General features: G+C 50.3%; 8 protein-coding genes, 28 non-coding genes and 2 pseudogenes across 37 annotated transcripts in view; 1 reads left to right on the top strand and 37 right to left on the bottom strand.

Moving 5' to 3' along the window:
- LOC149344098 (mite allergen Lep d 7-like) overlaps window positions 1-910 on the bottom strand; it is a 36,479-nt gene extending 35,569 nt beyond the window's left edge. The window contains exon 1 of one of the 2 annotated variants that reach the window (XM_089546139.1): window positions 785-910. The gene's annotated coding sequence lies outside the window, so the exon portion shown is untranslated. Of the gene's footprint in view, window positions 1-776 lie in introns of both variants that reach the window. The other variant, XM_089546141.1, reaches the window with a different exon arrangement.
- A 16,147-nt stretch (window positions 911-17,057) lies between these two features.
- On the bottom strand, window positions 17,058-17,139 carry TRNAL-AAG (transfer RNA leucine (anticodon AAG)). Its single transcript has one exon. It is a non-coding gene; the product is annotated as a tRNA-Leu (tRNA).
- A 4,236-nt stretch (window positions 17,140-21,375) lies between these two features.
- On the bottom strand, window positions 21,376-21,457 carry TRNAL-AAG (transfer RNA leucine (anticodon AAG)). Its single transcript has one exon. It is a non-coding gene; the product is annotated as a tRNA-Leu (tRNA).
- A 1,015-nt stretch (window positions 21,458-22,472) lies between these two features.
- Window positions 22,473-32,182, bottom strand: LOC149344092 (uncharacterized). Its single transcript, XM_089547139.1, has 3 exons — window positions 31,069-32,182; window positions 25,463-26,407; window positions 22,473-22,486 (listed from the first exon to the last, which is right to left on the bottom strand). The coding sequence occupies exons 1-3, from the start codon at window positions 32,180-32,182 to the stop codon at window positions 22,473-22,475; spliced, it is 2,073 nt and encodes a 690-aa protein (XP_089403265.1).
- TRNAL-AAG (transfer RNA leucine (anticodon AAG)) lies at window positions 26,762-26,843 on the bottom strand. Its single transcript has one exon. It is a non-coding gene; the product is annotated as a tRNA-Leu (tRNA).
- On the bottom strand, window positions 26,975-27,056 carry TRNAL-AAG (transfer RNA leucine (anticodon AAG)). The gene has a single exon. It is a non-coding gene; the product is annotated as a tRNA-Leu (tRNA).
- On the bottom strand, window positions 27,188-27,269 carry TRNAL-AAG (transfer RNA leucine (anticodon AAG)). The gene has a single exon. It is a non-coding gene; the product is annotated as a tRNA-Leu (tRNA).
- Window positions 32,183-32,365: 183 nt separating the features above from the next.
- Window positions 32,366-32,447, bottom strand: TRNAL-AAG (transfer RNA leucine (anticodon AAG)). Its single transcript has one exon. It is a non-coding gene; the product is annotated as a tRNA-Leu (tRNA).
- A 131-nt stretch (window positions 32,448-32,578) lies between these two features.
- TRNAL-AAG (transfer RNA leucine (anticodon AAG)) lies at window positions 32,579-32,660 on the bottom strand. Its single transcript has one exon. It is a non-coding gene; the product is annotated as a tRNA-Leu (tRNA).
- Window positions 32,661-37,839: 5,179 nt separating this feature from the next.
- On the bottom strand, window positions 37,840-37,921 carry TRNAL-AAG (transfer RNA leucine (anticodon AAG)). The gene has a single exon. It is a non-coding gene; the product is annotated as a tRNA-Leu (tRNA).
- Window positions 37,922-38,052: 131 nt separating this feature from the next.
- Window positions 38,053-38,134, bottom strand: TRNAL-AAG (transfer RNA leucine (anticodon AAG)). Its single transcript has one exon. It is a non-coding gene; the product is annotated as a tRNA-Leu (tRNA).
- An 824-nt stretch (window positions 38,135-38,958) lies between these two features.
- On the bottom strand, window positions 38,959-43,062 carry LOC149344087 (uncharacterized). The gene is made up of 2 exons (XM_089547138.1): window positions 41,949-43,062; window positions 38,959-38,972 (listed from the first exon to the last, which is right to left on the bottom strand). Exons 1-2 carry the CDS (start codon window positions 43,060-43,062, stop codon window positions 38,959-38,961), a joined length of 1,128 nt encoding a protein of 375 aa, XP_089403264.1.
- Window positions 43,063-45,751: 2,689 nt separating this feature from the next.
- Window positions 45,752-45,833, bottom strand: TRNAL-AAG (transfer RNA leucine (anticodon AAG)). The gene has a single exon. It is a non-coding gene; the product is annotated as a tRNA-Leu (tRNA).
- Window positions 45,834-45,967: 134 nt separating this feature from the next.
- On the bottom strand, window positions 45,968-46,049 carry TRNAL-AAG (transfer RNA leucine (anticodon AAG)). Its single transcript has one exon. It is a non-coding gene; the product is annotated as a tRNA-Leu (tRNA).
- Window positions 46,050-46,183: 134 nt separating this feature from the next.
- Window positions 46,184-46,265, bottom strand: TRNAL-AAG (transfer RNA leucine (anticodon AAG)). Its single transcript has one exon. It is a non-coding gene; the product is annotated as a tRNA-Leu (tRNA).
- A 134-nt stretch (window positions 46,266-46,399) lies between these two features.
- On the bottom strand, window positions 46,400-46,481 carry TRNAL-AAG (transfer RNA leucine (anticodon AAG)). The gene has a single exon. It is a non-coding gene; the product is annotated as a tRNA-Leu (tRNA).
- Window positions 46,482-48,335: 1,854 nt separating this feature from the next.
- LOC149344082 (uncharacterized) lies at window positions 48,336-51,910 on the top strand. The gene is made up of 3 exons (XM_089547137.1): window positions 48,336-48,876; window positions 49,529-50,145; window positions 51,785-51,910. Exons 1-3 carry the CDS (start codon window positions 48,336-48,338, stop codon window positions 51,908-51,910), a joined length of 1,284 nt encoding a protein of 427 aa, XP_089403263.1.
- A 6,490-nt stretch (window positions 51,911-58,400) lies between these two features.
- Window positions 58,401-58,482, bottom strand: TRNAL-AAG (transfer RNA leucine (anticodon AAG)). Its single transcript has one exon. It is a non-coding gene; the product is annotated as a tRNA-Leu (tRNA).
- A 10,175-nt stretch (window positions 58,483-68,657) lies between these two features.
- LOC149344080 (uncharacterized) lies at window positions 68,658-69,846 on the bottom strand (annotated as a pseudogene).
- Window positions 69,847-70,038: 192 nt separating this feature from the next.
- On the bottom strand, window positions 70,039-70,120 carry TRNAL-AAG (transfer RNA leucine (anticodon AAG)). The gene has a single exon. It is a non-coding gene; the product is annotated as a tRNA-Leu (tRNA).
- A 5,011-nt stretch (window positions 70,121-75,131) lies between these two features.
- On the bottom strand, window positions 75,132-75,213 carry TRNAL-AAG (transfer RNA leucine (anticodon AAG)). The gene has a single exon. It is a non-coding gene; the product is annotated as a tRNA-Leu (tRNA).
- A 4,912-nt stretch (window positions 75,214-80,125) lies between these two features.
- Window positions 80,126-81,319, bottom strand: LOC149344077 (uncharacterized). Its single transcript, XM_089547135.1, has one exon. It carries the CDS (start codon window positions 81,317-81,319, stop codon window positions 80,126-80,128), a length of 1,194 nt encoding a protein of 397 aa, XP_089403261.1.
- Window positions 81,320-81,502: 183 nt separating this feature from the next.
- On the bottom strand, window positions 81,503-81,584 carry TRNAL-AAG (transfer RNA leucine (anticodon AAG)). The gene has a single exon. It is a non-coding gene; the product is annotated as a tRNA-Leu (tRNA).
- A 131-nt stretch (window positions 81,585-81,715) lies between these two features.
- TRNAL-AAG (transfer RNA leucine (anticodon AAG)) lies at window positions 81,716-81,797 on the bottom strand. Its single transcript has one exon. It is a non-coding gene; the product is annotated as a tRNA-Leu (tRNA).
- Window positions 81,798-85,362: 3,565 nt separating this feature from the next.
- On the bottom strand, window positions 85,363-86,609 carry LOC149344074 (uncharacterized). The gene has a single exon (XM_089547134.1). It carries the CDS (start codon window positions 86,593-86,595, stop codon window positions 85,363-85,365), a length of 1,233 nt encoding a protein of 410 aa, XP_089403260.1. The 5' UTR covers window positions 86,596-86,609.
- A 168-nt stretch (window positions 86,610-86,777) lies between these two features.
- TRNAL-AAG (transfer RNA leucine (anticodon AAG)) lies at window positions 86,778-86,859 on the bottom strand. Its single transcript has one exon. It is a non-coding gene; the product is annotated as a tRNA-Leu (tRNA).
- A 129-nt stretch (window positions 86,860-86,988) lies between these two features.
- On the bottom strand, window positions 86,989-87,070 carry TRNAL-AAG (transfer RNA leucine (anticodon AAG)). Its single transcript has one exon. It is a non-coding gene; the product is annotated as a tRNA-Leu (tRNA).
- A 3,873-nt stretch (window positions 87,071-90,943) lies between these two features.
- LOC149344071 (uncharacterized) lies at window positions 90,944-92,232 on the bottom strand. Its single transcript, XM_089542545.1, has one exon. It carries the CDS (start codon window positions 92,207-92,209, stop codon window positions 91,025-91,027), a length of 1,185 nt encoding a protein of 394 aa, XP_089398671.1. The 5' UTR covers window positions 92,210-92,232; the 3' UTR covers window positions 90,944-91,024.
- A 169-nt stretch (window positions 92,233-92,401) lies between these two features.
- Window positions 92,402-92,483, bottom strand: TRNAL-AAG (transfer RNA leucine (anticodon AAG)). Its single transcript has one exon. It is a non-coding gene; the product is annotated as a tRNA-Leu (tRNA).
- Window positions 92,484-92,614: 131 nt separating this feature from the next.
- On the bottom strand, window positions 92,615-92,696 carry TRNAL-AAG (transfer RNA leucine (anticodon AAG)). The gene has a single exon. It is a non-coding gene; the product is annotated as a tRNA-Leu (tRNA).
- Window positions 92,697-92,827: 131 nt separating this feature from the next.
- Window positions 92,828-92,909, bottom strand: TRNAL-AAG (transfer RNA leucine (anticodon AAG)). Its single transcript has one exon. It is a non-coding gene; the product is annotated as a tRNA-Leu (tRNA).
- A 3,629-nt stretch (window positions 92,910-96,538) lies between these two features.
- Window positions 96,539-97,478, bottom strand: LOC149344067 (uncharacterized; annotated as a pseudogene).
- A 497-nt stretch (window positions 97,479-97,975) lies between these two features.
- Window positions 97,976-98,057, bottom strand: TRNAL-AAG (transfer RNA leucine (anticodon AAG)). The gene has a single exon. It is a non-coding gene; the product is annotated as a tRNA-Leu (tRNA).
- A 128-nt stretch (window positions 98,058-98,185) lies between these two features.
- TRNAL-AAG (transfer RNA leucine (anticodon AAG)) lies at window positions 98,186-98,267 on the bottom strand. Its single transcript has one exon. It is a non-coding gene; the product is annotated as a tRNA-Leu (tRNA).
- Window positions 98,268-98,401: 134 nt separating this feature from the next.
- Window positions 98,402-98,483, bottom strand: TRNAL-AAG (transfer RNA leucine (anticodon AAG)). The gene has a single exon. It is a non-coding gene; the product is annotated as a tRNA-Leu (tRNA).
- A 21,139-nt stretch (window positions 98,484-119,622) lies between these two features.
- The window catches only part of LOC149344061 (uncharacterized), a 13,590-nt gene continuing 512 nt past the window's right edge, over window positions 119,623-132,700 (bottom strand). Inside the window, exons 1-2 of the mRNA XM_089547133.1 lie at window positions 132,201-132,700; window positions 119,623-119,732 (exon numbers count right to left, since the gene is read on the bottom strand). The exon at window positions 132,201-132,700 is cut by the window's right edge and continues 512 nt beyond it. Coding sequence (XP_089403259.1) covers window positions 119,623-119,732; window positions 132,201-132,700 — 610 coding nt within the window. The remainder of the gene's footprint in view (window positions 119,733-132,200) is intronic.
- Window positions 122,550-122,631, bottom strand: TRNAL-AAG (transfer RNA leucine (anticodon AAG)). Its single transcript has one exon. It is a non-coding gene; the product is annotated as a tRNA-Leu (tRNA).
- On the bottom strand, window positions 122,763-122,844 carry TRNAL-AAG (transfer RNA leucine (anticodon AAG)). The gene has a single exon. It is a non-coding gene; the product is annotated as a tRNA-Leu (tRNA).

The raw sequence follows: 132,700 nt of genomic DNA, 5'->3' as shown, positions 1-132,700 counted from the left end.
CGCTCTTTCATTCCTAGTGATGGAGCCACCAGCTGCGGATGACGGGAGCGGAGGAAACAGTTATGCAGAGTTCTCCGTCCTGACAGGCTCATATCGCCGCATCTTCCACGGCGTCGCAAAGGACTTGTGAGATGCAGTTAGGCAGGGTGAAAAGTTGTAATTTCCCTTACAGCCTGCATTTTCCACGATGGCGCCTGAAATGTATCCTGCAAGTTTGGCGGCCAGCTATAATGAATACTGTCTGCACGTTCAAGCCAGTGACGCTAAACCGACTTGTCCTTTATAGTAAATACGACTTCAAAAAAAGAATACAGCAGTTGGCAAGAACCCATGTCCCGACGGTAGTTGTATTACTCCCCTAGCTAATCATAGGAGAAAACGAAGGCTTTTAAAGTTTGACCCTATTAAACAAGCCGGGAGCATCAGAATTCTTGCGCTTTTAACTTCACCTTGTGATTGACGTTTTGCTCAGGCAACAAGCAAAGCTTTAACAATGACGCTATGTATCGCCAATGAACTGTGGGTTGCGCTTACAAATGTGGGCGGAACTCTACTGCAAATATGGTAGTGCTTTCTTGTAGAAAAGCGCCAGTTACTCTGTGTGCATTCGCTGCACAAAGTTCGTGGAGGCCTCGGCAACGCGAGACACAATGCGCACCTAATGCCTCGAAATGAGCGTACATGCCCGTTCTTGAAGAGACATTGCGTGCGATTTTGTTTCCTGTCTCAATAGTCGCCGCGGTGTACGCATTCTCGAAGAGCCGAAAAGTAGACCCGAACTCACGTTCTGGTTGCACTCCAGTACCGTTGCTCCCAAAGGCAGCGTGTGCAGGCGTCCGTCCCGCGGCTTCCACAGGCACGCGCTCCTCTGCGGCGTCCTTCACTGTCGATGCGCCAGAGGATCACGGCGGCAGCGGGAGCATGCGCGCCTCTAGTTGGGAGACTATGATGCTGACCCGCGAGTTACGTGCAACGCTGGAAGTTAAAGACTACGGAAAGCCCGTTACATGGTGCGCGCTGAAGTAGCTCTGCATCGGGAAACCTATTACGAAGAGCACTCTTTCCGCACATGTACAATGTCGCCAACAAAGAAAAAAAAAGGCACGGTTTCGAAATTTCGCACAACTCTAAATTTAAAAAATAGTCATATAACGGTTATATATATATTTATTAATTTAGCGTGGCGGTCACACAGCTGCATCACGTAGTATCGTACGCCAGAATGACAAACTACACAGAGAGAAAGCATAACAAAAAAGGAGAACAAGAAAAGCATAGACGTCGACTGGGGCACATGAACTGGAAGACTACCTGTTGGTATGGATAGAGCGCTTGCAATTATTTCAAGCGACGAATAGCTTGACAGACACACGAAGAGATAACACGTGGAGCAGCCGCTGGCTGCAGCTTCACAGATGGCTCTGAGCGTCCTCTGTCGCTTTATTGCAAAACTGGTTTCGATTAGTCAGGGACCCAAGAATAAATAAAAGCGGCCCTTAACAAGTGAAGAAGAGAGCAAGCGGAACGTTCAGTAAGACCTGACTGCCCTCGCTGCCTGTCGAACATGCAGCGGCTATGGATGTGGGGCTTGCAGCCGTGCACGCAACTTTTCCGACGCAATGTGTGGTGGCTGTCTTCCTTTCCAGCGATTGGTCTCTCCGGTGGAGATACGTCGCTGGGCATGGCCCGCCGCTGCAACCCGAGACCCCGCTGGTCTCACGGCCACTTGGCCGATAGCGGGCCCTCCTCTAACACTCCGCTTGACTCGGAGGCGACCCTCTTTGAGCAAAGCGATCTCGCGTGTACAGTCAGCGTATTTGTCATCCGTATCTGGCAGATCTGCGTGTGACTTGAGTGCTTCGAGGCAAAAAAGAAGAAAAAATTCGAGAACTGTTATCTAACACTTTAGAAAGAGGGTAGCTCTCCTAAAATGGCGACGCAGCGAATTAGTTTCCACCCCGTTTTAGTACAACCTGAGGCACAAAACCAGTTTTAGCTTGAACTTGCGGATTGAGACATTCAGACACTTCAGCGGCCGGTAGTAACGATTACTGGTAAGGCCTGAGCAGAGCAGGGAAGCTTATATTATGTGAAATGCTGCGTGATGATTTCGAAGTAAATCGCAGGTAGATCGTGAGAAAAAAAAAGACACAAAATTAAATACTTTGCAAAGATGAAAAATACGATGCTTTCCTAATGTTGAAACTGTTCTTTCTCGCCGAGATTTGCTTTTCTGAGGGGAGCAAGTCTATGACGAAGGTTGCAAGGAGAACAGAGGAAGGTGGCGTTTTCTGAAGACTAGCATGAGCCAGCTTAGCTTGCAGGCACCTGGAGCTTAAACATAAACAGGTGGCAGGTGATGTTTCATTGAGAAGAAACCTTCATACTGAGAAATGAAAATGTTAGATTCCACATGAGCATAAAATTTCTGATATGAATTTCTAATACAACGAACTGAAAAGTTTTTATTAAAATACGCCTATCCAGTGGAAGAAATCGTCCATTCTAATTTCAAAAGCTGAGCGCCAATAAGGAAGACAAAAGAGGCGATGACGCATTTAGCATCTCAAACGCAATTGGCAATTAGCGTACGCAATTAGTATCTAAAGCACACCCAGAGTCTCTAATCACACCAGCGGCAGCCAGCAGCTCCAGTACTACCTTGCATGTTGAGGCTCCTCATGAGCGATTCCGCAATAATGACGTCTGTAGATATTGCTCTGAGGCGCTCGATTGGTTGAATCCCCCCCCCCCCCTTCCCTTTCCTGCTACTAAATTTACTACTCAGTTAGTGCCAGCACGTCTGAACGTCTAGAAAACTTTTCACAGTGTACACAGTCACAAATGCTGCAATATCTCGGAAAAAAGGCCGCTCTTTGCTGGAGTATGGACCACTTTGATTCCTAAGCCATATGAAGAATATTCATCGCGGGATTAGGAAAAGTGCATACCCTATAGTTTCTGCATGGTGTGCAACGCGCGGTAGCGAAACATTATTACGTAAAGTAGCTTGCTAGCCGAGGCTGCGCAAAATGCATCATTTGGAAGAGTGTCTGGGGCCGCAGCCAACAAGCTCGCAGGAAGCACTAGGGAGGGCAACTCTCGACGAGGAGGGCGCCGAAAGAGGAAAAGGGTGGCAATAATTTGAATCCCACAAATCGGGGCGTTTTCAATGTTCGCAATGTTAGATGTTAAGCAACACGGCACACCTGCGCATTGCTCTAAAAGAGTCGGCTAGTTTCACTGGAGAATATACGAAATTAAATGTACCGAAGCAAAAGCCCAAAGTTGGTGCAAAATTCATAATGTTGGAAAACAGCGCAAATTCAACGAGACAGATCAGATAGTCAATACCACACGCACTTTGGTGTCTTCTTTCTTTTGTGTCTCGCGCAGTTTGCGCTGTTTTCTACCATTATAAGCGGAATAAATACCGAATGGAAGAAGTAATGCTACCCTGAAATTTTTGCATTCCTACATTCCTTTTCATTTTCTTTAGGGCAGTCGCGAAAAAGTTTCGAAAAACTTCAGTGTCCATTTGCTTCCAATTGATCTCTGCTGTGTTTGTACTCATGCTTGAGTATTGCTTATTAAGTTGTTTTAAAACTTTTGTGATTGTTATGTTGGTTGGTATGAATATTTCTATATATAAGCTTGCCTTTTGAGCTGTCAATACGTATTTTCAGTTCTCGGAGCCGGAACGAGCCGTCTGCTACGTGTCCAGACAGTTTGAAAACTCTGTATGTTATAAGTGTCAAGTGGAAAAACTGAAAGTGAAACTGGTGCTTTAAAGCAGTTGAAAAGCATAACAAAAATAGAGACTAAGCACAGTGTGGGCCACATGAACAATTAAAGCTTCTTAAGTGTGGCCAGCGTGTTAAGCACCCCGAACTAGTCTGGGTATACACGGTATACACCTCGAATATCTAGATGCATAGTTTGCTTCTCATTCGTATAGTAGAGCTCTTGCGCCTACCCTAAAGACCAAAGGGTCTCGAAAGATAAGAATAAAGCTTCTCCTCACCTTACTGAGATTTAAAGCTTAAAGGGGGGGGGGGGGGGGGGGGCTGCATAAGTGCTCCACTCTATGACTGAGAAGCAAACCGCGCGGTCTGGTTTCTTTTACTAAAGATGGTACAGACATAGACAAAAGTTGTAATAAGGGAGTAATTACTCATTGGCATCCACCCGAGCGCAGCCATACGGCTACAGAGGAAAGCTATACAGCTTTCTCAGAAACTTTGTAGTTAAAGAAAAATTCATCCTGGTCCGGGGTTCGAACCCGGGACCACCGCTTCACCGGAGCAGTCGCTCTACCAATTGAGCTAACCGGGAACGCAAGCTCACGGTAGGGCGAGAGCGAATTGATCAATAACTCGAAGTGGGAACAGTGTTGGTTTCCCCTAAACATTTGACCATAGACAAAAGTTACCGGGATGCGGATTCGCGGAAAAAAACTTATTGCAGAGCGGTTCGCAACATCAGGTCAGTGAAAAGCTTAGAAGCGTGAAGAGACATCTGGTAGGAGAATGCAATATGACTGGCTAGCGAGGCGACGCCGAATTTATTTTTTTTTCCGCGGATCTCCGACTCGAAAACTGGTTGGTTGGTTGGTTTATGGGGTTTAACGTCCCAAAGCGACTAAGGCTATGAGAGACGCCGTAGTGGAGAGCTCCGGAAATTTCGACCACCTGGGGTTCTTTAACGTGCACTGACATCGCACAGTACACGGGCCTCAAGAATTTTTCCTCCAAAGAAATTCTAGCCGCCGCGGCCGGGATCGAACCCGCGTCTTTTGGGTCAGCAGCCGAGCACCATAACCGCTGAGCCACCGCGGCGGCTCGACTCGAAAACTGTCCATGAGTGTACATGACGTACGTAATGAAATTTTCCCTCCTGAGGAGTAAATTTACATCAACGTGCATGATGATCGTTCTGATCGTCAAGGTACTTAGTGGCCCAGGATAATCACCATGTCGTACGGAACCCGTCGATATCTTCTTTTGACATGTGTTGTAGGGGCGTTTTTGTAAGTTGTATGTGTGTTTTTCCTTGGAAAGCTTTCCATTGAAATACCATATCCTTACAATAAAAGATAATGCACATTGTTTCCGGCTTTTTTAGAGGATGTAGCTCGTGGTCCGCGGCACGAACAAAGCTTTTCCTGCTAGCCCAGTATTTACTGGTGGGCACCAGCACGGAACTTCAAAAATGACTATTGTATGGCGGGTTTAACAGGCATTCTTCGAACTCTCTTCGGTACATGCTGTCCTCAGCCACTATAGTGTAGGGACTGGCACTTGGGTATACAGTCTAGCCCACTTATAACGAACCTGTTGGTCAAGCGGATTGCGTGCGTTGTACCCCGAGTTCGTAATAAGCGGACTTCCTACATGACAGCCGATAATACAAATCCAGATAGGTGTGGCCATTATTTCCTAAGAAAGGGCCTCATGCACGTCTGATTCTTTAAAGTTGGCCCTGTCACCGTTCTTTCAGAGCTCCCCAACGCGGCCATGTGCTGCCATCGAGAACCTTGCTGCTAACAATATGCTTTAGGAACGCGTTATAATTAATTGCGGTTGAAGTCGTGAAGGGAGGGGTAGGTCGACCTCCTCGTCATCACTCAAGTAACTTCCTCACCATCACCAGGATGGGGGATGATGAGGATGTTACATGAGGGATGAAGCACTCCCCGACTAGCAGATTCCTGGTAGTCGGGGAGTGCTCCTACTTCGTGGAAAATTGCGTCAGAGCATGGCTCAGCGAAGTCCTTGTCACCATCTGTTCTAACGAAGTCATACTGAAAGGCTTATCAGGTCCCGCCAGCTGTACAGCAATGACGCTTTGCCACAAATCGGCGTTCGTCTGATCACGTGGGTTTTCGACAGCGTTATCCCTAATTCCTGGGTCCATACAGTGACGAAGATATAGTGCATCCGCATGCAAAACATGTCAGCTGCACTATTCGCTCCAGCTACACAAATTCCACAGTTAGGAATACCACGGGACTATATTACAACTTTTCAAATCGCTGCCACTGGCTGTTCAACGACCGTTCTCAGTACCGCTTTCAAAACCAACACAAACGCACGCACGGATTCTATGCCTTGTAGTTCGTCGGCGTGTGCTCAGCCAGTGGTTAACTGCAATTTGAATGCCGCCTGTTTTATTGGTTTTTGGGCCACCAAGTTATTTTCGGGGACCTGTCATCGGCGCAGGGAGACGGCGTTCGCTCGCCGCGCTTGAGGTAAGCGCGTTTTTCAAACGCCGAGGTGAGTTTATGGCGCTTCTTGGTTCGCTCTGACCGAGTCGTGTGGCAACAGTTGTTCATTGCATCATAGACGCAGCGTCAGTGTCCTAATACACTATTTGACGCAAGCACTACACCTGTCCATAGTAAGGGAATGTTCGTTGCAACTGCGACCGTTATAAGTGAGCTGGACCTTATAACTTTCATCGAGTGAGTGAGGTGTCGAGATGCCTCGTCTCCGGGCAGTTCCAAAACGGTTCCGCTGAATTTTTTATCGTTATAGTGCCACTTACGGACAAGTCCGGCTAGTAATATCATGTCGCCCAGGGAGACCTTTTTTGGAAAGGATTGTAGGAAAGAGCGCGTCATTCAGATCTCGGCGCAGTTCTGTTTCCTTTCAATGAAACTGAAATATTCTAACGAACATCTTGCTAGGAGAAAATGACAACCGACAACAGCACCACTGAAGAAATCAGTGGTGTCATGCCCTACGCTATCAGTCCATGGCGCATTCAGTTCCTGCAGCGCATTTCAAGGGCCTATATATAAATGAGTCATTCTGATCTCGAAAAAACATAAAAATAAATACAAGTTGCCTTAAAAACAGATGCGAAAGGTCGAGTCTGTCGTTTCGGATTGAGTGGAACAAATGATGCGACTGTTCTGCTCCCAGGTTCCACCTTAAATGAAAGCTATGAGAACAGTAGCAGTAATATAATTCTTCGTTTAAATACACAACGTCTGCTTAAAATCTGCTTTGCCTGCGAAACGAGGACAAGATGGTCCACTCGAAGAGAACAAGCCAGCCAGGCACGCCATTAGAGGACTGCGGACGAGAGATGGGTGTAACAAGAGGACTGGGGAGTGACAGCCCAGTACAAGAGACCGTGCACAAGATTGGACAGAGCGTACGTACAGTGGCTCGTGAGAACATGGGGCGAAATGCGCCCCTGTAACTGGCGTTCTTCTTTCTTTACCTTCGCTGTCTCGCAACCCTAATATGTCTAGCCTTCACAACAACGTACGAAAGGTACGCTCAAAGACTTCTTAGGCAAGGTCGTCCACTGCACTCCTGCAAAAACTTAGGTATTTTTGCCCAGACAGCGTGCGAATGCCCAGCTGGCTTCTCCCAAATTGTTAGGCAACCTGTTATTAAGCGACCGTAGCGTAGTGGTGTTCACTGTAGGAACAACAGAGAGGAAAGCTCGCTCCAATGGGGACCAGCGAAAATTAGTTTTAAACATTTCTCAGGTGATGACCCCACAAACTAAGTAAATAATACAATGGAATGCTAGCTACATGAGCTACATGAGACGGTGGAAAAAAATTAAATTAAATGTCAAAGAACATCCAGGTTGCGACATGGCGAAAAAGAGAGAAAAAATTGGAGGGGTCACTTCTGCTCCACCTTAAGGATATGACTCGATAGCCTTAATCAGTTAATGCCCATATATGCGGAATTGGTCATTCTCAAATTTACGTTCACATGTCCCTAGGAGTCCTCATAGCACTCCAGAATGCGCCACTGCCTGCGATGGCAGGTTCTGCCACCGGTGAGTCTTGAGCGGCCTAAGTTGCTCTTCCCGGGAAACCTCTCTCTATCAACCTTTACTTTAAATGCCACCTGCCAGGGTGGTTTTTCTGCCCACAATCCGCTGGGTACGTTGTGATGACCCGACAAGGACACGTGAGCTAGGTTGCTTCTTCGGGTGTTGTTGCGTGGGCCACACTATTCATCGCTCACAACGCCGACGCTAAATTTTCTGCGTAACGGGTCCTTTAACGCTATCGCTTTAAATGCTTGCAATGTCAGCTGAATCCGCTGCTGCGCTTAGAAACAATACGCCCGTGTTATATAATGAGCCCTGGAGTGAGGTAGACAAGAGCGCCGGCTCTGCTGATAAGAGGGAACCAATTTTTCTACATCAGAGAAGGCTTGGTGGGGCATCTGAAAGATGGTGCTGGGTTTTGGATTTGGCGCTGGCAGCGGTCTAAAGTGACTGTCTTCAGTCTGCAAGGAAGTAGCAGCCTTTTCTTTTCACAAGAATACGCTTTTCACCGTAAATGTGGCTTGAATGCACTTGTGGCACAGACGAAGACAAGTCCTCATGCCGAAACGTTGGCAAGCACCCTAAGTCTTCCACTTTTTCTTCACTCTGTGTTTATGAAGAAACATCTGACCAACCTCTCTCTATACCCTGTTGTGAACGTGAATTTCTAACACCGGAACGCTCCCAGTGTTGCGCGTTCGGCCGGTGAGCTACAGAGACGCTCCCCAAGGACGGCGTCCAAGCCGGCGTCTCTCCGAGCCTGCGCGTCGTCATCGTGGAGCGCGTTGTGCGTTCGAGCCGGACAGCTACGGGAACGCTACCCGGGTTGGCGTTCAAGCCTTGCCGGCCAATCAGCCAACAGGACGCTCCTGATTGGACGAAAAGGGGCGGGAGTCTGTGCCGACTCTATTTAAGGACTCCCGTCTCCTGTGTCTGTGTCTTTTTCCTGTTGAGATACATCGTGTCATGTATCGTGCTTCTCGCTACTTGTAAATATGTAAATACATATACCTTTTTTTTCACGCTGCTCCTTAACCCCCCGTCTCTTCATTGCTCCGGCTGGTCGGCGACAGCGGACCCGCGTCCCGACGGCAACTGAGAGCCCGCGTCTCAACAACCCTTATTACAAGGAAGTTAGGCTGCGTTCGCGCTTTCATTTTTAAGTCCATCAATTATTAAGAATAAAACACAGATGCTGGATAGCTTTCAGCACAACGGCAATTCAGTGGAAAAGACATCGCTTCCTAACATGTGCTTAGTTTCACATGAAAAAAAGAATTGGTAATATTTTCATTGCAAGAACTTAACCGTAGTAAAAACACACATAGCAAATAAGGTAAACCAACTTTGCATGCTACATAGACAGACTTTCTAATTATCTGGGAACAAATTTTTATTTCAGAAAAATCTGCGTTCCTTGAACAAGAATTGTGCACTGAATTAAAAGAGAGAGAAAAAAAGAGACTCTGCTCCTGGTAACTGTTGTGCATGCCGTCGTCGCACTCGCCGGTTTGGTCGCTGTAGGAGACGGTGTTGCAACGGCGTCTTTTTGAGGCAATCTCTGGGCCTCAACGACGGTCACCGCCGTAATTTCGTCTGATGGGACTAGTAAGGCTTACGCCTTAAAAAATCGCAGTATGCTGGTACCTGCGCAGAACACTGAAAGCAGGAGATTACAAAATGGTGGTCTAAGCTAAGCGAGACTGGTAAGAAACGTTGCTGTTGCTGAGGAAAATAAAGCAATAACTTAACTAACATGAAGCAGTGTAATATGTGCTCATAACCGACTCATTATGGGCTACTTCATTTATACTTTGCTGTGTTCGTGGGCCTATCTGGACGCCTCGGTGTGCTGAATCTAACAATTTCTTGTGGAAACGATGAAGGTACTCACTTACCACTGCATTATGACGAAAAGGGTCAAAGCCCTCTTTAAATCCTTTGGTGCCCTTGGCACCAGTAAAAGCCTGTCTTGGAGTTCATCGTCGGTGAAGACACAGCGCAATAGGCCTCTTGCATATGTCCCCGAGCCACCATGACATTCCAAATTCAGTTCCATGAGGACTGCTTTTTTGACAAGTAAGGATTCAACTCCCTGTGTGAACCTGCACGCACAAAGGAAATTGTCATTTCAGTGAAAACATAAAATGCTGCTAACAATGCTAACAGCTAAAAGAGAAGTCTGATGCTGTTACAATGGAGTCTCCCCTGCACCAGTAGTGTATCCTGGCTGCTAACTCCTAACAGCAAGAACGAGTTCCATCTGAATCCCTATGTAGGTACCAAAACAACTGTGTATCCAGGACTGTTCCGGACTTTCGCTCAGATCGCGCTGAATTGGCTCAGTGGCTTGCAAGTTTGATGATTGCGCCCAAGATCGCGGAATCGAATCTCGGCCATGGCGGCCGTATTTCGAAGGAGGCAAAAACGTCTGCATGCTGTGGGATGTCAGTGCTGCTTAAGGAATTCCACGTGGTCTAAATGAGTCTGCAGTCCTCTATTGCAGCATCTCTTACACGCAACTAGCCCCCGTGCAGTTCCGCGAATTTAATTTCAGCACAATATTATAAGGCGACATCGACAAGTAGATATTTTCTGCAGCCGCCGCGTTGGCCCAGTGGTTATGGCGCTTGGCTGCTGACCAAAAAGACGCGGCCGGGTTCGATCCCGGCTGCGGCGGTCGAATTTTCATGAAGGCGAAATTCTAGAGGCCCGTTTATTGTGCAATGTCAGTGCATGTTAAAGAACCCCAGGTGTTCGAAATTTCTGAAGCCCTTCACTACGGCGTCCTTCATAGCCTTAGTCGCTTTGGGACGTTAAATTCCTATAAACCATAAGATATTTTCTATTTACAAAAAATGAATAACTCATTTTTCAATGCAGCGACAGCAAGTCTAATATACTGTGTACAAGGCTTCACCAGTGCCTGGATTCCGTCTGAATCGAATTCTTCATCCACCACGGTTCACCTTGTCGTCACTGCCAAACTTCGTCGGCCAAAGCTGCACCTTAATTTCTCGAACTTTCTGTGCAGCAAGCAAACCTGTTGAAGTGGCAGAGGCGTCCATGTACAGTTTCTTCACACATTAAAGAATATCAAGTTTTAGAGCGATAGATCTGCTAATTGCGACTCTCGAGTTTCAGTTCGGTACTTCATCTGACATTGAAATGACCTTCTCACTTAGCGATTTAACAGCAACAGCCTGAATTCAGGTGCCGAGGAGTACTTTGACAATGGCCAATGCGATGGTGTCCTCAAATTTCGCCCTGGTCTTAACCAACATTGGCCTACCCCACTAGCAAAATTTAGCATACTCCAACCCCCAAATGTGACCTTCAATGATTTGGACTAAAGTAAATATCCAGGCTAATTTTACTATGACCAATACCATGGTGGCCGCTAAATTTGGCCTTGGCCCTAACCCAAATTTGACCTTCTTGGATATGGACCAAATTCGACGCTCATGCTAGTTTGACCTGTGGCAATATGATGGTGACCTGCAAATTTGGCCTTGGCCATTTCCGAGTTTGGCCCATCTCCGAACTTTGACCTCAAATTTGAACCAAAATCGATATCCAGGCTGACTTGACTATGGGCAGTACTTTGGCGATCTACAAATTTGGTGTTGGACACTTCTAAATTTGTCCCACCCCTGAAATTTGACCTCGGATTTAGACCAAAATCAATATCCAGGTGTTGTGTCCCCTTATTGCTTTTGTGTGTGTGCGCCCCCGCGTCCTCCTCCTAACGACAGTTCGCATCCTCCTCCTAACGACCACTCAATCCTCCTCCTAACGACCGCTTGCCCCTCGTCGCACGCTGTCGCCGGATGCCCCCCCACGGTGCGCCCCCGCACCCTCCTCCTGTTCTGGGAAGCCACTCCCTGCCGTGGACGCTTCTCCACTCCCTCCTTTCTTCGGGCGGCCAGTTCGGCTCCTGCCTCGGTCGACGCTGGTCGCACCCTCATCGGCTTTAAATAAACGAAGTCTTAAAGTACCGTGTGCGTCTTTCGCTGCATTCAACACAGCGACCGGACACGACAGTGGCGACGAGAAAGTGGATTCGACCCGCGCTACGCAACGCTATTGACAAGCCATGGCTACGCGAGGGTTTCCCAATCAGATACCAGAATTCAACGGCTCATCGTGGTCATCGTGGGTTGGACGCCTTCAGTTCTACTTTGAAGCTAACAACATCACAGACCCAGCCTTGAAGAGGGCCAACCTGCTGACGCTGTGCGGGGAGCAGACCTACGATACTGTCTGCGCCCTTATTCAGCCAAGCACACCAGCGGCAGTGTCTTACGACGACATCGTAAAAGCGCTGCAAAAGCACTACGACCCAAGGCCATCCGAGGTCTACAGCCGGGCTCGCTTCCAACGACGAGATCAACTGGGAGGAGAAACTGTGAGCGCCTACGTAGCCGCGCTCAAGAAGCTCGCTGCCGACTGCAATTTTGGAACGCTGTCGACAACAGCTACCGGGCAGGAGGGAGACGCAGCTTCTTCTGCTAACACCACCATGCTTCCCTTGGACGTGATGTTACGCGACAGATTTGTGTGCGGACTGAGTGACGAGTCACTGCAGCAGCGCCTGTTCGCTGAGAAGGACCTCACATTCAGCAAAGCTTACGACATCGCCGTTCGAGCGGAGAGCGCCGGTCACCAGCAGAGAGGGATTCGCCGGAACACCGAGCCGGTACACCAGACAAGCAACCAGGTGCGCAAGCCTTCTGTTGTTGTAAAATCGGTCAAAAAGGCACAACGCTGCTGGCGGTGTGACGACCAACACAACCCCCAGGGATGTCGATTCCAGTCAGCCACGTGTAATTTTTGCCACAAGCGAGGGCATATCGAAAGAGCATGCATTACGAAACGGAGACTTGCCAAGATAAAGTCACCTTCCCAGCCTAATCACAGCGTCAATGCCTCAGAGAATACGCCGCTATCTGATCTCCATGGAACAACATCAGCAACACCATCTGTGTTGTACGACCTGAACACCATGAATCTCGGCACGCGACCGAAGATTTTTACAGAAGTAAGCGTACATCACCAGCTGATTAAGTTCGAGGTGGACTCCGGCGCAGCCTGTACTCTGATCAGTGAGGACACGTTCCGAACTTCATGGCCATCTGACGCACCCGCCCTGCAACAAGACGACACGCACCTGCGAACGTGGTCAGGACAGAATCTGCCACTATTGGGCTCTGCCAACGTGCAGGTTAACTACAACGGCCAGACCCATACGCTACCTCTGCTTGTTGTGAAGGGCACAGGATCAAGCCTTCTAGGGAGAAACTGGTTTTCTCCACTAGGCGTGATGATATGCGGCAAACATCAAAACGCCGATGCGCTAAGCCGTCTGCCACTAGACGCAACTGTTGACGAACCATTTCCACCAGGAGACGTTCTGATGTTCGAAGCACTGCCAGAACCTCCGCTTACAGCAGGCACAGTTGCAGCATCTACGCAGAAGTGCGCAGCTCTCCGGCTAGTTTACACAGCTGTTCAACAAGGCAACGTGCATAAACTCAAAGGGGACAACTTCGACGCTTACCGCAGGCGAGCTACAGAGTTGAGCACCCATCGCGGCTGCATCATATTTGGGTCCCGAGTTGTGATGCCGAGAGAACTACGCGCACAAGCTATGTCTCTCATCCACGCCGGACATCGGGGCATCGTTGCAATGAAAAAGTGTGCCAGAAGCTACATGTGGTGGCCTGGCATTGACAACGACATCGAAACAGTGGTGCGAGAATGCAAGCCTTGCCAGAGCAGCCGGAGCGCCCCGCCGAAAGCTCCTGTCCCAGAATGGGAAAAGCCAGACACACCATGGCACACACTGCACATTGATTTTGCAGGACCAATTGAGGGCTGCACTTTCCTTGTGGTCGTAGATGCCTACACAAAGTGGCTTGAGATAAGGCAAATGGGACAGACGACTTCGGCAGCAGTCATTGACAACCTCCGATCACTATTTGCAACGTTCGGCCTGCCGCGCAAGGTAGTGTCGGACAACGGAACACCGTTTGTGTCTGCGGAGATCCTCAAGTTTTATCGCGACAACGGGATCTCATCAGTTACATCGGCCCCCTACCACCCAGCGACAAACGGACAAGCCGAGCGCTACGTAGCCGAGCTAAAACGCGCCCTTGAAAGAGATCAGACAGGCTCGCTGCAGCGCCGCCTTGCGCGCTTTCTCTTCAAGCAGCACACGACGGTTCAGAGCACAACAGGCGAGACCCCCTCGAAAATGATGTTCGAGCGTGAAATGCGAACCCAGCTCACAGCCATCCTCCCCGAGCCAAAGGCAGAGACGTTCCGGGAAGAAAAAGCAATTCCGCGCTGCGGCACGCTTAATGAGGGGCAGCGCGTCCTCGCCCGACAGTTTCTGAAAAAGCCACGCTGGGAGGAAGCTACAATTGTCAGACGCATAGGCCTGCGCTCTTGGCTCGTCAACATACATGGCACAGTAGCACGCCGACATCTCAACCAGCTGCGTAGATTTACGACGCCGTCTGAGAGCTGTCCGCCTGCGGAGAGAACACGTGATCCATCTTCCCACATAGCCTGGCACCTCTTCCCGGAAGAAGAGACTTCGCCCAGGACAGACCCAGGAGACACAGCGAACAACAGCCAGCCTACAAGTGTTTCTCCCCCGAGCGCACAAAGCCAGCGCGCCTCCACGCGTGAGCGCCGACCCCCTGCACGATACCAGGCAACTTTCTAAGGGGGAAGGAAGTGTTGTGTCCCCTTATTGCTTTTGTGTGTGTGCGCCCCCGCGTCCTCCTCCTAACGACAGTTCGCATCCTCCTCCTAACGACCACTCAATCCTCCTCCTAACGACCGCTTGCCCCTCGTCGCACGCTGTCGCCGGATGCCCCCCCACGGTGCGCCCCCGCACCCTCCTCCTGTTCTGGGAAGCCACTCCCTGCCGTGGACGCTTCTCCACTCCCTCCTTTCTTCGGGCGGCCAGTTCGGCTCCTGCCTCGGTCGACGCTGGTCGCACCCTCATCGGCTTTAAATAAACGAAGTCTTAAAGTACCGTGTGCGTCTTTCGCTGCATTCAACACAGCGACCGGACACGACACCAGGCTAATGTGATTATTAACAACACGATGGTGAACTCAAAATTTGACCCAGCTGAATGGTTAAAACTTGCAACGGGTACTTAAGCCGAGTACATACTGCAGCCGCATTCGGTGCATAAACACAAAGAACGCGCCATTCGCTGTTATGAAAAACGAAGTCACAAACAATAAAGCGACCTTGCATACATGAAATCACTTCTTGCACTGTCAGTCCTGGCAACTTCTTAACGAACAGAAGGCACCCGGCCGATGTGCCAACCGCGTGACTAACAGCCACATCGTACCTCGACGTGAAACGCTGCACCATGCTCTCCGTGTCCTCTTCCCCTTCTATTTTGTTTCCTGAACCGCCAACACGTCCACGTCCTGGTCCGTTAAAATACGGTATACTTGACATTGCTTTCTTTTCGATGCAAACCCACGGACGTTAAGCGTTGCTACGCTCAGTTACTGTTGCATCGCCATTTTCGTACTTTATAAGGACGCTGGGAGCATGGTGCTTACCTTTCGCGCCTAGCACGTCGCCTGACGCTTCCAGAAGTCCCGCCGCCATCGTAATTATCGGGCTGGACGTGCTGCGAGAGCGGCTTTTCGGCTGCCCTCCGGCCCGTCGCGATGTTAGGTTGCGGTCTGAAGGAAGGTCGTCGTCCCTGCACAGTTTTCGCTGGTGGTTCCTCGGCGTTGCCAGGGGGCTGCTTTCCGCTCCGTCACCGGCGTCGGCGTGCGGGCGCTTCGGCGCACTGCCAGCGCTCGTTGACCGGCCGCCGTTCTCCGTATTGGTGTTCTCATCCGCCAATGCCGCCGGAACACTTGTCCCTTGAAGGGGCGCTTCCTCGCTCACAGGCACCTCCGAAACAACGGATGGCAGTACCTGTTTCTTGTCCACGCCCTCGCCCGCCTCTTTTTCAGTGGTCGTCGGAGTTGTCACGCTGGGGGCCATCACAGAGCTTTCCACACCATCGGTCCCCTTGGCTGCTTCCTCAGCCTCGACGACGTCCATAACGTCTTCCGGTGTCTCCTCTCTAAGCGCTGGCACCGTTGCGGCAGCGTATGTGCGGACACACCCATCTTCCGAATGTCCGAAGCGTCGGCAGCGTGAGCAGCGAGGTATCTTGCAGTCACGTCGGACATGTCCGCTTCCCTGACAACGCAAACACTGCATGGGCCGCCCAGGCACGACCACAAGGGCAAGCTCGCCGGCGACTCTTATCTGGTAGGGGAGGTCGTCCGCCTTCATTCCAGGCTTCAGCTTGAGCAGAACTATCCTTGTGGTGGAGCCCTTTTCTTTCACTCCTTGCACTCGCCAACGCTCACGGGTTACCTCCGTCACGTTCCCGAAGGCCGCAAACGCAGTCCGGATATCTTCGTCGGCGACGCTGTGCAGCATCTAGTGTAGCCGCAGTTTCAGCACCTGGTCCTCGGGGTCGAATATAAGACACCGGCGTCCTTTCACTGGAAGGTCCTTGAAAGCCGCCAATCGCTTCGTTGCTTCAGCGCTGTTGAGTGTCACCGCCCAAACAAGGTTGATTTATTACGCCCCCAACGCCACAACGTCGGGGAGCGCACCTGCTTGGGCGAGGGCGTCACGAAAGTCTTCGACCTTGTAAGGCCGCGCTCGCACCTCAACGTGCAAAAACACCGTGTTGAGAACAACAAGTCCTGTTGGCAGAGTAGGCAAAATAATCTCGTAATCCTTATCTGCTTCAATGTCGGACCTGTTTCCGCGGCCAGCAAGGGCCGCTATCGCCGCTCCACCGGAGCTCATGATTCTGCGACCGTTCACTGGCGTGGCCGGAAACAGAACCTCGGCCACGCTACCGATACTCCAGCTGCTAACTTCCTCTACACGCAATTGTTCTTCTGCGCTCTGATTACAAGGAGGAGGAGGAGGGTGCGCAGCTGCCCACTCAACAGGGCAGGGACACAAAAAGCATAAGTAAAAATTCATGGCAGCGGTGGGATTCGAACATACGCCCCCGAAGAGACTGGTGCCTTAAACCAGCGCCTTAGACCGCTCGGCCACGCTACCGATACTCCAGCTGCTTACTTCTTCTCCACGCAATTGCTCTTCTGCGCTCTGATTACAAGAAGGAGGAGGAGGAGGGTGCGCAGCTGGCCACTCAACAGGGCAGGGACACAAAGAGCATAAGGAAAAAATCATGGCAGCGGTGGGATTCGAACCCACGCCCCCGAAGAGACTGGTGCCTTAAACCAGCGCCGTAGACCGCTCGGCCACGCTACCTTTTTTTTTCTTTATTGCCTGGCTTAGACACAAAAATAACAGTAACACACACGAACATATATAGACAGCGTTCAAATAGCCTGTACCCACAAGGGGCAGGCATTGTCATGTTAAAATTCCTTGAGTACCGTCAAGGGCTCCAGCCTTGACAGCCACTCGGGAACACAAGTTTGTAATTTCGCCGTCTCCAGCCATATCTGTACGCTTTCTCGGAAATACATGCGTGCCGGTCTTGCATCCGAATCGCAGTGATAACCGGCCATTCGAGAGCGCCATATACTGTGGAGGCACATTAACATTACTTGGTCTAATGGGACGTCATCCTGGTTATCCGTTAGCAAGTATCTGATGCCATGAGCATCAAGTGGCAACTCTTTTTTGAGTGTCCTTTGGAGCACATCCCACAAATACACCCCCTCCCAGCAATGAAGAAATACATGATCTATTGTCTCCGGCAGTTTACAAATGAGACAGTGGGCTCCCCACGGAAGGAACAAGCCCTTTTTCTCCAGAAATGATTTTATCGTCAATGTACCGGTGTGTAACATGAAGAAAAATGTTTTTGCTCCAGCTGACACTTTCATTTTCTTTACACGTTTCAATACAATACTGCCTTTGCCTCCAGAGTATAAGGCCCTGTACAAGGGCACCGGGAACACTACATCACAAAGATTCTTGTATAATGTTTTCTTGTCAACTTTACTCAAATACTCCATCGAAAAACGTACGCTAAGGAATTTCACACTTAGAACAATCTCTCTAAAGAATCCAAAAATACGGCCAGGCATACATCCGGTGTGAACCACAACATCAGGCAACGCTCGACCTAGCCTTTGTTGGCAAACAGCTCGCAGGAATGGGTCTCTTACATCCCTAAAAAAAATAAACCGGTTCGCGATCTGGCGTAAAAATAAATGGCCCAACCCAAGCCCGCCACACTTCACCTGCCTAAACAAATTTGTCCTCCTGCACCTCTCCCAAGTGGAGGCCCAAATGAACACGGCAAAAGTTCGGTGCAGTTTTTGCACAGTAACACGAGAACAATGCAATACTTGCATCACATACCATAACTTGCTTATTAAAAATATGTTACAAACTGTTGCTCTTGCAAATATTGACAAGTGGGCGTTTTTCCCTTTCTCCGCTTTCTCGCGGGTTTCTTGGATATGCTGTATCCAGTATGGCTCGGTGTCCTTATAAAACTCTAAAGGCACTCCCAGGTATTTGACAGGCGTTGTAGCCCATGACATATTAGCAAATGTCTCGGGGGTTGACGGCCATTCTCCATGCCAAAACCCCAGACACTTACCCCAGTTAACTTGGCTTCCTGTGACTTCACTAAAATGCTTCACAGTATCGACTGTCCTCTTTATACTTTCCTCATTTACACAAAATACCGCGACATCATCTGCGTAGGCAAGTAGTTTAATTTCAGTAGACTGCAGTCGGAAACCATCAATGCCTTTGTTTTGTAGAATGCTTAAACACAAAGCTTCAATATAAATACAGAACAAAAGAGGGCTGAGGGGGCAACCTTGGCGCACCGAACGTAGTACGTTGATGGGGGCCCCCAATGACTTATTGACAATTAATCTCGTAGTACAGTTACGGTACGCCAAGGCCACTCTCTCTCGAATAACTGTACCAACATTAATGTAGTCTAAGATACTAAACAGAATGTTATGTGACACGCAATCGAAAGCCTTTTCCAAGTCCAACTGCAGTAATGCAACACGTTCGTGTGTAGCATCACAGCATTCGAGCACACATCTTGCTTTATGGATGTTCTGAAAAATAGATCGTCCTTTGATCCCACACGTTTGGTGGGGGCCAACTATTTCGGCTATAACTGTTTGTAGCCTGCCAGCAAGCACCTTCATATAAATCTTATAATCAACATTCGTCAGAGCAATGGACCTGTATGACGACACCCACCTCAGCTTATCTGGTTGGTCAGTTTTTGGGATAAGCACAGTATGCGACGACCCGAACGATGCTGGCAACGACTTCAATTCATAAGCTTCATTAAATAAGGCACACAACAATGGTGATAACTGTTCCTTGAATGCTTTGTAGAAAGCTGCACCTAGGCCATCGGGCCCGGGTGATTTTCCAGGATTTAAGTTATTAATTGCCTGCTGCACTTCTTGTTCACTTATTGGCCGCTCAAGGTTAGCTTTTTGCTCGTCGTTAATTTTTGGCATCGCCTCAAGAAAGGATTCTTTAAATCTATCCAACTTGACACTGTGGCAAGAAAAGAGCGGTTGGTAGTGTTCAAAGAATGCTTTCGCGATTCCTTCGTTATCTGTTCCTGTGCCGCCCGCCCATTCAATCTCTCCCACGTGATTACGTCTTGCGTTCGCTTTTTCAATTCCGAAAGATCTTTTTGTTGGCGTCTCGCCCATAGCCAGTTTCTCCGCTCTCGCGCGCACAAGTGCCCCGCGATAACGGTCTTCGTCAATCAGTTGAAGCTTTTGTTTTATTTTTCTAACATCGTCCATGTGCAAACCCGGCGCATTACACTCCAGAGCTAGCAATTTCTCAAGCAGTGTCTTTAAATTCATTTCATTTTGTTTTTCTTTATACCGTATACAGCTGGATTGTTCAATAGCTTTTATCTTATTTTGTTGTTTGCAAAGTTCCCATTCTTGACCCAGTTCTTGCTCGGTATCCAGAGCAACGTTATTAATTTCCGCTTCTACGAGTCTAGTAAACTGTTCATCTTCTAAAAGTTTATTCATCTTCCAAAGGTCCCACTGAAAACAACCGCCTCTCTTTCTGGTTCCAATCGTACACTGAACCACGCAGTGATCCGAATATGTTACAGGCAGAACGTCATAACAGTGGCACTTTGGGACCAGTTCTGCAGATATGTAAATCCTGTCAAGGCGGGCGTGACTAGACCGCTGAAAATGTGTGTACTGTAGTTGCCCATTGCCCATAAAACATTCCGCCACGTCTTCCAAGGCAAACTCGTCAATCGTGCGAGACAAAATTTCTGTGCTCTTCTCTCTAAAAGCACGCGGGCTAGTTTTATCAGCGGAGCTCAAAACACAATTGAAGTCACCCACCCTTGTCCGTGTTTACATACTGCTGCACTAAATCAAACAGAGCTGCCCTTTCATCGACAAAAGTAGATGCATATACACAGACAACACGCCATTGGGAAGACCAGAGACTAAAATCGAGCACCACTCCCCTACCCGACAGAAAAGAAGCGTGCGCTTGTACAACAAGACCTGGCAGCTTTTTGACGAACAAGACACACCCTCCCAAAGTGCCAACCGCGTGACTCACTACTGCATAAAACCGGGACGTGAAACGCTGCACCATGCTCTCGGTCTCTCTTTCGCCCTCGACCTTCGTCTCTTGAACACCTAGAATATCGATGTCGTAGTCATTTAAGAGACGCAACACTTGGTTCTGCTTCCTTTTCGTGGCTAAACCCCGTACGTTAAATGTGGCAATTTTTAGCGACTGTGCAGAAGCCATTTTGTTACAGAGAAAAAAGGCCGAGAGCATGGTGCTTACCTTTCACGTCTAGCATAAAGCTAGACGCCTTGCCCTTGGACTGGCGGACCTTGCGTTGGGGGCGGTTTTTCGACGGCTCTCTTGTCCGTCGGGACATTCGGTTTGGGTTTGAAAGTCGGTCTCCTCCCTAGTGGCGCTTTCGCTGGCGGCTCCTCGATGCTAGCTGCCTCCGCCTTTTCCTTTTCGCTGCCGCTCTCGTCGTGGGCTCGCTTCGCCGGTCCGGGGACGCTGGTCGCTCGGCCGCCGCTGTCTTGAAAGTTACCGCCCATACATGGTTCATTTGGTACGCCCCCAGGGCGATAACATCTGGGAGTGCTCCCAGATTAGCAAGGGCGTCTCTGAAATCTTCGACGCGGAAAGGCCGCGCTGTCACATCGCCGTGCAAAAAAACTGCGTTCAAAATAATCTGATCTGATGGCAGTTGCGGCAGTATCACTCGATAACCTTGGTCAGCAGTGTCCAAAATCCTGTTACCGCGGCCCGACTGGGCCGCTGAACCCGCTCCAACGGAGCCCGTCATCACACGCCCGTTCGCTTCGGCGCCCGCAAGTGGAATACTCTCGGCCACGCTACCGATACTCCGGCTGCTAACTTCCTCTCCGCGCAATTGCTCTTCTGCGCTCGGATTACAAGAAGGAGGAGGAGGAGGGTGCGCCGCTGGCCACTCAACAGGGCAGGGACACAAAAAGCATAAGGAAAAAATCATGGCAGCGGTGGGATTCGAACCCACGCCCCCGAAGAGACTGGTGCCTTAAACCAGCGCCTTAGACCGCTCGGCCACGCTACCGATACTCCAGGTGCTAACTTCCTCTCCACGCAATTGCTCTTCTGCGCTCTGATTACAAGAAGGAGGAGAAGGAGGGTGCGCCGCTGGCCACTCAACAGGGCAGGGACACAAAAAGCATAAGGAAAAAATCATGGCAGCGGTGGGATTGGAACCCACGCCCCCAAGAGACTGGTGCCTTAAACCAGCGCCTTAGACCGCTCGGCCACGCTATTTTTTTTTTTTTTTTATTGCCAGGATTATAGTCAACATGAAAGGGTACAAGGCGTAAAACATATCAGCCACACTTGGGCTAAAATGACACTAAAATTTTTTCAGAGACACCAATGCATCCAGACAAGCAATCCATTCTGGTGGATCAGGGAGCGCTCGATAAACTTCTCTGAGACATACGGTACTTTCGATAAAGTGGTCTCTGACAGAACGCACGACAGGTTCGGCATGTTCAAACTGCATTCTCGTTTTCCACAGCGCGTGGAGGCCCAGGACCATGATAAGATCGTACGGTATATCGTCCGAAGCGTCTACCGGCAGGAATCGTATTCCATATGGGTCAAGAGGCAGCTGTTTCTTTAATGTGCGCTGGAGAACGTCCCAATGGAAAATCGGGTCCCAGCAATCTAGGAATACGTGCTCTATGGTTTCAGGCTTTTTGCATAAAAAGCAGTTTGTTGACCACGGTATGAAGATGCCTTTTTCCTGAAGCCAGGTCTTAACTGGAAGTGTGTTGGTATGTAGCTTAAAGAAAAAGGATTTAACTGAAGGTAATATTGGCATTTTCTTTACTCTTTTGAGTACGTTTTGTCCAGGGCGTCCACGGTGTGGTAAACGGTATAACGGTACAGGTAGCATGGTGTGAACAAGGTCCTTATACAGTTTCTTCCTACTAACAGTGCACAAGTAGTCTTGTGAAAACCGCACGTTTAACAACCTGAACGCGAGCACTACTTCGCGCAGATAACCAGTCACAGCGCCACATGTGTTCTCACATGACGTCACAATGAATCCTGGCAGAAGTCTACGTAGCCTCACCTGCATCACGGTGCGGAGAAAGGGGTCATTTTGATCCCTTAAGAAAAGAAATCGTGACACGACTTGCCGCAAAAACAAGTGAACCAGACCTAGCCCACCGCACTTGACTGAGATAAACAAATTAGTTCGGCTAGATCTCTCCCAGGTCGAGGACCAAATGAAAATAGCGAGGACCCGATGGATTTTTTGTATGCTCGTTCGCGATGCACACAACACGTTCATCACATACCATATTTTTGAAATTAGGAAGACATTGGAGACAGTCGCACGGGAAAACATTGACAGCTGTCTTCCCTGCCATGCATCAGCCTTTTCTTTTGCCTTCGTTGTTTGATCGGTCCAGTATTGTTCAGGATCACGATAACACTCCAGGGGCGCACCGAGGTATGGTTTAGGAACTGTTGACCAATGAAGGCGACAAAATTGCTCCGGCGTGGCGTCCCAGTCTCCATGCCAAAATCCATAACTTTTGTCCCAATTTATCTGGGCTCCGGTGTATTCGCAAAATTGTTCAACAACAGCTGTGGCTTCTTTAATGCTTTCTTTGTTTGCGCATAATACGGCGATATCATCCGCGTAGGCCAAAATTTTTATTTCTGCCTCACGTACTCTATATCCTGTTATGCGTTCATTGTTTGCAATTGCCAAACATAGCGGCTCTAGGTAAGCCGCGAACAGCAAGGGCGAAAGAGGGCATCCCTGCCTCACCGACGAGCGAACGCTCAGGCTGTCTGTCAGTTCGCCGTTTACGATGATTCGCGTTGAGCAGTCAGTGTACGCCATTCTGACGCCTTCAGTGATAACGCAGCCTACGTTAGAATGCTCTAAAATGCAGAGCAGAGCCTCGTGCGAGACACGGTCGAAGGCTTTGGCCAGATCAAGCTGCATCATCGCAACGCGCTCGTCAAAGGCGTCACAACACTCGAGGACCGTTCGCGCGACATGCACGTTTGTTGCAATGCTTCGGCCTTTGATGCCGCAAGTCTGATGCGGCCCTACCAACTTTGTTATAACGCGTTGAAGTCGTGTCGCTAAAACCTTCATAAATATTTTGTAGTCCACATTGACAAGGGTTATCGGGCGATAAGACCCTGGCAAGAGACGTTTTGCTTCATCGTCAGTCTTTGGTATCAGCACGACGTGCGACGTTGTGAATGATAAAGGAACTCGCTTTTTGTCGTATGCCTCAGTGATGACATTGTGCAAAATCTGAGCAACCGAACAGTTGAAGGCTTTATAAAAGGCAGCTCCTAGGCCGTCAGGCCCGGGTGCTTTACCAAGGGACAGGTCATCTATTGCGCGTTCTATTTCACTGACGGTTATCGGTTCTTCCAGTTGCGTCTGTACTTCTTCGTCCAGCTGTGGCATAAAGGAAAGAAATTCTTTCTGGAAGCTGTCTTTCGTATCACGTGGGTGTCCTATCAAGTTCCGAAAATGCTCGGCCATCACTGTCTTGATAACCTTTTGGTCAGTCGTGATCTCGTTTCCGGTGGCAAGCTGCCGGATTTCTTTCCGACATGCGTATCTTTTTTCGTCGGATAGTGCGCGCTTTGTTGGCGTTTCTCCCGCCCACAGCTTCTCGGATCTTGCTCGTACAATTGCCGCTTTGTATCTTTCTGTGTCTATAGTTTCGAGCTGTGTTTTCACCCGCCTTATTTGTTCAGTACATTTACCGGGCTGAATGTTTTCCATGCTTATCAAGAATTCTAGTTCCTGGCGAAGTTTTGTTTCGTTTTGTTTCTGGTTGAACTTAATAATGCTGCTTCTTTCGATGGCTATTATTTTAACTCTCTGTTTAAACTCTTCCCATTCAACTCCGAACTGGTTTGGCTCCAGTGTGAGCAACTTCTCTAATTCTTCCGTTACTGCGCTAACAAATGCATCATCTTCCAAAAGCTTCACGTTAAACTTCCAGAGGTTCCAGTTGAAGCGACTTTTGTTTTGCCTTCTTCCAAACGTTGCAGTTACCAAGCAGTGGTCACTGAACTGGACTGGTTGCACTTCATATGCTGCACATGAAGAAACCAGTTCGGGTGATGCGTATAGTCTGTCTAATCTCGCGTGGCTGTCACGCTGAAAATGGGTATACTGAGGACGTGTACCATTCGTAAATACGCTACCAATGTCTTCTAAATCATAATCATGCACCAGGGCACTTAATACTTCTGCGCTCTTGTCCCGAACTCGTGTGCGTTTAGCGCGATCATCCATTGTACATACGCAATTAAAGTCGCCCAACAATATCAACACTTTGTGACAGTTAAGGTAGGCTTCAACACGTTCAAAGAAAGATCGACGCTCGGTCTCAACGTTGGGTGCATAGACACAAATGACACGGAAAGATAAATCATAAACAGCAAAATCAACAACTAAAAGGCGACCACTTTGGCATGACAACACTGACTGTACACAGATCCCCAAGTTATTACGGATGAAAAGGGCGCAACCACCTGATCCACCATTCGCATGACAAACGCATACATCGAAATGCGTACGGAAATTGGACACCATTCGGTCGGTCAGTTCTTGGCTTTCGATTTTCGTCTCTTGTACTGCAACTAAGTGTAATTCTTTATCAAGAAGAAGGCGGCTTAACTGACACTGTCGCCTTCTTGCACCTAGCCCCCGGACATTTAACGTTGCTACGCGTAGCATTTCCCCGAGATTAAGAGCCATGGTAACACAATGGAATGGTGCCCATCCCCGGAAAGAATTCTCGCTCTCCAGGTCTGTGTGCCCATATACACACCGCAAGTCTGCCAACAAAATATACACTGAGGCATGCAGGAAGAAGCTTGGTGCCAACAGCACCTTGCCTCGACCCGAAAAGAAAACGGCACATCGACACAGCCATAGAGCTTAGAAATCCCCCCGTTCCCATTATGACGAAGGCAACACAAAGCTACGGAGGCGGTTTACCCGCCTGCCGAGAGTCGACCGGAATGTTCGGTCGCGGCTTGAACGACGCCCGCCTACCTGGCGTTTTCTGCGGCGGCTCGTCCCCGCCGCTTTCGTCCCGCTGCTGCAGCATGCTGGTGGTGTCTTCATGCGTCCTCTTCCCGGCTGCAGGACTCGTTGATTCACGGGACGTGTCCATGTTCTCTGCCGCGGTGTGGTCGTCGCTCACGTGCGGTTCAGGCTGCTTTTTTTCCACGCCTTTCGGCGTAGCCACGACGTCCTGGGCAGGTGGTTGTTGCTGTTCCGCGGCGCTTGCCACAACGACAGGTTTCTGCGTAGTTTGCAGTTGAGCCTGAGTTGCCGTTGGCAAATGCGCTGCTTGTCTGCCTCCCGCCGACGATAACTCCTCGACGTCCGCTTCATCCATTAGCAAGTCGGACGTATCCTCTTTGCTCCCCAGTCCGGTGACGCTGGCATATGTCCGCTCGCACTGGCTGTCTTCGTGTCCGAAGCGCCGGCAGGCACCACACCGTGGGATGCGGCACTCGCGGCGAATATGACCCGTGCCGCGACAGCGAAGGCAGAGCGGAGCCCTGCCCGGCACAACCACGAGGGCCAGCTCACCTGCAACACTTAGCTGATGGGGCACATCGTCAATTTGCACTCCAGCATTCAGCTTCAGTGTCACGAGCCTGGTGGTAGAGCCCTTGTCGGTCACTCCTTGGACCCGCCAACGCTCGCGGGCAACTTCAGTGACTTTGCCGAACGAGGCGAAGGCGAGGCGTACGTCCTCATCCGGTACACTGTGGAGAAGCCAGTGCACCTTCATGCGGACGTCCCTGTTGGCCGGGTCGATGACGAGGCAGCGCTGCTTCTTCACTTGCAATTCACCAATGCTGGCTAGCTTCTTTGCCGTTTCAGCGTCCTTGAACGTGACAGCCCAAACATGGCTCATGCGGTACGCCCCCAAGGCGATAACCTCGGTGAGCACCGACTGTTGAGCGAGGGCGTCACGGAAATCTTCTACCCGGTACGGGCGAGCACTTACGTCCGCGTGCAAAAAAACTGTATTTACAACAAACGGACCTGTAGGCAAACTGGGCAGAACAACCTGGTACTCACTATCAGTTGACATAAACCTGTTTCCGCGGCCAGACATGGCCGCTGTAGCCGCTCCAACGGAGCCCGTCATCACACGTCCGTTCGCTTCGGCGCCCGGAAGTGGAAAACCCTCGGCCACGCTACCGATACTCCAGGTGCTAACTTCCTCTCCACGCAATTGCTCTTCTGCGCTCGGATTACAAGAAGGAGGAGGAGGAGGGTGCGCCGCTGGCCACTCAACAGGGCAGGGACACAAAAAGCATAAGGAAAAAATCATGGCAGCGGTGGGATTCGAACCCACGCCCCCGAAGAGACTGGTGCCTTAAACCAGCGCCTTAGACCGCTCGGCCACGCTACCGATACTCCAGGTGCTAACTTCCTCTCCACGCAATTGCTCTTCTGCGCTCTGATTACAAGAAGGAGGAGGAGGAGGGTGCGCCGCTGGCCACTCAACAGGGCAGGGACACAAAAAGCATAAGGAAAAAATCATGGCAGCGGTGGGATTCGAACCCACGCCCCCGAAGAGACTGGTGCCTTAAACCAGCGCCTTAGACCGCTCGGCCACGCTACCGATACTCCAGGTGCTAACTTCCTCTCCACGCAATTGCTCTTCTGCGCTCGGATTACAAGAAGGAGGAGGAGGAGGGTGCGCCGCTGGCCACTCAACAGGGCAGGGACACAAAAAGCATAAGGAAAAAATCATGGCAGCGGTGGGATTCGAACCCACGCCCCCGAAGAGACTGGTGCCTTAAACCAGCGCCTTAGACCGCTCGGCCACGCTACTTTTTTTTTTTTTTTTTTTTATTGCCAGGATTATAGTCAACATGAAAGGGTACAAGGCGTAAAACATATCAGCCACACTTGGGCTAACATGACACTAAAATTTTTTTCAGAGACACCAATGCATCCAGACAAGCAATCCATTCTGGTGGATCAGGGAGCGCTCGATAAACTTCTCTGAGACATACGATACTTTCGATAAAGTGGTCTCTGACAGAACGCACGACAGGTTCGGCATGTTCAAACTGCATTCTCGTTTTCCACAGCGCGTGGAGGCCCAGGACCATGATAAGATCGTACGGTATATCGTCCGAAGCGTCTACCGGCAGGAATCGTATTCCATATGGGTCAAGAGGCAACTGTTTCTTTAATGTGCGCTGGAGAACGTCCCAATGGAAAATCGGGTCCCAGCAATCTAGGAATACGTGCTCTACGGTTTCAGGCTTTTTGCATAAAGCGCAGTTTGTTGACCACGGTATGAAGATGCCTTTTTCCTGAAGCCAGGTCTTAACTGGAAGTGTGTTGGTATGTAGCTTAAAGAAAAAGGATTTAACTGAAGGTAATATTGGCATTTTCTTTACTCTTTTGAGTACGTTTTGTCCAGGGCATCCACGGTGTGGTAAACGGTATAACGGTACAGGTAGCATGGTGTGAACAAGGTCCTTATACAGTTTCTTCCTACTAACAGTGCACAAGTAGTCTTGTGAAAACCGCACGTTTAACAACCTGAACGCGAGCACTACTTCGCGCAGATAACCAGTCACAGCGCCACATGTGTTCTCACATGACGTCACAATGAATCCTGGCAGAAGTCTACGTAGCCTCACCTGCATCACGGTGCGGAGAAAGGGGTCATTTTGATCCCTTAAGAAAAGAAATCGTGACACGACTTGCCGCAAAAACAAGTGAACCAGACCTAGCCCACCGCACTTGACTGAGATAAACAAATTAGTTCGGCTAGATCTCTCCCAGGTCGAGGACCAAATGAAAATAGCGAGGACCCGATGGATTTTTTGTATGCTCGTTCGCGATGCACACAACACGTTCATCACATACCATATTTTTGAAATTAGGAAGACATTGGAGACAGTCGCACGGGAAAACATTGACAGCTGTCTTCCCTGCCATGCATCAGCCTTTTCTTTTGCCTTCGTTGTTTGATCGGTCCAGTATTGTTCAGGATCACGATAACACTCCAGGGGCGCACCGAGGTATGGTTTAGGAACTGTTGACCAATGAAGGCGACAAAATTGCTCCGGCGTGGCGTCCCAGTCTCCATGCCAAAATCCATAACTTTTGTCCCAATTTATCTGGGCTCCGGTGTATTCGCAAAATTGTTCAACAACAGCTGTGGCTTCTTTAATGCTTTCTTTGTTTGCGCATAATACGGCGATATCATCCGCGTAGGCCAAGATTTTTATTTCTGCCTCACGTACTCTATATCCTGTTATGCGTTCATTGTTTGCAATTGCCAAACATAGCGGCTCTAGGTAAGCCGCGAACAGCAAGGGCGAAAGAGGGCATCCCTGCCTCACCGACGAGCGAACGCTCAGGCTGTCTGTCAGTTCGCCGTTTACGATGATTCGCGTTGAGCAGTCAGTGTACGCCATTCTGACGCCTTCAGTGATAACGCAGCCTACGTTAGAATGCTCTAAAATGCAGAGCAGAGCCTCGTGCGAGACGCGGTCGAAGGCTTTGGCCAGATCAAGCTGCATCATCGCAACGCGCTCGTCAAAGGCGTCACAACACTCGAGGACCGTTCGCGTGACATGCACGTTTGTTGCAATGCTTCGGCCTTTGATGCCGCAAGTCTGATGCGGCCCTACCAACTTTGTTATAACGCGTTGAAGTCGTGTCGCTAAAACCTTCATAAATATTTTGTAGTCCACATTGACAAGGGTTATCGGGCGATAAGACCCTGGCAAGAGACGTTTTGCTTCATCGTCAGTCTTTGGTATCAGCACGACGTGCGACGTTGTGAATGATAAAGGAACTCGCTTTTTGTCGTATGCCTCAGTGATGACATTGTGCAAAATCTGAGCAACCGAACAGTTGAAGGCTTTATAAAAGGCAGCTCCTAGGCCGTCAGGCCCAGGTGCTTTACCAAGGGACAGGTCATCTATTGCGCGTTCTATTTCACTGACGGTTATCGGTTCTTCCAGTTGCGTCTGTACTTCTTCGTCCAGCTGTGGCATAAAGGAAAGAAATTCTTTCTGGAAGCTGTCTTTCGTATCACGTGGGTGTCCTATCAAGTTCCGAAAATGCTCGGCCATCACTGTCTTGATAACCTTTTGGTCAGTCGTGATCTCGTTTCCGATGGCAAGCTGCCGGATTTCTTTCCGACATGCGTTTCTTTTTTCGTCGGATAGTGCGCGCTTTGTTGGCGTTTCTCCCGCCCACAGCTTCTCGGATCTTGCTCGTACAATTGCCGCTTTGTATCTTTCTGTGTCTATAGTTTCGAGCTGTGTTTTCACCCGCCTTATTTGTTCAGTACATTTACCGGGCTGAATGTTTTCCATGCTTATCAAGAATTCTAGTTCCTGGCGAAGTTTTGTTTCGTTTTGTTTCTGGTTGAACTTAATAATGCTGCTTCTTTCGATGGCTATTATTTTAACTCTCTGTTTAAACTCTTCCCATTCAACTCCGAACTGGTTTGGCTCCAGTGTGAGCAACTTCTCTAATTCTTCCGTTACTGCGCTAACAAATGCATCATCTTCCAAAAGCTTCACGTTAAACTTCCAGAGGTTCCAGTTGAAGCGACTTTTGTTTTGCCTTCTTCCAAACGTTGCAGTTACCAAGCAGTGGTCACTGAACTGGACTGGTTGCACTTCATATGCTGCACATGAAGAAACCAGTTCGGGTGATGCGTATAGTCTGTCTAATCTCGCGTGGCTGTCACGCTGAAAATGGGTATACTGAGGACGTGTACCATTCGTAAATACGCTACCAATGTCTTCTAAATCATAATCATGCACCAGGGCACTTAATACTTCTGCGCTCTTGTCCCGAACTCGTGTGCGTTTAGCGCGATCATCCATTGTACATACGCAATTAAAGTCGCCCAACAATATCAACACTTTGTGACAGTTAAGGTAGGCTTCAACACGTTCAAAGAAAGATCGACGCTCGGTCTCAACGTTGGGTGCATAGACACAAATGACACGGAAAGATAAATCATAAACAGCAAAATCAACAACTAAAAGGCGACCACTTTGGCATGACAACACTGACTGTACACAGATCCCCAAGTTATTACGGATGAAAAGGGCGCAACCACCTGATCCACCGTTCGCATGACAAACGCATACATCGAAATGCGTACGGAAATTGGACACCATTCGGTCGGTCAGTTCTTGGCTTTCGATTTTCGTCTCCTGTACGGCAACTAAGTGTAATTCTTTATCAAGAAGAAGGCGGCTTAACTGACACTGTCGCCTTCTTGCACCTAGCCCCCGGACATTTAACGTTGCTACGCGTAGCATTTCCCCGAGATTAAGAGCCATGGTAACACAATGGAATGGTGCCCATCCCCGGAAAGAATTCTCGCTCTCCAGGTCTGTGTGCCCATATACACACCGCAAGTCTGCCAACAAAATATACACTGAGGCATGCAGGAAGAAGCTTGGTGCCAACAGCACCTTGCCTCGACCCGAAAAGAAAACGGCACATCGACACAGCCATAGAGCTTAGAAATCCCCCCGTTCCCATTATGACGAAGGCAACACAAAGCTACGGAGGCGGTTTACCCGCCTGCCGAGAGTCGACCGGAATGTTCGGTCGCGGCTTGAACGACGCCCGCCTACCTGGCGTTTTCTGCGGCGGCTCGTCCCCGCCGCTTTCGTCCCGCTGCTGCAGCATGCTGGTGGTGTCTTCATGCGTCCGCTTCCCGGCTGCGGGACTCGTTGATTCACGGGACGTGTCCGTGTTCTCTGCCGCGGTGTGGTCGTCGCTCACGTGCGGTTCAGGCTGCTTTTTTTCCACGCCTTTCGGCGTAGCCACGACGTCCTGGGCAGGTGGTTGTTGCTGTTCCGCGGCGCTTGCCACAACGACAGGTTTCTGCGTAGTTTGCAGTTGAGCCTGAGTTGCCGTTGGCAAATGCGCTGCTTGTCTGCCTCCCGCCGACGATAACTCCTCGACGTCCGCTTCATCCATTAGCAAGTCGGACGTATCCTCTTTGCTCCCCAGTCCGGTGACGCTGGCATATGTCCGCTCGCACTGGCTGTCTTCGTGTCCGAAGCGCCGGCAGGCACCACACCGTGGGATGCGGCACTCGCGGCGAATATGACCCGTGCCGCGACAGCGAAGGCAGAGCGGAGCCCTGCCCGGCACAACCACGAGGGCCAGCTCACCTGCAACACTTAGCTGATGGGGCACATCGTCAATTTGCACTCCAGCATTCAGCTTCAGTGTCACGAGCCTGGTGGTAGAGCCCTTGTCGGTCACTCCTTGGACCCGCCAACGCTCGCGGGCAACTTCAGTGACTTTGCCGAACGGGGCGAAGGCGAGGCGTACGTCCTCATCCGGTACACTGTGGAGAAGCCAGTGCACCTTCATGCGGACGTCCCTGTTGGCCGGGTCGATGACGAGGCAGCGCTGCTTCTTCACTTGCAATTCACCAATGCTGGCTAGCTTCTTTGCCGTTTCAGCGTCCTTGAACGTGACAGCCCAAACATGGCTCATGCGGTACGCCCCCAAGGCGATAACCTCGGTGAGCACCGACTGTTGAGCGAGGGCGTCACGGAAATCTTCTACCCGGTACGGGCGAGCACTTACGTCCGCGTGCAAAAAAACTGTATTTACAACAAACGGACCTGTAGGCAAACTGGGCAGAACAACCTGGTACTCACTATCAGTTGACATAAACCTGTTTCCGCGGCCAGACATGGCCGCTGTAGCCGCTCCAACGGAGCCCGTCATCACACGTCCGTTCGCTTCGGCGCCCGGAAGTGGAATCCTCGGCCACGCTACCGATACTCCAGGTGCTAACTTCCTCTCCACGCAATTGCTCTTCTGCGCTCTGATTACAAGAAGGAGGAGAAGGAGGGTGCGCCGCTGGCCACTCAACAGGGCAGGGACACAAAAAGCATAAGGAAAAAATCATGGCAGCGGTGGGATTCGAACCCACGCCCCCGAAGAGACTGGTGCCTTAAACCAGCGCCTTAGACCGCTCGGCCACGCTACCGATACTCCAGGTGCTAACTTCCTCTCCACGCAATTGCTCTTCTGCGCTCTGATTACAAGAAGGAGGAGGAGGAGGGTGCGCCGCTGGCCACTCAACAGGGCAGGGACACAAAAAGCATAAGGAAAAAATCATGGCAGCGGTGGGATTCGAACCCACGCCCCCGAAGAGACTGGTGCCTTAAACCAGCGCCTTAGACCGCTCGGCCACGCTACCGATACTCCAGGTGCTAACTTCCTCTCCACGCAATTGCTCTTCTGCGCTCTTATTACAAGAAGGAGGAGGAGGAGGGTGCGCCGCTGGCCACTCAACAGGGCAGGGACACAAAAAGCATAAGGAAAAAATCATGGCAGCGGTGGGATTCGAACCCACGCCCCCGAAGAGACTGGTGCCTTAAACCAGCGCCTTAGACCGCTCGGCCACTTTTTTTTTTTTTTTCTTTATTGCAAACTTTGAAAACCAGCAACCTGCCAGATCTTCCTGGCAGGCCATGTCAAGTTTAAAATTCTCTCAACAGAGTCAAATTTTCCATCCTGGGTAGCCAATCGGGTACACAAGCTTGCAGTTTCATCACTTCAACAAATCTACGTACATTTTCCCGAAAATACATGCGGGCTGGTCTCGCGTCAGAATCGCAGTAATACCCCGCCATTCTGGAGCGCCATATACTATGGAGGCCCCAGAGCATTACCTGATCAAACGGGAACCCGTCCTGGTTTTCAATTGCCAAATATCTGATACCGTAGGGATGAAGCGGGAGCTCTTTTTTAATTGTTCGTTGCAAAACGTCCCAAAAAAACACCCCCTCCCAACAGTGAAGAAACACATGGTCTATTGTTTCGGGACACTTGCAGATTAGGCAATGCGAACCCCACGGTAGGAATAAACCCCTTCCCTCTAAAAACCTTTTAACTGATAGTGTTTCTGTATGTAACTTGAAGAAGAAAGTTTTGGTTCCTGGCTGTACTTGCATTCTTTTTACTCTTTTCAGAACATCCCCTCCGTGGCCTCCATCGTACAAAGCTCTGTACATTGGCACTGGAAAAACAACATCACACAGATCTGCGTATAGCTTTTTCCGCTTCACGTCACTTAAATATTCTCTCGAAAAACGCACAACAAGAAATTTAACGCTATCAGCAACTTCTCTGAAGTAACCGAAAGTTCTTGCGGAAAAATAATTTGTTCCCACAACAAAATCAGGCAAAACACCGGTCAACCTTAGTTGACACATAGTTCTCAAAAAAGGGTCACGCACATCTCGAAAAAAGAAAAACCTGTTTACAAGCTGGCGCAGGAACAGATGTCCTAGCCCAAGGCCACCATCTTTCACACGTCTAAACAAATTCGTCCGTCGGCACCGTTCCCAGGTCGATGACCAACCAAAAACAGCTAAAATGCGATGTATCTTCTGTACATTTGCCCGGGAACAGTGCAACACTTGCATGACGTACCACAGTTTGCTTAAAAAGAACAAATTACACACCGTCGCTCTCGCAAAGATTGACAAATGTGCCCCCTTCCATCTATCTGATTTTTCCCGTAGTTCGTTCACTTGTTCTTTCCAATATGCATCACTGTCCCGGTAGCAGTTTAGTGGCACTCCTAGGTATTTTGGGGGGATAGTTACCCAAGTCACATTTGCAAAAAGATCTGGGGTTGATGGCCAACCCCCATGCCAAAGTCCCTGGCACTTTGCCCAGTTCACTTTACTTCCGGTTGCCTTCCGGAAACTGTCAACTGACACAACAGCCTCCCGTATGCTCTGCTGATTCACAGCAAACACCGCTAGGTCATCCGCGTACGCAAGCAACTTGACTTCAGCTGCCTGCAACCTAAAACCTTGAACAGCCTCGTTCTTAATAATGCTCAAACATAGTGTCTCTATGTAAATGGCAAACAAAAGGGGACTGAGGGGGCAGCCCTGGCGTACCGAACGTTGCACCCGAATGGGGGCCCCCAGACTCTTGTTTATAATTAATCTCGTAGTGCAGCCGCGGTACGCCATGGCCACACCCTCTCGAATTACGGAACCTACATTCGCGTGGTCCAGAATACTGAGCAAAATTTCGTGGGCGACAGAGTCAAATGCTTTTTCAAGGTCTAGTTGGAGGATGGCCACACATTCATTAGTCAGATCACAACACTCCAGAACCGATCTTGCCGTGTGTATGTTAGTCATAATTGATCTCCCCTTTATCCCGCACGTTTGATGAGGGCCGACAATATCCTGGATTACTGACTGCAGCCTCCTTGCTAGCACTTTCATTAATATTTTATAATCGACATTAGTCAAGGAAATTGGCCTGTAAGCTGTGACCTGCTGGAGCTTTTCCTCGTTATTTGTCTTGGGAATTAGAATAGTGTGAGATAACCCGTATGACAGCGGCAATCTGTTTATTTCGTAGGCTTCTTGGAACAACGCGGTCAATATTGGCGCTATTTCGTTCTTGAACCCCTTATAGAAAGCTGCACTTAAGCCGTCTGGCCCAGGCGACTTTCCCATATTTAAACTATCGATTGCTTTTTCGACCTCGAGTTCTGTGATTGGCATCTCTAATCTTTTCTTCGTGTCCTCGTCTAGTCGTGGCATAGCCATAAGAAACTTTTCTTTGAACAAGTTTATGTCGACCTCCTGTTTGTTAAAAAGCTGCTGATAATATTGGAAGAAGCCTTGTCTGATATGATCGTCATCTGACGATAGCATGCCGCCCCATGCAATCTTATCAATATGATTTTTCTCTGCATGAGCCTTTTCCAATGCCAGTGCTCTTTTCGAGGGCGTCTCGCCCATGTTCCAGCTTTCCGCCCTTGCCCTTACTAACGCTCCTTGGTATCTGTCTTCTTCCATCAACGCAAGCTGTTCTTTTATTTTCCTAATATCTTCTATCCATTTGCCGGGTGCCTTACATTCTTGCTCATGTAGTTTTTCCAGCAAAGCCTTTAGCTGGGTTTCTTTAATTTTCTCCTGATACCGCAGGCAACTGGACCTATCAATGGCCTTTATTTTAATCTGTTCTTTGCACATCTCCCATTGCTTCCAGATTCCGTACAATGTGCCCGGCCTTACTTTAATGAGTTCATTCAGTACAACCCGTCTAAAGGCTTCATCGCTGAGCAATTTGTTGTTAAATTTCCATAACTCCCAGCTAAATGCATTCCTTCGTTTTCTGGTGCCGAATACGCATTTCACTAAGCAGTGATCCGTGAATGTCATGGGCACAACTTGGTATTCATTACATACGGGAATCAAATCCAGCGACACGTAAATTCTGTCAAGGCGCGCGTGGCTCGAACCTTGGAAGTGCGTGTACTGCACGGCACGCGCTCCCCCCAGGTACTCAGCCACATCTTCCATATTCCACTCGCTTGTTAACTGGCACAACACATCAGTACTCTTGTCTCTGAAGCCGCGTGTGCTGGTTTTGTCCCGAGCATTCAGTACACAGTTGAAATCGCCCAGCATTACAACCTGCCTCTCCGTACTTAACTGCTGCATAACATTCTCAAAAAACACTGCTCTTTCCTCAACAATGTTAGGTGCATACACACAAATAATGCGCCACTCAGCATTGGAATATGCAAAATCGGCTACAACACACCGTCCTGACAGACATGAGTAGTGAGCCTGTACAATCAGTCCGGGCAGCTTTTTGACAAACAATACACACCCAGCCGATGTCCCTACCGCGTGGCTCACAATGGCGTAAAATCTAGCCGTGAAACGTTGCACCATGCTTCCGGTCTCTTCCTCCCCATCAACCTTTGTTTCTTGTACGGCAAGCACGTCGATATCATGGTCACTTAGCAGGCGGTGTACTTGGCTCTGGTTCTTTTTGGCTGCCAGTCCCCTGACATTTAACGTGGCTACACTCAAAGGGGTTTCAGGCGCCATTTCCATAAAGGGTGAATAGACCGAAAGCGTGGTGCTTACCTTCCTCGTCTAGCGCGCGGCTAGACGCCGTCGTTGGAACCGCCTCCGTCTGGTGCGAGCGGCTGAACCGGCAGCGGGGGCGCTTTGTCCGCTGCACGCCTCTCCGAAGAAAGGTTTGGCCGCGGACGTAGTGTGGACCGCCGGGGTTGGACTGTTTTTGCTGGCGGCTCGTCGACACCGGGGTCTGTTGCCTTGTCACCTTCGAGATCGGTCTGTGTGTGGGGTCGCTTGGCTGGGGCTGTGACGCTTGGCGAACGAGTACCGCTGGTGTCCGGGTGCTCCTCACCGTTATCCTGCTCCATGTCGTCTGCCGGCTGAGGTGGCGTCTCTTCGTCTGACCTAGGGAGGTCAGGTGCAGCGTCACTCCTCCCCGCATCGCTGGCAGCTTTGATGTCTCGAGCGGAGTCTCCCGACGAGTCTGTCTCCCGTACCTGCGTACGCTCTTCTCCGGTTCCCTTTGCCGCCTCCTCTGCCTCGACTACGTCCATAGTGAGCTCCGCCGACCGCTCCCTCGTTCCAGGTCCCGCGGCCGAAGCGTACGTGAGCACACAGTCAGCCTCCTCATGTCCGTAGCGCCTACATTTTGAACACCGGGGCACCTTACATTCGCGGCGGACGTGTCCCGTGCCTCGACAGCGTAAGCACTGCATCGCCCGCCCAGGCACAACGACAAGGGCTAATTCCCCGGCGACTCGCAGCTGGTGCGGTAAGTCATCTACCTTGATGCCCGGCTTCAATTTCAGGAGCACCGTCCTCGTGGTGGACCCCTTCTCCTTGACGCCTTGAACTCGCCACCTCTCCCGGGTCACTTCGGTCACGTTCCCAAAAGCCGCAAAGGCCGTCCGGATGTCATCATCTGCAACGCCGTGCAACATCCAGTGGAGTCGCAGCTTCACTTGTTGGTCTTCGGGATCGATGATGAGGCAGCGGCGTCCTTTAACTTCCAGTTCCTTGAACGCCGCCAGCTTCTTTGTTCTTCTGTGCTGGTTCTTCTTCTGTGCTGGTTAAGGTGACAGCCCACACATGGTTGATCTGATACGCTCCCAACGCCAAAACGTCGGGGAGCGCACCAACGTTGGCGAGGGCGTCACGGAAATCCTCGACCCTGTATGGCCTAACCCGCACATCTCCGTGCAAAAAAAGCGTGTTAAAAACAACGCGTCCGGTGGGCAAAGTTGGCAGAATAATCTGATAGTCGCTATCTTCGTTGTCCTCGAGCCTGTTTCCGCGGCTGGAAAGGGCCGCTATCGCCGCTCCGCTGGAGCTCATGATCCTGCGTCCGTCACGCTCGGTGGCCGGAAGTAGAATGAGACCGCTCGGCCACGCTACCGATACTCCAGGTGCTAACTTCCTCTCCACGCAATTGCTCTTCTGCGCTCTTATTACAAGAAGGAGGAGGAGGAGGGTGCGCCGCTGGCCACTCAACAGGGCAGGGACACAAAAAGCATAAGGAAAAAATCATGGCAGCGGTGGGATTCGAACCCACGCCCCCGAAGAGACTGGTGCCTTAAACCAGCGCCTTAGACCGCTCGGCCACGCTACCGATACTCCAGGTGCTAACTTCCTCTCCACGCAATTGCTCTTCTGCGCTCTGATTACAAGAAGGAGGAGGAGGAGGGTGCGCAGCTAGCCACTCAACAGGGCAGGGACACAAAAAGCATAAGGAAAAAATCATGGCAGCGGTGGGATTCGAACCCACGCCCCCGAAGAGACTGGTGCCTTAAACCAGCGCCTTAGACCGCTCGGCCACGTTACCTTTTTTTTTTTTTTTTTTTTTTTTTTTTTTTTTTTAATGCCAGGATTATAGTCAGCATGAAAGGGTACAAGGCGTAAAACATATCAGCCACACTTGGGCTAACATGACACTAAAATTTTTTCAGAGACACCAATGCATCCAGACAAGCAATCCATTCTGGTGGATCAGGGAGCGCTCGATAAACTTCTCTGAGACATACGATACTTTCGATAAAGTGATCTCTGACAGAACGCACGACAGGTTCGGCATGTTCAAACTGCATTCTCGTTTTCCACAGCGCGTGGAGGCCCAGGACCATGATAAGATCGTACGGTATATCGTCCGAAGCGTCTACCGGCAGGAATCGTATTCCATATGGGTCAAGAGGCAACTGTTTCTTTAATGTGCGCTGGAGAACGTCCCAATGGAAAATCGGGTCCCAGCAATCTAGGAATACGTGCTCTATGGTTTCAGGCTTTTTGCATAAAAAGCAGTTTGTTGACCACGGTATGAAGATGCCTTTTTCCTGAAGCCAGGTCTTAACTGGAAGTGTGTTGGTATGTAGCTTAAAGAAAAAGGATTTAACTGAAGGTAATATTGGCATTTTCTTTACTCTTTTGAGTACGTTTTGTCCAGGGCGTCCACGGTGTGGTAAACGGTATAACGGTACAGGTAGCATGGTGTGAACAAGGTCCTTATACAGTTTCTTCCTACTAACAGTGCACAAGTAGTCTTGTGAAAACCGCACGTTTAACAACCTGAACGCGAGCACTACTTCGCGCAGATAACCAGTCACAGCGCCACATGTGTTCTCACATGACGTCACAATGAATCCTGGCAGAAGTCTACGTAGCCTCACCTGCATCACGGTGCGGAGAAAGGGGTCATTTTGATCCCTTAAGAAAAGAAATCGTGACACGACTTGCCGCAAAAACAAGTGAACCAGACCTAGCCCACCGCACTTGACTGAGATAAACAAATTAGTTCGGCTAGATCTCTCCCAGGTCGAGGACCAAATGAAAATAGCGAGGACCCGATGGATTTTTTGTATGCTCGTTCGCGATGCACACAACACGTTCATCACATACCATATTTTTGAAATTAGGAAGACATTGGAGACAGTCGCACGGGAAAACATTGACAGCTGTCTTCCCTGCCATGCATCAGCCTTTTCTTTTGCCTTCGTTGTTTGATCGGTCCAGTATTGTTCAGGATCACGATAACACTCCAGGGGCGCACCGAGGTATGGTTTAGGAACTGTTGACCAATGAAGGCGACAAAATTGCTCCGGCGTGGCGTCCCAGTCTCCATGCCAAAATCCATAACTTTTGTCCCAATTTATCTGGGCTCCGGTGTATTCGCAAAATTGTTCAACAACAGCTGTGGCTTCTTTAATGCTTTCTTTGTTTGCGCATAATACGGCGATATCATCCGCGTAGGCCAAGATTTTTATTTCTGCCTCACGTACTCTATATCCTGTTATGCGTTCATTGTTTGCAATTGCCAAACATAGCGGCTCTAGGTAAGCCGCGAACAGCAAGGGCGAAAGAGGGCATCCCTGCCTCACCGACGAGCGAACGCTCAGGCTGTCTGTCAGTTCGCCGTTTACGATGATTCGCGTTGAGCAGTCAGTGTACGCCATTCTGACGCCTTCAGTGATAACGCAGCCTACGTTAGAATGCTCTAAAATGCAGAGCAGAGCCTCGTGCGAGACACGGTCGAAGGCTTTGGCCAGATCAAGCTGCATCATCGCAACGCGCTCGTCAAAGGCGTCACAACACTCGAGGACCGTTCGCGCGACATGCACGTTTGTTGCAATGCTTCGGCCTTTGATGCCGCAAGTCTGATGCGGCCCTACCAACTTTGTTATAACGCGTTGAAGTCGTGTCGCTAAAACCTTCATAAATATTTTGTAGTCCACATTGACAAGGGTTATCGGGCGATAAGACCCTGGCAAGAGACGTTTTGCTTCATCGTCAGTCTTTGGTATCAGCACGACGTGCGACGTTGTGAATGATAAAGGAACTCGCTTTTTGTCGTATGCCTCAGTGATGACATTGTGCAAAATCTGAGCAACCGAACAGTTGAAGGCTTTATAAAAGGCAGCTCCTAGGCCGTCAGGCCCGGGTGCTTTACCAAGGGACAGGTCATCTATTGCGCGTTCTATTTCACTGACGGTTATCGGTTCTTCCAGTTGCGTCTGTACTTCTTCGTCCAGCTGTGGCATAAAGGAAAGAAATTCTTTCTGGAAGCTGTCTTTCGTATCACGTGGGTGTCCTATCAAGTTCCGAAAATGCTCGGCCATCACTGTCTTGATAACCTTTTGGTCAGTCGTGATCTCGTTTCCGTTGGCAAGCTGCCGGATTTCTTTCCGACATGCGTATCTTTTTTCGTCGGATAGTGCGCGCTTTGTTGGCGTTTCTCCCGCCCACAGCTTCTCGGATCTTGCTCGTACAATTGCCGCTTTGTATCTTTCTGTGTCTATAGTTTCGAGCTGTGTTTTCACCCGCCTTATTTGTTCAGTACATTTACCGGGCTGAATGTTTTCCATGCTTATCAAGAATTCTAGTTCCTGGCGAAGTTTTGTTTCGTTTTGTTTCTGGTTGAACTTAATAATGCTGCTTCTTTCGATGGCTATTATTTTAACTCTCTGTTTAAACTCTTCCCATTCAACTCCGAACTGGTTTGGCTCCAGTGTGAGCAACTTCTCTAATTCTTCCGTTACTGCGCTAACAAATGCATCATCTTCCAAAAGCTTCACGTTAAACTTCCAGAGGTTCCAGTTGAAGCGACTTTTGTTTTGCCTTCTTCCAAACGTTGCAGTTACCAAGCAGTGGTCACTGAACTGGACTGGTTGCACTTCATATGCTGCACATGAAGAAACCAGTTCGGGTGATGCGTATAGTCTGTCTAATCTCGCGTGGCTGTCACGCTGAAAATGGGTATACTGAGGACGTGTACCATTCGTAAATACGCTACCAATGTCCTCTAAATCATAATCATGCACCAGGGCACTTAATACTTCTGCGCTCTTGTCCCGAACTCGTGTGCGTTTAGCGCGATCATCCATTGTACATACGCAATTAAAGTCGCCCAACAATATCAACACTTTGTGACAGTTAAGGTAGGCTTCAACACGTTCAAAGAAAGATCGACGCTCGGTCTCAACGTTGGGTGCATAGACACAAATGACACGGAAAGATAAATCATAAACAGCAAAATCAACAACTAAAAGGCGACCACTTTGGCATGACAACACTGACTGTACACAGATCCCCAAGTTATTACGGATGAAAAGGGCGCAACCACCTGATCCACCATTCGCATGACAAACGCATACATCGAAATGCGTACGGAAATTGGACACCATTCGGTCGGTCAGTTCTTGGCTTTCGATTTTCGTCTCCTGTACGGCAACTAAGTGTAATTCTTTATCAAGAAGAAGGCGGCTTAACTGACACTGTCGCCTTCTTGCACCTAGCCCCCGGACATTTAACGTTGCTACGCGTAGCATTTCCCCGAGATTAAGAGCCATGGTAACACAATGGAATGGTGCCCATCCCCGGAAAGAATTCTCGCTCTCCAGGTCTGTGTGCCCATATACACACCGCAAGTCTGCCAACAAAATATACACTGAGGCATGCAGGAAGAAGCTTGGTGCCAACAGCACCTTGCCTCGACCCGAAAAGAAAACGGCACATCGACACAGCCATAGAGCTTAGAAATCCCCCCGTTCCCATTATGACGAAGGCAACACAAAGCTACGGAGGCGGTTTACCCGCCTGCCGAGAGTCGACCGGAATGTTCGGTCGCGGCTTGAACGACGCCCGCCTACCTGGCGTTTTCTGCGGCGGCTCGTCCCCGCCGCTTTCGTCCCGCTGCTGCAGCATGCTGGTGGTGTCTTCATGCGTCCGCTTCCCGGCTGCGGGACTCGTTGATTCACGGGACGTGTCCGTGTTCTCTGCCGCGGTGTGGTCGTCGCTCACGTGCGGTTCAGGCTGCTTTTTTTCCACGCCTTTCGGCGTAGCCACGACGTCCTGGGCAGGTGGTTGTTGCTGTTCCGCGGCGCTTGCCACAACGACAGGTTTCTGCGTAGTTTGCAGTTGAGCCTGAGTTGCCGTTGGCAAATGCGCTGCTTGTCTGCCTCCCGCCGACGATAACTCCTCGACGTCCGCTTCATCCATTAGCAAGTCGGACGTATCCTCTTTGCTCCCCAGTCCGGTGACGCTGGCATATGTCCGCTCGCACTGGCTGTCTTCGTGTCCGAAGCGCCGGCAGGAACCACACCGTGGGATGCGGCACTCGCGGCGAATATGACCCGTGCCGCGACAGCGAAGGCAGAGCGGAGCCCTGCCTGGCACAACCACGAGGGCCAGCTCACCTGCAACACTTAGCTGATGGGGCACATCGTCAATTTGCACTCCAGCATTCAGCTTCAGTGTCACGAGCCTGGTGGTAGAGCCCTTGTCGGTCACTCCTTGGACCCGCCAACGCTCGCGGGCAACTTCAGTGACTTTGCCGAACGGGGCGAAGGCGAGGCGTACGTCCTCATCCGGTACACTGTGGAGAAGCCAGTGCACCTTCATGCGGACGTCCCTGTTGGCCGGGTCGATGACGAGGCAGCGCTGCTTCTTCACTTGCAATTCACCAATGCTGGCTAGCTTCTTTGCCGTTTCAGCGTCCTTGAACGTGACAGCCCAAACATGGCTCATGCGGTACGCCCCCAAGGCGATAACCTCGGTGAGCACCGACTGTTGAGCGAGGGCGTCACGGAAATCTTCTACCCGGTACGGGCGAGCACTTACGTCCGCGTGCAAAAAAACTGTATTTACAACAAACGGACCTGTAGGCAAACTGGGCAGAACAACCTGGTACTCACTATCAGTTGACATAAACCTGTTTCCGCGGCCAGACATGGCCGCTGTAGCCGCTCCAACGGAGCCCGTCATCACACGTCCGTTCGCTTCGGCGCCCGGAAGTGGAATCCCTCGGCCACGTTACCTTTTTTTTTCTTTATTGCCTGGCTTTGGCTCATGACATTGCACAAAAAAAAATACACATAACGCTATATACATACGACACTGTCGTGGTCAGCCAGCACGAGACTGGCTTCGTCAGAATAAAATTCCCGCAACATACACAACGGCTCTAGTCTTGAGAGCCACTCGGGAGGCTCCGCAGCTGCTTTTTGGATGGCAAGAAACCAGTCCATTCTTTCCCGAAAATAAATTCGGGCTGGTCGTGCGTCTTTGTCACAATGGTAGCCTGCCATTCTGGAGCGCCATATACAGTGGAGGCCCAAGAGCATTATGAGATCAAAAGGTGCCACATCCTCATTATCAGTGCTTAAATAGCGAATTCCGTGCGCGTCAAGTGGTAGCTCTTTCTTTACGGTCCTTTGTAACACGTCCCAAAAATAAACCCCTTCCCAGCAATGCAAAAAAACATGGTCTATTGTTTCAGGCTGTTTACAAATTAAGCAGTTCGATCCCCACGGTAAAAAGAAATCCTTTCCCTCTAGAAACTTTTTAACTGGTAACGTCCCGGTGTGTAACTTAAAAAAGAAAAGTCTTTACTCCTGGTGGCACCTGCATTTTCTTCACCCTTTTTAAAACATCCCCTCCCGGGCCTCCTCTGTACATGGGCTCTGGGAAAACAATATCACAAATATCATTGTACAACTTTTTCCCTTTACTTTTCCACAAATAATCGGTGGAAAAACGTGCCGAAAGAAACCGAACGCTTGCTACAATCTCTTTGTAGTAACGAAAAGTTCCACCAGAGAGCTCTTCTGTGGATACCACAAACTCCGGCAGCAATCGCCGCAGCTTCACTTGGCACACGGTGCGCAAGAACGGGTCTGTGACGTCGCGAAAAAACAAAAAACGGTTCACCAGCTGCCTTAAAAAGAGGTGCCCTAGCCCTAGCCCCCCGTCTTTTACCCGCCGGAACAGGTTCGTTCTGCTACAACGTTCCCATTCGGACGCCCATATGAAAACTGCAAAAATCCTGGGAAGCTTCTGAACGTTCACACGCGAGCAACGCAAAACCTGCATCACATACCAGAGTTTGCTAATAAAAAAAAGATTGCAGACTGTAGCTCTGGCGAAAATTGAAAGGCTGGTGCCTTTCCATTCCCCAGCTCGGTCACGTGCGTCTTTAGTTTGCTCTTTCCAATGCTCCTCGCTATCGCGATAAGCATCGAGCGGAACGCCCAAATACTTGCCCGGGGTCGTCGCCCACGGTACGTTGGCGAAATGGTCCGGGTGGGATGGCCACCATCCATGCCAGAGCCCAAGGCGCTTGGACCAGTTAACCCCGCTTACTGTGACTTCGCTGAACGCGCGTACACACCCGACAGCTTCACTTATGCTCCCCTGATCAACCGTAAATACTGCAACGTCATCTGCATAGGCCAGCAGCTTAACTTCAGCTGCTTGTAACCTAAAGCCATTAATACTATGGTTTTCTAAGATTTTCATGCACAGCGTTTCGATGTAAATACAAAACAAGAGAGGGCTGAGGGGGCAGCCCTGACGCACCGAACGCTGCACGCTAATGGGGGCCCATCCGGATGGGGCCCGCAGACTCTTGTTAACAATCAGTCTCGTCGTGCAGTTTCGATACGCCAGGGCTACACCCTTACGGATAACTGAACCGACGTTCAGATGGTCTAAAACGGTCAACGAAATTTCATGGGAAACACAATCAAATGCCTTTTCGAGATCAATCTGAAGCATCGCTACTCGCCCATTGATGTCGTCACAGCTTTCAAGCACACTGGAAAACAAAACAAAAGACAGAGCTTATGGAGGAACGGCGTTATCGCGGAGCACTAGTGAGGGCAAGGGCGGAAGACACAGCTACTGGCGAAGCGCCATCGAAACGTGCTCTTGGTCTAGAAAAAGCGCGCGCTGAAAGAAATCACATCGATAAAATAGAATGGGGGGGTATCTTATCGGCAGACACTGACCACATCAAAGAAGCCTTTAATGAATACTACCAGAGGCTTTTTTCATCGACTGCTGTAGACGCAGTAGCGTTTACGCATCAGTTTCTTGGTGCAATGCCACGGCTTGACGAAGAAAGCAAAAGGAAAATGGAACTAGCAATAACTCACAGCGAGGTAGAGCACGCGATAGATCACTTAAACCTAGGAAAATCACCAGGACCAGATGGATTCAGTGCGGCATTTTATAAAGAATTTAAGCACGAAATTGCCCCAGTGCTGTGTACAATTTTCAATGAAGCCTATGAAATAAACGTATTGCCTCCGTCTTTTGGGATCTCCCATACAGTGCTCATACCTAAAACGGATGATATAGAGAAATTACAACTGGTTACAGCGTATCGACCCATAGCACTCACTAATGTGGAATACAAAATTTTTATGAAGGTATTGGCGCGTAGACTGCAGACAGTGATATCGGATATTGTTGGACCCCACCAGACATGTGGAATCAAAGGGCGCTCAATTTTTTTCCAACATTCGCTCGGCCACGCTACCGATACTCCGGCTGCTAACTTCTTCTCCACGCAATTGCTCTTCTGCACTCGGATTACAAGAAGGAGGAGGAGGAGGGTGCGCAGCTAGCCACTCAACAGGGCAGGGACACAAAAAGCATAAGGAAAAAATCATGGCAGCGGTGGGATTCGAACCCACGCCCCCGAAGAGACTGGTGCCTTAAACCAGCGCCTTAGACCGCTCGGCCACGCTACCGATACTCCAGCTTCTAACTTCCTCTCCACGCAATTGCTCTTCTGCACTCTGAATACAAGAAGGAGGAGGAGGAGGAGGGTGCGCAGCTGGCCACTCAACAGGGCAGGGACACAAAAAGCATAAGGAAAAAATCATGGCAGCGGTGGGATTCGAACCCACGCCCCCGAAGAGACTGGTGCCTTAAACCAGCGCCTTAGACCGCTCGGCCACGCTACCGATACTCCAGCTTCTAACTTCCTCTCCACGCAATTGCTCTTCTGCACTCTGAATACAAGAAGGAGGAGGAGGAGGAGGGTGTGCAGCTGGCCACTCAACAGGGCAGGGACACAAAAAGCATAAGGAAAAAATCATGGCAGCGGTGGGATTCGAACCCACGCCCCCGAAGAGACTGGTGCCTTAAACCAGCGCCTTAGACCGCTCGGCCACGCTACCGATACTCCAGCTTCTAACTTCCTCTCCACGCAATTGCTCTTCTGCACTCTGAATACAAGAAGGAGGAGGAGGAGGAGGGTGTGCAGCTGGCCACTCAACAGGGCAGGGACACAAAAAGCATAAGGAAAAAATCATGGCAGCGGTGGGATTCGAACCCACGCCCCCGAAGAGACTGGTGCCTTAAACCAGCGCCTTAGACCGCTCGGCCACGCTACCGATACTCCAGCTTCTAACTTCCTCTCCACGCAATTGCTCTTCTGCACTCGGATTACAAGAAGAAGGAGGAGGAGGAGGAGGAGGAGGAGGGTGCGCAGCTGGCCACTCAACAGGGCAGGGACACAAAAAGCACAATGAAAAAATCATGGCAGCGGTGGGATTCGAACCCACGCCCCCGAAGAGACTGGTGCCTTAAACCAGCGCCTTAAGCCCCAACTCCAAGGGCCCTTCCTGGGCGTACGCGCTCAGCGTCGGCGCTCTTGGCGTACGCTAGAACCGGTCTGCGCATGCGCACTGCAGGAAACGCCAGCGAACCTCGGCGAGGCGCCGATATCTGTCACTGCTAGATATCTGCGCCAGCGCTAGCGCGAGCGCCGGAAGCTGCTCACCGTCACGTCTCTCATACACCAATGGAAGGACGCGGTTCTCGGGACATCCGGTGCGGCTTTTCACGCGCTTTTCAATTGCTGTCTACATTTTTGCTTGGTGCCGAGGCTGTTCGCGCCATGTCGCAAAATAAAATAATAAATGAAAGTCTGATCGCCGCAGTAGAAAGGCGGCCGTCGCTCTGGCAGGCGAGCCATAAAAGCCATAAAAATAAGCTAATAAAGGCAGCATTGTGGCTTGAAGTGGCAGCGGAGATTCTGCCAAGCCTGCCAAGCACAGGTAAGCCGATATCTTGCTTGTGACGAGTGCTGATTGAGTGAAATGTGCTCGAAAACGCTTGTGGCAGTCAGACTGTTTTGGCCAGCATCTGCCTGTAAGGTCTGGCAACCACACAGCAGCGTGAGCACAAGCGCGAGCAGCGTGCGGCAGCGCTAGCCAGCGCCTAGTACCATGGAGGTGCGTACTGCTGTCAGCGCCTGTCGTTGCGCGGCGCCAAGAGCGCCGACGCTGAGCGCGTACGCCCAGGAAGTGTCGTTGGAGTTGGGGCTTTAAGCCCCACCTCGATGGACACTTCCCAGGCGTACACGCGAAGCGCCTGCGCGCCCAGCACGCGCCGCGACGGGCGTCGAAAAGTGGCATTCACCTCCATGCTCCTGGTGCTGGCTCACTCCCCCTCCCGAGCCGACTGAAAGAATGTCAAGCCGTGAACAAAACATGGTTGGGGGGGGGGGGGGGCGCTGAAAGGACGAATTAAACCGCGAAGAAAAGTTCGGGGAACACGAAGCTATGAAGAAAAGGGTCCTCGAGAGCCCCGCGGTCCTCCGATTGTTGTCAACCGGACCCCGCTTCCGACGCGCGCGCTAGCGCCCGTGCGCAGGCGCCGATATCTGACATGCACAGATATCTGCGCCCCGCTCGCGCCTGCTGGCGCGTAGCGCCTCGCGCATGCGCAGACAGGCTCCAGCATACGCCCGTGCGCGTAGGCGCTCCGCCCGTACGCCTCGGAAGTGTCCATCGAGGTGGGGCTTTAGACCGCTCGGCCACGCTACCTTTTTTTTTCTTTTGTCGTGTTCGTCGACCTTTGCGACTCAAGGCCGCTGCAGCAGCCCTTGCCTCCTCCGCGCATACCCGCCGCCCGCTTCCAAGAAACAAGCGCGGGCCGGCCATTCCCCACAAAAATAGGCAGGCGTCTGTCTCCCCCGACGACGTCTGATCCCCACGGCCCCGTCGACTGGCGCATTCCCCATTTCCTTGCCATGACCGTCTGCATTCCCACAGCAGCGAAAGTGCATTCTTGTACACTCGCCCTCTCTCTCTCTCTCTAAAAGCAATAAACCCCCAGTCTCCACCCAGCAACTGCCTTGAGAGGTTCCTCGCATGCGGGGCTCCCACGCCCCGAACTAACACGCCATTAACACTGGCGACGAGAAGTAGGATCTAGAACGCACGCAGTTCGAAGTGTCACCGATGGCTACTGGAGGACTACACGGTGGCATCGAGCCTTTTAACGGCAAGGATTGGTCATCATGGATACAGCGCCTCGCCTTCTACTTCGTGGCAAATGACGTATCCAACGAAGCAAAGAAGCGCGCGCTCCTCCTGACGCTATGCGGAGCCTACACCTTCGAGACTTCCTGCGCGCTGGTCGCACCGAAGACTCCTGGAGAAGTCAGCTATGAAGATCTGGTCACACTTCTCCAGAAGCACTTCGATCCCAGACCATCTGAGCTGTACAGCCGGTACGTTTTTCAGCGACGTGACCAGCTGCCGGAGGAATCGATCAGCAGCTACGTCGCAGCCCTCAGAGGTTTGACAGCCGATTGCAACTTTGGGGTGCTAACGACAACGTCTGCAACATCGACGCCTCCGACAGAGAGCGATACAGCCGTCGTAACGAACCCCACCATGCTGCCCCAGGACGTCATGCTTCGCGACAGGTTCGTGTGCGGGATCCGCGACGAGCACCTGCAACAGAGACTGTTCGCGGAGAAAGATTTGACGTTCCAACGTGCTTTTGGACCTAGCTCTGTCATCAGAAAGTGCATCAAGGCAGCAGCGAGGACTCAAGGGAGCGACGAGCTCCGCAGAAGTGCACAAGACTTCTCAACCCACAAAGGAATGCAAGAACGCACCGCAGCAACGGCGTTGCTACCGATCTGACGGCTTGCACGACGCTGCTACCTGCAAGTTCAGGACAGCTCAATGCCGCTTTTGTTCCAAGAAGGGTCACATCGAGAACGCTTGCATCACTCGGAAGAAGAAAAGCAAGGGAGACAAGTCTAACACCAGGCAAGGAACGCACAGTGTGAGCGCTCAGTCCGCGAGCAACGACACTACGCACAGCGATCCATGCTACGAGCTTCACGCAGTAAGTGGGCGAAAACCCTGCCCCAAATACCTTGTTGTCGTTGAAGTCGAGGGAAGGCACCTAACGTTCGAAGTCGACACGGGTGCATCATGTTCTCTGATCAGCGAGGCTGTTTACCACCAAACATGGCCAACGAACGCCCCGAAGCTTTCGAGAGAACCCCTTGACCTACGCACTTGGTCGGGAGAGGAACTTCGCACCCTCGGATCAGCACAAGTTCGTGTGCGATTTAAATCAAAGGAATGTGTGCTACCCCTGCTGGTGATGAAAGGAACTGGCTGCAACTTGCTAGGACGTGACTGGTTTTCGGCGCTGCACATCTGCGTGCAGGGAATTAACCAGGTAGCTGAGCCAAGTGAAAAACTCCGGGAGGTTTTCGCATGCCATCCCGATGTATTCAAGCAAGACATCGACGGCTACGTGGGACCTTTGGTTCATTTGGACTTGGAAGAAGGTGCAAAGCCAAAGTTCTGTAAGGCACGTCCAGTACCTCTAGCCTACCAAGAGCCAATGGAGGAAGAGCTCGACCGTCTGCAAAAGCAAGGCATCCTGGAGCCGACGCAACATGCCGTGATGGCCACACCTTTAGTGTGGGTGCGCAAAGGGGACGGCACATTTCGCGTTTGCGGCGACTACAGGAGCACGGTAAACGCACTGGTCAAGAAGACGGCATACCCGCTACCGACAACCGCAGAGGTATTCGCAAAGTTGCGTGGCGGCACCATCTTCTCAACGCTTGACCTCTACCAGGCCTATCAGCAGCTAAAGGTTGACGACGAGACAGCCGCATTGCTCACCGTCAACACCACCAAGGGATTGTTCAGGGTGAACCGGCTGCCTTTCGGAATATCAGCTGCTCCTGCCATCTTCCAGCGTATGATGGATACAACACTAGCAGGAATTCCAGGGGTGAGTGTTTACCTTGACGACATTATTGTCAGTGGGAAAGACACTACGGAGCATGCGCAACGTCTGGACCAAGTCCTGTCGAGGCTAAGCGAGAAAGGGTTGCGCCTCAAGCAAGAGAAATGCCGCACCGGCATAAGCTCAGTCGAGTTTCTGGGACACAAGATTGACGCTAAGGGTGTCCACACAACCGAGGAAAAGGTTCAGGCAATCCTTCACGCGCCGAAACCGACTGACAAGACCTCTCTGCAGGCCTTCCTAGGGCTCCTAGCATTCTATGATCGGTTTTTGAAGAACAGAGCTACGGTTGCCGCAGATCTATACAAGCTCCTTGAGAAGAACAGGCCCTGGGCGTGGGAGAAAAAGCACCAGACTGCGTTCGATGCGCTTAAGAGGTTGATACGATCTTCAACAGTGCTTGCGCATTATGACGAGACAAAGCCTCTCCTTCTGTCCGTGGATGCGTCACCATATGGCGTCGGCGCAATTCTCGCTCAGAAAGATGCGTCCGGCAGAGAGGCTCCCATTGCTTTCGCGTCGCGCACTTTGGGAAGCGCGGAGAAAAACTACTCCCAGCTGGACAAGGAGGGTCTCGCGGTGGTTTATGGCGTGAGCCACTTTCACCAGTATATCGCTGGCCGGCACGTGACCGTATTAACGGATCACCAACCGCTCCTGGGCATCATGGGAGAAAAGAAGCAGCTACCTCAGGTGCTCTCCCCTAGGATGACCCGATGGTGCTTAAAGCTAGCCACGTACGACTACGATTTGGTGTACAGGCCTGGACGCCTGTACCAAAATGCTGACGCACTCAGCAGGCTGCCACTGCCCGCCCAGGTAGATGAACCATGCCCACCTGGAGATGTGCTCATGCCGGCTTCCACGCCAAGTTTCGAATTGTCCCCACGTCAACTCGCGGAAATGACCCAGGAAGACTCGTTACTATCCCGCGTAGTGAGAGCTGTCGCTATTGGAGAGCTGCACAGGTTGCCAAAACAGGAATTTTCGGTGTTCACTAAGCTTGGACCTGAGCTTTCGCTACAAGAAGGTTGCCTTCTTAGAGGTATCAGACTGGTCGTTCCGGCGAAAGCGAGGAAAGACGTGCTCGGCGCGGCACACTCTGGTCACAGGGCATAGTTGCTATGAAGGCATGCGCTCGAAGCTATTTCTGGTGGCCCGGTGTCGACACAGACATCGAGAACCTGGTCAAAAGGTGTTCGGCTTGCTGCCAGCATCAAAGAGCGCCACCCAAGGCACCACCTCCCGATTGGAAGCGCGCGACAGCACCATGGTACACAATCCACGCTGACTTCGCGGGCCCCGTGGAAGGAAGGATGCTGCTAATTGTTGTCGACGCGTACAGCAAATGGCTCGAAGTGCGCTGCATGCGAAACATACAGTCATCGACTTTGATCGAGGAAGAACGAAACCTGTTCGCGACGTTCGGCCTTCCCGAAAGGCTGGTAACAGACAACGGCCCGTCCTTTGTTTCTACGGAAATGGAAAGTTTCCTAAAGAAGAACGGGGTGACGCACATTACGAGTGCGCCCTATCATCCAGCCACTAATGGGCAAGCCGAAAGAATGGTTTTCGAGACGAAGCAGGCTTTGGCCAAGGACCAGTCTGGAACATTCGCGTGCAGACTGGCTCGATTTCTGCTCAAGCAGCACACGACGATTTCAGCCACGACGGGCAGAACGCCAGCCGCACTCATGTTCGGTCGCGAGCTCACAACCGCACTCACACGCATTCAGCCACGACCTGCTGAGAAAGCGACCTCTGACCACAGCGTGACTAATTCGTCGAGAAGAGTGCACGTAGGACAACCAGTCTTTATCCGCAACTTCTCAGGAAGCCCTGCTTGGATTGAAGGAACCGTATTGAAGAGGCTCGGACATCGATCTTGGCTAATCAAGTCTAAAAATGGAACGGTTCGTCGGCACCTGGATCACATTAAGCCAGGTGCAGCAGCCTACCCGACGGATGATCCGCCGCCAGACCATCGGACGAACGGACCAGCAGCAAGCGAACAATACACTGTGCCGGCTCCGTACGTGATCACACTGCCAGCGGAGACTTCGCCTGTCAGAGATCTGTCTACAGCGCCCCCCTCCGAACATGGAGAACCGGCGACCAGTCTGGACGACAGTGCAACAGAACCTGGCAGAGACCAACCCAACGGGTCCACGCAACAGCAAGCGCTACGCCCCCAGCGTGAACGGCGCCCGCCCGACCGATACGGTGACCCCAACTAAGGAGGAAGGGATGTCGTGTTCGAAGACCTTTGCGACTCAAGGCCGCTCCAGCAGCCCTAGCCTCCTCCGCGCATACCCGCCGCCCGCTTCCAAGAAACAAGCGCGGGCCGGCCATTCCCCACAAAAGCAGGCAGCCGTCTGTCTCCCCCGACGACGTCTGATCCCCACGGACCCGTCGACTGGCGCATTCCCCATTTCCTTGCCGTGACCGTCTGCATTCCCACAGCAGCGAAAGTGCATTCTTGTACACTCGCCCTCTCTCTCTCTCTCTCTCTCTCTCTCCCTCTAAAAGCAATAAACCCCCAGTCTCCACCCAGCAACTGCCTTGAGAGGTTCCTCGCATGCGGGGCTCCCACGCCCCGAACTAACACGCCATTAACATCTTTATTACCGACTTCGCCGGAAAAACGAAACAAAAATACAATGACATGACAATAAAAGCACTGGTCAGTTTCTAGCTAGTGCACGATGATAAAATGGGTTAAATGATTTTAGTTGGTCGAGGACAGGCAACCACTCAGGTTGTGGAGCTCGCTGTCCGAAAACTTCCTGTGTGTACATGATGCTTTCAATGAAATACAGTGTGCAGGATGCACAACACCATGTTCATGCCTGACATCCATTCGCGTGCGCCATAGGCTATGCATGCAGAGCAACATTAGCAGGTCATAAGGCACTTCACCTGTTTCTGCACATGGTAGGAAGCGTATTCCATAAGGCGTCAAAGGTAACTCTTTTTCCAGGGTGCGTTTCAAGACATCCCAAAGAAAGACAGCGTCATGACAATCGAGAAGGATATGCTCTATAGTTCCCACGTTTTTGGAAATTAGACATTCCACTGACCAAGGTACAAAAAGGCCTTTGCTCTGCAACCATGGCTTCACTGGGAGGGTTCCAGTATGCAAATTGAAAAAAGAAAGAACGCACTGAAGGCTTCACCGGCATTCTTTTGACCCTTTTTAGCACATCGCGTTCGCGACCCAAAAGATATGCACTGCGATAAACAGGCACTGGCAGAAACACATCGAGCAGGTCCTTGTACATCTTTTTCCTTGTTACAATGGCTAGATACTCATCGGAAAATTTTGACCGAAGAATACGCACTGCTGCAACAACTTCTTGCAAGAAAGCACTTAACCCACTCCGACTTGCAGACACGGATGACACAACATAATCAGGCAGTGATTCTGACAATCGCACTTGTATAATAGTTCGCAGAAAATCATTATCTTGACGCAAGAAAAAGAATTTAGTCACTATCTGCCTCAGAAATAAATTTGATAATCCTAGCCCCCCGTTCCGCACCTTATGGAACAGATTGCATCGGCTGGTACGTTCCCATGTTGACGACCAAATAAACGTTGCTAAATCTGTGCAACCTTTGCACTGAAGTCCTTGGCAAAGTTAACGCTTGCAGAACATAGAAAATCCTCGCTATTAAAAACATGTTGCACACCGTAGCTCTTGCAAACATGGAAAAGTTGTGACCGCCCCATTTGCCTGTCTGAGCTTTGACTCGTTCGGTTACATGGGCCCAATATTCTTTGCTTTCTGTGTAGTTGGTTAGCGGCACGCCTAGGTACTTTCCTGGCGTGTCTACCCACTTCATTCGACAGAATACTTCTGGCGTGGCCTGCCACTTTCCATGCCAAAAACCAAAACATTTCTGCCAGCTTATCGCAGAGCCACTTGCATCACAAAAATTTACGGCTTCTCTCACCACTTCTTGCACGCTTTCCTGGTCTCTGCAGAACACTGCTATATCATCTGCATATGCCAATACCTTCACTTCATTATGACGAAAGGCGTAACCTCGAATGTTTTGCGTAGTTAACAGCTTTAAACAAAAGGGCTCCAGGTAAAGTGCAAAAAGCAGTGGAGAAAGAGGGCAACCCTGCCTCACTGACGACAAGACAGGAATACTATTACTCAGGCGCTTATTAATTATGAACCTTGATGTACAGCCATTGTAAACCATTCTCACGCCATCAGTGATGATATACCCTACATTCACATGTTCCAACAGCGCGAACAAAATTTCATGTACAACTTTATCAAACGCCTTATGCAGGTCTAGTTGGATCATGGCGACACGACCCTCCGTTGCATCACAGCATTCAAGGACACTCCTAGCTACGTGTATGTTAGTAAAAATGGTTCTGTCTTTTATGCCACAGGTCTGGTGTGGGCCAACAAGGGTTTTAATTACTGTTTGGAGTCGTCCGGCTAGCACTTTCATATAAATTTTGTAGTCTACGTTAGTTAAGCTTATTGGGCGGTAACGCTCAACTGACTGCAACCTACTCATAGAGTAACATAAAAGTAAAGAGCGGACACTCGGGCCCTTTCGCGGCCGAGTTCGGCGCTTCCCCGTTTCCGCCAGATGGCACTGAACGTGCAAATAAAAAAAGGAAAAAGAGTATGGTCTTGGCATATCTTGGCTTGCAGTGACGTGCGCTGCGCGCCTACGGCCGCAGTTACGTCAGCAACAGCGGCGTCTTTTAAGTGCGTCAAGCCAACGGGCAAGCACGCCCAGGCGGCAGTGTGCGACGGACCGACGGTGTGAGCGGCTGTATTTTTTTGCGGCGTCTGCAAGCTTCGTGGGCACGTCCGTTTTGTGTACTGCTGTGGTGCTGCGACGGTTGTTTCTTCCACCCCGTGAACTGTCCAACAAGAAGCTGCAGCTGTCGGCCTTAAAGGCGGCGGCGGCGGCTCTTCCTAAGCACTTCCAAAGAGGCAACAAAGCTGCGTCAAGGGCAGATGCCCACCACCAGGTTTTGACAGTAGAGCCTCCAAGATTCCTGCTTAGGCCTATCATCTCTGAGGCCAGTGCGTTTCCCCGGGTCCGCTAGGTGCGCTGTGCACAAAAGTCGGCCGCTGGGGCCTACGGGAGTGTCCGCTCTTTACTTCTATATTACTCTATGACCTACTCGGGTCGTCCGATTTTGGGATCAACACCACGTGGGAGGTTCGGAAAGACGGCGGAGTTAACTTTCTTTCATAACACTCGCTTATTACGCGTTGTAATGCTATTGCCATTTCTGTTTTCATAGCCTTGTAAAGTGCGGCACCGAGGCCGTCCGGCCCAGGCGACTTGTTTAAGCTGAGCTGCTGTATTCCAGCTTCGATTTCTGCTGCCGTTATGGGCTCCTCAAGTACCTGCGCCAGGTCATCCTCGACTCTTGGCATTAGCGACAGGAATGCAGTTTTATAGTGTTCAACATCGGGCGTTTTAAGGCTGAACAAGTCTTGGTAATATTCCAGAAACGCCCTTTCAATCATCTGAGATTCGGAAGTTACGTCATTGCGATAACAAATTTCCTTTATCTCTTTCGAAACTGCATACTGTTTTTCGTCGCTGAGCGCCCTTTTTGTGGGCGTCTCCCCAAGCCAAAATCTTTCGCTGCGCGCCCTTATCACTGCACCTCGATATTTCGTTTCATCTATTAGTTCAAGCTTAGTTTTGGTCGCTTTTATTGCTTGTCTGTACAATCCCGGCTTGACGCCTTCCATGCTGAGCATGAAATCAAGCTCGGTACGAAGTTCCTTTTCTTGCTGTTTTTCCTTACGCTTTAAAACACATGCTCTTTCTATAGCGGCCACTTTCACGTCGCATTTAAATTGTTCCCATGTTAGTATAAAGTCTGACTCTTTTTCTAACAAGCTTTTGACTGAGTCTTTTAGTTTCTTGCTAAACTCCTCATCCTCCAACAATGTGTCATTAAATTTCCATAATTCCCAACTAAACTTGACAGTCCTTTTCCTCTCCCCAAGTGTGACCACGACTAAAGAATGATCACTGAAGTTGACGTGCACAGTCTGGTACTGGGAACACAAGGGCACAACCTCAGAAGAAACAAATTCTGTCCAGCCTTGCGTGACTAACGCCTTGGAAATGCGTGTACTGCGCTTGTTCTGAACCTTGCATTATAATGCCAATGTCTTCCAATTCTGCTGCATTAATCATCTCAAACAGCAGCTCGGCACTCGTGTCCTGCAGGGTTTTGTTCGTTGTTCTATCTTCAGGTCTACACACACAGTTAAAATCTCCAAGCAATAGTACATGCTTTTCTGTCAGCAGGAAAGGTTGAACACGGCGAAAAAAGGCATCTCGTTCGGGAATTCTATTAGGTGCATATACACACACAGCTCTCCACTCTACACCAGAAAAGTAAAAATCGCATGCTACAATCCGGCCACTTTCACATGAAAATACAGTTTCCACAGCCACTTTCCAGTTTCTAGTTAAAATCAGACAACCTCCCGACTTTCCTTTTGCATGGCACACGCAAACACTGAACTGTGCACGGTAAATTTCAGCCATCGCATCTGTCAACTCTTCGCTTTCAATTTTTGTCTCTTCAATAGCCAACAGATCGATTTCGTTTTGGAACAAGAGACGCTTAAGCTGATTTTGCCTCCTTCGCGCAGAAAGACCTCTCACGTTCAGTGTGGCAATACGCAAGCAAGATGTTATTTGAGACGCCATCTAAATGGTTGGGATTCGCCGCTCTCGAAGTGACATCGGTTTGCAGCTCACCTCATCAAAAATCCTTCCAGTTAGCAAAGTACGGCGGTGTCAGCACTGAACCCGATCGAAGACCGGGTTACCAACACGAAGACCCTGCAAGGCACCTCCGCTAAGGCGGAGGGACACCCGACGAAGTCCCACGATCAGAAGGGATGTTCGGCTTGGGCTTGTAGGCCGCACGTCGAACAGGAGGCGCTTTGGGAAGAGGTTCCTCATGGTCCGTCCCGTCGTAGCTCGTCGCCTTGTCATCAGCTTCGTCGTGCGTCCTCTTCGCTGGCAAAGTTGACGCCGCGGGCATCTCCGTGTCAACGTCCTTCTTGTCGGTCGATTCCAAAACCGTCTCTGCTGCACCTACCGCAGCATCATCTGCTTTTCCCGCGTCCGCCTCAGTTCTGGTGTCAGGCACAGGTGGTTCTTCTGAGTTGGCAGCCTCATGTTTCGTGGGAAGCGTTGCTTTTTCTGAGGCTATGCTTTTCGGTACTGCGTCTTCCCGACTCTCACGGGTCGCCTCTACCGCGTCGACTTCGTCCATGATATGCTCCTCAGTAGTATCCCTACGACCAGGACCAGCTACGGTAGCATATGTTCGCACGCACTGGGCGTCGTCGTGGCCGAAGCGACGACAGAGCCCGCAACGTGGTACACGGCACTCCCGACGTATGTGTCCGCGGCACCGGAGGCAGAGCGGAGCTCTGCCAGGAACGTGGACGAGTGCGACGTCCTCTCCAACACGCAGCTGGTGCGGTAAGTCCTCGTTGTAAACGCCCACCTTCAGCTTCAATGTCACTGAGCGCGTAGTAGACGACTTGTCGACGCAGCCTTTGACTCTCCACTTGTCCCGAGTTATGTCGGTCACTTTTCCAAAAGCCGCCAGAGCTGCCTTCACGTCGTCATCTTTCACGCCGTGTAGCAACCAGAACAGCTTCAGCCTGACGCCCTGGTTGCATGGGTCAATGACCACACAGCGGTGGTCCTTGACGTTGAACGCCTCCGCCTGTAGCATTTTGTTTTTTTCCTTCTTCATTGCAGAATGTCACGGCCCAAACATGATTCATCTGATATGCCCCGAGGGCAACCACTTCCGGCAGCAATGACAGACGCTCAAGAGCGTCACGAAAGTTTTCAACACGGTATGGCCTGGCTTGGACGTCGCCATGCAAAAAAACAGTATGCAAAACACTCGAACCTGTTGGCAAATGCGGCAAAATCAGCTGGTAGTCCTCGTTCGCTTTGATCGTACTCCTGATACCGCGGCCCGGCTGGGCCGCTGAATCCGCTCCTTGGGAGCCCATGATGCACACGTCCGTCACGCTCGGTGGCCGGAAGTCGAATCCCGGCCACGCTACCGATACTCCGGCTGCTAACTTCCTCTCCACGTAATTGCTCTTCTGCACTCGGATTACAAGAAGGAGGAGGGTGCGCAGCTGGCCACTCAACAGGGCAGGGACACAAAAAGCTTAAGGAAAAAATCATGGCAGCGGTGGGATTCGAACCCACGCCCCCGAAGAGACTGGTGCCTTAAACCAGCGCCTTAGACCGCTCGGCCACGCTATTTTTTTGTTTCTTTATTGCCTGGCTTTTGCACAGAAAATTAAACAATACAAACAATCAACAAAACACAACAAACGCTATATACATACGACTCGTGGTAAGCCAGTATGAACCTGGCTTCGTCAACTTAAAATTCAGGCAGAGTACAGAGCGGCTCTAGTCTTGAGAGCCACTCCGGAGGCTCCGCAGCGGCTTTCTGAATGGCCAGAAACATGTGCATGCTTTCGCGGAAGTAGATTCTGGCAGGTCTTGCGTCTCTGTCGCAATGACAGCCTGCCATTCGAGAGCGCCATATTCGAGAGCGCCATATTCGAGCGCCATTCGAGAGCGCCAGTGGAGGCCTGTAAGCATTATTAAGTCAAAAGGCACCCCATCCTCATTTTCAACACATAAGTACCGGATGCCGTACGGGTCAAGTGGAAATTCTTTCTTTAGCGTTCGCTGCAATACATCCCAGAAATAAACCCCTTCCCAACAGTGTAAAAATACATGGTCTATTGTTTCAGGCTGCCTGCAAATCAAACAATGGGATCCCCAGGGTAAAAATAATTCCTTTCCCTCTAAAATTTTTTTAACCGGTAAGGTTCCGGTGTGCAGCTTAAAAAAAGAAGGTTTTTGTGCCCGGGGGCACCTGCATTTTTTGAACTCTCTTTAAGACATCTCTGCCTGGGCCTCCACTGTACAAGGCCCTGTACAAGGGCACTGGGAAAACTACATCACACAAAGCACGGTACAGTTTCTTTCGTTTCACAGTGGACAGAAAGTCATTTGAAAACCGCGCGGAAAGAAACCTTACACTGGCAACAATTTCCCAGTAAAAACCGGTGACCCTACTATACACCTCAGCAGTTCCGACTATGTACTCTGGAAGTAGACGCCGCAGCCTAACTTGGCATACGGTACGCAAAAACGGGTCTCTTATGTCCCGTAAAAACAAAAAACGATTGACCAGCTGTCTCAAAAACAAATGGCCCAGTCCCAGCCCGCCGTCTTGTACCCGTCGGAACAGGTTGGTCCGGCTGCAGCGCTCCCATTCAGACGACCAGATGAAGACGGCGAAAATTCTGTGTAGCTTTTGAATGCTTAGCCGTGAACAGTGCAACACCTGCATTACGTACCAGAGCCTGCTGATAAAGAACAAGTTGCAAACAGTGGCTCTGGCGAAAATCGACAAGGTCATTCCTTTCCACTTATCCGCTCTCTCCCGTATCTCCTTGACCTGTCTTGTCCAATACTTTGCACTGTCACGGTAGGCATCCAGCGGAACGCCCAAGTATTTAACTGGTGTCGTCGTCCAAGGCACGCTGGCAAACCGTTCAGGCGTAGATGCCCACCGACCATGCCAAAGCCCGAGGCACTTCGACCAGTTAACCCCGCTGCCTGTAGGTTGGCTGAAATCGCGTACACATTGAACAGCCTCGCTTATACCTCTCTTATCAACAGCAAACACAGCAATGTCATCAGCGTACGCCAAGAGCTTTACTTCGGCTGCTTGTAATCTGAATCCGGTAATACTCATGTTTTTCAGTATCTTTAAACAAAGGGTCTCCACATAAATACAAAATAAAAGGGGGCTGAGGGGGCAGCCCTGGCGCACCGAACGCTGCACGCTAATGGGGGCCCCCAGACTCTTGTTAACGATCAATCGCGTCGTGCAGTTCCGGTATGCCAGGGCCACACCCTCGCGGATAACAGAACCAACATTAACATGGTCTAATACTGAAAACAAAAGTTCATGGGCAACGCAGTCAAAAGCCTTTTCCAAATCGATCTGTAGAATCGCCACCTGACCATTAGTGTCATCACATGTTTCTAAGACACTGCGCGCAACGTGAATATTTGTGAAAATAGACCGCCCTTTAATGCCGCAGGTTTGATGCGGACCAACTAATAAATGAATCACGGTCTGCAGCCTTCGTGCCAAAACCTTCATGTAAATTTTGTACTCGACATTAGTGAGTGCTGTGGGTCGGTATGCTGTTACCATTCGTAATCTGTCTATGTCATCCGTTTTCGGAATCAGCACAGTATGGGACGAGCCATAGGACGGAGGCAGTGATTTTAGTTTAAAGGCTTCATTAAAGATGACCGTCAAGACCGGGGAAATAACATGTTTAAATTCTTTGTAGAATGCCGCGCTGAACCCGTCCGGTCCAGGCGACTTACCTGGGTTTAAACTGTCTATTGCTTGCTCGACTTCCAATTGAGTTATCTCCTGCTCTAATCTGTCTTTACTTTCGTCGTCCAGACGCGGCATCTCGGCTAGAAACGCCTCCTTAAATGTGATAACATCTACCGGATGCAATGCGAAGAGCGCCTGGTAATGCTCGAAAAAGCTGCTTTGATGTGATCGATGTCCGTTTTTGAAACACCTCTCCATTCTATTTCGTTTATGTGGTTTCTTTTGGCACGGGCCTTTTCTAAACCAAGCGCTCGTTTCGTTGGCGCTTCCCCTGCTGCCATGTCTTCTGCCCTTGCCCTCACCAGCGCTCCCCGATAACGTTCTTCTTCGATAAGCTCTAGCTTTTGTTTGGTTTTTCTTATGTCTTCTATCCATTTACCAGGCGCTCGGCATTCCTGTTTTGTCATCTTCTGAAGCAGTGCCTTTAGCTCCATTTCCTGCATTTTTTCCTCATGACGTATACAGGTGGCTCTTTCTATGGCTTTTAATTTTAAAGTTTCTTTAGTGAGCTCCCACTGCTGCCAAATCCTCATGTTGCTACTTGGTTCTATTTTTGCTATTTCTTCCTTTACAGCTCGGTTATAAAGTTCGTCCTGAAGTAGCTTGTCGTTTAGCTTCCACATTTCCCACGAAAAACCATTCCCCTTCTTAACGATACCTATACAACATTGAACTAAACAGTGGTCAGAAAATGAAACCGGCAAAACTCCATAACTATTGCATTTAGGTACAGTATCAGCGGATGCATAAATGCGGTCTAGCCGTGCGTGACTTGAGCCCTCGAATCGTGTGTACTTTACAGCACGCGTTCCTTCAAGACACTCAGCCACATCCTCGAGGTTGCAGTTCAGAATCATTCGCAACAACACTTGAGTGCTCTTATCTCGGAAATTTCGGACGCTTGTCTTGTCGCGCGCACTAAGGACACAGTTGTAATCGCCCATAACAATGAGCTGCCTGTCCGTGCGAAGCCGTTCTTCGACAGTTTCAAAAAACGCTGCTCGGCCATCGACCGCATTAGGAGCGTACAGACAAACAATGCGCCAGTCAGTGTTGCACAGCGAAAAATCTATCGACGCGTATCGACCCGACAAACACGAATGATGACCGTGTACCTCTAGCCCCGGCAACTTCTTGACAAACAGAACACAACCAGCCGATGTGCCCACCGCATGGCTGACAACGGCAAAATATCTAGACGTGAAACGTCGCACCATGCTCCCGGTCTCTTCCTCACCATCGACTTTAGTTTCCTGCACTGCTAAAATATCAATGTCTTGCTCCGTTATAAGTCGGTACAGCTGGCTTTGTTTTCTTTTGCCTGCCAGGCCTCTGACATTTAAGGTGGCGACTTTGAACGGAGTTGCGGAAGCCATTTCAACTTAAGAAGAAGAGACCGAAAGCATGGTGCTTACCTCCCGCGCCTAGCATGTCGCTAGACGATGCCGTCGCCGCCGGTGTCATCCGGCGCGAGCACATGGACCTGGTCAGGCGGCGCCTTGCCGCCGCCACGCCTGTCATCCGGAACCTTCGGGCGCGGTCGCAGACTGGGTCGTCGTGCTTGGGGCGTCTTTGTCGGCGGTTCCTCCACGCTGGACTCCGCTGCCTTCTCCCCGTCGGCCTTGGTCTCGGTGTGCGGACGCTTCGCAGGGGTGGTCACGCCGGTGTTCACGCGGGCGTCGGCCTTCTCGTCGCGGTTCTCGCTGGCCGCCTTTGTTTCCTCTTCCACGTGCTCTGGGGGGCTCGGGTTATCGTTGGGCGTCTCCAGAGGCGTCAAAGGTTGGTCACAGATGGGCGACCCGCTCTCTTTTGCGCCAGCCGCGTCGGTGTTGCTGGTCGAAACCGCAGGCTCAACCCCCGCCGTTTTGCCCGTGTCGTCGATGCCGCTGGCTGCTTCCTCCGCCTCGACAACGTCCATGAGCTCTGCGGAGTCGCTCGCCGCTACACGCCCGGTAGCCGACGCGTAGGTGCGCACGCAGTCGGCCTCGGAGTGACCGTAGCGTCGGCACTTCGAGCACCTGGGCACCTTGCAATCACGGCGCACGTGCCCCGCGCCGCCGCACCGCAGACACTGCATCGGCCGCCCGGGCACCACCACGAGAGCCAACTCGCCAGCAACTCGAACCTGGTGGGGCAGGTCGTCTACCTTAATGCCTGGCTTCATCTTTAGGAGCACGGTCCTCGTGGTGGACCCCTTCTCCTTCATGCCAGCGACGCGCCAACGCTCCCGGGTGACCTCGGTCACGAACGCCGCGAATGCCGTACGGATGTCCTCGTCGGCGACGCCGTGAAGCATCCAGTGCAGTCGCAGCTTGACCTGGTGGTCCTCTGGGTCAAAAACGATACAGCGGCGTCCCTTGACTTCCAGCTCCTTCATGGCGGCCAGTTTCTTTGCGGCGTCGGCGCTGCTGAAGGTCACAGCCCACACGTGGTTAATCTGGTACGCCCCCAACGCCACGACGTCGGGGAGCGCACCCACGTTAGCGAGGGCGTCTCTGAAGTCTTCGACCCTGTAGGGTCGCACACGCACGTCGCCGTGCAGAAAAACCGTGTTTAAAACAACACGTCCGGTGGGCAGGGTAGGCAGAACGATCTCATAGTCCTTATCAGCGTCGCTGGCAAACCTGTTTCCGCGGCCGGCAACGGCCGCTATCGCCGCTCCGTGGGAGCCCATGATTCTGCGTCCGTCACGCACGGTGGCTGGAAGTAGAATCTCGGCCACGCTACCGATACTCCGGCTGCTAACTTCCTCTCCACGCAATTGCTCTTCTGCACTCGGATTACAAGATGGAGGAGGAGGAGGGTGCGCAGCTGGCCACTCAACAGGGCAGGGACACAAAAAGCATAAGGAAAAAATCATGGCCGCGGTGGGACTCGAACCCACGCGCCCGAAGAGACTGGTGCCTTAAACCAGCGCCTTAGACCGCTCGGCCACTTTTTTTTCCTTTATTGCATGGAAGAACATCCGTAGAAAGGAGGAAAACTTCAATCAGACTGGATCGCGTCTCAAATTGCCGGGCTGCTTAATAGGAGCCCGCCATTGCCCTGACTCAACACTGCATCCCCATCAAAACATCAAAATTCAGGGAGGCACACACATGCATCTAGGCACGGCAGCCAGCTTGGAGGTTCTTCGCGTGCAGCATATACACTCCTCACCAAAGCACACTGTTCATGAAACACAGATTTGGACGATCTTGGTGGCTCGGCATGTCTGTCCATCATACGGCTTTTCCAAAGACTGAATAGTCCCATCAACATAAACAGATCATAACGCACAACAGAGTTTTTGTCAACAGGCAGAAATCTAATAGTGTAATAGTTCGTTGTAGTATGTCCCAAAAGAACATGGCATCACGGCACAGGATGAAGCAATGATCAATTGTCTCAGGCACGTTACACAGACGGCAATTCACATTCCAGGGTACAAACATCCCCTTGTCATTAAGAAATGTCTTGACAGGCAGCGTCGCTGTGTGTAGTTTGCAAAAGAACGTTTTAGCGGCTGCCTGAATGCACATCCGCCTAACACGCTTTAGAACACTGATGTCCAAAGACCCCAGATAAGGCTGCCGATACAATGGTGTAGGGAACAAAGACTCAGTGAGAGCCTGGGTCATCTGTTTTCTCGAGAGGCTATACAGGTAATCTAAAGAGAAGCGCACAGTGAGGGAATTGAAAGTGTCAGCAACCTCCTTGAGGAATCCCCACAAAGTCCCCTCACGAGCCTGCACAGACGGTGCGAATAAGTAAGGCAAATGAAAACTAAGCCGCCTAATGAGCACAGCTACCAGAAACGGGTGGTTTGCCGATTTTAAAAAGAAAAAACGGGAAACAAGTTGATGCACGAACAGGTGAACAAGACCCACTCCACCACCCTCTAAGGGAAGAAACAAGTTGTCACGCCTCATGGGCTCCCTTGAGAGCGCCAAACGAATGTTGCAAATATTCTGTGTATTGCTTGCACCTTCCTCCTCGCACAATGCAGGACTTGAAGGACATACGCGAGCTTTGCAAACAAAAATATGTTACAGACCGCTCGGCCACGCTACCGATACTCCGGCTGCTAACTTCCTCTCCACGCAATTGCTCTTCTGCACTCGGATTACAAGAAGGAGGAGGAGGAGGGTGCGCAGCTAGCCACTCAACAGGGCAGGGGCACAAAAAGCATAAGGAAAAAATCATGGCCGCGGTGGGACTCGAACCCACGCCCCCGGAGAGACTGGTGCCTTAAACCAGCGCCTTAGACCGCTCGGCCACTTTTTTCTTTATTGCCGGCTTCGACATTCACAACAATATACAATTGATAAAACGTGTCAACCAGGCTTTGGCTGACACGGCATGTTAAAATATTTTCAGTTGCGTCAAAACGTCATGCACATCAACCCATTCTGGCGGTTCAGGTAGTCCTCGATACACTTCTCTGAAACGTACAACACTTTGAATGAAGTGTTCCCGTACAGAACGAACTTCTACATCAGCATGGTTGAACTGCATTCTTGTTTTCCACAAGCTGTGCAGGCCCAGGAGCATAATCGCATCCAATGGAATGCCATCTGCGTCGTGGAACGGGAAAAATCTTATGCCAAAGGAATCTAAGGGTGTCTTTTTTTAAAGTCCTTTGAAGAACATCCCAGAAGAAGATGGGGTCCCAACAGTCCAAAAAATGTGTTCTATGGTTTCAGCTCTTTTGCATAGAAAACAGTTAGTTGACCAGGGAATGAAGATGCCTTTATCTTGCATCCATGTTTCGACTGATAATGTGTTAGTGTGAAGTTTAAAGAAAAATGATTTGACTGATGGCGATACTGGCATCTTCTTTACTCTCTTAAGAACATCTGCTCCTGGGCCTCCACGATGTGGGAAACGGTACATCGGTACAGGTAGCATTATGTGCACTAAATCCTTATACAATTTTTTTCTCCCTACGCCACACAAATATTCAATAGAAAATCGCACATGCAACATCCTATACGCGAGTACGACCTCTCGCAGATACCCTCTCACGGCCCCACCCATGCTTTGGCACGAACACACAAGAAACTGGAAGAAATCGACCTAGCCGAGTTTGCACTACGGTGCGTAGGAACATATCGTTTTGATCTCGGAGGTACATAAAACACGAGACCACTTCTCTCAAAAATAAATGTGCAAGTCCAAGCCCACCTTTCTTCACGGACAAAAACAAATTTGTTCGACTGGTCCTCTCCCAAGTCGAAGACCAAATAAAAACGGCAAAAACACGATGGATTTTTTGAATGTTGACCCGCGCTGCGCTCAGCACACTCATCACATACCATATCTTTGCGGCAAGGAAAATATTACAAACAGTGGCACGTGAGAACATGGACAATTGTCGTCCTTGCCAAGCATCGGTTTTTTCCTTGACTTTCGCTGCTTGCTCATTCCAGTACCGATCAGGCTCTCGGTGACAATCAAGTGGTACTCCTAGATATACTGTTGGAATGGTAGACCAGCGCATTCGAGAATAGTAGTCGGGCGTGACTTCCCAACTGCCATGCCAGTACCCGTAGCTTTTTCCCAGTTGATCTGAGCCCGAGTGGATCTACAGAATTTGTGTACTACATCTGTGGCTTCACAAACACTCTCTCTATTTGAACAGAAAATTGCAATGTCATCGGCATATGCCAAGATTTTCACTTCCACTGACTGCAGCCTGAAGCCCATTATGCGGTCGTTATTCTGAATAGCCAGGCAAAGTGGCTCAAGGTAGGCCGCAAATAGCAAGGGTGACAAAGGACAACCCTGCCTCACAGAAGACCGCACTTGCAGGCTGTCTGTGAGGTCTCCGTTGACAATAATTCGAGTTGTACAATTTGCGTAGGCCATTTTCACGCCCTCTGTTATTATCTCGCCCACATTCGAGTAATCTAATATGGCCAAGAGTACTTCATGGGAAACACGATCAAAGGCTTTTGCCAGATCCAGCTGCATCATCGCCACTTGGTCGTCAAGAGTCGCAGCATTCTAGCACGGATCGCGCTACGTGTATGTTAGTGGCGATGCTTCGCCCCTTCATGCCACATGTCTGATGTTCACCTACCAGCATGGTTATGACTCCCTGCAATCTTTTTGCAAGCACCTTCATGAATATTTTGTAGTCAACGTTGGTGAAGCTTATCGGACGATAAGAGCTCACCAACAGGCGTTTTTCCGGATCATCAGTTTTTGGTATGAGCACAATGTGTGAAGTTGTGAAGGACATGGGAACACGTTTTGCTTCGTAACACTCGGCAAATACTTTCAGCAGGACAGGAGCTATCATAGCTCTAAATGCTTTGTAGAAAGCAGCCCCAAGAAGGCCGATTCACACGACGGACCGTTCGCCCGCGGCCCGCGCACTACGTGTGCATACGTCAGCACTTTGAGAGGCGCGCTGGATGCATGGATGGATGGCGGCCGACAGCGCGCCCCTCAAAGTGCTGACGTATGCACACGTAGTGCGCGGGCCGCGGGCGAACGGTCCGTCGTGTGAATCGGCCTCAATTGGTAATGTGTCTATCGCGTGCTCTATTTCGCTCACAGAAATCGGTTGCTCAAGACGTGTTTTCACTTCTTCGTCAAGTTTCGGCATCAACGGTAGAAATTCACTGTAAAAGTTTTCTTCAGCTTTTCGCGAATGACCCAGTACGTCTTTGAAGTGGTCACAGATTACGCGCTTGATAACACTGCTGTCTGCCGAAATATCTGCGCCGGTGCTTATTTGTCGTATTTCCTTCCGACATGCGTATCGTTTCTCATCAGACATAGCACGCTTTGTTGGCGTTTCCGCTGCCCACAGCTTCTCGGACCGTGCACGAATAACTGCCGCTCTGTACTTATCAGCGTCTATTCTTTCAAGCTGTGTTTTTACATCCCTTATTTCATTCAAACATGTTCCTGGTTCAGCGCTTTCTATACAGATCAGAAATTCAAGCTGATCGCGAAGCTGTGTTTCGGTTTGTTTCTCTGCGTACCTCAAGGTGCTAGATTTTTCAATCGCTCTTATTTTGACAAGCTGCTTAAACTCTTCCCATTCAGTAGCATAGTTTATCCGTTGCGCTGTAAGTAGCTTCTTTAGCTCTTGCGTTACTCCATTATTAAATCCTTCGTCTTCCAATAATTTAGAATTAAATTTCCACAAGTGCCAGTTGAAACGAGTTTTCTCTTGTTTATTTCCAAAAGTTGCTATTACTAGGGAATGGTCACTAAAGGGCACAGGTTTTACTTCGTACATTGTACATAGAGGTACCAGCTCTGCTGACACATACAGTCTGTCTAGCCGTGCATGGCTATTTCCTTGAAAATGAGTATACTGCGGACGGGTATCATATAAGAATACATTCCCAATATCCTCTAAATAGTGGTCGTAGACCATTTTTTTCAAGACATCCACGCTTTTGTCTCGCACCGAAGCACCATTTGCACGATCTGAGGCATGACAAACAATTGAAATCGCCCGCTAATACCAGCACCCTGTCACAGTTTAAATATGTCTGGAAGCGCTCAAAAAACATTTTCCGGTCGGTCTCTACATTTGGCACATACGCACAAATAACCCTGAAATTCTGGCCGCAATGCACAAAATCAACGACAAGAAGTCGGCCGCTTTCACAGGAGAACAAAGACTGCACAGTGATAGCAAGGTTATTCCGAATGAAGAGAACACAGCCACATGAGGCGCCAACAGAGTGACGCACGCATACATCGAAATGCGTACGGAAAACAGACACCATTCGATCCGTCGCCTCCTCACTTTCAATCTTAGTTTCCTGAATTGCTACTACGTGTAGATCGTTCTCTAGAAGAAGGCGACTCAACTGGCATTGTCGCCTTCTTGCCCCGAGGCCTCGTACATTCAGAGTTGCTACACGCAGTGCTTCCGTGAGATTGATCGGCATATCGAGTGAAAAAAAAAGACCTTGTCGCATGGTGTCTACCATCACGCCCGCACCACAAACCACCCACGCCCCAGCTCGGGTTCTACACTGCAAAACTACGGAGGCGGTTTCCCCGCCTGCCGTGAGTCGGCCGGAATGTTCGGCCACGGCTTGTAGGGCGCTCGCCTCATACCTGGCGTTTTAGGAGGAGGCTCATCGCCCCCACTGGCATCCTGCTGCGGCTCCTTGCTTGCGCTGTCATCATGCGCCCGCTTTCCGGCCGTGACACTGGTTGTTGGTGGAATGTCCATGGGCTCAGCCACATTACAGGCGGCGCTCACCGGAGAGTCCCCAGGCTTTGCAGTCGCATCTCTCGTCACGACATCGTCAACCTGTGCAGGAGCTGGAGGCCACTGCGACGGAGTGTCGACCGGGCAAAGTTGCGCTTCCAACTGATCCGCCCGAGGAGCAGCCGACGCGGTCTCGCTCGCCACTGGCCCTCTCGCCGCTCTCGATGCGTCCTCCGCATCGGCCTCATCCATGAGCAGCTCTGTCGTCTCCTCACTGGTCGATGGTCCGGTGACGCTGGCGTACGTCCGAGCGCAATGGCTTTCCTCGTGCCCGAAGCGACGGCAAGCACCGCAACGTGGGATTTTGCACTCACGCCGAATATGGCCTGTGCCGCGACAGCGCAGGCAAAGGGGAGGCCTGCCCGACACGACCACAAGCGCAAGCTCTCCGGCTACGCTCACCTGGTGGGGCAAGTCGTCCATCTTGACGCCGGCGTTCAACTTAAGGGTCACCAGCCCCGTAGTTGAACCCTTGGCCGACGCGCCTTGTGCACGCCATCGCTCCCTTGTGACGTCCGTCACCTTCCCGAACGGAGCGAGGGCAAGCCGCACGTCTTCGTCCGGTACGCTGTGTAAAAGCCAATGTAGCTTCATTCGGACGTCCCTGTTTGCAGGATCTATCACAAGACATCGGGCACCTTTCACTTTGAGCTCACCGATGTTGATAATCTTCTTCGCAGCGTCGGCGTCCTTGAAGCTTACGGCCCACACATGACTCATGCGATACGCCCCCAGGGCGATAACTTCCGGCAGGAGCGACAGTGGAGCGAGCGCATCTTCAAAATCTTCAACCCTGTAGGGGCGAGCACTGATGTCCCCGTGCAGGAAAACTGTTCAAAACAAAACGCCCTGTAGGCAAACTAGGCAGTACAAGCTGGTACTCACTGTCCGAGCCAAAATTCCTGTTTCCGCGGCCAGACATGGCCGCTGTAGCCGCTCCAACGGAGCTAGTCATTGCATGTCCGTCACGCTCGGCGGCCGGAAGTGGAATCCCCAGACCGTTCGGCCACGCTACCGATACTCCACCTGCTAACTTCCTCTCCACGCAATTGCTCTTCTGCACTCGGATTACAAGAAGGAGGAGGAGGAGGGTGCGCAGCTGGCCACTAAACAGGGCAGGGACACAAAAAGCATAAGGAAAAAATAATGGCAGCGGTGGGATTCGAACCCACCCCCCCGAAGAGACTGGTGCCTTAAACCAGCGCCTTAGACCGCTCGGCCACGCTACCTTTTTTTTTTTTTTTTTCTTTATTGCCTTCGAGAAAACAACAGAAAAAATTACATAAACCAAACTTTGAAAACCAGCAACCTGCCAGATCTTCCTGGCAGGCCATGTCAAGTTTAAAATTCTCTCAACAGAGTCAAATTTTCCATCCTGGGTAGCCAATCGGGTACACAAGCTTGCAGTTTCATCACTTCAACAAATCTACGTACATTTTCCCGAAAATACATACGGGCTGGTCTCGCGTCAGAATCGCAGTAATACCCCGCCATTCTGGAGCGCCATATACTATGGAGGCCCCAGAGCATTACCTGATCAAACGGGAACCCGTCCTGGTTTTCAATTGCCAAATATCTGATACCGTAGGGATGAAGCGGGAGCTCTTTTTTAATTGTTCGTTGCAAAACGTCCCAAAAAAACACCCCCTCCCAACAGTGAAGAAACACATGGTCTATTGTTTCGGGACACTTGCAGATTAGGCAATGCGAACCCCACGGTAGGAATAAACCCCTTCCCTCTAAAAACCTTTTAACTGATAGTGTTTCTGTATGTAGCTTGAAGAAGAAAGTTTTGGTTCCTGGCTGTACTTGCATTCTTTTTACTCTTTTCAGAACATCCCCTCCGTGGCCTCCATCGTACAAAGCTCTGTACATTGGCACTGGAAAAACAACATCACACAGATCTGCGTATAGCTTTTTCCGCTTCACGTCACTTAAATATTCTCTCGAAAAACGCACAACAAGAAATTTAACGCTATCAGCAACTTCTCTGAAGTAACCGAAAGTTCTTGCGGAAAAATAATTTGTTCCCACAACAAAATCAGGCAAAACACCGGTCAACCTTAGTTGACACATAGTTCTCAAAAAAGGGTCACGCACATCTCGAAAAAAGAAAAACCTGTTTACAAGCTGGCGCAGGAACAGATGTCCTAGCCCTAGGCCACCATCTTTCACACGTCTAAACAAATTCGTCCGTCGGCACCGTTCCCAGGTCGATGACCAAACAAAAACAGCTAAAATGCGATGTATCTTCTGTACATTTGCCCGGGAACAGTGCAACACTTGCATGACGTACCACAGTTTGCTTAATAAGAACAAATTACACACCGTCGCTCTCGCAAAGATTGACAAATGTGCCCCCTTCCATCTATCTGATTTTTCCCGTAGTTCGTTCACTTGTTCTTTCCAATATGCATCACTGTCCCGGTAGCAGTTTAGTGGCACTCCTAGGTATTTTGGGGGGATAGTTACCCAAGTCACATTTGCAAAAAGATCTGGGGTTGATGGCCAACCCCCATGCCAAAGTCCCTGGCACTTTGCCCAGTTCACTTTACTTCCGGTTGCCTTCCGGAAACTGTCAACTGACACAACAGCCTCCCGTATGCTCTGCTGATTCACAGCAAACACCGCTAGGTCATCCGCGTACGCTAGCAACTTGACTTCAGCTGCCTGCAACCTAAAACCTTGAACAGCCTCGTTCTTAATAATGCTCAAACATAGTGTCTCTATGTAAATGGCAAACAAAAGGGGACTGAGGGGGCAGCCCTGGCGTACCGAACGTTGCACCCGAATGGGGGCCCCCAGACTCTTGTTTATAATTAATCTCGTAGTGCAGCCGCGGTACGCCATGGCCACACCCTCTCGAATTACGGAACCTACATTCGCGTGGTCCAGAATACTGAGCAAAATTTCGTGGGCGACACAGTCGTATGCTTTTTCGAGGTCTAGTTGGAGGATGGCCACACATTCATTAGTCAGATCACAACACTCCAGAACCGATCTTGCCGTGTGTATGTTAGTCATAATTGATCTCCCCTTTATCCCGCACGTTTGATGAGGGCCGACAATATCCTGGATTACTGACTGCAGCCTCCTTGCTAGCACTTTCATTAATATTTTATAATCGACATTAGTCAAGGAAATTGGCCTGTAAGCTGTGACCTGCTGGAGCTTTTCCTCGTTATTTGTCTTGGGAATTAGAATAGTGTGAGATAACCCGTATGACAGCGGCAATCTGTTTATTTCGTAGGCTTCTTGGAACAACGCAGTCAATATTGGCGCTATTTCGTTCTTGAACCCCTTATAGAAAGCTGCACTTAAGCCGTCTGGCCCAGGCGACTTTCCCATATTTAAACTATCGATTGCTTTTTCGACCTCGAGTTCTGTGATTGGCATCTCTAATCTTTTCTTCGTGTCCTCGTCTAGTCGTGGCATAGCCATAAGAAACTTTTCTTTGAACAAGTTTATGTCGACCTCCTGTTTGTTAAAAAGCTGCTGATAATATTGGAAGAAGCCTTGTCTGATATGATCGTCATCTGACGATAGCATGCCGCCCCATGCAATCTTATCAATATGATTTTTCTCTGCATGAGCCTTTTCCAATGCCAGTGCTCTTTTCGAGGGCGTCTCGCCCATGTTCCAGCTTTCCGCCCTTGCCCTTACTAACGCTCCTTGGTATCTGTCTTCTTCCATCAACGCAAGCTGTTCTTTTATTTTCCTAATATCTTCTATCCATTTGCCGGGTGCCTTACATTCTTGCTCATGTAGTTTTTCCAGCAAAGCCTTTAGCTGGGTTTCTTTAATTTTCTCCTGATACCGCAGGCAACTGGACCTATCAATGGCCTTTATTTTAATCTGTTCTTTGCACATCTCCCATTGCTTCCAGATTTCGTACAATGTGCCCGGCCTTACTTTAATGAGTTCATTCAGTACAACCCGTCTAAAGGCTTCATCGCTGAGCAATTTGTTGTTAAATTTCCATAACTCCCAGCTAAATGCATTCCTTCGTTTTCTGGTGCCGAATACGCATTTCACTAAGCAGTGATCCGTGAATGTCATGGGCACAACTTGGTATTCATTACATACGGGAATCAAATCCAGCGACACGTAAATTCTGTCAAGGCGCGCGTGGCTCGAACCTTGGAAGTGCGTGTACTGCACGGCACGCGCTCCCCCCAGGTACTCAGCCACATCTTCCATATTCCACTCGCTTGTTAACTGGCACAACACATCAGTACTCTTGTCTCTGAAGCCGCGTGTGCTTGTTTTGTCCCGAGCATTCAGTACACAGTTGAAATCGCCCAGCATTACAACCTGCCTCTCCGTACTTAACTGCTGCATAACATTCTCAAAAAACACTGCTCTTTCCTCAACAATGTTAGGTGCATACACACAAATAATGCGCCACTCAGCATTGGAATATGCAAAATCGGCTACAACACACCGTCCTGACAGACATGAGTAGTGAGCCTGTACAATCAGTCCGGGCAGCTTTTTGACAAGCAATACACACCCAGCCGATGTCCCTACCGCGTGGCTCACAATGGCGTAAAATCTAGCCGTGAAACGTTGCACCATGCTTCCGGTCTCTTCCTCCCCATCAACCTTTGTTTCTTGTACGGCAAGCACGTCGATATCATGGTCACTTAGCAGGCGGTGTACTTGGCTCTGCTTCTTTTTGGCTGCCAGTCCCCTGACATTTAACGTGGCTACACTCAAAGGGGTTTCAGGCGCCATTTCCATAAAGGGTGAATAGACCGAAAGCGTGGTGCTTACCTTCCTCGTCTAGCGCGCGGCTAGACGCCGTCGTTGGAACCGCCTCTGTCTGGTGCGAGCGGCTGAACCGGCAGCGGGGGCGCTTTGTCCGCTGCACGCCTCTCCGAAGAAAGGTTTGGCCGCGGACGTAGTGTGGACCGCCGGGGTTGGACTGTTTTTGCTGGCGGCTCGTCGACACCGGGGGCTGTTGCCTTGTCACCTTCGAGGTCGGTCTGTGTGTGGGGTCGCTTGGCTGGGGCTGTGACGCTTGGCGAACGAGTACCGCTGGTGTCCGGGTGCTCCTCACCGTTATCCTGCTCCATGTCGTCTGCCGGCTGAGGTGGCGTCTCTTCGTCTGACCTAGGGAGGTCAGGTGCAGCGTCACTCCTCCCCGCATCGCTGGCAGCTTTGATGTCTCGAGCGGAGTCTCCCGACGAGTCTGTCTCCCGTACCTGCGTACGCTCTTCTCCGGTTCCCTTTGCCGCCTCCTCTGCCTCGACTACGTCCATAGTGAGCTCCGCCGACCGCTCCCTCGTTCCAGGTCCCGCGGCCGAAGCGTACGTGAGCACACAGTCAGCCTCCTCATGTCCGTAGCGCCTACATTTTGAACACCGGGGCACCTTACATTCGCGGCGGACGTGTCCCGTGCCTCGACAGCGTAAGCACTGCATCGCCCGCCCAGGCACAACGACAAGGGCTAATTCCCCGGCGACTCGCAGCTGGTGCGGTAAGTCATCTACCTTGATGCCCGGCTTCAATTTCAGGAGCACCGTCCTCGTGGTGGACCCCTTCTCCTTGACGCCTTGAACTCGCCACCTCTCCCGGGTCACTTCGGTCACGTTCCCAAAAGCCGCAAAGGCCGTCCGGATGTCATCATCTGCAACGCCGTGCAACATCCAGTGGAGTCGCAGCTTCACTTGTTGGTCTTCGGGATCGATGATGAGGCAGCGGCGTCCTTTAACTTCCAGTTCCTTGAACGCCGGCAGCTTCTTTGTTCTTCTGTGCTGGTTCTTCTTCTGTGCTGGTTAAGGTGACAGCCCACACATGGTTGATCTGATACGCTCCCAACGCCAAAACGTCGGGGAGCGCACCAACGTTGGCGAGGGCGTCACGGAAATCCTCGACCCTGTATGGCCTAACCCGCACATCTCCGTGCAAAAAAAGCGTGTTAAAAACAACGCGTCCGGTGGGCAAAGTTGGCAGAATAATCTGATAGTCGCTATCTTCGTTGTCCTCGAGCCTGTTTCCGCGGCTGGAAAGGGCCGCTATCGCCGCTCCGCTGGAGCTCATGATCCTGCGTCCGTCACGCTCGGTGGCCGGAAGTAGAATGAGACCGCTCGGCCACGCTACCGATACTCCAGGTGCTAACTTCCTCTCCACGCAATTGCTCTTCTGCACTCGGATTACAAAAAGGAGGAGGAGGAGGAGGGTGCGCAGCTGGCCACTCAACAGGGCAGGGAAACGAAAAGCATAAGGAAAAAATCATGGCAGCGGTTGGATTCGAACCCACGCCCCCGAAGAGACTGGTGCCTTAAACCAGCGCCTTAGACCGCTCGGCCACGCTACCTTTTTTTTCTTTATTACCGACTTGGCCGGAAAAACGAAACACAAAAATACAATGACATGATAATAAAAGCAGTAAGCACACAGTAAGCAATCGGTTGTCCAAGGCACGAATATTCCTTTCTGTTCCAGCCATACTATAACAGGGAGTGTGTTTGTGTGTAACTGGAAGAAAAACGTTTTGGCCGCCGGTCTTAAAGGCATCCTTCTGACTCGCTTCAGTACATCTTTACCTGAGCCTCCAGAGTACACCGTCCTATACAATGGGGTGGGCAGCATGCTGTCAACTATGTCCGCGTACAGTTGTTTCTTTGTCACTGAGGACAAACGCTCCAAAGAAAAACGTGCACAAAGTATTCTAAAGAAAGCAACTACTTCTCGGTAGTAGCCGGTCACTCTTATACTAGCAACATTGGATGTGGAAACAACAAACTCAGGCAGTGTTTTCGCCAATCTCGCCTGGATGACTGTACGGAGAAAATCGTTACTTTCATCTCGCAGGAAGAAGAATCGCGATACGATCTGTCGTATAAACTAGTGTGAGAGCCCTAGTCCACCATCGCGAACTTTGCGAAAAAGGTTTGTACGGCTGGTCCGCTCCCAAGTGGAGTTCCAGATAAAGACGGCAAACACTCGGTGCATCTTTTGCACATTTATACGAGGCATGAACAACACTTGCATCATATACCACACTTTGGCAATCAAAAAAACATTGCACGCTGCCGCACGCGCGAACACCGATAATCCGCGACCCTGCCATCCTTTTGGTTTTTCCCTCAACTCTTCTGTTTGTTCACTCCAGAACTGCGTCGAGTCCCTATAGTGCTGAAGGGGCACCCCGAGATACCGTGCAGGCACTGAAGTCCACTCTATACCCGCGAAATTGGCGGGTGTCGTATTCCAGCTCCCATGCCATATTCCCACACTTTTTTCAAAGTTAATCTGGGCCCCAGTATAGCAACAGAAATTTCTGGCAATGCGCACAGCCTCTAGCACGCTTTCTCTGTCCTCGCAGAAGACTGCAACATCATCTGCATAAGCCAGCATTTTAACTTCAGCGGCGTGCAGCCTAAAACCACGTATGTTTGCATCAAGGATGACTGCCCTACAGAAAGGTTCGAGGTATATGGCAAAAAGGAGAGGAGACAAGGGACATCCTTCCCTCACAGAGGAGCGGACTAGCACCCTTGAACTAAGGCACTTGTTGATGATAATCTGCATTGAACATTCTTCATAAGCCATTTTGACACCGTCTAAAATTATGCTCCCAACATTACAGTGCTGTAGTATACTGAAAAGCACCTCATGCGTGACCCGGTCAAAGGCCTTCGCAAGGTCAAGCTGTAACATGGCCACTCGACCCTCAAGGGCATCACAACATTCTAGTACACTTCTTGCGATGTGGGTGTTCGTTGAAATTGTGCGCTCTCTAATGCCGCACGTCTGATGTGGCCCTACTAGCTCTTTAATTACCACTTGTAATCGTCCAGCTAAGACTTTCATAAAAATTTTGTAGTCTGTATTGGTGAGAGATATCGGTCTATATGAGCCTACAAGAAGGAGCTTTTCCGGATCATCGGTTTTTGGAATCAGCACTGTGTGTGATGTCCGGAATGAAGGAGGGACTTTTTTAAATTCATATGCTTCTGACAGAAGTTTATGCAAAATGCACGCCAATTCTTCACTGAAAGCTTTGTAAAAAGCTGCGCCTAGGCCGTCCGGCCCTGGCGATTTGCCCGACGGCAGCTTCTCTATCGCTGTTTTGATCTCGCTCACACTTATTGGCATTTCTAGGCTGTCCTTAACATCGTCATCCAGTCTTGGCATTCCGATCATGAAATCGCTGTCGAAGCCTGGCTCGAGGCGTGTGACATTGCCGAACACATCGCGATAATGGTCAACAAAAGCATTCTCGATCACCGCGGGATCTGACGTCACTTCATTTTGGAAACGTATCTGCTTGATCTCGTTTCTTGACGCCTGCCGTTTTTCATCGCTCATTGCGCGCTTGTTTGGCACCTCACCCATCCATAACCTTTCACTACGAGAACGTATGACTGCAGCCTTGTATCGCTCTGTATCGATAACTTCTAGTTCATGTCTCACTTTGTTGAGGTATTAGCCGGGTCGCAGCGGAGCACCAGACAGAGACGACCAGCGTGGCAGGCTTCTAGTTCCGGACTGCCCTTGCCGGGCGTGCGCGCCCAGCACGCGCTGTTCATCTTTATTTTCCTCTAGCGCGGGAACGCCGATCTCAGCGCCAGTGCCGCCGGGCGCTACAGGGCCCCCCGCCTAGACGGAACGTCGGAATGTGCGCTCGGTAAAAGAAAAGAGAGTAGAAGTGTCCAGTAAATTCATGTCAGGAGCCGGGAAGAGCTGTCGGGTGGAGTGCGCGGGCTCAGGTGGACGAGCCTGGCTGCTGCGCAATGGGCGAATGATGCAGGGTGTCCAGCTGACAATGGACATCGGGGCAGGAGAGGCCATGATTGGGCCGGCACCGACTGGAGTGCTGCCCGCTGGCACAAGTGGCATTGGTGCTGGACCGTTGCAGGTGATGTCGGCGGGAAGCTGGCACGCAGAGTACGCCGTCACAAGCAAGGGAGCGGTCGAAACGGCTCCGTGGACAGATGTGGTCTTTAGCGTGGTGTCGTGTCGCTGCTGTAGCGCCAGCTTCAAGTCGTCCAAATAGGTGGAAATGGCTGGCTTACATGGCTCAGGTGCCCCTGATGTAGGGCGCGAGCAGTGCGGTCCGGCCACTAGGGTTGGCACAGGTGTGACCGACGAGACAACGGTGACAGCTGTGGTGATGACGGAGGAAGTTGCTGGATTCAATTCCAGCTGCTGGGGTAAAGCGGGAGTGGCCGTCCGGAGCGACTGGCCAGTGCTGATGCGCGTGTGGGCATGGTCGGGCTTGAGAGCAAGCGCTGACACTGGGTCAGGAACTGTTTCAGGCAAAGTGGGGCTGGAGGCGATCGCCGTGCTTGTTACTGCTGTCATCGGGTTGGCTTTCTCATCCTGCTCCTGATGACGAGTAGTGCTCTGCGGACCTTCTGAGGGGCTGGGAGTGTGACAAGCAGGCTTGGTCGTTGTCGAGGGCTCTTTAGCATCAGCGGGCGACGGCTTCAACCTCACAGAAAAGGCCTTCAGAGCTGTTGCCGGTAGTGACGAGGTAGATGGAGATGCCGGAAGCCTCGGCACGGCTGCTGCCGCAGAGTCGTCTTTGGCTGCAGGAGGCTCTGGCGACAACGCCACTGAAGCGCAAAGAGGCAGGGCCAGAGACGCGGGTACGATAGTAGTGGGAGAAGGACGCGAGGCGAAGCTCGTGCGGATCCCGCCTGGTGTGGCGTCGAGAGAGACAGCCGGGCTGGAGACGCTGGACGGGAGTGGCGGCGATGCGGCGAGGGGCTGCTGAGGCGGGCCGGGTTCTGATGAAGGCTGCGTGGGCGCGAGCGAGGCCGGTGCAGGGCCAGAGGCTGGCGGTTGCGAATCAGAAGGTTGCGTGTTCGAATCACGTCCGGGTCACCACTGTTGAGGTATTAGCGGGGTCGCAGCGGAGCACCAGACAGAGACGACCAGCGTGGCAGGCTTCTAGTTCCGGACTGCCCGTGCCGGGCGTGCGCGCCCAGCACGCGCTGTTCATCTTTATTTTCCTCTAGCGCGGGAACGCCGATCTCAGCGCCAGTGCCGCCGGGCGCTACAACTTTCTTCACGTTCTCAGCCAATTGATCGTGGTCAAAGTTTTGTACGTTTAAAAGAAATTCCAGTTCCCTTTGCAGCTCTTTTTGCTTCTGCAGTTCTTCGTGCTTCCGGCTGCTTCCTCTTTCGATTGCAATGAGCTTAACTTGGCTCTTAAATTCCTCCCATGCAGTCCGAAAGTTTTCATGCTTCATTGTCAGCATCTCTGTTAATTTTCCCTTAACTCTGCTTGAGAACAGTTCATCATCAAGAAGCTTTTCATTGAATTTCCACATGTCCCAGTTAAATCGTGTCGTCTTAGTTTTTTTCCCGAGTGCGAAGCTCACCAAGCTATGATCTGTGAATGATAGTGGTGTGACACTGTAACTGTTACATAGGGGCATCAAGTCTAGTGAAATATACACTCTGTCCAACCTTGCTCGGCTCTCTCTCTGATTGTGTGTGTACTGCGGAAGCATACCGCCAGTGAAGACTCGGCCCACATCTTCTAGGTTGTGCTCCTCAATTAGTGAGCTCAAAAGGAGAGCACTTTTGTCACGAACATGTGCACCTCTGAATCGATCCTCCGCAAAACACACACAGTTAAAATCACCGAGAAATATGACAAAGCGATTACACTTTAAGTACTGCTCAATGTACTCAAAAAATATCATTCGGTAATTCACATTGCTAGGAGCATAAACGCATATGATCCGCCACAAGGATTCAGAAAAAGAAAGATCTACAATAAGCATGCGGCCAGTTTGGCAAACAGTCATACTCTCTTCAATAATGCCAGCACTCTTCCGTATCATCAGTGCGCACCCGCCTGACATGCCATTAGCATGGCATACACACACATTATAATGCGCGGTAAAAGGCATCACCATGCGATCGGTCTGCTCTTGAGTCTCGACCTTAGTTTCTTGTATCGCGATGACATCGAGTTCCTTCTCCATACAGAGGCGACTAAGTTGATACTGTCGCCTACGTGCTCCAAGGCCACGAGCATTCAAGGTGGCAACTCTTAATGCTGTCTCTAGTCTCAGAGCCATTTATCTTATAGAGCACACCGTTCGCACAGTATCTCTGGGTAACTACTGATATTAGCGCTTTGCAACAAGTAAGCAATTGGCAGCACAATTACCACGCGTACCTTTGCGGTGTACGCAGCGGCTACTTCTGAAAAGGCGTCCATCTTTTGACGACGCTGGCCTGGACGCCCCAGTAGGCGCCACGTCCTACGGAGGCGGTGTTGCCGCCGGCCGTCTGTCCGGCGGAATGTTCGGTTTCGGACGGAAGGGCGCCCGACGGCCCACCGGTGCTTTCGGCGGGGGTTCATCGTTGCTTTCGTTGCCAAGGTTCTCGTGCTGGTTGTTGGCTGAGTCCCGTGACCTTTTTGTCGCCGCGTTGCTTACACCCGATTCTGCGACGTCCATCAAATCGCTTCCAGGTGCGTGTTTTGCTGCATCCACCTCGGTAGCGGCTGGTTCGGTGGCCAACTCCTTCACATTTTCATCGCTTGGCTTTTCCTCTTCAGTTTTCTGCTGAGTAAGTTGCACTGTAGCCGCGTTCGGTAGGCCAGCGCTATGCTCAGACGGCATTACGGCCGTGTCCGACGGCCGACTCTCCGTGCGGGAGGCCTCAGCGACGTCAGCCTCGTCCATGAAAAGGTCCGCCACGTCTTCCTTGGGCGCCGGTCCTGTTACCGACGCGTACGTCCTTTCACACTGCGCTTCGTCATGGCCGTAGCGACGACAAAGCGTACATTTCGGGACGCGGCAGTCACGTCGAACATGACCGGTGTTTCGGCATTTCAAGCACAACGGTGCTCTGCCAGGGACAACAACCAAGGTCTGCTCACCGGCGATACGAAGTTGGTGGGGCAGGTCTTCCACGGTGAGACCCGTCCGCAGAACCAATGACACCACTCGCGTTGACGATGATTTTTCTTGCACGCCATGAACACGCCATTTCTCCCGGCAAACGTCAATCACCTTTCCGTAAGGTGAGAGGGCTGTCCGTATGTCGTCGTCAGGCATGTTGTACAGCATCCAATGCAGCTTCAATTGCACCGCCTGGTTGGCTGGGTCGACCACAATACAGCGATGCTCCTTCACTTTCATGTTCTTGACGCTTGCGAGCCTCTTGACGCCTTCGTCGCTCTTGAAGGTGATTGCCCAAACGTGGCTCATCTGATACGCCCCAAGGGCGATAACATCGGGCAGTAGGCCTAAGCCCGCCAGCGCATCGCGGAAGTGCTCCACGCGATACGGCCTGGCCCGCACATCAGCATGCAAAAACAACGTATTTAAAACAATACGGCCTGTCGGCAGTTGAGGCAGCAACACTTGATATTCCGGGTCTTCAGTATCAAAAATCCTGTTACCGCGGCCCTGCTGGGCCGCTGAAGCCGCTCCTACGGAGCCCTGCATCCTGCGTCCGTTCACTAGCGTGGCCGGAAGCAGAAATCTCGGCCACGCTACCGATACTCCAGCTGCTAACTTCCTCTCCACGCAATTGCTCTTCTGCACTCTGATTACAAGAAGGAGGAGGAGGAGGGTGCGCAGCTGGACACTCAACAGGGCAGGGACACAAAAAGCATAAGGAAATATCCATGGCAGCGGTGGGATTCGAACCCACGCCCCCGAAGAGACTGGTGCCTTAAACCAGCGCCTTAGACCGCTCGGCCACGCTACCGATACTCCAGCTGCTAACTTCCTCTCCACGCAATTGCTCTTCTGCACTCTGATTACAAGAAGGAGGAGGAGGAGGGTGCGCAGCTGGACACTCAACAGGGCAGGGACACAAAAAGCATAAGGAAAAATCCATGGCAGCGGTGGGATTCGAACCCACGCCCCCGAAGAGACTGGTGCCTTAAACCAGCGCCTTCGACCGCTCGGCCACGCTACCTTTTTTTTTATTGCCTGCTTAGACACATACATCACAAGAAAACAAGAGAAGTATACACACACTTAATGGTGCATGGCGTCGGTATGGGCTAAAACCATCAACCACACCTTGGCTGACGTAAGGCGCTAAAAGCGTTTCATATGTACAAGAGGCTCAATTCTCGGTACCCATTCAGGCACTTGTTTCAAAGTTTTGTAGGTTTCCAAGAATCTGCCTACAGACTCACGAAAGTACTCCTGCGCCGGCCTTGCATCGATGTCAGCATGTCGGGCCGCCATGCAGGCCTTCCAAATACAGTGCAATCCCATGAGCATTACTGCGTCAAACGGTACACCTTCATTTTCCACTGCTAGGAAACGAATCCCACGGGGATCAGGGGGCAGATCTTTGTTCAATGTTCTTTGAAGAATGTCCCAAAAGAACACTCCTCCCCAGCAGTCCAAAAAAACATGCTCGATAGTTTCTGGCTTTCTACATATAAAGCAATGATCACCCCATGGAACATACAATCCTTTCTCTGCCACCAAAATTCTTACCTCCAACGTTCCGGTGTGCAGCCTGAAGAAAAAGGACTTGGCTCCCGGAGCTACATACATTCGCTTCACACGCTTTAAAACATCGCTGCCTGGATGGGTGCTGTACATTGTTCGATACAGTGGCACAGGAAAAACCAGGTCTGTAAGGTCCTTGTATAGCTGTATGCGTTTTACTTTTGCAAGATATTGGTAGGAAAATCGTGCGCTGAGGAAGTTACAGGAAACCGCAACCTCCTTCAGGAATCCAAAAACACCTCCTGGTATACACACGGTAGATACCACAAAATCCGGTAAAAGTCTGCTCAATCTGATCTGTACTACAGTACGCAAAAACGGGTCCTTCACATCTCGAAGGAAACAAAAACGGTTGACCACTTGCCTCAGGAATAAATGCGACAAGCCCAGGCCTCCTTGACTAACTCTCCGGAAGAGGTTGGTACGGCTTGTCCTCTCCCATACCGACCCCCACACAAAGATAGCCAATACACGGTGCAACTTTTGTACATTGGCGCGTGAGCAGTGCAAAACACTTAGCACATACCACAGTTTGGTAACAAAAAACACAGTGCTGCGCGCAAACATAGACAAGTCCCCTCCTTTAACCTTCTCCGTTCTTTCACGCACTTCTGCAACTTGGCTTCGCCAGTAGGGCTCACTGTCGCGGTAAAACTCTAAAGGAGCACCTAGGTACCTCGCTGGTGTATCAGCCCATTGCATGTTGGCGAAAGTGCCTGGTTTCGTCGCCCAAGAACCGTGCCAGAATCCAAGGCACTTGCCCCAGTTAACAGCGCTGCCGCTGGCATCACAGAAACGCTTAACAATTTCCACCGTTTTCAAGATGCTCTCATTGTCAACGCAGAAAACCGCCACATCATCCGCGTATGCCAACAGTTTCACTTCGGTTAGCTGTAATTTAAAGCCTTTTACGTATCTGGTGTCTATTATACTAAGGCAGAAGGGTTCGATATATAAGGCAAAAAGTGATGGTGCACCTCGATTGGTGCTCCTACCGATTTGTTGATTACTAGGTGCGTTGTGCATTCCCTGTAAGCCATTGCGACACCCTCTGTGATAACTGCTCCCACGTTGACGTGTTGCAAAAGTGTAAACAAGATTTCATGTGGTACACGATCGAACGCTTTCTCCAAATCGAGCTGGAGCATTGCGACGTTCATGTTTAGTGCATCGCAGCACTCCAGCACGCATCTCGCCGTGTGAATGTTAGTGAATATTGACCGATCCCTTATACCGCAAGTCTGGTGTGGTCCAACAATCTCTTTTATAACCGTTTGAAGTCTTTTAGCCACTACTTTCATATAGATCTTGTAGTCGACGTTCGTTAAGCTGATTGGACGATAGGACTTTACTTGCCTTAAAGCGATTGGATCCTCTGTTTTGGGGATGAGAACTGTATGCGTGGCCACGAAAGAAGGCGGTAGGCGCTTCCGTTCATATGCGTCTTCTAAAAGGTGGGCTATTATAGGGGCTAATTCATTCTTGAAAGTCTTGTAGAATTCGGCGCCTAATCCATCTGGTCCTGGTGACCTCCCTCGTTTTAAGTCATCGATAGCCAACTCTATTTCAGCGACAGTAATCGGGCGCTCTAACACCTCTTTTGAGTTGTCATTAATCTTAGGCATTAAAGCCAGGAATTCTGTCCTGAAGATTTCTAAGTCTACCGCTCTAAGCGCAAATAGACCTTTGTAAAACAGGGTGAAAGCGTTTTCGATGTCGTTCTGTTCGTTCAAAATAATGCCGTCTTGTTCAACCTCGGAAATCACATTCTTGCGGGCCCATTTTCTTTCCCTTGCCAGTGATCTTTTAGTTGGTGCCTCACCGGTTATCTCTTTATCGGCTCTGGCTCTTACAAGCGCACCCCGGTATCGGTCGATATCAAACTGTTCGAGCTTATATGTTTGAGCGAACAGATTTCAGCCTTGAACGTGCCTGGAGCTGAGTTTTCTTGATTTATTAGCATTTGCAGGCTCTTTCGTAAGTTCGTCTCATAGTTATCATTCTCGTACTTTATAGCGCTAGCTCGTTCCAACGCTTTCATTTTAGTTTTTTGCTTGAAAGTCTCCCATTGTTCGCAAACCACTGTGGCTGTATTATCCTTAATTTCTTCAAGCACACTTGACACTTGTTCCTTGAAAACGTCGTCATCTAAAATCTTCGCGTTAAACTTCCATAACTCCCATGTGAATTTATTTTTATTTTCTTTCTTGTTCTTAATATCAAACCAGACAAGACAGTGGTCGCTGAATGACACAGACTGCACATGGTACTCTCTGCAAAGCGCTGTCAATTCGGCCGAAACGTACATTCTATCAAGCCGGGCGTGACTGGCTCCTTGGAAATGCGTAAAGCGAACGCGCAGTAGTCGTCTTCCAAGCATTCCGCTACGTCTTCGAGCCCAAATTCATCGATTAAGCTTCGAAGTTCTGCCGTGCTGGCGTCTCTGTACGGTGTATCGTTCGCTTTATCTCGCGCCGCTAAAACACAATTAGTCTCCCATCAGTACTAGTTTCCGATCGACATCGCAATAATTTTTGAGTCCCTCAAACATCTGTCGTCTTTCCTCGAGTACATATCACCCGCCATAGCACTGAACCAAAACTAAAATCGCGAAGAACCATACGTCCTGCAATGTCCGACCGTACGGCCTGCACCTCAAGCCCCAAATGTTGGCGCACAAAAAGAACACAGACTGCGGATCTCCCAACCGCATGGCTCACACACGCGTAGTAATGTGACATGAAAGGCAGCACCATACTCTCGGTCTCAACATCTCCTTCAATTTTCGTCTCTTGTACGGCAATAATATCTAAATCTTTTTCCGTTGACAACCTATATAACTGCCGTTGCCTCCTCCTCGCACATAGCCCTCGGACATTGATTGTGGCGAATCGCAAAGCTCTATCTGGCAGCGCCATTGTAGTATGGAAGGAGACCAAGAGGATGGTGCTTACCGTTGACAAGAAGCATCCTCAGCGCCAGAACAAGCGCTCGTCCAGTCCAAAAACTTACAACTACGAGGCCGCCGCCGGCGGCGGCTGCGTCGGCGGCGTCGGCGTCGTCGCCCTCGTCGTCGTCCTCCGGTCTGGAGGGATGTTCGGCCGAGGTCGCAACGTCGACCGACGCACGGGAGCTGCTTTTGACGGTGGCTCTCCGTTGACGGGCGGGCCAAAAGATGTGTCATCTTCCTCGACGACTTCGTGCGAGCGTTTAGTCGCCGCGGCGGCGGTGCCCTCGTTTGATGTGTCCATGTTCTGCTCCCCCTCGCTGGCGCTTCCCACCGATGTCGCGTTTATCTTCTCGTCCTGAACCAACCTCGCCGTCGATGGGTCTTCTGTTCTCTCAGTTGTGCCATTTTCTTCGAGGTTCGGAGTGCCTTGGCGTACTGTTTCGCCCGAGGCTTGCTCAGCCGGCTCATTTCCAGCCGTAGCTTTGTCTTCCGACTCCGCCTTGGCTGCTGCTTCAGCATCAGCTTCATCCATTAGGAGCTCCGAGTTATCGTCACTCCTCGCGGGCCCTGCGACGCTGGCGTAGGTACGCATGCACTCGGTCTCGTCGTGGCCAAAGCGACGACATAGCACAAAGCGCGGTACCTTGCAGTTACGACGAATGTGGCCTGTGCTCTGGCATCGCAAGCAGAGGGGTGCCCTGCCCGGCACCACGACAAGGGCCAGCTCACCAGCAGTCCTAAGCTGATGTGGTATATCTTCCGGCTTCACACCGGCCTTGAGCTTCAAAGTCACGGTCCGCGTCGTCGAGCTCTTGTCAGACACACCATTCACCCTCCAACGCTCCTTGACCACATCTGTCGCTTTTCCGTAAACTAACAAAGCCGCCCGCACGTCGTCGTCGGGGACGGTGGGCAGCAGCCAGTGCAGTTTCAACCGTAGGTCCTGGTGAGACGGGTCGATGAGAACGCAGCGATGGTACTTCACTTGCACTTCGTTGTTGGCGAGCAGTCTTTGCACACCTGCGTCACACTTGAAGGTAACTGCCCACACGTGATTCATTTGATACGCCCCCAAGGCCGTAACCTCGGGGAGCAGATTCAAATTCACCAGCGTATCCCTGAAGTCTTCTACTCGGTAGGGCCGTGCTCTCACGTCCGCATGCATAAAAACGGTATTCAAAACCAAACGCCCTGAAGGCAGACTAGGCAAAACAACACGATACTCATCATCCGATGCAGAAGAAAACCTGTTACCGCGGCCGGACACGGCCGCTGATACCGCTCCAACGGAGCCCATTTCACACGCGTCCGTTCGCTATCGCGGCCGGAAGTGGACTCCCTCGGCCACGCTACCGATACTCCAGCTGCTTACTTCCTCTCCACGCAATTGCTCTTCTGCGCTCTGATTACAAGAAGGAGGAGGGTGCGCAGCTGGCCACTCAAAAGGAGAGGGACACAAAAAGCATAAGGAAAAATCCATGGCAGCGGTGGGATTCGAACCCACGCCCCCGAAGAGACTGGTGCCTTAAACCAGCGTCTTGGACAGCTCGGCCACGCTACCGATACTCCAGCTGCTAACTTCCTCTCCACGCAATTGCTCTTCTGCACTCTGATTACAAGAAGGAGGAGGAGGAGGGTGCGCAGCTGGCCACTCAACAGGACAGACACAAAAAGCATAAGGAAAAATCCATGGCAGCGGTGGGATTCAAACCCACGCCCCCGAAGAGACTGGTGCCTTAAACCAGCGCCTTAGACCGCTCGGCCACGCTACCGATACTCCAGCTGCTAACTTCCTCTCCACGCAATTGCTCTTCTGCACTCTGATTACAAGAATGAGGAGGAGGAGGGTGCGCAGCTGGCCACTCAACAGGGCAGGGACACAAAAAGCATAAGGAAAAATCCATGGCAGCGGTGGGATTCGAACCCACGCCCCCGAAGAGACTGGTGCCTTAAACCAGCGCCTTAGACCGCTCGGCCACGCTTTTTTTTTTTTTTTTTTTTTCTTTATTGCCGATTTTGACGTACAAATCAAGAGGTTACAAGAAATAAAACATGGCGGCCACACTTCGGCCGACACGACTTTAAAATTTTTTGAGCGACATTAATCCATCTAGTACAGTTATCCATTGTGGTGGATCAGGCAGTGCGTTGTACACATTTCTTAAGCGCACAACGCTCTCAATGAAATGTTCGCGAACCGGGCGAACAACCAAGTCAGCGTGTTCAAACTGCATTCGTGTTTTCCACACCGCGTGGAGGCCCAGGACCATAATGAGGTCATAAGGTATTTCCTCTGAGGGATTCACAGGCAAGAAACGTATGCCGTACGGATCCAGGGGTAACTGCTTTTTTAAAGTTCTTTGGAGTACATCCCAATGAAAGATCGGGTCCCAGCAGTCTAGAAATACGTGTTCTATTGTTTCGGGTTTCTTGCATAAAAAGCAGTCAGTGTTCCAGGGAATGAAGAGTCCTTTATCGTGAAGCCAGGTCTTAACTGGGAGGGTGTTTGTATGTAACTTGAAAAAGAACGATTTGGCGGAGGGTAGTATAGGCATTTTCTTCACTCTTTTTAGGACGTCCTGTCCTGGGCCACCGCGATGTGGAGAACGGTACAAAGGTACAGGGAGCATGACATCTACAAGGTCTCTGTAGAGTTTTTTCTTTGTAACGGTTGACAGGTACTGCTGGGAAAAACGTACATTCAACAGCCTATACGATAAAACAACTTCATGCAGGTATCCAGTCACCCTTCCGCACATATTTTGCACAGACGAGACTACGAATCCAGGCAGAAGTCTATACAGTCTTACTTGTATAACTGTGCGCAGGAAGATATCATTCTGATCCCGTAAAAAAACAAAGCGTGCCACAATTTGTCGCAGAAACAAGTGAGCCAGGCCAAGACCTCCTTTCTTTACAGGCAAAAACAAATTCGTTCGACTGGACCGCTCCCAAGTCGAGGCCCAAATAAAAATAGCAAAAACCCGGTGCATTTTTTGAATGCTCATCCTCGCCGCACACAACACATTCATGACGTACCAGATTTTTGATATCAAAAAAAGGTTGCAGACAGTGGCTCTAGAAAACATCGACAGTTGCTTGCCTTGCCACCCGTTCGCCTTTTCTTTAGCCATCAAGGCTTGATCCCTCCAGTACGGTTCAGGGTCGCGATAATTTCCGAGAGGCACACCAAGGTACTGCGTTGGCACCATTGACCAGGTGAGCCGACAAAAGGCTTCTGGTGTGTCCACCCAATCGCCATGCCAGAAGCCATGACTTTTATCCCAGTTTATCTGGGCTCCAGTCGCATCGCAAAACTTTTCGACGACATTAGTTGCCTCTCTAATGCTATCTTTGCTGGCGCAGAACACCGCGATGTCATCCGCGTACGCCAGAATTTTGACTTCGGCAGCCTGTAGTCTGTAACCTGTTTTGCGCGCATTATGTTCCATCGCCAGACAGAGTGGCTCAAGATAAGCGGCAAACAGCAGTGGTGAAAGGGGGCATCCCTGCCTCACCGACGAGAGCACGCACAAGCTATCAGTGAGCTCACCGTTAACAATAATACGCGTTGTACATTTTTTGTACGCCATCGTGACGCCTTCCGTAATCACACTGCCCACATTCGTGTGTTCAAGTATGCAGAGCAATGCCTTGTGCGAGACACGGTCGAAGGCTTTTGCCAGGTCAAGCTGCATCATCGCGACTCGATCGCCCAGCGCATCGCAACACTCGAGCACGCTTCGAGCCACGTGCACATTCGTCGCGATAGTGCGGCCTTTAATGCCACAAGTCTGGTGTGGTCCAACCAACTTCTTAATAACACCTTGCAGTCGCTTTGCTAGAACTTTGGTGAATATTTTATAGTCGACGTTAGCAAGAGTTATTGGGCGATATGAGCCTGGCAACAAACGTTTCTGAGCATCATCACTCTTCGGGATTAGCACGATATGCGAGGTTGTGAAGGACAAGGGTAGTCTTTTCTGGTCATACGCTTCGCTAACAACGTGATAAAGAAATTGGGCAACCTCAGACCGGAAGGTTTTATAGAAAATGGCCCCTAAGCCATCCGGCCCAGGTGCTTTCCCGACTGCCAGCTCATTTATTGCGCATTCTATCTCACTTGGTGTGATTGGTTGTTCTAGCTGTGTCCTTACTTCTTCGTCAAGCTTTGGCATCAACGGGAGGAATTCTTTTCGGAAACAATCTTTAAGGTCCCGTGGATGGCTTAGAATTTCCTTAAAGTGCTCGGCAATCGCTTGCTTAATTTCATTTCTGTTAGACGTGATGTTTTCACCTATAGCTAGTTGGCGGATTTCTTTTTGACATGCGTATCTTTTTTCATCTGAGAGAGCCCGCTTGGTTGGCATTTCTCCCGCCCACAGCTTCTCGGACCATGATCTCCCTACTGCCGCCTTGTACTTCTCCGAATCTATCCGTTCAAGTTCAGTTTTCACTTCCTTTATTCCTCTAACACACAGACCAGGTTCGACATTCTCCATACTAACAAAGAACTGCAGTTGCTGGCGAAGCTTTGTCTCTGCTTCTTTCTGATTGCGTCGAATGACACTACTTCTTTCAATAGCCATTGTTTTTACTTTCTGCTTAAAATCTTCCCAACGAATGGCGTAACTTTCTGGCTCGCTTGCAGTCAAATTTTTCAGTTCTTTCGTTACAGCGTCGACAAAAGCTTCGTCATCCAACAGCTGCGCATTCATTTTCCACAAGTTCCAGCTAAAGATTCGTTTTCTCTGCGTCTTTCCAAAGGGTGCCGTTACCAAGCAGTGATCGCTGTATGCGATGGGTTTCACTTCGTACTCGCTACACAAGGGTATCAATTCGGCAGAGACATATAATCTGTCTAACCTTGCATGGCTGTCTTGCTGGAAGTGTGTAAACTGCGGACGAGTACCGCTGGCGAAAACGCTACCAATGTCTTCAAGGTCATATTCGTGCACAAGTGTATTAAGAAATTCTGCACTCTTGTCACGAACACGCGAATGTTTTGCGCGGTCATCAACATTGCAAACACAGTTAAAATCGCCTAGCAGTATTATCACTTTCTGACAGTTTAGGTACGCCTCAAGCCTTTCAAAGAATGCCCGCCGTTCCATGTCAATATTCGGCGCGTATACACAGATGACGCGACACTCCAATTCGCCAAAGACGATATCAGCGATTAAGAGGCGTCCACTGTCACATGAAAATACTGACTGCACGCAGATTCCAAAGTTGTTGCGTATGAATATGGCGCAACCACCTGATCCACCAATCGCGTGAGAAATACACACATCGAAATGAGCACGAAAATTGGACACCATTCGGTCGGTGAGCTCCTGGCTCTCAATTTTTGTCTCTTGGATTCCCACTATATGTAAGTCATTATCTAAGAGAAGGCGACTAAGCTGACATTGTCGTCGTCTTGCTCCAAGGCCCCGTACGTTTAACGTCGCTACCCGTAGCGCTCTTTCGATATTAACCGCCATGGCTACACGGTAGAATGGTGCCCTTTACAATAGCCCAAGGGTCTGTGGTCATCATACTGTGGCGATAAGCGCGTCGAAGGCCAGGAAAAAAAAAATAAAACTCTACCCAACAAAAAAGGACAGTCCAAGTAAACTTGGCACCTCTTTCCAAGCCCGAACACGAAAAACGAACCGCTCATGATGAGGGCCATGGCGTTTACGGAAACCCCTCCCAACCCACCTTAGCTAGACAAACTAAATTTACGGGGGCGGTTTACCCGCCTGCCGCGAATCGACCGGAATGTTCGGTCGCGGCTTCAAGGTAGACCTCCGCATACCTGGGGCTTTGGTGGGTGGCTCGTCTCCGCCCCCGCCGTCCTCCTTCGTCCCAACGCTAAGGGTCTTGTCGTGTGGTCTTTTCCCCGCCAGCAGGCTGGCTGAAGCGCTAAGGATGTCCATAACCTCGGGTTCTGAGGTGCTGGGAGCCGCTTCATGATCAACTGAGGTTTTCAGCTCGGCGCTCGGAGCTGTCGAAGAATCCTGCGAAGGCGGTTGATGCTGCTCTGCAGTAACCGCTTCGGTTCCGGGTTGCTCCTGCTGCGGCAGTGGAATCACCGTATTTTCGGCTACCTCCGTTCTTGCACTTGCCACCGATGCTGCATCCTCCATGTCCGCCTCGTCCATGAGCAGGTTTGAGGCGTCGTCGGTGGTTGTCAGTCCTGTTACGCTGGCATACGTCCGCTCGCACTGGCTGCTCTCATGACCGAAGCGTCGGCACGCACTGCACTTGGGGATGCGGCAGTCGCGACGAATGTGGCCCGTGCCACGGCACCGAAGGCAGAGCGGAGCCCTGCCTGGCACGACCACGAGGGCCAACTCTCCGGCGACGCTCACCTGGTGCGGCAGGTCGTCCAGCTTTACGCCAGGCTTCAACTTCAAGGTGACCAGTCTGGTAGTTGAGCCCTTATCTGCTAGGCCATGCACCCGCCACCGCTCTCGGCCAACGTCTGTGACCTTCCCGTACGGCTCGAAGGCAAACCGTACGTCGTCGTCGGGCACGCTATGCAGCAACCAATGCACTTTCATGCGAACGTCCTGGTTGGCAGGATCAATTACGATACAGCGGCACTTTTTCACCAGCAGCTCACCCATGCCGACAATCTTTTTCACCGCATCTTCGTCCTTGAAAGTCACCGCCCACACATGGCTCATGCGGTAGGCTCCGAGGGCAATCACTTCCGGCAGGAGCGATAACTCGGCGAGCGCATCGCGAAAATCTTCTGCCCGATACGGGCGGGCCCTAACATCACAGTGTAGAAAAACGGTGTTCAAAACAAAACGCCCTGTTGGCAAACTAGGCAAAACAACTTGGTACTCATTGTCTGAAGCAATATTCCTGTTACCGCGGCCCTGCTGGGCCGCTGAAGCCGCTCCTACGGAGCCCATGACACACACGTCCGTCACGCTCGGTGGCCGGAAATGGAATCCACCGCTCGGCCACGCTACCGATACTCCAGCTGCTAACTTCCTCTCCACGCAATTGCTCTTCTGCACTCTGATTACAAGAATGAGGAGGAGGAGGGTGCGCAGCTGGCCACTCAACAGGGCAGGGACACAAAAAGCATAAGGAAAAATCCATGGCAGCGGTGGGATTCGAACCCACGCCCCCGAAGAGACTGGTGCCTTAAACCAGCGCCTTGGACCGCTCGGCCACGCTACCGATACTCCAGCTGCTAACTTCCTCTCCACGCAATTGCTCTTCTGCACTCTGATTACAAGAATGAGGAGGAGGAAGGTGCGCAGCTGGCCACTCAACAGGGCAGGGACACAAAAAGCATAAGGAAAAATCCATGGCAGCGGTGGGATTCGAACCCACGCCCCCGAAGAGACTGGTGCCTTAAACCAGCGCCTTGGACCGCTCGGCCACGCTACCGATACTCCAGCTGCTAACTTCCTCTCCACGCAATTGCTCTTCTGCACTCCGATTACAAGAATGAGGAGGAGGAGGGTGCGCAGCTGGCCACTCAACAGGGCAGGGACACAAAAAGCATAAGGAAAAATCCATGGCAGCGGTGGAATTCGAACCCACGCCCCCGAAGAGACTGGTGCCTTAAACCAGCGCCTTAGACCGCTCGGCCACGCTACCTTTTTTTTTCTTTATTGCCGGGCTCCGACACGGTACACAAACACAAAAGGAAATTTACATTGTACACCTTTCAGGTGCTACTCACACTCAACCGTCTGCTGCAGGCATCGTCATGCTAAAAGTCCTTTAAGGACACCAAGGGCTCTACCCTCGAGAGCCACTCAGGAACGTGAGCACCCGTTTTCTGTATTTGAACAAACCAGTGCACACTCTCGCGGAAGTAAATTCGTGCAGGCCTCGCATCCGGTTCACAGTGGTATCCAGCCATTCGTGAGCGCCAAATAGCGTGGAGGCCCAGCAGCAGTATTGCATCATAAGGCACTCCCTCTTCGTTCTGTAGAGGGAGATACCGTATTCCATACGTGTCTAGAGGCAAGTCATTCTTCAGCGTTCTTTGCAAGACGTCCCAGAAGTAGACGCCTTCCCAGCAGTGGAAGAATACATGATCGATTGTCTCTGGCTTCTTACATATCAGACAATCTGAACCCCAAGGAAGAAACATTCCCTTTTTCTCCATAAATGCTTTGACGGCCAGTGTTTCTGTGTGTAATCTCAAAAAGAAGCTTTTGGCTGCTGCTGGTACCTGCATTTTCTTCACCCTCTTCAACACATTACCGCCCTGGCCTCCACGGTATGTGGCCCTGTACAATGGTTCAGGCAGAACAGCTCGTAAATCCCGATAGAGTGTTTTCTTTTTTGCAGTCGAGAGGTACTGCTGCGAAAAACGAGCAGCTAGAAATCTAACACTCATAACCACTTCTCTGGTGTATCCAAAAATACGACCTTGAATGTTATCTGTTCCAACAATCCATTCCGGTAATGCATGGCCCAGCCTTACATGACAGATTGTGCGCAAGAACGGGTCACTCGCGTCTCGAAAGAATAAAAATCTGCTGACAATTTGGCGCAAAAACAGATGGCCGAGCCCTAGTCCTCCGTCTTTTACACTTCTGAACAAATTTGTCCGGCTGCATCGTTCCCAGCTCGAGGCCCAGACAAACACTGCAAAGATGCGGTGCAGTTTCTGCACGTTAACTCGCGAACACTGCAGTACCTGCGTCACGTACCACAACTTGCTGACGAAGAATAAGTTGCACACTGTAGCTCTGGCAAATGTAGATAACCTAGCTCCTTTCCACTTGTCAGTTTTTGCACGGGTGTCTTCCAGCTGCCTTTTCGAATGCGGTTCGCTATCTCGATAACATTCCAGTGGGACACCTAAATACTTCACTGAGGTCGTTACCCAGGACACATTCGCAAAGTTAACAGGAGTGGTTGGCCACTCACCATGCCAGAAGCCAATACATTTGGCCCAGTTGACTCGACTTCCTGTCGATTGACTAAATTGCCGAACACAATCAATGGCCTTCCTTATGCTCTCATAATCAGTAGCGAAAACAGCTACGTCATCCGCATAAGCCAGCAACTTAATTTCTGTCGCTTGTAACTTAAAACCTTGAATACCGTCATTCTGTATATGCTCAAACACAGGGATTCTATGTATACCCCAAACAAAAGAGGGCTTAGGGGGCAGCCTTGGCGCACCGAACGCTTCACGCTTATGGGGGCTCCCAAACTCTTATTTACTATTAGTCTCGTTGTGCAGTTTCGGTACGCCATGGTCACTCCCTTCCTGATGACTGACCCGACATTCACGTGATCCAAAATTAAAAACAAAAGTTCATGTGCCACGCAGTCAAACGCTTTTTCCAGGTCTAACTGAAGGATAGCAACAGGACTGTTCGTAATATGACAACACTCAAGAACACATCATGCTTTATGAATATTAGACACAATAGAACGACCTTTGATGCCGCACGTCTGATGAGAACCAACTATCACATTCATTACGCTTTGTAACTGCCTTGCTAGCACCTTCATGAATATCTTGTAGTCCACGTTCGCAAGTGAAATCGGCCTGTAGGCTGTAACATGCTTTAACTTTTCACTATCTTCCGTTTTCGGAATTAGGACAGTGTAAGATACGCCAAAGGAAGGAGGTAGTGCTTTTAATTCATATGCGTCATTAAAGAGTACCGTTAACAAAGGGGAAATGTCTTGCTTAAAGGCTTTATATAAAGCCGCACTTAAACCGTCTGGTCCAGGCGACTTACCCGAGTTTAAATTTCCTATTGCTGTTTGCACTTCGGATTCAGTAATTGGTGCCTCTAATCTCTGTTTCTGTTCGTCATCTAATCTTGGCATCGCTCCTAGAAACCTTCCCTTGAATGTGTCGATGTCTACGTCGTGTTTTGCGAAAAGTGCCTGATAGAATTTATTTATTTTTATTTATTTGAAAATACTGTTGGCCGTGAGGCCAACAGTATTTTGCATATAAAGCAAAAGCTTGCTTGATATGCGTTTCGTCATCTGCTACGACACCTCCCCATTCAATTTTATCAATCCTATTGCGCTCAGCCCGTGCTTTTTCCATGCCCAATACTCGTTTTGTTGGTGTTTCACCGAAAACCGCCTCTTCGGCTCTCGCACGCATCAGCGCACCGCGATAACGCTCTTGTTCCATAACTTCAACCTTTTGTTTAATTTTCTTTACGTCCTCAATCCACTAACCAGGAGCTTTACTCTCCTGCTCAATTAGTTTCCGCAGCAGTTCTCTTAAATCCTTTTCCTTTATTTTTTCCTCTTTTTTCAAGCAGCTAGCCTTTTTCAATTGCGTATATTTTAATTTGCTGCTTACATAGTTCCCACTGCTCCCATAACTTTTGTCTTGAATTTGGCTCTACTTTGCCAATTTCTTCTTTTATATTGTCACAAAAACGTTCACACTTTAACAGCTTATCACTAAATTTCCACAAGTCCCAATTAAAAGCATTGTCCCGTTTTGCTGTTCCTATCCTACACTGTACCAAACAGTGGTCCCAGAAGGACACAGGTTCAACCTTGCAATTGTTGCATTTTGGCAGCAGGTCTACCGCCATATAAATACGGTCTAGACGTGCGTGACTCGTACGCTGAAAGTCCGTGAATTGCACATCCCGCTCACCCTCTAAACAGTCAGCCACATCTTCAATATTCCATTTTTTCACTAACTCGGACAGTCTTTCGGTACTTATGTCTCTGAATATTCTATCACTTGTTTTGTCACGCGCAGCCAAGACACAGTTGAAATCACCCATGACGATCATTTGCCTTTCGACAGTGAAGTACTCCTCAACTTTTCCAAAAAAGGCTGCCCTCTCGTCAACTTTGTTAGGTGCGTAAAGGCAGATCATTCTCCACTCCACATTCATGTAAGCATAATCAAGCACAATAAATCGTCCATGAGAACATGTTGCATAAGCCTGAACAATCAGGCCCGGCAGCTTTTTGACGAAGAGCACACACCCAGCCGACGTTATCACTGCATGAGCCACTACTGCATAATACCTACACGTGAAACGCTGCACCATGCTCCCGGTCTCTTCCTCACCGTCTACTTTAGTTTCTTGTACCGCCAACAGGTCAATTTCACAGTCTGTTATAAGTCGATACACTTGACTCTGTTTTCTTTTCCCCGCCAACCCCCTTGCATTAAGTGTGGCTATTTTCAGACAACATAGCGGAGCCATTTCGACAAAAAGGTGTAGAGACCGAGAACATGGCGCTTACCTCTCGCGTCCAGCGTATCGCTAGACGCTTTGTGTGACGCCAGGGTCCTCAGGTCGGTCGCCGTGGCCTTGCCGCAAAGGTGAACTTGCGGCGACTCGTCTTTCAGATGAAACGTTGGGGCGCGGCTTGAATGCAGGCCTCCGGGCCTGCGCAGCTTTCGTTGGAGGCTCCTCTGCAGTGGTGGTAGTATCGTTGGTCCTTCGTTGAGAGTCAGATTGTGAGGGCGCTTGACGGGAGCACTAACGGTCGCCATGCGGCTGTCGCCGTCATCCCTGCCCTCGTCGCTGCACATAGGTTCGGGCACCTCGGTTTTTGAAGCACCTGCAGATCCGCCGTCCCCTGCCGTTTCGGTCGCCGCGGCGCCTGGAAGTTCAGGCTCCTTCCCTTGGTCGCTGGGCGTCTCGGTGTCCTCCGCGGAAGCAGGTGAGGAGACGGTGGCTGCTGCTACCTTCTCCGCTCCCCCTGCCCCCTTAGCCGCCTCCTCAGCTTCAGCGGCATCCATTTGCAGCTCCGCCTTTTCGTCCTCCAACGCAGCTCCCGTGGCCGATGCGTAGGTGCGAATGCAATCAGCCTCACCATGACCGAATCGCTTACATTTCTGACAGCGAGGAATTTTGCATTCCCGCCGTACGTGTCCAGTGCCGCGACAGCGCAGACATTGCATTGGCCTACCAGGCACAACCACTGGCGCAAGCTCTCCCGCCACCCTCAGCTGATGAGGAATGTCTTCGACTGTTACGCCTGGCTTCATCTTCAATAAAACAGTCCTTGTAGTAGAGGCCTTTTCAGTCATTCCTTGAACTCGCCATCTTTCGCGGGTCACTGCGGTGATCTTTCCGAACGCTGCAAATGCCGTTCTGATGTCCTCGTCATCGACGCCGGGCAGCATCCAATGCAGCCGTAGTTTGACGTGCTGGTCCTCAGGGTCGATGATCATGCACCGGCCCCCTTTCACTTGCATTTCCTTCACGGCGAGCAGCCGCTTGGTTGCCTCGGGAGTGCTGAGGGTCACCGCCCATACGTGGTTAACCTGGTACGCCCCCCCCCGCTATCACGTCAAGGAGAGTTCCGTTCTTGACCAGGGCATCACGGAAGTCTTCGACTTTGAAAGGCCGCCGTCGCACATCGCCATGAAGAAAAACAGTGTTTAACACCAGCCGTCCGGTAGGCAAAGTTGGCAAAAGAACCTAATACAAGTTATCAGCAGTTTCAGCAATCCTGTTCCGGCGGCCGGCACGGGCCGCAATCGCTGCTCCAGTGGAGCCCATTCTACAAGCGTCCGTCACGCTCGGTGGCCGGAAGTAGGATTCGCTCGGCCACGCTACCGATACTCCAGCTGCTTACTTCCTCTCCACGCAATTGCTCTTCTGCGCTCTGATTACAAGAAGGAGGAGGAGGAGGGTGCGCAGCTGGCCACTCAACAGGGCAGGGACACAAAAAGCATAAGGAAAAATCCATGGCAGCGGTGGGATTCGAACCCACGCCCCCGAAGAGACTGGTGCCTTAAACCAGCGCCTTGGACCGCTCAGCCACGCTACCGATACTCCAGCTGCTAACTTCCTCTCCACGCAATTGCTCTTCTGCGCTCTGATTACAAGGAGGAGGAGGAGGGTGCGCAGCTGGCCACTCAACAGGGCAGGGACACAAAAAGCTGAAGGAAAAATCCATGGCAGCGGTGGGATTCGAACCCACGCCCCCGAAGAGACTGGTGCCTTAAACCAGCGCCTTAGACCGCTCGGCCACGCTACCGATACTCCAGCTGCTTACTTCCTCTCCACGCAATTGCTCTTCTGCGCTCTGATTACAACAAGGAGGAGGAGGAGGAGGGTGCGCAGCTGGCCACTCAACAGGGCAGGGACACAAAAAGCATAAGGAAAAATCCATGGCAGCGGTGGGATTCGAACCCACGCCCCCGAAGAGACTGGTGCCTTAAACCAGCGCCTTAGACCGCTCGGCCACGCTACTTTTTTTTTCTTTATTACCGACTTGGCCGGAAAAACGAAACACAAAAATACAATGACATGACAATAAAAGCACTGGTCAGTTTCTAGCTAGTGCACGATGATAAAATGGGTTAAATGATTTTAGTTGGTCGAGGACAGGCAACCACTCAGGTTGTGGAGCTCGCTGTCCGAAAACTTCCTGTGTGTACACGATGCTTTCAATGAAATACTGATGTGCAGGATGCACAACAGCATGTTCATGCCTGACATCCATTCGCGTGCGCCATAGGCTATGCATGCAGAGCAACATTAGCAGGTCGCAAGGCACTTCACCTGTTTCTGCACATGGTAGGAAGCGTATTCCAAAAGGCGTCAAAGGTAACTCTTTTTTCAGGGTGCGTTTCAAGACATCCCAAAGAAAGACAGCGTCATGACAATCGAGAAGGATATGCTCTATAGTTTCCACTTTTTTGCAAATTAGACATTCCACTCACCAAGGTACAAAAAGGCCTTTGCTCTGCAACCATGGCTTCACTGGGAGGGTTGCAGTATGCAATTGAAAAAAGAAAGAACGCACTGAAGGCTTCACCGGCATTCTTTTGACCCTTTTTAGCACATCGCGTTCGCGACCCAGAAGATATGCACTGCGATAAACAGGCACTGGCAGAAACACATCGAGCAGGTCCTTGTACAGGGTCCTTCAAAATATGTGCGAACACGGCGAAGCGTGCCCGCGCTCCGCGGAGCATCAGCGCATCCGGCGCGGTCGCGCATCGAAACAATGTGGCGCATGCGCACAGCAGACTGGAGGCGGTGCTTCGTGTCGTCTGCTACAGCACGGAAGCGCGCCGTGCTTGCTTTGCTGGGAAGCGCACCTACACTGTGTGCTGAAAGCGCCCAGACGCGCCGAGTTGGCAATGTCGCATTTTACTCATTGCAGCGCGTTATTCAGTCCTATGGAAGGGTATCAACTGGCACAGGGAGGTAGCTTGGGCACGGCAATCTCTTATCCGCTGGCGCGGCTGATAAGCTGCTGCAAATTCGTGCCAAGCTAAGCGACTGCTCTGTACTAGTGAATGATTCTCGGATGACTTGTGAAAGCACGATCCACTGCACATTCTTTATGTTCATCGGCTGACAAACACCAAGCTATCAGTTTTAAAGCAATGATGTCACTTTTTTCTTTTCATGCTTATTTCTTACGCTGCCCCAGTAATAAAAGCAGTGTAACAGTATTGGGGGGCGTCATTTTTCGCCGAAGCTAGGGAGAGCAAGCGATGTCTCGTGTCCCGGAGAGCGAAAGATGGCAAATTGTAGCGCTAAGCCAACAAGCATACTCCCAGAGGAGGATATAAGTGCTAACAAATCGACCACTTTCGACCGTGAATCGGATCGTTCGGGCATACCGAAAGGAGCGAAGGATCACAGATCGTCCGCGGACAGGCCGTCCCAAAGTCACCAATGAAGACGACGACATGAACATAGTTGCGGCCGCTGTGGACAAGCCCACTGCCAGTTCGACTGAAATTAAGAACACTGTCGGGCTTCCGGGTGTGTCGAACGCAACAATGAGGCGTTGCCTGCGCGCGGCTGGCCTGAAGTCAAGAATAGCTGTGCAGAAGCCACTTGTGAGCGCGAAGAACAAGGACAAGCGCCTGGCATTTGCCCGAGATCATGAGCACTGGACAGAGGAGCACTGGGGAAAGGTCGTATTTACTGATGAATCTGCTTTCACGACCAAGTGGGACCAGCGTCAGCGAGTCTGGCGGCCTGAAAACTGCCGGTGAGTGTAATCATTTAAGCAAGTGTATCCTAAAATGAAGGATCATTTTAGGCACTAGTATTTACTGTTATTAAGGTTTAAACGTTTATATGCTTGTTCTAGCAAGTATCAATAATAATTTTTGCAGTGGCCTAGCAACTGTAGTTTTGCAAAGCGCGTACATTAAGCAACATTTCATTTTACACTTCGATAAAAATAAAGCAATTGTCTAAAATAACAGTACAGCTCTGATTAGTGACGAACGTTGCAACCATAATAACTGAAGTTTCAGTTTTTGTCAGTTATGGCTTAAATCTATAAACATCGAATACTATAAGTTGGCGCGTACATTGTTCATCACGAAATATGGGAATGGGGAGAAAGTGACTGTAGGATCGATTAATATTAGGAATTTGTTAGTGGCAAACGAGGCTGCTATTGCCCTAGCGTGGGTCAGTACCAAAGCCAAGATCATCTTGTCTGACAGTAAGGCAGCTGTTCACAACTTTTGTAAGGGGGCGGTCTCCAGTCAAGCCGCCAAATTACCCCTGAAGCAGAGAGGACTCCCTAATATGGGTGGGTTCCTGCTCATGAGAGTATTCCGGGGAATGAGGCTGCTCACAGACTCGCTCGAGAATTATACATCCGAGCTTCTCTGGAAGTGGCCCTGAGTGGGAATAAAGACCCTCGCATAACGTATAAAGAAAAACCGAAACACTTAGATTGAATAGGATAACATTCTCAGTTCCGGATAGGTCACTCACTCCAAAGGAGTGCAGGGCCCGGAGGAGGCTTCAGGTCAACAGATTCTTTTCGTACAGGGGTAGTCAAAAAATCCCAGGCCGCTCCGAACAGCCGCGGAGCGGCTGCTCTCCGCTATCGGGGCGCTGTTATCGCACGCGTGTCTCGCCGCGCTCGGGTTGCGAGGGTATCCGCTGAGAGGAGGTGACGCTCCCTCTCTCTTTCGCTCTCCATGATAACGAAGCAGTGAAAAAGACAGTGAGGCGCGCGCCTTCGCGTCTTCGCTGTTCGAGATTTCCGCACTCGGCTGCGGTGCAGCGCGTCGCGGAGCAGACGACCGTTTGCGCAAAGTGACGCGCGCTGGCGGCCATATTTAAATGGATTTCGCCTGCTTCTCCCAACTTCTCGGCTTCCTGGCATACGATATAATGCATTTACCTTCACCTAAGCTCTGTTGCGATTGAAGATTTTATTCACATATATTTGACGCCAGCGAACATAACTGAATTTTCAGCACCAACTGCCATTTCCATCACAAGACAATTCCATCAGCACGCGGGTAGCACATCCTGGTTCATCATATTTCGTTCCCATCTTGGTTCTATTCTATAATTATAAGTAGTCGCGGACGTTATACGTATAAATACTGTTCATTGTGTTCTAATTGAAAAGCGTGAACATGTTATCCTATTGCGACCGCGTACATGCTTAAATTCAGAAAATGTGTGTCTGCTGCTGCAGGCTGTAACTGATATGAGGGGGCTAAGGCCTCGTCAGGCTTCCAAGCCTTTAGCCTTACGCCACCCGCAGCGATTCATCTGTATTTTTTCCTGCAAAAATAAGCCAATTCAACATTTTTTTACCTCTGAAATGAATTGACGCTATGAACAGCTCGCCGGACGATGGCTGCGGATGGAGTATAGCTACACAGATTTCATGAGCAATTTAGTTCCACTACAGCTGAGCACGCAAGGCCAGATACTGACGTCAACGGCGGAGACAGTCGGCTTATAGTACGAGCTCCACGACAGATACAGCGGGAGTCCGCCGTTGAAGAATAAAAAACTGGAAGTTTGTCAAAGAAACAGCTTGTTTTCGTATATGATATTCGGGTAAACATATTAAATTCCTACCATTTCTGCGCTCCTGAATGAAACAGTGAGGACGCAGAAGCAAAAAAAGTTCCCTGACAGGGACACCGCGCGTATACAGTAGAGATGCGTACAACTGCCCAGACGCGAAATGATTCGCTCTTTTTCCGAAGCCGAATGCAACATCTTTGAACGCAAAGTGGACAGCAGTCCGGCAAGCCAACCACAAACACATCCGAGTACAGGCAGATAATCACAGATGCCGACGTTACGCCTATCCAGAGTTGACGAGTATATTGGCGCGTCTAAGAGCAGCGCGGTGCCTGAAATCGAAGGAACGGTGCAAGAATATCTGGCTGAATCTCTACAATTTTGATTGCCCATATATGACGGCATGTCGTGAAACCCACGCGTTGGGCGCTTATATTCTGACATTGTGACAAAATACTCATTCTCGCTACGAATTCGCGAGCGCCGAGGGAGGAGTGCAAGTGCCGGAAACGTAAACCTCTTAGCTGGAGCATACTGCATAGCATTGCATGAAATACTCGCCAAAGCTTCAGCAACACGTGCCAACTCCCCAACACACGACCGATTCTACCTGCTTTACCTGCGCGAAAGCATTAAAACTACTCATTAATACAAGACTCGACATGGCGACATGGCAATAACGGAGCAATAAAAACCGTTGAGAATTTCAGGCAGAGAATGCGCCCTGAAATCGTAATCGAGTGTACTAAATTTCCAGAAAGTTGAACAAGAATGCTATAAATATAGCACGTCACAACTCAAAGTGAGTGCTCAGAGAGCCGCAACAGAGCTTAGGTGAAGGTAAATGCATTATATCGTATGCCAGGAAGCCGAGAAGTTGGGAGAAGCAGGCGAAGTCCATTTAAATACGGCCGCTAGCGCGCGTCACTTTGCGCAAATGGTCGTCTGCTCCGCGACGCGCTGCACCGCAGCCGAGTGCGGAAATCTCGAACAGCGAAGGCGTGAAGGCGCGCGCCTCACCGTCTTTTTCACTGCTTTGTTATCATGGAGAGCGAGAGAGAGAGGGAGTGTCACCTCCTCTCAGCGGATACCCTCGCAACCCGAGCGCGGCGAGACACGCGTGCGATAACAGCGCCCCGATAGCGGAGAGCAGCCGCTCCGCGGCTGTTCGGAGCGGCCTGGGATTTTTTGACTACCCCTGTACTTCTTACTACACGATGAAGACAGTGGGAGCCTGAGCTCTGCAGTAGCTTCCACAGAATGAGTTCGCAAAATCACATAATTTGGAGTGTCAGGACTCACCTGGGGCTAAATCACAAAGCATCCCAGACCTTGCCACCTGAGAAGAGCTGATCCGGAGCCACGACCCGGATCAGCAAAGGCTCATCAGCCGTCAGGCGGAGACAGCTTACTACAATACTCTCTCCGCGGTCTCCAGTGCTGAGAGCCGGCTGGGAGGCACCCCCTCCTAATTGATCCACCCCGACCGTGAGGCTCCATGATGACGGAAATAAAGTTCATTCATTCATTCATTCATTCATTCATTCATTCATTCATTCATTCATTCATTCATTCATTCATTCATTCATCAAGAAATAGGTGCGGATAGAGAGCCAATATTTAGACTGTGGCATACGCAGGAATCATGCTTTGCCTGAGTCTCGGAACATTTGATGATCTCTCAAAACAAGTGAATTCATAAAAGAATGGCCTCGTTCGCAATTTTTCTTGTGATTGTGTTAGGTGGCCCGGTAATGACCGCTAGACAATCCTAAAAGATATTAATTGATATTTCTGTTCCTTCTAGCTTGTTGGTTGCACCTGCATTTTTTTACCAACGCTAACAAATGTTTTTTTCGTATTCTGCAGATATATGCCTGAGTACATGCAGCAAGTCGCTGCCAGCGGCCGGTCCGCTGTGAATGTTTGGGGCGCTGTGACCGCCGAAGGCCTGGGACCCCTGGTTCGTCTAGAGAGCCGATTCAATGGAGAGGCCTACTGCTCAATCCTGGACGATGTGCTCTTCCCGTACCTTCTAGGAGGACCATTTCCGGACAGCGACTTCATTCTGCAGCATGATAACTCCCCAATACACAAATCGAAAAAAGTCGCTGCATTTCTTGATCTCCGCGACATCGCAGTGTTGGAATGGCCTGCTCAGTCCCCTGACCTAAATGTTATAGAGAATGTTTGGGGCGTAATGAAGAGCGCTATGACCGGCCGACAGCTGCACGGCCTCTCAGCGGACGTACTATGGATTGTTGTCCAAGAGGAGTGGGAGCGGCTAAGGTCCAATGCGAGCCTTTGTAGGTCCCTATACAGGTCCCTCCAGAACAGGATGAAAGCCGTCATAAACGCAGGTGGCGAACCGACCAGCTACTGACCTTGGCCATGGAACTCGTTTAAGAGCAGCACATAGGAGAAAATAAAACTCCACGCAAGAGCAAACCCTGAACAGACTCGGTGGATCATGAATTTTATTTCCTACAATCAGTTTTGCGTTCTCAATTAGATGCGTTACCTTGATGTCAAACTTTTTTTGTCCATTAAAGGATACCTGATGTGTGGGGTTGTAGTTGTTGTAGTGGGGTTGTAGAAAGGAAAGACGGTCATTTAATGTGCTATATCCGTGCATGCTAAGTATCGCCGGGGTCGAAATGATTCAGATCCCTCTACTACGTCGACGTCTCCCATAGCGTGAGTGTCTTCTGGGCATTTAACAGCATAAAGTAATCCAGAATAGAGCTGAGAAATTTGAAACACCTGCATTTAACCGAGTACGCTGCACTGGGAACACGCGCTGCTGAGTGGCCGCATGCGGAACCAACAACGCGATGCAGTCAGTAAAATGCGACATTGCCAACTCGGCGCGTCTGGGCGCTGTCAGCACACAGTGTAGGTGCGCTTCCCAGCAAAGCAAGCACGGCGCGCTTCCGTGCTGTAGCAGACGACACGAAGCACCGCCTCCAGTCTGCTGTGCGCATGCGCCACATTGTTTCGATGCGCGACCGCGCCGGATGCGCTGACGCTCCGCGGAGCGCGGGCACGCTTCGCCGTGTTCGCAAATATTTTGAAGGACCCTGTACATCTTTTTCCTTGTTACAATGGCTAGATACTCATCGGAAAATTTTGACCGAAGAATACGCACTGCTGCAACAACTTCTTGCAAGAAAGCACTTAACCCACTCCGACCTGCAGACACGGATGACACAACATAATCAGGCAGTGATTATGACAATCTCACTTGTATAATAGTTCGCAGAAAATCATTATCTTGACGCCAGAAAAAGAATCTAGTCACTATCTGCCTCAGAAATAAATTTGATAATCCTAGCCCCCCGTTCCGCACCTTATGGAGCAGATTGCATCGGCTGGTACGTTCCCATGTTGACGACCAAATAAACGTTGCAAACACTCTGTGCAACCTTTGCACTGAAGTCCTTGGCAAAGTTAACGCTTGCAGAACATAGAAAATCCTCGCTATTAAAAACATGTTGCACACCGTAGCTCTTGCAAACATGGAAAAGTTGTGACCGCCCCATTTGCCTGTCTGAGCTTTGACTCGTTCGGTTTCATGGGCCCAATATTCTTTGCTTTCTGTGTAGTTGGTTAGCGGCACGCCTAGGTACAGTCTTTGTCAAAAGTTTAGAGCCCAGGGGGTCCACTTCCAAGCTTTATACTGGGACTCCAGGAGCATTCATGGAAGTCTTACCTATTGCAGGAGGCAGTACCGGAAATCTTCTCATGTCCAGGAAATTTGGAGCGCGAGAGATCCATTAAGAACGACACAGTAGGGCTCGAAAGAAAACCGCCTGGGCTCCAAACTTTTGACAAAGGCTGTACTTTCCTGGCATGTCTACCCACTTCATTCGACAGAATACTTCTGGCGTGGCCTGCCACTTTCCATGCCAAAAACCAAAACATTTCTGCCAGCTTATCGCACAGCCGCTTGCATCACAAAAATTTACGGCTTCTCTCACCACTTCTTGCACGCTTTCCTGGTCTCTGCAGAACACTGCTATATCATCTGCATATGCCAATACCTTCACTTCATTATGACAAAAGGCGTAACCTCGAATGTTTTGCGTAGTGAACAGCTTTAAACAAAAGGGCTCCAGGTAAAGTGCAAAAAGCAGTGGAGAAAGAGGGCAACCCTGCCTCACTGACGACAAGACAGGAATACTATTACTCAGGCGCTTATTAATTATGAACCTTGATGTACAGCCATTGCAAAACCATTTTCACGCCATCAGTGATGATACACCCTACATTCACATGTTCCAACAGCGCGAACAAAATTTCATGTACAACTTTATCAAATGCCTTATGCAGGTCTAGTTGGATCATGGCGACTCGACCCTCCGTTGCATCACAGCATTCAAGGACACTGCTAGCTACGTGTAAGTTAGTAAAAATGGTTCTGGCTTTTATGCCACAGGTCTGGTGTGGGCCAACAAGGGTTTTAATTACTGTTTGGAGTCGTCCGGCTAGCACTTTCATATAAATTTTGTAGTCTACGTTAGTTAAGCTTCACAAGTAAGTGTCTTCACAAGTACCTGTGTCTTGTGTTTCGCGCTACGTTTTTCGAAGATGCAGTTAGTTAAGCTTATTGGGCGGTAATACTCAACTGACTGCAACCTACTCGGGTCGTCCGATTTTGGGATCAACACCACGTGGGAGGTTCGGAAAGACGGCGGAGTTAACTTTCTTTCATAACACTCGCTTATTACGCGTTGTAATGCTATTGCCATTTCTGTTTTCATAGCCTTGTAAAGTGCAGCACCGAGGCCGTCCGGCCCAGGCAACTTGTTTAAGCTCAGCTGCTGTATTGCAGCTTCGATTTCTGCTGCCGTTATGGGCTCCTCAAGTACCTGCGCCAGGTCATCCTCGACTCTTGGCATTAGCGACAGGAATGCAGTTCTATAGTGTTCAACATCGGGCGTTTTAAGGCTGAACAAGTCTTGGTAATATTCCAGAAACGCCCTTTCAATCATCTGAGATTCGGAAGTTACGTCATTGCGATAACAAATTTCCTTTATCTCTTTCGAAACTGCATACTGTTTTTCGTCGCTGAGCGCCCTTTTTGTGGGCGTCTCCCCAAGCCAAAATCTTTCGCTGCGCGCCCTTATCACTGCACCTCGATATTTCGTTTCATCTATTAGTTCAAGCTTAGTTTTGGTCTCTTTTATTTCTTGTCTGTACAATCCCGCTTGACGCCTTCCATGCTGAGCATGAAATCAAGCTCGGTACGAAGTTCCTTTTCTTGCTGTTTTTCCTTACGCTTTAAAACACATGCTCTTTCTATAGCGGCCACTTTCACGTCGCATTTAAATTGTTCCCATGTTTGTATAAAGTCTGACTCTTTTTCTAACAAGCTTTTGACTGAGTCTTTTAGTTTCTTGCTAAACTCCTCATCCTCCAACAATGTGTCATTAAATTTCCATAATTCCCAACTAAACTTGACAGTCCTTTTCCTCTCCCCAAGTGTGACCACGACTAAAGAATTATCACTGAAGCTGACGTGCACAGTCTGGTACTGGGAACACAAGGGCACAACCTCAGAAGAAACATAAATTCTGTCCAGCCTTGCGTGACTAACGCCTTGGAAATGCGTGTACTGCGCATGTTCTGAACCTTGCATTATAATGCCAATGTCTTCCAATTCTGCTGCATTAATCATCTCAAACAGCAGCTCGACACTCGTGTCCTGCAGGGTTTTCTTCGTTGTTCTATCTTCAGGTCTACACACACAGTTAAAATCTCCAAGCAATAGTACATGCTTTTCTGTCAGCAGGAAAGGTTGAACACGGCGAAAACAGGCATCTCGTTCGGGAATTCTATTAGGTGCATATACACACACAGCTCTCCACTCTACACCAGAAAAGTAAAAATCGCATGCTACAATCCGGCCACTTTCACATGAAAATACAGTTTCCACAGCGACTTTGCAGTTTCGAGTTAAAATCAAACACCCTCCCGACTCTCCTTTTGCATGGCACACGCAAACACTGAACTGTGCACGGTAAATTTCAGCCATCGCATCTGTCAACTCATCGCTTTCAATTTTTGTCTCTTGAATAGCCAACAGATCGATTTCGTTTTCGAACAATAGACGCTTAAGCTGATTTTGCCTCCTTCGCGCAGAAAGACCTCTCACGTTCAGTGTGGCAATACGCAAGCAAGATGTTATTTGAGACGCGATCTAAACGGTTGGGATTCGCCGCTCTCGAAGTGACATCGGTTTGCAGCTCACCTCATCAAAAATCTTTCCTGTTTGCAAAGTACGGCGGTGTCAGCACTGAACCCGATCGAAGACCGGGTTACCAACACGAAGACCCTGCAAGGCACCTCCGCTAAGGCGGAGGGACACCCGACGAAGTCCTACGTTCAGGAGGGATGTTCGGCTTGGGCTTGTAGGCCGCACGTCGAACAAGAGGCGCTTTGGAACGAGGTTCCTCATGGTCCGTCCCGTCGCAGCTCGTCGCCTTGTCATCAGCTTCGTCGTGCGTCCTCTTCGCTGGCAAAGTTGACGCCGCGGGCATCTCCGTGTCAACGTCCTTCTCGTCGGTCGATTCCAAAACCGTCTCTGCTGCACCTACCGCAGCATCATCTGCTTTTCCCGCGTCCGCCTCAGTTCTGGTGTCAGGCACAGGTGGTTCTTCTGAGTTGGCAGCCTCATGTTTCGTGGGAAGCGTTGCTTTTTATGAGGCTATGCTTTTCGGTACTGCGTCTTCCCGACTCTCACGGCTCGCCTCTACCGCGTCGACTTCGTCCATAATATGCTCCTCAGTAGTATCCCTACGACCAGGACCAGCTACGGTAGCATATGTTCGCACGCACTGGGCGTCGTCGTGGCCGAAGCGACGACAGAGCCCGCAACGTGGCACACGGCACTCCCGACGTATGTGTCCGGTGCCGCGGCACCGGAGGCAGAGCGGAGCTCTGCCAGGAACGTGGACGAGTGCGACGTCCTCTCCAACACGGAGCTGGTGCGGTAAGTCCTCGTTGGTAACGCCCACCTTCAGCTTCAATGTCACTGAGCGCGTAGTAGACGACTTGTCGACGCAGCCTTTGACTCTCCACTTGTCCCGAGTTATGTCGGTCACTTTTCCAAAAGCCGCCAGAGCTGCCTTCACGTCGTCATCTTTCACGCCGTGTAGCAGCCAGAACAGCTTCAGCCTGACGCCCTGGTTGCATGGGTCAATGACCACACAGCGGTGGTCCTTGACGTTGAACGCCTCCGCCTGTAGCATTTTGTTTTTTCCTTCTTCATTGCAGAATGTCACGGCCCAAACATGATTCATCTGATATGCCCCGAGGGCAACCACTTCCGACAGCAATGACAGACGCTCAAGAGCGTCACGAAAGTTTTCAACACGGTATGGCCTGGCTTGGACGTCGCCATGCAAAAAAACATTATGCAAAATGCTCGAACCTGCTTGCAAATGCGGCAAAATCAGCTGGTAGTCCTCGTTCGGTTTGATCGTACTCCTGCCGCTGAATCCGCTCCTTGGGAGCCCATGATACACACGTCCGTCACGCTCGGTGGCCGGAAGTCGAATCTCGGCCACGCTACCGATACTCCAGCTGCTAACTTCCTCTCCACGCAATTGCTCTTCTGCACTCTGGTTACAAGAAGGAGGAGGAGGAGGGTGCGCAGCTGGCCACTCAACAGGGCAGGGACACAAAAAGCATAAGGAAAAATCCATGGCAGCGGTGGGATTCGAAGCCACGCCCCCGAAGAGACTGGTGCCTTAAACCAGCTCCTTAGACCGCTCGGGCATGCTACTTTTTTTTCTTTATGGCCTGGCTTTTGCACAGAAAATTGGACAAAAACAATCAACAGAACACAATAAACCCTATGTACATACGACTCGTGGTCAGCCTGCATGAATCTGGCTTCGTCAAATTAAAATTCAGGCAATGTACAGAGCGGCTCTAGTTTTGAGAGCCACTCCGGAGGCTCCGCAGCGGCTTTCTGAATGGCCAGAAACATATCCATGGTTTCGCGAAAGTAAATTTTGGCAGGTCTGGCGTCTCTGTCACAATGACAGCCTGCCATTCTGGAGCGCCGTATACAGTGGAGGCCTGTCAGCATTATTAAGTCGAAAGGCACCCCATCCTCATTTTCAGCACATAAGTACCGGATGCCATACGGGTCTAGTGGAAATTCTTTCTTTAAGGTTCGCTGCAATACATCCCAAAAATAAACCGCTCCCCAACAGTGTAAAAATACATGGTCTATTGTTTCCGGCTTTCTGCAAATCAAACAGTGAGATTCCCAGGGTAAAAATAATTCCTTTGCCTCTAACATTTTTTTAGCCGGGAAGGTTCCGGTGTGCAGCTTAAAAAAGAAGGTTTTTGTTCCTGGCGGCACCTGCATTTTTTTTTCACTCTGTTTAATACATCTCTGCCTGGGCCTCCACTGTACAAGGCCCTGCACAAGGGCACTGGGAAAACTACATCGGACAAAGCACGGTACAGTTTCTTTCGTTTCAAAGTTGAAAGAAAGTCATGAGAAAACCGCGCGGAAAGAAACTTTACACTGGCTACGATTTCTCGGTAAAAACCACTGATCCTACTGTAAACCTCAGCAGTTCCGACTACGTACTCCGGCAGCAGGCGCTGCAGCCTAACTTGGCATACGGTGCGCAAAAAAGGGTCTCTTGTGTCTCGAAAAAACAAAAAACAATTCACCAGCTGTCGCAAAAACAAATGGTTCAGTCCCAGGCCACCTTCCTGCACCCGTCTGAACAGGTTGGTCCGGCTGCAGCGCTCCCAGTCAGACGACCAGATGAAGACGGCGAAAATTCTGTGCAGCTTTTGAATGCTTAACCGTGAACAGTGCAACACCTGCATGACGTACCAGAGCCTGCTGATGAAGAACAAGTTGCAAACAGTGGCTCTGGCGAAAATCGACAAGGTCGTACCTTTCCACTTATCCGCTCTCTCCCGTACCTCTTTGACCTGTCCAATACTGTTCGCTGTCACGGTAAGCACCGAGCGGAACGCCCAAGTACTTTTCTGACGTCGTCGTCCAAGGCACACTGGCGAACCTGTCAGGCGTAGACGCCCACCCTCCATGCGAAAGCCCGAGGCACTTCGACCAGTTAACCCCGCTTCCTGTAGCTTGGCTGAAATCGCGTACACATTTGACAGCCTCGCTTATGCCTCCTTCGTCAATGGCAAACACTGCAATGTCATCAGCGTGCAGCTGCAACAGAAAAAGAATGGCACAAGTGAATCATGACCGGAGCGAAAAAATCGGGCACGCGGCGCTATTGTTGCCGAGTACACCGACAGCGAGAGTGCCAGGAACATTTCATTTCCTGAAGCGGGGGTGGCCGGCAGAAAGCAGCCCACCTAGACATTCGCCCATCAGAAACGCAACATCTTAAACGAACGCCTGTAGATGTCTTATCAGCCAAACCATGTGCTAAAGTGGCTAAGCACATAATCCTGTTTTATTTATTTTTTTTTTCGCTGGCGTGGCGAGCAACGTTATCTTTATAACCGTTTTCCTTTAAAAACGTGCTGGGGATGCACAGTCAAAAGTGGGGATTCGCTGTCTAAAGTAATGTGTAGCAGTGCCTGCTTTCGGATGGGCTGCTTTCTGTCGGCCACCCCCACTTTAGAAAGTGGAATGTGCCAGGCACTCTCGCTATCTGCGCATACGGCTACAATAGCGCCGCGTCTCGCAATTTTTCCGCTCCGGTCGTGAGTCACTTGTGCTAATCTTTTTCCGTTGCAGCTGTACGCTAAGAGCTTAACTTCGGCTGCTTGCAAACTGAATCCGTTTATACTCCTGTTTTTCAGTATCTTCAAACAAAGGGTCTCCACATAAATACAAAATAAAAGGGGGCTGAGGGGACAGCCCTGGCGCACCGAACGCTGCCCGCTAATGGGGGCCCCCACACTTTTGCTAACGATCAATCTCGTCGTGCATACCGGTGTGCCAGGGCCACCCCCTCGCGGATAACAGAACCAACATTAACATGGCCTAATACTGCAAATAAAAGTTCGTGGGCAACGCAGTCAAATGCCTTTTCTAAATCGATCTGGAGAATTGCAACCTGGCCATTAGTGTCATCACAGCATTCTAAGACACTGCGCGCAACGTGAATATTTGTGAAAATGGACCGCCCTTTAATCCCGCACGTCTGATGCGGACCAACTAATAAATGAATCACGGTCTGCAACCTTCGAGCCAAAACCTTCATGTAAAATTTGTACTCGACGTTAGTGAGTGCTATGGGTCGGTATGCTGTTACCATTCGTAATCTGTGCATGTCGTCCGTCTTGGGAATCAGCACAGTACGGGATGACCCATAGGACGGAGGCAGTGCTTTTACGTTAAAGACTTCATTAAAGATTACCTGCAAGACTGGGGAAATTACATGTTTAAATTCTTTGTAGAATGCCGCGCTGAACCCGTCCGGTCCAGGCGACTTACCTGGGTTTAAACTGTCTATTGCTTGCTCAACTTCCCCTTGACTTATCACCTGCTCTAATCTGTCTTTAGTTTCGTCGTCCAGACGCGGCACCTCGACTAGAAATAGCTCTTTAAATGTGATAACATCTACCGGATGCGATGCGAAGAGCGCCTGGTAATGCTCGAAAAAGGCTGCTTTGATGTGATAGATGTCCGTTTTTGAAACACCTCCCCAATCTATTTCGTTGATGTGATTTCTTTCGGCACGGGCTTTTTCTAAACCAAGCGCTCGTTTCGCTGGCGTTTTCCCTGCAGCCATGTCTACTGCCCTTGCCCTCACCAATGCTCCCCGATAACGTTCTTGTTCGATTAGCTCTAGCTTTTGTTTGGTTTTTCTTATATCCTCTATCCATTTACCAGGCGCTCGGCATTCCTGTTTTACCATCTTCTGAAGCAGTGCCTTTAGCTCCATTTCCTCTTGTTTTGTTTCATGACGTATACAGGTGGCTCTTTCTATTGCTTTTAATTTTAAAGTTTCTTTAGCGAGCTCCCACTGCTGCCAAATCCTCATGTTGCTACTTGGTTCTATTTTTGCTATTTCGTTCCTTACAGCTCGGTTCTAACATTCGTCCTGAAGTAGCTTGTCATTTAACTTACACATTTCCCACGTAAAACCATTCCCCTTCTTAACGATTCCTATGCAGCATTGAACCAAACAGTGGTCAGAAAAAGAAACCGGCACTGCTCCATAACTATTGCATTTAGGTACAGTACTCACGGATTGAAATAGGACACTCGGAGCGCGTGGCCGTCGCTGCATGCAGCGCCGCCCGTGGATGCTCATGGAACCAAGGTGCTGCATCGTGGTATAGCGCGAGGGGGAGAACATCTAAAAAGCAGAACTGCTCCTTCCGGTCGCCAACAAGCCGGCCTGTGGTTTACCACACTGCCTGCGTGGCGCTGCAAGGCTTGCGCGCCTTCGTGTGCCGAGCGAAATGATTCGGCGGTGCGCACTGCCCGTTTTGCGGCGTCGTCTGCTTGCGCATCTGCGCGAGCAGACGACGCTCTCGTTACACGCCTTTTGGCGATGCGGCACGCATGCTGTGCAATTAAGACACAGGATTCAGCCACGAGATAGCGCCTTATGTGCGTTCGTAGATATGATAAACATCTGCACAAAAGACTAGCATATTTCGTGCGAACACCTGTGGAGTAGCCGACGAGAAACTGCCTTCTTTATTTCAGCCTCGAAATGATAACTCCCGGCATTGTTGGTCGTACTGACGTCAGCAGAAACCGAGCCACAGGTCGCTATATATGGCGAACACAAGACGCACCTCCGTTTCAGACACGAGCAGCATTGCCAGGCATACCCATCTCGGAACGGATGCAGATTGTGACTCTGTCTGCAGCAGGTTTACCGCAGCAAAAAATCGCCGATTTGACTGGACGCCCCCGTTCGTCGGTGAGCAGGATTGTGCGGGCGTTCCGGACGGATGCTCGCTTGGCAAATCTGCCCAGAGGACACCGACCGAAGGTGACGACCGACTCTGACGACGAGCGTATAGTTGGAGCAGCGAGACAGAACCCGAAGGTGAAGGCGAAAGAAACACGAAACGACCTGGGGCTCGCAGCCAGCACACAAGTAGTACGCGAGCGCCTTCACATGGGTGGCCTCCGTTGTTGTGTGGCGGCGATTAAGCCCTTCATATCTTCAGAAAACAGGAATAAAAGGCTGCTGTTTGCAAAGGAGCATCGGTCCTGGACAGTGGGAGAGTGGCAGAATGTCATTTTTACGGACTAGAGCACGTTTACATCAAAATGGTACCAGCGGCAGCGAGCGTGGAGGACACGAAACACGAGGTAGGTGGACTCCTTCACAAATTCGGGGGTTACACAGCTTGTGCACAAAAATCTGCCAACGTTTGCATTTCTTTACATTCCCGTAGCGCATGATAGATGGGACAGATGGTATGTGGGGGCTAGGTATGCGTTTTCGTCAAAAAACTCCGCTACAGCGAGGAGAGATCGCATGGCCCAAAACGTTTCACCAGCGCCTTGTTTCGTGCGTTGGACGCAAGCAGTTCGTAGAAATGGTCACTAAAGGCAGTGCATTCTGCCAACACGCAAGAGCAGAACCCCCTATCGTCGCGATTATCAATCGCAGCGAAGTAAAATGTTGTGTTCTTTCCGCTTTCTTCACCCGGGTTCGACGCACCCAATCTGCATCGTGTTGCAAGCAGCGGTCGATGTAGCGTCAACGTGTGGGGGTGTATTTCCAAGGACGGCTTGGGTCCGCTTGTACGCCTGGACGGCCGTTTTAATGCCGCAGCATACTTAGACCTCCTCGACACCGTCCTCATGCCGTACGCCCTGGATGGCCCATTTAAGGACGTCTTGTTTTACTTCCAGCACGACCGGAGCCCAGTTCACACCGCAGCACCCGTGACTCGCCTGCTGGAAGACAGGCGTGTGATGGGGTTGGACTGTCCTCCGCCAGGTGCGGACATGAATGTTGTTGAGAATGTATGGGCTGAAATAAAGAAGGCCCTGTCTTGTCGGTCGCTCCACAGGTGTTCTTCGGACAACCTGCGGGCGGCTGTTCAGGAAGAATGGGAGAAGCTAGCGCGTTCTTCCTTGGCCGATAGCCTCTACGAAAGCTTGCCACGCAGAATGGCCGCCGTGCTCGCTGCTAGGGGAGAAGCAACAAAATACTGAGACTTCTTTTAAATATTGCACGAGTACAGGCCTGTGACTGCTTTTCTTTTTTTCTCGTTACAAAACGGACGAAATAAAGTTTTTCTTTTGTGCATGTCTACGAAGGCACGTAAGGCGCTATCTATACAATACAATACAATACAATACATCTTTATTTTCCAGAAGACAACTGGATGGTCTCTTGGGCTAAAAGCTACACAAAAGCTTGACGAGGCCCAAGAGACCAATACAAGGCAGCAGCGTAAAGAATAGAAACATAATAGATGAATAGTACATAGGAAGACAGTAATAGGGTAATAATAAAACAGTTACTGTGACAAGTAATAATGATGTCAATCACAAAAAGCAACCAGTATTGAACTAAAACCAAAATAAAACAACTGAAAAGCACATACGCGGAAACAACAAACAAAAATTAATGGATCACAACTGCACAAAATAGGAATGTAATTGTTTTTTGTTCAAGCCCACTGTGTGTCTGTATTTGTTTAGTATTGTAGGGAGGTTATGGGTAAGTGACTGATATTTATAAAATGTACGGAAATGAGGAACTGCCCACGCATCAACATTTCTTGTTTGCACGCTAATATTTCGTCGCTCTAAGGATGCCAAGGACGTTAGAAGGTTAGTAACTTCAGGGGAGGAAAAGTAGATTGAATGTAATAGGCGAAATTCATACAACTTGTCTACACTTATGATATTGAATGATTCAAATGCACTCTTTGTAGTTTCCATGGGCTCAATATTTGCTATGTAACGGATGATTTTTTTCTGTAAAACCAGGAGTTTATTTAAATTGGTTTTGGTGGTTGTGCACCAAACTAGACTGCAGTATCTTAAATGAGAGTTAAACAAAGCATGATATACTTGAAGTTTTATCTTGGGTGGAAGTACTGTACGACAGCGCGATATAACTCCTGTAATCGAGGAAAGTTTTTTACGAAGGTGATCAATGTGAGCATCCCAGGTTAGATGCGAGGAAAAATGTACACCTAATATTTTATGGTTGTCAACGATTTCAATTTCTTGGTGCTCATAGGTTATAGTGTGATTTATTTCAACTAATTTGTTTTTAGCGCGGAATATAATAGCTTTAGTTTTAGTGCAATTGATTTGAAGTCTGTTTAACTTGGACCATGTAGATAGCTTAGCTAAAAATTCATTACATTGCATGATTAAACCATCAGCATTAGGGCCAGAAATAACAATAGTACTATCATCAGCATATATCACTAGTTTTACTGTATTATCAATATTCACTAAGTCATTAACGTATGTATTGAACAACAGGGGACCTAACACACTTCCTTGGGGTACGCCACTCTTTATCGGAAAAAGGGATGAGCTGCAGTTTTTGAGAAACACTCTCTGAAACCTGTTGCTGAGGTAGGACTTCAGCAAAGCTAGACACGTGCCGCGGATCCCGTAAGCTTGTATTTTGGATAGAAGAATGTTATGGTCCAGGCAGTCAAAAGCCTTGCTGAAATCTATGAAAACAGCCAACGAGAACAAATTACTTTCTATGTTTCGTAAAATATTTTCTTTTAACGTTAGTAAAGCAGTTTCCGTCGATATGTCCTTCCTAAAACCGAACTGTGTATTTGTTATTATGTTTTGTTTGTCAAAGAAGTTAGTTATGCGAGCAAAAATGATCTTTTCTAGTGCCTTAGAAAATACAGGGAGGACTGAAATTGGGCGATAGTTTGTCGCCAAGTTTTGGTCGCCGCCCTTGAAGATTACAGAAACCCTAGCACATTCATTTTTTCAGGAAAGACGCCGGAATCCAGTATTAAATTAAATATGTAAGCAAGTACGGATGTAAGTAAGGTCAATACATACTTTATCGGCATGATTTGAATGTTTTCAATATCAAGCGCCTTACTGTTTCGGAGCAACATGAAAGTGTTATAAATCTCCTGCTCATCAGTAGGCTGAAGGTATATTGTTTTCATTGTACTAGTGGAGATTCCAGTTGTATCTGGAGGATAGTCACAAGGATTTGCAATACTCACAAAATGATTGTTAAGGTAATCCGCAAGCGCTTTACCGCTCAATTCACCACCTTCATGTGTTAAAACATCCGGAAGGGAACTTTTACTTTTACGACCCAAAACAGTGTTTATTGCTTTCCATGCAGCATCCGGGCGTTTTCGAGCGCAATCTGCAAATAACTGCTCATAGTAGAAAGATTTGGCTCTCCGAAGCTCAGCGTTTAGCTTATTCCGCAATATTTTAAACTCCTTTAGAGTTTCTTTTGAACGTGTACGCAAGAAAGAATGAAAGTGACGATTTTTATTTTTGATCAGTTGTAAGTGTTCTCGAGTGACCCATGGTTTCTTAATCTTTTTTGTTGGCACGATAGTTTGCAAAGGGAAATGTTTAGCATAGATGCACACAAAACGATTTATGAATTCGTTATACGCGTCATTCGCATCCACATTTTTTAGCACGGCAGACCAATCTTGGTTCATGATTTCATTCTTGAACGAGATTAGCTTTCCTTCGGTAATGCGCTGAACAAAAAATGTTTCCCTTTTCACATTCCTGTCCAGTGAATCAATGCGATATGTTAAGAAAGTAGGACAGTGATCACTAACGTCGCAGGCAACTGTGCCTGCATTGTAAATTTCAGTGTCAAGATTCGTAACAATGAGATCTAGCATGGATGATGTAGAACATGTAATTCGAGTTGGTGTTTTAATCACATTTATGAAACCAGATGAAACCAGTTTTGTGCTAAAGTCACGAACACAGTTATTTTCCTCTAACATGTTTATGTTAAAATCACCACCACTGATGAGCCTAAGGTTGTTTTTAGAAATAAATTCCAAGAAGTCTTCATAAAATTCTAAGAAGCGTGCAACATTCCCAGTTGGTGGACGATACAAGACAGAAATTATTTCTTGTTTATTTTTCAGCGTTAAGATTTCATAATCCACAGTGGTCTTACTGAATTCCGGCAAAATTTCACATTTCTTGTGATTTGCAACTAGAACTGCTACGCCACCACCCCTGCTGTTTTTACGATTAAGAAAGAAGTTATTGTAACCATCTAGTTCCAACATTTTGCTACTGTTTGTATACCAAGTTTCCGACAGCATTAGGACAGAAAATTGAGAGCAAAATTGCTGTAATAAAAGGACAATGTCATCCTCTTTACAGTTCACTGAACGTGCATTGATATGCATAACTGATTCGCATGATAAATAATCAAACTTCACATCAGATGGCAGAGTAAGCTCCTGATAATCCATCTTTCAAGGCTTTGAAAACACGAAGCACATAGCCAGATGAGCACGATGTCGGCAATCACACGTTATCGGCATCACGAGCTGTGTTGCCCGCTTGAGTAGAAAAAATCTTGTCGACAACGTCCTCACCTGTCACATGCACAGTGGGCGTGTTATCTGCCTGCTTGGCAAAGATTTTCCCGTTGTAGGACCACACCGATTTCCAGTTGCACTCATATTTTTTTTTCACAGCCATTGCAAGTAGTTTCTTCAATGCGGGACAGAGGTGCTATTTGACATATATTGCATCTGATTTGTCTAGGCCGATGTCTTTGCTTGTAAGCCGTGTTTTTTTCGCCTTCGTCAGGACAATGTCTCGCTTCCTGCGGGATTTGAATTGGACGAGGATGTGCGATTTCCCAGCAGTTCGCGTCGGCACGCGATGGCAGACTTCAATGTCAGCTTCTTCTATCGGTTCTGAGATGGTGTTGCCAATTTTAGAGAGAATGTCACTCAGGGATTCGTCTCCAGTCTCTGCTATTCCTTGTATTTCAATATTACACTTCCTTGAATATTGTTCAGCATGAGTAAGCCTGCTTTCTGCATTTTGCAATTTACTTTCGAGAGATGCGCACCTGGCACACAGCGCCTCATTATCAGTTGATAGTTGCACGTTTTTGGAAACCTCATCATCCAGTTGTTTTTTGATGTCCTCTATTGTTCCATGCGCGAACTCAAGGCTCTCGGTCAAGTTTTTTTGCTCGGTTTTTAGCTCACGAATTTCGTTTCGCAAATCTCTTTCCATCGCCTCTCGAAAGGCCTTCAGTTCAAGTTCTACTTCGTCTTTAAGTTTAACTAATTCAGCCCTCATTTCTTCCTTCAGCTTATTTAACTCTTTAGACATTTGAAGGCAAGGAGCCTTTCGGGTGCAACAAGATGATAATAAAGCACTGCAGCTTGAGACAACACACAAGCACAAGTCCAAATCAGACAGCAGCGACGACACACAATACAGAAGATAAGTCAAGGAATCGATACGGCGATAACACTAACCTGTGACAAGAGCGTACAACTGTTAACACAGTGCGCACGGGGCACGTCGCTGCTGCCAAGTGAGGCTAGCTGCGCTGATGTGGCTCCTTTTGTAGCTCCTGGCACTGGCGTAGGGCAGCGCAGTAGTTCTGCGCAGCTGACGGTCACGCCTCCTGGTACAACTTGCGGAAAATCCGGCGTAACAATCTGAAGTCCGGCGCGGAGAGCTGGCTTGGTCCGGTGCGGGCGCTGAGTGCAGCCAAGCGGTTTGTGCCTGTGACAAGAGCGCACAACTGTTAACACAGTGCGCACGGGGCACGTCGCTGCTGCCAAGTGAGGCTAGCTGCGCTGATGTGGCTCCTTTTGTAGCTCCTGGCACTGGCGTAGAGCAGCGCAGTAGTTCTGCGCAGCTGACGGTCACGCCTCCTGGTACAACTTGCGGAAAATCCGGCGTAACAATCTGAAGTCCGGCGCGGAGAGCTGGCTTGGTCCGGTGCGGGCGCTGAGTGCAGCCAAGCGGTTTGTGCCTGTGACAAGAGCGTACAACTGTTAACACAGTGCGCACGGGGCACGTCGCTGCTGCCAAGTGGCTGAATCCTGTGTCTTAATTGCACAGCATGCGTGCCGCATCGCCAAAAGGCGTGTAACGAGAGCGTCGTCTGCTCGCGCAGATGCGCAAGCAGATGACGCCGCAAAAGGGGCAGTGCGCACCGCCGAACCATTTCGCTCTGCACACGAAGGCGCGCAAGCATTGCAGCGCCACGCAGGCAGTGTGGTAAACCACAGACCAAGCCGGTCTGTGGCGACCGGAAGGAGCAGTTCTGCTTTTTAGATGTTCTCCCCCTCGGGCTATACCACAATGCAGCACCTTGGTAACATGAGCATCCACGGGCGGCGCTGCATGCAGCGACGGCCACGCGCTCCGATTGTCCTATTTCAATCCGTGAGTACTGTACAGTATCCGCGGATACATAAATGCGGTCTAGCCGTGCATGACTTGAGCCCTCGAATCGTGTGTACTTTATAGCCCGCGTTCCTTCAAGACACTCAGCCAAATGCTCGAGGTTGCAATTCACAATCATTTGTAACAACAATTGAGTGCTCTTATCTCGGAAACTTCGGACGCTTGTCTTGTCGCGCGCACTGACAACACAGTTGCAATCACCCATAACGATGAGTTGTCTGTCCGTGCGAAGCCGTTCTTCGACACTTTCAAAAAACGCGGTTCAGCCATCAACCGCATTAGGTGCGTACAGGCAAACAATGCGCCAGTCAGTGTTGCACAGCGAAAAATCTATCGACACGTATCGACCCGACAAGCACGAATGATCACCGTGTACCACTAGCCTCGGCAACTTCTTAACAAACAGAATACAACCAGCCGATGTGCCCACCGCACGGCTTACAACAGCAAAATATCTAGACGTGAAACGTCGCACCATGCTCCCGGTCTCTTCCTCACCGTCAACTTTAGTCTCCTGCACTGCCAGTATATCAATATCTTGCTCCGTTATAAGTCGGTACAGCTGGCTTTGTTTTCTTTTACCTGCCAGGCCTCTGACATTTAGGGTGGCGACTTTAAACGGAGTTGCAGAAGCCATTTTAACTTAAGGAGAAGAGACCGAAGGCATGGTGCTTACCTCCCGCGCCCAGCATTTCGCTAGACGATGCCGTCGCCGCCGGTGTCATCCGGCGCGGCCACGTGCTCCTGGTCAGGAGGCGCCTTGTCGCCGCCACACTTCTCAGCCGGAACCTTTGGCCGCGGCCGCCGACTGGCCCGTCGTGCTTGCGGCGTCTTTGCAGGCGGTTCCTCGACGCTGGGCTCTGCTGCCTTTTCTCCGTCGGCCTTGTTCTCGGTGTGCGGACGCTTAGCAGGGGTAGTCACGCCGGTGTTCATGCGGGCGTGGGCCTTCTCGTCGTGGTTATCGCTGGCCGCCTTTGTTTCCGCGTCCACGTGCGCTGACGGGCTTGCTCCAACTTCGGGCGTCTCCACAGGCGTCGAAGATGCGTCTGTAGTTGGCGACCTGCTCTCCTGTGTGCCAGCAGTGTCGGTGTTGCTGCTCGAAACAGCAGACTCAACCCCCGCCGTTTTGCCCGTGTCGTCGATGCCGCTGGCTGCTTCCTCCGCTTCGACGACGTCCATGAGCTCTGCGGAGTCGCTCGCCGCTACACGCCCGGTAGCCGACGCGTAGGTGCGCACGCAGTCAGCCTCGGAGTGTCCGTAGCGTCGGCACTTCGAGCACCTGGGCAGCTTGCAATCACGGCGCACGTGCCCCGCGCCGCCGCAGCGCAGACACTGCATCGGCCGCCCGGCAACCACCACGAGAGCCAACTCGCCCGCAACTCGAACCTGGTGGGGCAGGTCGTCCACCCTCATGCCTGGCTTCATCTTTAGGAGCACGGTCCTCGTGGTGGACCTCTTCTCCTTCATGCCGGCGACGCGCCAACGCTCCCGGGTGACCTCGGTCACGTTGCCGAACGCCGCGAATGCAGTCCGGATGTCCTCGTCGGTGACGCCGTCTAACATCCAGTGCTGGCGCAGCTTCACCTGGTGGTCTTCTGGGTCGAAGACGATGCAGCGACGTCTCTTAACCTCGAGCTCCTTCATGGTGGCCAGTTTCTTTGCGGCATCACCGCTGCCGAAGGTTACCGCCCACACATGGTTAATCTGGTACGCCCCCAACGCTACGACGTCGGGGGGCGCACCAACGTTGGCGAGGGCGTCTCTGAAGTCTTCGACCCTGTAGGGTCTCACACGCACGTCACCGTGCAGAAAAACCGTGTTTAAAACAACACGTCCGGTGGGCAGAGTAGGCAGAACGATCTCGTAGTCCTTGTCAGCGTCGCTGGCAAACCTGTTTCCGCGGCCGGCAACGGCCGCTATCGCCGCTCCGTGGGAGCCAATGATTCTGCGACCGTCCGCTATCGCGTCTGGAAGTAGAATGCTCAGCCACGCTACCGATACTCCGGCTGCTAACTTCCTCTCCACGCAATTGTTCTTCTGCGCTCTGATTACAAGAAGAAGGAGGAGGAGGGTGTGCAGCTGGCCACTCAACAGGGCAGGGACACAAAAAGCATAAGGAAAAAATCATGGCAGCGGTGGGATTCGAACCCACGCCCCCGAAGAGACTGGTGCCTTAAACCAGCGCCTTAGACCGCTCGGCCACGCTACCGATACTCCGGCTGCTAACTTCCTCTCCGCGCAATTGCTCTTCTGCGCTGGGACTACAAGAAGAAGGAGGAGGAGGGTGCGCACCTGGCCACTCAACAGGGCAGGGACACAAAAAGCATAAGGAAAAAATCATGGCAGCGGTGGGATTCGAACCCACGCCCCCGAAGAGACTGGTGCCTTAAACCACCGCCTTAGACCGCTCGGCCACGCTACCTTTTTTTTTTTTTCTTTATTGCATGAATGAATACATCAATAAAATATCGTAGTTGTCGTGCCCCTTGGCAGACAACCGTGTCTAATGGACTTTCATTAACACAAGTTGGTCCATCAGACTCAATACATCATCCGCGCAATCTTGTTGCTTCAAGACTTCTCTTAACTTATACACATGTTCCACAAAATAACCACATACCGATCGTGCATCCAAGTCACAATGTCTTACAGCCATTCTACTCCTCCAAATGCTGTGAAGGCCCAATAACATAATCTGGTCATACTGTGCAACATCACTTTCAGTGGTCAAGTACCGAATTCCGCGCGGTGTCAATGGCAAGTCCTTTTTTAGGGTTCTTTGCAAAACATCCCAGTAGAACACCGCATCCCAACAATCGAGGAACACGTGTTCTACCGTCTCCGGTTTTCTACACAGGAGTCAGTTCGAGCCCCAAGGAACAAAAAGGCCCTTTTCCTCTAGCCATGTTTTTACTGGTAGCGTTCCTGTGTGTAATTTAAAAAAGAATGTTTTGACGCCAGGTGCAACAGTCATCTTTTTAACTCGCCTGAGAACGTATTTCCCAGGGCCTTCACAGTATAAGGTTCTGTACAGTGGCGCTGGAAACAACTGTTCAATAAGATCCTTGTATAATCGCTTCGGCGTTACATTCGCTAAATACTCTAGCGAGAACCGCACTTGCAAAAACCTGAATGACCAGACAACCTCTCGCAGGAAGCGAGACACTGTGTACCGCCGAGCATTGCACGAAGAGACAATGAATTCTGGAAGTGCACTGGATAACATGGTTTGTATGAATGTTCGCAGGAAGGGGTCATTTTGGTCACGCAGGAAACAAAATCTTAAAACAACCTGCCGTACATAGAGATGCATTAGAGACAGTCCCCCGACCTTTACTCTCCGGAAGAGATTATCTCTGCGAATTCGTTCCCAATTGGACGCCCAAATGAAGACCGCAAAAACCCGATGAAACCTTTGGATATTGGTTCGTGCACAATATAATACTTGAAGTAAATACATGATCCTTGCCACAAGAAAGGTGTTGCATACAGTAGCGCGCGCGAAAATAGAAAGATTACGGCCCATCCATCCCTTGGTCCGGTCCCGCATTTCTTCCGCTTTTTCATTCCAGTAATTGGTATTTTCCCCATATCTGTCCAGCGGGACTCCCAAATAAACTCCGGGAGTTGTAGCCCATCGGACCCCGCAGAACACTTCTGGTTCCAAGTCCCATTGCCCATGCCAGACTCCAAGACATTTATCGAGATTAACAGCGCTACCAGTTTGCCTGCAAAACCTTTCGGTTACTTGTAACGCTTCTACAATACTTTTGCGATCTTCACAAAAGAGGGCAACATCATCTGCATATGCCAGTATTCGCACCTCACACGCTCCCAACCTAAAACCTCGGATGTGCTCGCTCGCAGTTATCATCCTGCAAAAAGGCTCCAAATAAATTGCAAAAAGTAGAGGGGACAGTGGACATCCTTGTCGAACAGAAGCCCTCACATCAATTCTTTCAGATAATATTTTGTTTACCATAAGTCGTGTCGAGCAACATGCATAAGCCATTTTTACCCCATTGAGAACAACCGAACCAATACCAATATGTTCCAACACACAATAGAGTATTTCATGAGACACCCGATCAAATGCTTTTTCAAAGTCAATTTGAACCATAGCCACTTTCTTATTTAAAGCATCGCAGCACTCGAGCACGCTGCGTGCTACATGAATATTTTTAAATATGCTTCTTGTTTTTATGCCACACGTTTGGTGAGGCCCTACAATATCCTTTATGACGTATTGCAATCGCTTAGCTAACACTTTCATCAGGATTTTATAATCAACGTTTGTTAACGTGATCGGTCTATAGCTTGTTACTTTTACCAGCTTGGCAGGGTCATCTGTCTTAGGAATTAAGATCGTATGAGCATTGCTAAACGAAGGTGGCAGCCTACCGACCTCAAAACACTCTTTGAAAAGCTTATGTAGCATAGCAGCAATGTCATATTTAAAGCTCTTATAAAAGGCAGCAGTCAAACCGTCAGGTCCCGGCGACTTTCCGGCATTCAATTCCTCAATTGCTGTCTCTATTTCCTTAATACTTATTTCGCTCTCTAGTTCTTCAGTTATCTCATTTCCTAATATTGGCATAAGTGGCAAAAAGTTTTCCCGAAACCCTTCTTCACTTGGTGCTTTGCGTGAAAACAGCTCACGGTACTGTTCCACGAATGCACTCGAAATTTCACTTTGTTCACTGAGGATTCGTCCTTTGTATTCGATAACTGATATCTCGTTTGACCGCGCGTATCGCTTTTCATCTGTGAGCGCTGTTGTAACCGTACTTCGGACCACGTGGGCCCGATCAAGCCGCTACCGTGAACATTCATCGAGGCCTGCTGTTGTAACCGTAATTCGGACCACGTGGGCCCGATCAAGCCGCTATCGTGAACATTCATCGAGGCCTGCTGTTGTAGCCGTACTTCGGACCACGTGGCCCGATCAAACAGCTACCGTGAACAATCACCAAGGTCGACAACCCCGCGACGACCATGGGAAGTGGGATGTTTGGAATGCCCCTCCGAGCCTCAGCGGATTAGTGTAGCAAGAATGTCGAGGGCCATTGTCAGCAGAAACCCCAGCGACCACAGCGGAGATGACCACTATAGCGGCGACGAAGGCAGGCGAGGCCCAGGAGCTTTTGTCCGAGCAACCACCGTGAATGCGGAGGCGACTTGGCGGCGCCGGTCACGCTGGCGGATAATTGAAGAATTCTGTGTCCCCGACTCGCGTTCTGGGAAATCGGCGGGGAGGCAAGTTCATTCCCCTGCTGGAAGACTTCGGGAGGTTCCTTTCCCGCTGGGCTGGTTGAGTCAGCATTCTCCCCCTCTCATCGACCCAGCTGCGTTAGAGTGGAAAAGCTCGCACCTGCCCAGCCGTGCGTGGTGACAAGAACGTCCCCTTCGGTCCATCGGATTGGACAGTGCTCGTCGACCATTATTCCCCAGCCAGGGATCTGGGGAAACCGGACGATATTTAACTCGGCCGTGAGTGTGGCGGAGAAGCCTGCTAGCTCCAGTCGACTACGGTTGACGAAGACGTTCCCCTTCCACTGAGAGCCATTCTCAGTCCCGCTCTATGTAAATAATGTAATTATGTGAATACAGTTTTTTCCTTCACTTCCCCTACTCCCCGTCTCCGGCCCACGTTTCCTTCCTCCTTCGGCACTGCGGCGGTGCTCCTGGACCCGATGCCTGGTGGGACACGCTTCTAGCATCGGCGAAATATATCAACTGGCCGACTTGGCGGCGCCGGTCACGCTGGCGGATAATTGAAGAATTCTGTGTCCCCGACTCGCGTTCTGGGAAATCGGCGGGGAGGCAAGTTCATTCCCCTGCTGGAAGACTTCGGGAGGTTCCTTTCCCGCTGGGCTGGTTGAGTCAGCATTCTCCCCCTCTCATCGACCCAGCTGCGTTAGAGTGGAAAAGCTCGCACCTGCCCAGCCGTGGGTGGTGACAAGAACGTCCCCTTCGGTCCATCGGATTGGACAGTGCTCGTCGACCATTATTCCCCAGCCAGGGATCTGGGGAAACCGGACGATATTTAACTCGGCCGTGAGTGTGGCGGAGAAGCCTGCTAGCTCCAGTCGACTACGGTTGACGAAGACGTTCCCCTTCCACTGAGAGCCATTCTCAGTCCCGCTCTATGTAAATAATGTAATTATGTGAATACAGTTTTTTCCTTCACTTCCCCTACTCCCCGTCTCCGGCCCACGTTTCCTTCCTCCTTCGGCACTGCGGCGGTGCTCCTGGACCCGATGCCTGGTGGGACACGCTTCTAGCATCGGCGAAATATATCAACTGGTGGCAGCGGTGGGATCTTCCACGCTTGGTCCTGGCTTCAGCAGTGGTGAGCGCTTGACTTTCTTTAAGAATCTGCCAGGCTTGATAACTCTGGAAATTTATCACTACCTGTAGATTGTTTTTCTGCACGTGCTCGCTTAAGCATTTCACGTAGCAGCTTATTTTATGAAAGTCCTCGTTCGGAAGTTGCCATGGATTTGAGCAAGCTAAAGAAGCCAGAGTTGATGTTGCTGTGTGAAAAGCTGGGTATTGAGGCCAGGAAGAGTCACAGAAAGCCGCAGCTGATTGAGGCTATTAGGGAATGTGGTGCTAAGGAACAGGGTGACAAAATTTGGGAGACCTGGGAAGTCATTCAGGAGGGAATCAGGAACGCTAAGGAGGAGGCCGACAGGGTTGAAAGGGAACGCAAGGAGGAGGCCGACAGGGTTGAAAGGGAACGCAAGGAGAAGGCCGTTAGGGTTGAAAAAGAACGCCTTTGCCGCAAGGAAGCCGCTAAGAAGGAGGCTGACAGGATTGAAAAAGAACGCCTTTGCCGCAAGGAAGCCGCTGAGAAGGAGGCTGACAGGATTGAAAAAGAACGCCTTTACCGCAAGGAAGCCGCTAAGGAGGAGGCTGACAGGATAGAAAAAGAACGTCTTCGTCTTAAGGAAGCCGATGAAAAGCAACTTGCTTTAATGCGTTTGGAGTTGCAAATCTTACTGGCGAAGCGCGCCGAGAGGAATTCGACATTAAATCAGGAGGTTTCGGCGCGAAAAGAGATTAAAGTCGGGAATGAAAACTGCGTGTCTTTGCCCATTGCCCGCGTCGCAAACGAGAGCCCGCTCGGGGTGCGTCTGACCGAGGCAGCCATCTCCCAAAACCTGCCTAAGCAGCATCCCTCGATTTTCCCTAATCGCTTGGATATGCTGCCCCAAGAAAAAGGCCTTTGTTTTGGAGATAACGCTGCGAAGGTCCTTACCATTTCGAAGGCTCGAGAATTCGCGGCGCCAGCAGAGCACGTGGTTGAAGAGGGCAAACCTGAACCTGTAAGCCCGAAGCCTATAAATTCTCACAGTGACGAGCCAGAGCAATCTCTAGTAAAGACTGACGATGAGACGAACGCCGGCGACTTAACCCGTGACGGCTCCGCGTTACCTAATGACGAGTCAGCACAGGACTTACTCACTTCTAGCACAGGGATAAAGAGCACCGATAGTAGTGCAAGCTGTAGTGAGTCTTCCGAAGCAGGCGCAAGTGATGAGCTGGGGCTAGGTGAGGAATTGAATACCAATCTTGTGTTGCCCCACTCAGATGGCTTTCTCAAACTCCTTCGTGTGGACAGAGAAACGTTCACCGCTGAGCAAGAGAAAGACCAGACTCTACATTACTTGAGTCACCAAAGTGACATAGGTGTGTCACGGAAGAACATACCTTTCCAGCTCCGTTCTGGCCTGCTGTACCGCCAGTATAAGGATAGGAAAGGTATCCAATACGACCAACTTACTGCCCGCGTCGCGAACGAGAGCCCGCTCGAGCTGCGTCTGACCAAGGCAGCCGTCTCCCAAAACCTGCCTATGCAGTATCCCTCGATTTTATCAAATCGCTTGGATATGCTGCCCAAAGAAAAAGGCCTTTGTTTTGGAAATAATGCTGCGCAGGTCCTTACCAGTTCGAAGGCTCCAGAATTCGCAGAGCCAGCAGAGCACGCGGGTGAAGAGGGCAAACGTGGCCCTGTAAGCCTTATAAACTCTAACGGTAGTGAGCCAGAGCAGGCTGGATCACAAACTGACAATGAGGCGAACGCCGACGACTTAACCTGTGACGGTTCCGCGATGGCTAGTGACGCGCCCCGCAAACCAACAGCGAGGGTTTCCACAGAGCGGCGGCGTATAGAGGTGGCCAAACGGGGAATGTTAATGAAGGGGAAAGTGCGCCTCATGTTGACTGCTGCACAGAAAACCGGACAACCGGTTACCCGCCCCAATTTGGCACCTCAGCGCTCAAGAGTTCGCACGCGCCGCTTGAAGGGAACACAAGCTAAGGGGACGCAACGCGCGAACCCAATCCGAGAGAGACGGATACGCTGGCACGGCATTCGCACCCGTTCGTTCCCTTCTCGCATTCTGCTTTCTGAGCGTCAGCCAAACTTCAGAACCGCGAGACTTGGACGAGGAACAGTTAAGGGTCCCAAGCTGAAATTCCTAGCCTTGTGTCCTGTTGCACCTGCTAGAGTAGCTATCGGACCGCGGCCGCGCAGGGGGCGGCTGAAAAATAGGAACCAGTAAATTCCCTGAGTCGCACCGCTGTTTGCGGGCGGGTTCGAGGAATAACCCGTTCTTGAGTTGAATGCTTGTCTCTTTTGTTCATTTAACTCTCCTGTACAGAAATGCAAGCTGAAATTCCTAGCATTATGTAATGTCTTATCTGCTAAAGCAGCTGTCGGACCACGGCCGCGCAAGGGGCGGATATGACGCATAATCTCATATTGAGTTTAATGCTTGTTTTTGTCTTTTGTTCATTACACTCTCCTATGCGAAATGAGAGTGAAATTTTGGAGCTTGGCATTGCGGGACTCAGTTTACATGCGTTGCAGTAAAGTGCGAGGTAATGGAAACGCTGATGGCCTCAGCCGAAGCTTTCCCGTGTAATGCCCTTTCATGACTCCCCAGACGTTATTCCGCTATGCAAATTTGTATTGTTCTTTTGCTTTAGCGAGAATCATTTTTGTCTGTTTGTATGTGTGTTCAGCAGCTCCACCTTCCCTTTGTGCTCTCACGGGCGGTGGCTTTCTGTGACATACACCGTGCTACGGCACCCCCCCAAAATTTTAGAAAATTTTTCCCTTTTGACTAATCAAGCTCTGTGTATTCTGGTTTGGTCAAATTTGGAAACTTTCGGAGGAGGACGTAAATTTCACGCGACAGCTCATTTTTTCTAAACAGACTTTGTCGACCGAAAACAGCTTGGCAGTTCTTAAAGTCGGTTTGGCGCTTTCTGCTGGTTGGGCTGTGTACCTTGCTGGTTGAGCTCGTTACAGCTGTCAACGAAGCAGGAAGAACCTTTGGGCCCAGCTGTGACCAAAAGCCGAACGGACACAACTCCAGGTCTCTGCGCGCAGCAGCGTTGGCTGCAACCACTACGAGACCTCTTCGGGCGGCGGACGTGCTGTTGTAACCGTACTTCGGACCACGTGGGCCCGATCAAGCCGCTACCGTGAACATTCATCGAGGCCTGCTGTTGTAACCGTAATTCGGACCACGTGGGCCCGATCAAGCCGCTATCGTGAACATTCATCGAGGCCTGCTGTTGTAGCCGTACTTCGGACCACGTGGCCCGATCAAACAGCTACCGTGAACAATCACCAAGGTCGACAACCCCGCGACGACCATGGGAAGTGGGATGTTTGGAATGCCCCTCCGAGCCTCAGCGGATTAGTGTAGCAAGAATGTCGAGAACCATTGTCAGCAGAAACCCCAGCGACCACAGCGGAGATGACCACTATAGCGGCGACGAAGGCAGGCGAGGCCCAGGAGCTTTTGTCCGAGCAACCACCGTGAATGCGGAGGCGACTTGGCGGCGCCGGTCACGCTGGCGGATAATTGAAGAATTCTGTGTCCCCGACTCGCGTTCTGGGAAATCGGCGGGGAGGCAAGTTCATTCCCCTGCTGGAAGACTTCGGGAGGTTCCTTTCCCGCTGGGCTGGTTGAGTCAGCATTCTCCCCCTCTCATCGACCCAGCTGCGTTAGAGTGGAAAAGCTCGCACCTGCCCAGCCGTGGGTGGTGACAAGAACGTCCCCTTCGGTCCATCGGATTGGACAGTGCTCGTCGACCATTATTCCCCAGCCAGGGATCTGGGGAAACCGGACGATATTTAACTCGGCCGTGAGTGTGGCGGAGAAGCCTGCTAGCTCCAGTCGACTACGGTTGACGAAGACGTTCCCCTTCCACTGAGAGCCATTTTCAGTCCCGCTCTATGTAAATAATGTAATTATGTGAATACAGTTTTTTCCTTCACTTCTCCTACTCCCCGTCTCCGGCCCACGTTTCCTTCCTCCTTCGGCACTGCGGCGGTGCTCCTGGACCCGATGCCTGGTGGGACACGCTTCTAGCATCGGCGAAATATATCAGCGCGCGTTTTGTAGGCATTTCACCAGTAAGCCATTTTTCCGTGCGTGCTCTTATCGCTGCTCCTCTGTACTTCTGAGCATCTAAAGCTTCTAGCCTAACTTTGACGCCTTTTATATCATGCATGAACATGCCCGGCGTTTTTTCCTCTTCGTGCCCTAAATTCGCCAAAAGTTCACGCAAATGCTTTTCTTCTTTTTTTTCCTCATATTTTCTAATGGTTGAACGCTCAATGGCATGCATTTTCAACTCCTGCTTAAAGCATTCCCAAGATTCAATATGTCCTCTTTTACTATTATTAAACATATCCATGCTTTCCTTAACTTTTCTTAAAAATATGTCGTCTTCTATAAGCCTTGAGTTTAGTTTCCACATATCCCAGTTCATTTTTGCTTTACGCTGCTTCCTTCCTCCCAAAGTTACCGTAACTAGGCAGTGGTCACTAAATGACACTTGCTTCACTTCATACTGCTCACAGGAAGGTGAAAACTCCGGCGACACATATATTCTGTCCAGTCGTGCGTGGCTACTACCTTGAAAATGCGTAAAATGCACGTGATTCTGACTCTTCGCCAGGCCTATTACATCCTCCAAGCTGCACTCGTTGAGGACACTCTTCAAGAAATCAACACTCGGGTCTTTTACGTCCTTTACATTTGAACGATCTTTAGGGTCCAAAACGCAATTGAAGTCTCCCAATAGTATGAGCACTCGACTGCAATCAAGGAACGAGGCTAACTGTTCAAAAAAACCGCGCCGTTCCTTTTGTATCGTGGGAGCATACAGGACAACAACCCTCAACGCGAATGTTTCATATGTGAAGTCACACACGATAAACCGCCCCCTTGCACAAGTTATTATTTGTTCCTCCACTATGCCTATGTTTTTCCTCAGGAAAAGACAGCATCCCGCCGACAAACCAGCCGCATGGCTTACACAAACATTGAAATGCGAACGAAAACCAAGCACCATGTTATCTGTTTGCTGCTCATCCTCAACTTTTGTTTCTTGAATAGCCGCGATATCTAGATCTAACTCCCCGAACAGTCGGTTCAACTGCACTTGCTTACGCTTCGAGGCAAGCCCTCGTACGTTCAGAGTGCCAACTTTTAGCGGTTTCTTCAAATAAGCCATAGCGTGCACACAGCAAACAAACAACAGTGACTAAGGCTCACTGCTTCGGCCTCTCGTCGCGAGTTAGCGAGGAGGACCGCGACAAGGCTAACTTGCCTTTCTTGGCTCCCTCCCCTCTCCAATGCCTTTCTAGCCGACGAAGTTCTCGTTCCGTAGCCGGTGCCTTTTCGTAGTCACGAGGTCGCTTAATGGAAGCGACTGTCGCATCCATCGGCGCCTCGGAGTCGTGGTCGCCTGAAGTGCTCTCCCTCGTTGGCTCTTCTGGCGCCGCAGCAGCATCCGCCTTCTTGCCAGTCGTTTCTGCAGCGGGGTCAACTTGTGACTTCTCGTCGCCAGCGGGCAGCTCCGGCTGCTGGGAAGCAGGGCCGTCGCTGAGTCCTGAAGGGGACGGGGCTCCGGCGTTCTCCAGTTCCTCCTGGTCCATGAGCAGCTCGCTGCCGTCGTCTTGCGGCGGAGCAGTACCCGTGGCCACACGCGCATACGTGCGAACGCACCCTTCCCGTTCGTGTCCGAAGGCGTGACACAAACTGCATCTTGGCGTGCGGCAGTCCCGTCGAATATGTCCCGTCCTTTTGCACCGTAGGCATATTGGTGGCCGTCCAGGCACCACCACCAACACTTGTCCTCCGTAGAACTTGAGCATGTGGGGCAAATCATCGATAGAGAGCCCCTCCTTCAGAACCATACGCACCAGACGGGTGGTCGATTCGACGTCTTCGAACCCGGGACTGTTC

Source organism: Amblyomma mixtum, chromosome 5 (assembly GCF_055824585.1).
Source record: "Amblyomma mixtum isolate Tamu chromosome 5, ASM5582458v1, whole genome shotgun sequence".
Taxonomy (NCBI): Eukaryota; Metazoa; Arthropoda; class Arachnida; order Ixodida; family Ixodidae; genus Amblyomma; species Amblyomma mixtum.
The sequence above is the reverse complement of the archived record's forward strand: the minus strand, read 5'-3'. Positions and strand labels throughout refer to the sequence as shown.

Excerpts from the sequence above, each read along its gene's own strand:
- LOC149344092 (XM_089547139.1), bottom strand. The coding sequence starts at position 32,182 with ATGACGGGCTCCGTTGGAGCGGCTACAGCGGCCATGTCTGGCCGCGGA. Across the intron at positions 26,408-31,068 it reads GCCGCCGCAGAAAACGCCAG|AAGATTTCCGTGACGCCCTC; the intron begins GTAGGCGGGCGT and ends CGTACCGGGTAG.
- LOC149344087 (XM_089547138.1), bottom strand. The coding sequence starts at position 43,062 with ATGACGGGCTCCGTTGGAGCGGCTACAGCGGCCATGTCTGGCCGCGGA.
- LOC149344082 (XM_089547137.1), top strand. The coding sequence starts at position 48,336 with ATGGCTACTGGAGGACTACACGGTGGCATCGAGCCTTTTAACGGCAAG. Across the intron at positions 48,877-49,528 it reads GAAAGATTTGACGTTCCAAC|GACGTGACTGGTTTTCGGCG; the intron begins GTGCTTTTGGAC and ends GCAACTTGCTAG. Across the intron at positions 50,146-51,784 it reads CACTAGCAGGAATTCCAGGG|ACTGGCTCGATTTCTGCTCA; the intron begins GTGAGTGTTTAC and ends ATTCGCGTGCAG.
- LOC149344077 (XM_089547135.1), bottom strand. The coding sequence starts at position 81,319 with ATGCAGGGCTCCGTAGGAGCGGCTTCAGCGGCCCAGCAGGGCCGCGGT.
- LOC149344074 (XM_089547134.1), bottom strand. The coding sequence starts at position 86,595 with ATGGGCTCCGTTGGAGCGGTATCAGCGGCCGTGTCCGGCCGCGGTAAC.
- LOC149344071 (XM_089542545.1), bottom strand. The coding sequence starts at position 92,209 with ATGGGCTCCGTAGGAGCGGCTTCAGCGGCCCAGCAGGGCCGCGGTAAC.